The sequence below is a fragment of the Cynocephalus volans genome, chromosome 12 (assembly GCF_027409185.1).
Source record: "Cynocephalus volans isolate mCynVol1 chromosome 12, mCynVol1.pri, whole genome shotgun sequence".
In the NCBI taxonomy this organism is placed as follows: Eukaryota; Metazoa; Chordata; class Mammalia; order Dermoptera; family Cynocephalidae; genus Cynocephalus; species Cynocephalus volans.
In genome coordinates, this window is record NC_084471.1 from 70,597,718 (window position 1) to 70,734,806 (window position 137,089).

General features: G+C 50.2%; 8 protein-coding genes and 1 non-coding gene across 16 annotated transcripts; 7 read left to right on the top strand and 2 right to left on the bottom strand.

The window, feature by feature from the left end:
* The first annotated feature begins 8,460 nt into the window (after window positions 1-8,460).
* RHEBL1 (RHEB like 1) lies at window positions 8,461-11,588 on the top strand. Its single transcript, XM_063076370.1, has 8 exons — window positions 8,461-8,621; window positions 9,212-9,283; window positions 9,625-9,692; window positions 10,078-10,160; window positions 10,251-10,307; window positions 10,510-10,557; window positions 10,911-10,992; window positions 11,209-11,588. The coding sequence occupies exons 1-8, from the start codon at window positions 8,570-8,572 to the stop codon at window positions 11,296-11,298; spliced, it is 552 nt and encodes a 183-aa protein (XP_062932440.1). The 5' UTR covers window positions 8,461-8,569; the 3' UTR covers window positions 11,299-11,588.
* Window positions 11,589-16,304: 4,716 nt separating this feature from the next.
* On the top strand, window positions 16,305-54,027 carry KMT2D (lysine methyltransferase 2D). Of its 5 annotated transcripts, none has more exons than XM_063076198.1 (55): window positions 16,305-16,457; window positions 20,736-20,821; window positions 21,081-21,207; window positions 21,568-21,791; window positions 21,904-22,013; window positions 22,166-22,328; window positions 22,654-22,819; window positions 22,910-23,024; window positions 23,185-23,342; window positions 23,547-23,692; window positions 23,831-25,366; window positions 25,461-26,569; window positions 27,053-27,166; window positions 27,512-27,622; window positions 28,493-28,597; window positions 29,326-29,507; window positions 29,708-29,872; window positions 29,967-30,076; window positions 30,173-30,220; window positions 30,885-31,106; window positions 31,285-31,404; window positions 31,495-31,608; window positions 31,823-31,953; window positions 32,040-32,187; window positions 32,387-32,452; window positions 32,632-32,742; window positions 32,945-33,082; window positions 33,180-33,264; window positions 33,502-33,743; window positions 33,842-33,915; window positions 34,105-34,155; window positions 34,278-36,092; window positions 36,179-36,361; window positions 36,439-36,575; window positions 36,790-38,651; window positions 40,220-40,343; window positions 40,492-40,576; window positions 40,674-40,740; window positions 40,851-41,083; window positions 41,186-44,044; window positions 44,180-44,320; window positions 44,442-44,609; window positions 44,846-44,936; window positions 45,582-45,657; window positions 45,831-46,006; window positions 46,114-46,244; window positions 46,947-47,079; window positions 47,158-47,285; window positions 47,445-48,585; window positions 49,456-49,592; window positions 49,694-49,824; window positions 51,746-52,031; window positions 52,344-52,417; window positions 52,544-52,652; window positions 52,792-54,027. In XM_063076198.1, the coding sequence occupies exons 2-55, from the start codon at window positions 20,773-20,775 to the stop codon at window positions 52,882-52,884; spliced, it is 16,620 nt and encodes a 5,539-aa protein (XP_062932268.1). In that variant the 5' UTR covers window positions 16,305-16,457; window positions 20,736-20,772; the 3' UTR covers window positions 52,885-54,027. The 5 variants fall into 5 exon arrangements, with proteins under 5 accessions (XP_062932268.1, XP_062932266.1, XP_062932264.1 ...); XM_063076196.1 differs by having other exon boundaries at window positions 34,281-36,092; window positions 44,777-44,936; XM_063076194.1 differs by having other exon boundaries at window positions 16,306-16,457; window positions 44,777-44,936.
* Window positions 54,028-55,846: 1,819 nt separating this feature from the next.
* Window positions 55,847-67,479, top strand: PRKAG1 (protein kinase AMP-activated non-catalytic subunit gamma 1). 2 transcript variants are annotated; one of them, XM_063074640.1, is made up of 12 exons: window positions 55,847-55,940; window positions 59,944-59,992; window positions 64,442-64,551; window positions 64,754-64,835; window positions 64,934-64,992; window positions 65,136-65,181; window positions 65,285-65,339; window positions 65,610-65,736; window positions 65,842-66,007; window positions 66,157-66,194; window positions 66,463-66,609; window positions 66,762-67,479. In XM_063074640.1, exons 1-12 carry the CDS (start codon window positions 55,932-55,934, stop codon window positions 66,867-66,869), a joined length of 996 nt encoding a protein of 331 aa, XP_062930710.1. In that variant the 5' UTR covers window positions 55,847-55,931; the 3' UTR covers window positions 66,870-67,479. The 2 variants fall into 2 exon arrangements, with proteins under 2 accessions (XP_062930710.1, XP_062930711.1); XM_063074641.1 differs by lacking the exon at window positions 55,847-55,940 and adding an exon at window positions 59,378-59,450.
* Window positions 67,480-70,553: 3,074 nt separating this feature from the next.
* DDN (dendrin) lies at window positions 70,554-74,658 on the top strand. Its single transcript, XM_063075332.1, has 2 exons — window positions 70,554-70,762; window positions 71,180-74,658. Exons 1-2 carry the CDS (start codon window positions 70,554-70,556, stop codon window positions 73,107-73,109), a joined length of 2,139 nt encoding a protein of 712 aa, XP_062931402.1. The 3' UTR covers window positions 73,110-74,658.
* A 10,590-nt stretch (window positions 74,659-85,248) lies between these two features.
* Window positions 85,249-88,263, bottom strand: WNT1 (Wnt family member 1). Its single transcript, XM_063115531.1, has 4 exons — window positions 88,160-88,263; window positions 87,171-87,424; window positions 86,209-86,474; window positions 85,249-85,737 (listed from the first exon to the last, which is right to left on the bottom strand). The coding sequence occupies exons 1-4, from the start codon at window positions 88,261-88,263 to the stop codon at window positions 85,249-85,251; spliced, it is 1,113 nt and encodes a 370-aa protein (XP_062971601.1).
* Window positions 88,264-98,912: 10,649 nt separating this feature from the next.
* On the top strand, window positions 98,913-102,471 carry WNT10B (Wnt family member 10B). The gene is made up of 4 exons (XM_063076297.1): window positions 98,913-98,986; window positions 99,083-99,345; window positions 101,034-101,407; window positions 102,013-102,471. Exons 1-4 carry the CDS (start codon window positions 98,913-98,915, stop codon window positions 102,469-102,471), a joined length of 1,170 nt encoding a protein of 389 aa, XP_062932367.1.
* A 4,795-nt stretch (window positions 102,472-107,266) lies between these two features.
* ARF3 (ADP ribosylation factor 3) lies at window positions 107,267-125,406 on the top strand. 3 transcript variants are annotated; one of them, XM_063075019.1, is made up of 5 exons: window positions 107,267-107,407; window positions 120,410-120,650; window positions 121,489-121,599; window positions 121,825-121,949; window positions 122,482-125,406. In XM_063075019.1, the coding sequence occupies exons 2-5, from the start codon at window positions 120,503-120,505 to the stop codon at window positions 122,641-122,643; spliced, it is 546 nt and encodes a 181-aa protein (XP_062931089.1). In that variant the 5' UTR covers window positions 107,267-107,407; window positions 120,410-120,502; the 3' UTR covers window positions 122,644-125,406. The 3 variants fall into 3 exon arrangements, with proteins under 3 accessions (XP_062931089.1, XP_062931090.1, XP_062931091.1); XM_063075020.1 differs by lacking the exon at window positions 107,267-107,407 and adding an exon at window positions 108,232-108,267; XM_063075021.1 differs by lacking the exon at window positions 107,267-107,407 and adding an exon at window positions 108,608-108,644.
* Window positions 115,752-115,825, bottom strand: TRNAI-GAU (transfer RNA isoleucine (anticodon GAU)). Its single transcript has one exon. It is a non-coding gene; the product is annotated as a tRNA-Ile (tRNA).
* An 8,069-nt stretch (window positions 125,407-133,475) lies between the features above and the next one.
* On the top strand, window positions 133,476-136,734 carry FKBP11 (FKBP prolyl isomerase 11). The gene is made up of 6 exons (XM_063076031.1): window positions 133,476-133,681; window positions 133,865-133,930; window positions 134,312-134,399; window positions 134,673-134,706; window positions 135,071-135,141; window positions 136,517-136,734. Exons 1-6 carry the CDS (start codon window positions 133,523-133,525, stop codon window positions 136,732-136,734), a joined length of 636 nt encoding a protein of 211 aa, XP_062932101.1. The 5' UTR covers window positions 133,476-133,522.
* Window positions 136,735-137,089: the final 355 nt, after the last annotated feature.

The window sequence follows — 137,089 nt, forward strand, 5'->3', positions numbered from 1 at the left end:
TGAGACCTGAAAGATGGGTATGAGTTGTTCAAGCAGAGGGAACAACGTGTGCGAAGGCCGGGAGGTGGGGAGCACAAGTAAGCTGAATCTGAGGGGCACAAGTTCAGTATAGCTAGAGGGAGATGTGATCTGCTTTAAGGATTTTGAATTTTGTTCTAAAGATGAAAAGCATTTGCAGGATTTGAAGCAGGGGAATACTCCTGCTTAGGGGAATCAAACTTATGTTTTAAAAAGAAAATTGGCAATTGGACTGGGCTTTTTGGGTAGTCTCTATCCTTAAGTAGATTGGTCCTCATGTGAGGATCTGAGTGTCTTTGCTGTAGTTTCAATCACAAGTAGGAAATGCTCCAACTCCCATAGAGTGTGTCATGGGAGCAGATGGTAGAGGGCGGCAGTGTAGGGAAACTGAAGAATAGGATAGGATAGGAACAGAATTGAAGGTGATACCTCTAGCCTTGGCTTTGTATCTCTCGGAAACCTAAACCCAAAATGTCTCTCAACTTCTCTCTTTAACACCACATAACCAGGGCTGGCTAGTTAGCTCAATTGGTTAGAGCATGGTGCCCATAACATCAAGGTCAAGGATTTGGATCCCCACATGAGCCAGCCAACAAAACAAACAAACGAAAAAACCACATAACCTAAGAACACAGTTGTCTGATTTCAAACCATATGGTGTCCAAACAGAAGTCCTTGGGACTGGGGACTACCTCTGCTATTCTCTTTTGCTTTCCAGTGATCCTTTCAGTAGAGCCTAGGCTTAGCTTGAAGCCGATGGCTACAAGCTGAGATGGAATTGCCACCCTGAGAGCTAGGCCTGGGCTGAACATTGCAGCTGCCCAGGGAACAGCTGGTTAAGCCCTCAGCAGCTGCAGCAGCTGGGATTTCACCCAACATTTGAGCTGGGATTAATCCCATTTCCTCCACACACATCCTTCCTTGTTCTAGTCCCTGGCTAGTCTGTAGTATCTCATAGACTCTTGGAGAATAGATATTACAGATCTCTTCCTTAACTTCCTTAACTAAGCTGAAACCTAAGTTACACCCACCTTCATCTCTTGGAGGTAGCTGGCCCGGGGCACCTTAGGACCACCACAGGAAGGAGAGTGTGAGTCTCTCTCCCTCACACACAGCATCCTTTCTCTCACTCTACCTTTCAATAAACTGACTGGGATATTCTTTGAATTGTCTAATTTTCAGTAACTATTAGAATTGTCTAGCAATGATGAGGCCTCTTTGGTGGTGTAGGGTAGTAGATTTCCTATGTCTTTGAAAGACTATATATCAAGGCCTCGAAAGTATTTGTGGGAATCTCGTGGGGAGGATCAAGCATAATACCAGTGGTTGTCACTTTTAAACTGATTGCTTCTCACTTAACTGTGATTCTACAATTAAAAACAATAGGGCTGTAAATCCTATTTGGCTTTTTCACCAGCTGCATGACCTTGAGAAAAACATTTTGTATGAGTTGCCAGAGGCTACAATGAGGTGCTTCTAGGAGACTGGAAATGGAGGAGGTGCTCTGAGTTTTGAACAAGGCAAATTAACACACAAAGGGGCAAGGCAGTTCCTCCCAGATCCATACTTGACTCCCTCCCTTCAACAAGTATTTATTGAGCCCCTGCAAGTACTAATAAGCATTGTACTGTGCTAAGGATTTTGACATTTTTCTAGAGAAATAGGCAGCCATTTTAGTGGATTAAATTAACTTAATTAGGTTTTAGCTTGGAGGAATGGTCTGATCAGATTTGGGTTTTTAAGGCCGGCCCATGGCTCACTCGGTAGAGTGCGGTGCTGATAACACCAAGACCACGGGTTCGGATCCTATATAGGGATGGCTGGTTTGCTCACTGGCTGAGCGTGGTGCTGACAACACCAAGCCAAGGGTTGAGATCCCCTTACCGGTCATCTTTTGAAAAAACAAATAAATAAATAAATAAATAAATAAAAATTAAAAAAAAAAAAAAGATTTGGGTTTTTAAAAGATCACTTTAGCTACTGAGTGGAGAATGGATTAGAAGGAGGCTAGTGGGGGCCGAGCCCGTGGCGCACTTGGGGGAGTGCGGCGCTGGGAGCGCGGCGACGCTCCCGCCGCGGGTTCGGATCCTATATAGGAATGGCCGGTGCGCTCACTAGCTGGACATACAGAACATACAGAGAAGATTCCTGCACATGTATCCTGCTTATTTTTTTGTGGAGTGGGTAATGTATTAGTCGATTTTCTGTTGTTATAGCTGAATACCACAGACTGGGTAACTTATAAGGAATAGAAATTTATTTAACTCATGGTACTAGAGGTTGAGAAGTGTAAGGGCATGGCCCCGGCATCTGGTGAGGGCTTTCTTGCTGCATCAAAACATGGCAGAAGGCAACACATGGTGAGGGAGCAAGAGTGTGGGTGTCAGCTCAGGTCTCTTGCTCTTCTTATATAGCCACCAGTTGCCTCCCAAAGTCCTCACTTAAAGTTAATATGTGATTTGGGGGATTAAGTTTCCACCACATGAAATTTGGGAAACACATTCAAACCATGGCAGCTAGAGACATATCCTTAACTGGCCCATCAACATGTGAACATCTGGGAGGTGTCCCGAAATCCACAGGTCAAAGCTGAATGCAATTATTCAACACCCCAGTGCCCCTGCTAAAAAATTCCTGTTCTTCTTTCCATGTCCTGGGCTGGCTGGTTAGCTGAGCTGGTTAGAGGGTGGTGCTGATAACACCAAAGTCACGGGTTTGGATCTCTGTATCAGCCAGCTATCAAAAACAAAAACAAAAACAAACAAAAACAAAAAACAAAAAAACAAAATAAAAACAAAAGAAAGAAAGAATCTACTCCTTTTTAAAAAAATTTTATTTTGTCGATATACAATGTGGTTGATTATTGTGACCCGAATCTACTTCTTTCCATGTCCTCTTATTCTATAAATGGAATTGCTATCTTCCTTAACTTCGTCCCCTTTAGCCAGGCTGCCAACTTCATAACTTCTATCTGGAGGGCCCTTTGTATGAGTTTTCACCACTCTCTCTGTTGCTACCCTATTCCAGGCCCTCATCTTTTCCCTCCTGGGTACCGGATTCCTATTAGGGCTTCCTGCCTCCAGCCCCAATGCCTCCCTTGGTATATCCTCCTTCACAGGGCCATCAGTGTGATCGTTACAAAGCACAACTCTCCTCATGGTACTGCTCTGCTCCCAAAAGAAACAGCAAAAATTCCATGGTTTATTGTAGTGTTTCCCAAACCTTGTACTATTTCCATGACTGTGTCCATAGTCCCTTACCATCCATATAATTATTTAATATTTTTCTCTAATTCTACTTTTTGTTTGTTTGTGTACTACTGGGTTTTCCTACTACCAACTTTAGTCTCTCTTTTTTTTTTTTGTCTTTTTGTGACTGGTAAGGGGAACGCAACCCTTGGTGTGGTGTTGTCCGCACCGCGCTCAGCCAGTGAGCGCACCAGCCATTCCTATATAGGATCCGAACCTGCAGCAGGAGCCCCGCTGGGCTCCCAAGCGCTGCCCTCTCCCGAGTGCTCCACGGGGCCGGCCCAACTTTAGTCTCTTCTAAGCATCAATCCTCCTAGTTGCAGTTTTGGCACCATAGCTATTGTTTTTCCTACCATATATTAAAAACTACATAACAAGAAAGATGGAATAAATAAAGAAAAGGAAAAAAAAACGCAAAAAGAAAAAAGACAATAAATAAATTAAATAAATAAAACTACACAAAATGATTTTTTTTTTTTTTTTAAGATGATCAGGGTAAGGGGATCTTAACCCTTGAGTTGGTGTTGTCAGCACCAAGCTCTCCCAAGTGAGCTAAGCAGCCATCCCTATATAGGGATCCGAACCAGTGGCCTTGGTGTTATCAGCACCACACTCTCCCAAGTGAGCCATGAGCTGGCCCACAAAATAATTTTATTTTTTAAGTTTGGATATTACCTAAGTCATCTTGCATAGAACTAGTGGTACATTTTGAGAACCTGAGGATCATAAAATTCAAGTTACTTTTTTTCCAAAAAAGTTATTTAGTGGCTGGTTGGTTAGTTCAGTTGGTTAGAGTGTGGTGTTGTAATATCAAGGTCAAGGGTTCAGATCCCCATACCAGCCAGCTGCAAACAAACAAACACACAAAAATTCAACAAAAACCACAAAATGTTATTTAACTTTTATTTATTTTTATAAAACTTTTAAAAATTGACACATTGATTGTACATATTTAATTTATGGGGTACAGAGTTATATCTCAATATGTGTATATAATGTGTGTGATCAATTCAAGGTACTGGGCCTATTCATCATTGCAAAATTTACCATTTCTTGATGATGAGAGAATTTGAGCTCCTTTCTTCCGGTCATTTGAGAACATATAAATTTTTGTTAATTTGATGTCTAGCACTACTATATATCACTAGAACTTAGTTTTCATGTCTAGCTGTAATTTTGTATCTGTTAAGCAACCTCTCCCTATTCCCCTTCCCAAATAAACATTCAACCTTCTCTCCCCTCCACTCTCTGGCCAGTGCTTTTTCTTTCATGCTTTTTTTTTCCTTTGGCGGCTGGCTGGTAAAGGTATCCGAACACTTGACCTTAGAATTATAAGGTGGTGCTCTAACCAACTGAGCCAACTGTCCAGCCTTGGCCAATGCTCTCTATCAGCTAAACCTAATGAGGCCAGAGGGCATTAATGCTGTCTGTAAAGGAAAGCCTTTCAGGAGCGGAGTGCAGGTTGGAGAATGGGAGAGAGAGGATTTGGAGGGGCAAACAGAAGGTGTCGAGTTAATAAAAACCATAACTCTAAAGTTTGGGTCTTCAGATTAGAAAGGAAAGTGACAGGGAGCACCTGAAAGTAACTTATTAGCTAATTTAAGCCTAAAACACAGTACATTTGCATTTTATCATAACTCTGTATCTGCATATGATTAAAAAAAAGTTGATGCCGGGCCGGCCCGTGGCTCACTCGGGAGAGTGCGGTGTTGAGAACACCAAGGCCCCGGGTTCGGATCCCATATAGGGATGGCCGGTTGGCTCGCTGGCTGAGCGTGGTGCTGACAACACCAAGTCAAGGGTTAAGATCCCCTTACCGGTCATCTTTAAAAAAAAAAAAAAAAAAAAAAAAAAGTTGATGCCAAAATTAGATGATCATCCATTTTCCTAACTAGGAAATCCAATATAAAAGGTGTTTAGCACACTTGAGCTAACTTTAGGAATTAAATAATCAAATGTGTAATTTATAATACTTAATGTATTAACTTACATATATATTTAAAAGTACGTGTCCTACAAAATAATAGATGAATGTTGCTATTTTGATGCTTTTCCATTATTATATTTCAAGAATAGTTTTACTCCAACTCTTATATTGATATTGAAAATATTCATTTTCAATATTCATTTTCAATATCAGTGCCTATAGAGCCTCTTTTGGAACTTAGACGTGATCCCTGAAGGTGAAATCATCTTGTGACCATGAGGTGATGAGTATGAGGAAAGGGTCAAGAAAACTGCAGAGATGCCAGACCTGACATTACAGAGCAACTGGACTAATGCCACGTAACTCCAGCGTTGTTTCATGAGAAAAATAAGTCCCTATTTGTTTAAGCAATTGTAACTTGGTTTTTCTGTTATTGCAGCCAAATGAGTTCTTTACATTCAAGTGACTACAACAATGGATTAGATTGAATATCAGAATGTTCAGTTTAGTAGTGTGGGTTGGGCACTCAATGTTGAGGTTTCCATGACAGATGTCATAGATGGCCTCATTGTCTACCATGAGGGCATAATCAGAGTCCTCCAGGGTGGTATGGGTGGTGAGGATGAAGTTGTAGGGCTCAACTACAGCTGTGGAAACCTGAAGGGCTGGGTAGATGAAGAAGTCCAGCTTGGACTTTTTGCCATAACTAATAGACACTCTGTGGTAGATTGAAAATATAGCCACAATATTTTGCAGTTTCTCTCATCAAGAAATGGAGTCAATTTCCCCATGCCTTGAATTTGGGCTGGCTTTATGACTTGCATAGACTAATATGTGGCAGAAGTCATGTTGGATAAGTTCCACCTTAAGACTTAAGAGGCCGTACAACTTCTGCCCTTGCCCTCTTGGATGCCTCTGCCACTATGTACGGAAGCTCAGGCTGGACCACCTAATCATGAGAGGCATATGAAGACAGAGAGGCCCAGGCAATAGCCAGCACCAAGGCCCCAGACATGTGAGTGAGGTCATTTTAGACATTTCATTTCCAGTGGAGCTTCCAGTTGGCTGTAGCCACATGAGTGATCCAGGAGAGGCAACAGAAGAATGACCAATTCAACCCACAGAATCCTAAGAAATAATACATTGCTGTTGTTTTAAGCCACAGGCAATGTTTGGATATAGTTTGTTATGTTTTGATATATTTTGTTAAGTTTTGATATAGTTTGTTATGTAACAATAGGTAACTGATACAATCAGCAGGTAGGTGAACCCCTAACTGGAAAACCAAGAAGCCCTGAAGACCTGAGCAATGGAGTCCCTTAGAAAAGAAATGCAATATAACTTTGATACAAACAGTAAAGATGTTTTCACTCTACACAGAGATACTTAAAACAGTTTTATGGGAATGTTTTATCTTTATTTTGTTTTCAGTTGTTTGAGACATAGCAGTGTATGACATTGTCCCTAGGAATGCTATTCCAAGCCCATTAACCTATCATTAGGGTAGTTTACTCTCTTTATTTGATCCTATATTTGTGATCTATATATATCTGTGATCTTTACAAAGTAACCATTTATGCATTCCTTTTTAATGTGATTGATTTTAATGAAGAAACATTTAATAACAAATATCTTGGTCCTGAAATGTGCAGGTTTTATAGATTGGCTCACTAAACATTTATTTCTAATGACCTTGTCTTTTGCCTTCCTTTACTGTAGAGGTTGGAAAATTAAATGCTAAAATTTCCAGCCTCCCTTACAGCTAGAGATGGCCATGTAATAGTTTTGTTCAAGATTTAGGTGCAAATCTGCTGTGAGAGCTTCTCTTGCTACTTAAAAAAAAAAAAAAAAAAGCCACAAGAGGAGAAACCTTTTGTCTTAGCCCTTTTACTTTCTCCCTGATTCAGCACAAGAGAATTGGAAGATGATTTAATAAAGAGACTATTTTACAAAGGTGTGGGCGGGGTACAGGGAAGCCACAAGGAGCAGAGTAGTACCCCAAAGTGAGTAACAGAGAGCCTGTTGCCACTGTAGGCCTGAAGGGTGAGAGGAAGAGTTGTGTGTGAAGGAGGACAGAGTCGTGTGTTTACGTGTTGGAGGAGAGACGCTGCCTCAAGAGGTGCTGTGACTTTCAGTGGGGGACAGCCTCTCTCCTCTCTCCATTTAATCTCATGTGAGTGCTTCCCTTTGGCTGAGCCCTGCTGGGAGCCAGGGGGCTTCCCCAGCCCCCACTTCCTGGAATTTGCCAAACTTATTTCAGTCTTAGCACCTTAGCATTAATGGATTCTTCTTTTGGAATCTTCTGTTAGTTGGCTTCTTCTTGTCATTCAGATCTCATTTTAAATGGGGCTTCCTCTGAGAGGAAGTATCACTAATCTAAAGTGGCCATTTCTTATCACACCACCTTTTACGGCACTTAACATAATCTGATATTTCCTTGTCTGTATGTTTGTTTCTCCCCCAATAGGTTTTAAGCTTTGTGAGAGCAGAGACCTTGTCTGTCATGTTCATTGCTCTATCTCCAAAGCTGAAGCAATGTCTCGAACACGTAGTATACGGTCAATAAATATTCGTTGAAGGGCCGGCCCGTGGCTCACTCGGGAGAGTGCGGTGCTGATAAATATTCGTTGAATAAATGAATGAATTATTTATGATGATGATGACAAAACCTCAGATCACCTGGTCAAAATTCTAGCAATTTTCTCAAGAACAAGAATTGCTGTTGCGAAGTTAGATCCTGGAAGACGGTGGAAACCTGACAACAAAAGGTCTGGGGGCTGAGGCTGAGGGAAGCGGAGGGAATATATTGGAACTTTGGCCTTTTTCCCCATCCAAGGATTCACAGACATTGCAACAGGGAGGCCGTGAATCTTTTGACCAGAAACTCCAGCATAACCAAAACGGGTATTACCTATTCACGATTCTTCGCAGCCACTTCTGCTAGGATGCAAATGCGCAATCACCTCTAGGACCCCGGATTCCTTTCTGTTTCTTTATGAATGAACCGGCTCTAGTCTGCGCACGCGCAGCTCCGCGTTCTCCCCGCTCCACGTGAGGCCCATCCTTCCCTCCTGCAGGCGGCCCCGCCCCTATCATTCTAATGGGCCAATGGCGAGCGGCCTGGGGGGCGGAGCCCGGAGCGGCGCGGCACTATAGTTCCCTCGGCGCCTGGCTCCCTCGCGTTAGACGTGCTGTGTTGTGATCACGTGGCCAGCTCCGGGCGCGGCGCTTGTTTTGGTTTTCCTCTAGCTTGCCCCTGGTGGCTTCGGAGTGAGTGACTTTCCTGCACCGGTTGCCGTGCCTGCCTGTACCTTGACCACCTCTTCGGGCTCTCTCAGCCCGCACTTCTGCAAGCCCCTCGGGGCAGGCTCCTGCCATGCCGCTGGTCCGCTACAGGAAGGTGGTCATCCTCGGATACCGCTCTGTAGGTTAGTCTCCGCCCTGCAGAGAGCACCGTCGTACGGCGGCTTTGTAGCCAGAAGAGGCGCGCTACCGCGGGAACGCGACCCAGGGAGGAATGGTGGCATCGTAAGAACGCACGAGTGTAGAGCGAGGACTGGAAGGGTGGACGAAAAAAAGCTAGTGGTGTGTGGAGGGCTGCAGAAAGCGGGGGCACGTAAGGGTTAATGTGGGCCTGGCTGCAGGAACATCGGAGTGGTCCCCACCGTTATTCTGGGGGTAGGGGTGTGGTGAAGATTTGAAGACTGGGCGCGGTCTATTGTCGCAGGTGTCCTGGGGCGGGGCGGACTTGATCCTAGGGAATCCTGGATCTTCCCGTTGATGGACTGGGGTGGGGAAAGGCGGCGGGAAAGGCTTCCTGCGGCGCTCCTGAATGCATCCGGTAGCCAAAGTGCGGAGGCCTAAGGCGAAAAGAAGCGTAGGGAAAGCATTGCTTGGGGGTACTCATAGACTGGGGTGCTAATTTGGGGTCTCCTTTGGTCCTGGGCCACAGTCCAGAAGGACAGAGGATGTGAATGTGTATGGATGATCTGGATACAAGTTTTACTGTTCCCCACAGGGAAGACATCTTTGGCACATCAGTTTGTGGAGGGCGAGTTCTTGGAAGGCTACGATCCTACAGTGGAGAATAGTGAGTAGACTTCTCCCCTAGTATGATGGGGAAGGGACTGGGAAGGATTGGGTGCCCCTCCCAACTGTACAATTTCGGATTTCCTTGGTGCCAAGGGGGCTGATTTAGTTAGACGTTAAATCTAATCTCTTCTCTAGTAATCCTGTTTTATGAGTGGCTAGAGTATGGATTTTACTGAGTCTGGGATAGTGTCGAGGTAGACAGTAAGAACCCTAGTATGTTTCTCCAGTTTCCTGGATAGCTCCCTGTACCTGGACCATCTATGTCACCTCCCAGGGTTAAGAACGTATGGGGGCATGCCCTACAAGGCACCTCACAGTCAAGTTTTCTTTTCTTTACAGCTTACAGCAAGATAGTGACTCTTGGCAAAGATGAGTTTCACCTACACCTGGTGGACACAGCAGGGCAGGTACCAGTTGGGGTAGGGTATCCAAATGTGGCAGTTCAGCCCTAGGAGATTAAGTCTGATAGTCTCTGTGACTCATGTGTAAAGTAATATTATGAAGAAAGCATTTTAGCCGCTAATAGTGTGCAGGGCTCATTGGAGTTGCTCCCGTAAATACTTGTTGAGTAGAAGTGACTGGGCTGGTTATTTAGCTCAGTTGGATAGAGTGTGGTGTTATACCAAGGCCAAGGGTTTGGATCCCCATGCCAGCCAGCCACCAAAACAAAACAAGACAAAAAGAAGTGACTGGAGTAGGGAGTGCTCCAGGGAGGGTCACCTGAATGCTGTCCCACCAGTCTGCCATCTGAGTGGTATGGATCTAGGTATTGATGTTTCTGTTTCTTGTCAGGATGAGTACAGCATTCTGCCCTATTCATTCATCATTGGGGTCCATGGTTATGTGCTTGTGTATTCTGTCACCTCTCTGCATAGGTAAGTAACCAAAGTTGTGAGTGAGGGACTTGGGAGGACCTGAGGACTGTCCCAGAACTAAGGTTATAGCTCCTTTTTTTGTGTTTAAAGCTTCCAGGTCATTGAGAGTCTATACCAAAAACTACACGAAGGCCATGGGAAAACCCGGTTAGTGGCCCTTGGGGATGGAGACATAGTGTGGGCATGAGGGAGTGGGAGAAAGCAGAGGGGAGAATTGTCCAAGTTGGAGAGGAGGCTGGGACATAGATCCTGCCTGGTCTGATAGGGAGTTATCCAGCTTTGATGTGAAAGAAGTTGGGGTCCATGGGGAATGAGAGGGGATCCTGTGATAATTGCTGTTTCCTCACAGACTACCAGTGGTGCTAGTGGGGAACAAGGCAGATCTCTCTCCAGACAGGTATGTAAATCTATTCCGCTCAGGGTGAAGGGAAGTGAGGTGGACTAGGAATCAGTCAGGCTCTAGTCCTGGCTCTGCCACTGACTCAAACGAGTCATTTCACCTCTCTTCATTTCTAACTTGAGGGTTAAGGGAAGATAACACTTCTATCTCTAAAACCACAATTTCATATTTCAATCCTCAATCCTAGATTCACCTATTGTTTCTTTGTTTACCTGTATTTTCTCCTTCAACCCTCCTCCCAAACCTTGAGGAAGTGGGATGGGTCAGAGAAAGTCTAGATTCTAAAGATTTTTGCACAGCACTTGGGGACACTACTATTCACCATCTTTATGTCCCAAATTTGCTTCCAGAGAGGTACAGGCAGTTGAAGGGAAGAAGCTGGCAGAGTCCTGGGGTGCAACATTTATGGAGTCATCTGCTCGAGAGAATCAGGTGCTGGGCCTGAACATTAGGAAGGTGGTAGGGGTAGCAGTGTTTTTTTTTTTTCTTCTTTTTTGGTGGCTGGCCAGTACTGGGATCCAAAACAGTGTTTTTCTTATAGCACTGTATGGTGGTGGGGATGGCCGGGGAGTTGGGTGTTCACCTCAGAGCCGGGTGGTATTGGCACTGAACTGACTGACTTTTGTCCTGAATCCCTATCTCTTGTAGCTGACTCAAAGCATCTTCACCAAAGTCATCCAGGAGATTGCCCGTGTGGAGAATTCCTATGGGCGAGAGCGTCGCTGCCATCTCATGTGAGCCCTTCGGCATGGTGTATCTGCCTCGTTTCTGCCATTGGCACTTGCCAGGCTCAGTGGGGGGAAGGCCCTCAGGACTTCACGGGTATGGTTGCCAGCTGTGTCCCCGCCCCTCTGGGCACACAGTGTGGTACCCTCATGTTTGCACACTTTCCCCAGGCTGCAGTGGCCTGAGTGTCAATGTTTACAAAGGGGCAAAGATGTCTCATGGGCACTGGCCTCTCTATCACCCTGTTTTTGCTGACTGAATTCTGCTATAACCTGAAGGGTTGGGATATGAGTCCTGGGCACTGTTTATCCAGGACACTTCCTCCTGTGTAGGTTTTGGGTGTTGACTGGGTAAGGGAAGTAGGGATTCCTGAAGAAGAGCTGGCTCCCTGGCATGACAATGTATATATGCAAATAAACTGAGAAATCTTTTGTTTTTGACTTCTCTGTATCTGGGGAGAGCTCAGGGCAAGTACCTCCTTTTCCAATGAGTGATGGCTGTGATTTTTGGTGAGGAATCTTTCCTCCTACCTTGTTCCTATTCCTTATTTCTCACTTATTAAGGACTATTACCCTAAGACTTATTACTTGCCTTTCCCACCTTTCTATTCTGCTGGGTTCTCACTATACAGGTTGAGCATCCCTAATCCAAAAACCTGAAATGCTCCAAAATGCAAAACTTTTTGAGCACTGACATGACACTCAAAGGAAATGCTCATTGGAGCATTTTCGATTTTGGATTTTTGGATTAGGGATGCTTAACCAGTATATATTCTGCAAATATTCCAAAATCCTAAAAAAAAAAAAAAAAAAAAAAAAAAAAAATCCAAAATCCAAAACACTTCTGGTCCCAAGCATTTCTGATAAGGGATACTGAGTTGGGTTGGCTGTGACTCCCATCCAAGCTTGTAGGCTCTCAAGGTTGCCTTAACTACAGAAACACCACCCTCTAGTGGCAAGCTGCCACACAATGCCCTAGCTATGGTCCTAGGGCCTTGGCATTTGTTGGGACTCAGAGGATTTAGGGTTTAGGGAGGAGGAAGGAAGCCCCTCATTCCTAATGATGTAAGAATTGAGAAGGAGTGTAGAGGCAAAGACCAAAGTGTTGTGAAGATTTTGGCTTTCCAAGACAGATGAGGAGTAAAGTAAGAAGTAATGCCCCTGCTGCATATCAATCCTCTGCCTTCCCATGTCCCCAGTGCCTGTCATTAAAATGGATGTTCTTTGCTCTTTTCATATCTTTGTTCATCTTTTTTGTACCTTTTATACCTTTGGATATGCTACTGTTTTTAGGTCTCACAAGGCTAATTGTTTCTGCTCTTTCTTACTATCTTCTGCCTCATTAGGAGGATGGATATTTCATCTAGGAAGGTTTGATCCTGTTTGCCTCTACTTTTCTTGACACCCTTGAGCCCCTGCCAGCCTGAGAACCTAACTGGCGTACTATCTCCTCCAAGGATTTGTAAGGGTTATCTGAATGGTATCATATCCCTACAGGAAGGGCATAGACCTCTCCTGCCGACTGGGGGATCCTGAAGTACCCTGTCAATGCACTTAGTTGGGGAGGATGGACAAAATCTAGGTGTGATTTTTAGCAGTTACCTTGTCAGTGCCTGGATCCAGGCATACAGTTGGGGATGATGGTTTGTCACGTTGATTTTCAAAAGTCCTGCCAGCTGCTTTTGCTTCTCTGATCCATAATCTAAAAAGAAAGAAGGGTTAATGGAAGAAACATATCCTCAGTGACTTAGGAGCTTCTTCAGAGCTGTCACTACCCTGTTTCCTTATAATAAAATTAGGTCCTTTTGCACATCTGACCTGGGATATGCATAGGACCCTACTCTCCTGCTGTATTTTCATGAGATCTGGGGTAGACTTACAAACATCTAAGGTTTTCTAGAAGTTTGCCAATAAGCAATCTCAAGGCCTGGGGACATTAACGAATAGTGGTTAGTAGCTGGTTAATAGCTTCTCCACTTAGTTGTGTGACCTTGGGCAGTCACTTAACCTCTCTGAGACTTGGTTTCTCGTTTATGAAGTGTGGCTAAACCTGCTTCATACGGTTGAGGTGAGAATTAAATGAGGTAATATATGTGATGCTTAGCACAGTTCCTCATATATAATAGGTACTTAAGTTATTATGACAGTCTTTCTAGTAAGGGTCTGCTTCTCACTGCCTCTGGATAGAGAGAGTAGGGAAGGGCCTTCCATTTTCCAACTTTTTTTTGGTGGCTAGCCATCCAGGAATCTGAACCCTTGACCTTGATGTTATCAGCACCAGGCTCTCCCAAGTGAGCTGAGTAGCCAGCCCTCATTTTCCAACTTCTGCCTCTTGGTTAATGTATTCTTTTTTTTGTTTTAAAAAGATGACGGGTAAGGGGATCTTAACCCTTAGCTTGGTGTTGTCAGCACCACGCTCAGCCAGTGCCACAGCCTTGGTGTTATCAGCACCGCACTCTCCCAAGTGAGCCATGAGCTGGCCCTTGGTTAATGTATTCTGTCATAGCTGGGAGAGGTGTGGGGTCACTCCTGAAGGTGTTTGCTGAAATAGACCTGAATGGGCAGTGCAGAGAAAATGCTAGTGAGTGGCTAGTAGGAGACATGCCTAGTCTGATCCTGCCTATGACCCTGGCCAGTAGGAATTGAGGACTCTTGCACTGTCCAGTATGGAAATCATAAGTCACATATAGCTATTTAATTTATTTAAAATAAAAAGTTGGGTCCTCAGCTGCACCCCCTACATTTCAAAGTGCTCAGTAGCTTACATGTGGCTAATGGCTACCATATTAGATGTTGTAGAAGTAATGCACTGCTATTGGACAGTGCTGTAACTCTTTTTCACAAAACTAGCCCTGGTCTAATTTGCCTACCTCTTTCTCCATATCTTTTAAATTTATTTTTTATAATACTTTTAGAATGTTTATTTTAAATGTTTATTTTTATTTATTTATTTAATTGGTTATGAATATTCATGGAGTACAAAGCTGACTGTCACCACTTGTGCCCAAGATGTGATGGCCCGATCAATACTGTCAGCATGCCTGGTACCACAGTTTGCGATCCACATCTTTCTTTTTAAAAAAATATATTTTTTAATACTAGGGAAAATGTGGGTTTTGGTTTGAATCATAGCTTCTCACTAGATTTGGTTCCTTGGGCAAGGGTGCGAAGTAACTAAGAATATATAAAGTATCTAGCACATAGTTAATTTATCTTCTCCTGTGTCCAGTTAATGCAGAAAAGGCATTCCAATCCCTCTCATCCAGACTTATTGGGGGCAGCCCCAGAGGGCCTGCAAGGAGGTATGTTTTGGAATCCTGTCCAGGCTAACTGTACTCTGGCCAGATAACAGCGAAGCTACCTCAATTTACTAATATGGGGACATAGATCCTGAACATCCGGAAAGACTGGAGGTGGGGGTGGAGGCACCCCGAAAAGGAAGGGAAGCTCTACGTTTATGTTTTGATGGGAGGTGGGTTTGGCGATTGTGAGGGCACTGACAGTCCTTCCTCACAAAGTGGTCTGGAAGTCAGAAGGAACAGCTAGGGACTTGTCCGGTTTTCTTCAGGCCCCCGAACGTGGCAAGAACCCATCCTTTGCAGCTCCAGACGCCGTGCCTCACTTTCTCCATTTGCGGACTCCAGTTCCCAGGATGCAGAGCAGCGGCCAATCTCCTGGCCCTTCTTCCATCCCCCTCCCGGGAAAAAGATTGCTCCTGGCCAAGGCAAGGGGGCAGTTGGAGTTTCTGGGACAATGATTGCAAGGGAACATAATTAGAAAGTGGCTGGAGTCTTAGTTTCACGGCCCGGGAGGTAAATGAGGCAGTTCCAGGGCCGGGGCGAAGAGGAGGGGAGCTTCGTTCCCACGTGTCTGCACAGCGGCCGGCCCGGCACAGTCGGGGTTAACCCGTGGCGGAGGGATCCCACAGAGTGTGCGTAGAACTGCAAAGTCACAGCCTTTCCTCCGAGAGGGCAGTGTCCCTCCGCCGCCCCGCTCCAACACAAAATAGGGCCGCATCTTCTTCTTTCTCCCCTTCTCGAATGGGGTTCCCTGGGTAAAAGGCCCCTCCGGATCTCACGCCGGAGGCTTCACGAATCTGCACGACCACCGCCCAGACCTCGGATCAGGAAATAGCCCCTTCGCAGGAACCACCCTACCGGCCGAACAGGAGGCGGAGGGGGGGAGGCGGAGCGGCGCCGCGCTGCACTACTTTCCTCTCCAGTTGCAAATGGCTGCCTCGTTCCCCACTTTCCGCTCAGTTTCCTGACCCCCCGGCGCCGGGAGCCGGGGTTGGGCCATGCACCTCTAGGTTCCCCGTGGTCACAGCCAGCCGGGGGTCGAGGGGGTGCCACCGACCACAGCCGGCCAGGCCGGGGGCGGGGCAGCTCCCTAGGCCAGAGGGGAAGGGAGGCGAGCGCAGGGCCTGGAGCGGCCGGAGGGGAGCGGGCAGAGGGCTCGTACCGCCCGCCCCTTCCTCTTCCTCGCCCACCTACCCTCCTCCCTTCCCCGGGGGGAGTAGAAGGTGGGGGGCTCGAAGCCGCCGAGGGCGAGCGCTCGGGGTCGAGAAGCCCGGCGCTGGGTGTGTGTCAGGTTCAGCTCCGCGGCCCCGCCGGCTCCGCGTCGCCTTCGCTCGCGCGGCCCCGGGGCGCCGGCCCGGGCTGGGAGACGGGCTCGGCGCTTCAGTGAGGGGCTCACGTTCCATCCGGGCCCGGCGCGGGGCGGCGCGGCATTCCTTCCGGGCTGCTGGGGAGGCGCCTCGACGTTCCATCTGGAGAGCCTCGACGTTCAGCTCGAGCCCGGCGCGGGCGGCCGGGGCGCTGGCCGGGCCCTAGGACTGAGAGGCCGCCCGGCGACGCGGATGCAGAGCCTGCTCGCCCAAGATCAAAGCCACCGGTGCTCTCTTTGTGTCCGCTCGGGATTCGCCGCCCTGGGGCTGTCCATGGAAACCTAAACTGCTGGAACCTGAGGCAGAGAACCCCCCCTTTGGCTTCTTGCTTTTTTTTGCGGGGGGGAGGGAGGGTCGCCACTCCGACCTGGATTTACCGTTCCTGGCCCCCGTAAGCCCCCCCGTGCGGGGGGCGGCTGTGATCGCTCTGGCGGTTGGAGGTCGGGGAGCGGCCCGGGCTCTGGCCATGTTCTCGGATGAGGATTTCTGGATCGCCCTGTGAAGAGGTGAGTGAAGTTCACCCAACCAGGGCCCAGAAAGGGTTGGACTGGGGGCACAGCCAGATGGACTATCTTGGCCGGAGCTGGCCTTTAGGTTGGGGAAGAGGGTGCCAGAGCTGCGGAGGGTTCCTTTGGCAGGGTTTGTCAAGGGAACCTGAGCCAGTCGCCAGGACAGTACTGAGGCCTGGTGTCTTGGGGTGTACCTCTTTAAAGATTGGGGGTTCAGGGAACCAAGGGAGTTTGGGATCCTGCCCAGATAGCCTTTCTGCTTGTTTATTTTGTATTGGGGAGAGCTCGACTAAACTAGGACCCAGGCCCTGGTGCTAGCACCAATCCCAGGTTGCTGTCTCCCCCCAGGGTTCCTTGTGGACCTCGGGACAGAACAACTTGGGTAGGTGGGTAGAAGGCAGACTTATTGCCAGTTGGACTTTAAGGTTGTTTCTACCCAGCCGGGCACCAAAAACAGTCTCTAGGAAACTCAGAGAACCCTATATCCTTCACCAGGCCTTCTTTCACTGGGCAAAGGAGAGAGTGTGTGGAAACTGACTAGTGTGATGAAGGGGGTAGCTGGGGCAAGAAGGAGGCGGGGCTGGGGGCAGTTCTGGCTCTACTGTTCAACTTTAAACTACCCCTGGCTGGCAAAGTGACCCCAGCGAGGCCTAGTGCTGTCTTAGCCTGCTTTGCCTCCCCTCCTCTTGGGATGGGCATAATCTCCAGGGGATTATAGAGGAGGCCGTTGAGATTTGCTCCCTACGAATGTGGGCTGCAAAAAATGGCTTTTGTCTCCTGCTTTCTCTGGGCCTGGTGTGGAGAGCTGGCTGCCCATGAGTCCCTGGCCAGTCCTGCAGGCCCCTTCCAGACCTCTCCAACCCTTTTCTGACTTGGGAATGTTAACTAGTCTTCTAATCCTGTCCCAACCCTGAAGAATAGGAGGAATGACTGTATCTCTTTGGAGGAGAAGTGACTTGATCAGACCTCTTTTCTGCTGGAAGACAGTGTTTCCAGCCTGGGCAGAAGGTGTTGGGGAAAAGGGGTGTGTATGTGTGTGCAGTAATGGGTGTGTATGTGTATGAGCCTCATGCCTCTGGATCTGGGGCAGGGACAGCCCCTCTCACACCTGTCATGCTGCCCAGAAAGGATTTGGCTTGTATATTTTGCTCCCTCACTCCACCCCCTCCAATATACATATGTTAGATGATTTTGAGTTTGGTCTTGGAAAAGGGAAAATAGGGATTTTACCCTTGAAAGATTTCTGGGAGGTGGGAGGTGGCACAAGGGTGGTGGAGTGAGGTGAGCTGTCAACCGTGCTCTGTTCATGTGCTCTGTGGAGGGTCCCTCTTGTTGCCTGTCCCCAAACAACTTTCTTAGTTAAGACCACGCCTTGTTAGCTGTGGCTGCCCCCAGAATGATCCAGGGACAGTGCAGAGGGTCTGCATGGCCAGTGTTGCCGTTTGGATCCTTCCTGGAGGGCTGACCCAAAATGGGGGTGGAGAGGGGTGTGGTTTGGTTCTCAGGCTGGGAACCAGGAAGTCCTGAGTTCTACTGAAGAGCTGTTCACTCAAGGGCCTGCTTCAGCCTTTCACCTCTCCAAGCCTCCATTTCCCTCTTGGCTGAGAAAATGGAGTGAAAGCTATTGGTCTGGGATGCAGGCAGGGAGTAGAGTGGGTTGAGATGAATCCCTGCCTTTTTCCTTGTTGTTTTGGGCCTCTTAGGCATAGGACTAAGGGGTGCCAGCACAGTTTTACTCCCTAGATCTGTTCTTGCTTTCTGGGTTCTATAGTTCCCTAGAGAAAGCCTGGCCAGGCACCAACCCATTTTAAATCTAGGAAAAACCGTTGGCGTATATGTGTGTTTACTGGCTGTGAATGATGGGACAGGGGGAACTTGTGGTCTTTATTTGTTTAGATATGTTCAGGGGCCTGATAACTGCGGGACTCAACGTTGGGTCAGGTGCTAGACTGCAGCATTAGGGAAATAAGGGCTGAGGGCTCAGGCTTCTTGGAGATGCTAGATTCTTTTTGGTACAGCTTGGAGGACACTCTGCTCTTTGCTTCTTTATCTCTCATCTTCCATGGCCCCATGAATGGGGCTCTGGCTAGAGAGGATGTTGGTACTCTGTCTCTCAAGGCTGGATGAAGGTGATTTTTGTACCTTCTTGAGCAGTGCCAGCCTTACCAGACTGAGAGGGAGGACAGAGGAATTTGTCCCTCTGGCCTTGTGTGAGGCAGTCATCTTATCCATTGTATTACCATTGTTGCTTTTTATTTCTTGCTGTTTGTGATTCCCTTAGCCTTAACTTTGAGAGCAGAGCGGGTGGAGTATTTTGGGGGGCATATGGTCATAAGATACAGTAAGATGCAAACGTTTAGAAAACTTTGAGGTCCCCTTGGGCCTTCTGGGTGTGGTCAAGCCTTGAATGACTGACTAGGAAGAGGGGCCTGGCTGGTGTCCTGATCTCCAACTCCTACTTACTATAGGTGGCTTCTAAGTGCCCCTTGAAATTCTAGAGCAGCTTTTCAGTGAGCTAGCCAGATGACTCCCCTTCCTTTCCTTTCAGGTGTGGTTGTGTGGCAGGTTTGGGAAAGAGAGATGTTTTGGGAATGGAGATGACATGTATCAGGTGATGCTTTACTTTCTCTGTCTAGTAGATTTTTAAAGTGTTAGGGGGAAAAGTAAAATAATTTCCTTTAATGTGACATGGCTCAGGAGGGGCATTGCCAACATCTGGAAATAAAGTGTGAGCTCAGGGAAGGAGGACTGATAGTATGGTTCTTAGGGAATTGAGTTACTGATCTTGGGCACCTTTGAGGGTTCCCCATCTCATTTGCCCCCGTCACTCAACCCCAAGTGGTTGACTGGGGTATTTGCCTTCCAGTTTGGGAAGAGGAGGTTGTCCTTCCTAAGGTTGGTGTGGTCACTCTTATTAAACAAGATGAGTGGAAAAGGTGAGAGATGAATTTCTCAAGTTTTTTGAAATGTAGAGTTCTGTTTTAGAGCTTTCTCTCACCTCACCACCACCTTCTTTAGGATACTGTATACCTTCTCTGATTAAGAGAAAGGGTCTGCCCTTCTCACTAAGGGCTGCTGGCACCTATCCCTTTCTCCCTTCTTCTATAGGATCACTTTCCTATCCCTCACTTCTGTAATTCTTCCTATTCTTTACACCTCTTTATTTTTGTACTATGCGTAGTTCCCTCTGAGGTTTAGGAAAATATGCCCGAAGGTGTAGGTCTCAATTTTTTTAGGTATAACTTTACTGTGTTTCATTTGGCCCTGGTACAGGCAGGCATATCTTAGAAGAGGGGACAAGGGACCGTTACTTACCCCCTTACCTGCCCCCCACCCCCATGTGTGTAGAAACCCTGCTTGAGGGAAGAGGAAGGAAGCTACTCTGCTCTGCTGTTCTGCTGTGTCCTGCCTTGTTTAGAACTCCTCGGAGTGGCAATGTGCTTGCTGAGACTACAACTCCCAGCATGCTTAGCCTCAGACCTGGCTACACATGCTCAGTAACTCTTAAGGCCCAGTTCTGTTAACTACTAGGGACATCTGAGGAGGAAAGGCAGTTGGTGTTGCTAAGAGCAACAACCTGAGACCTTCAGGCTGGGTGAGACCCTGAGCTCAGTTTAGGGTAGGGACCAGGGATGGGCCTGAGCTGGATTTGGGTTGGCAGTGGGTGGAAACTGGGGAGTTTCTTCTGTTTGATTGGGATGTCTTGGTTGAAACTAGTGGAGGTGGGGGGAGATCCATTCAGAGCTAGGCTTTAGTTCTGGTAGTGCATTCTGTTTCTTATGAGACCCCAGACTCTGCCTGTGGGAGAGAGATTTTGGCTGAACTCAGACTTCCTGGGTCAAGCCTATCCCTAGGTTGGCACTGACAGGCCTCTAGTATGGTAGCTTACTTGAGACCTGAGGAAAAAGGCCAGGGGATAGAGCCCACCAGAAGGCAGGAACTGAGAGATGAGGCAAAGGGCGGTACTAGATATAAATTGGATGTGCTTCTAGTTGGATGCTATTACCCCGGGAACTCTTATGGAGGAGGCTAGAAGTGTGAAAGAGAATCCAGAGTGGGAGAAGACGGTATGTATTTATCTGGGGAGGAAGTAGGCAGGGAGATAAGGGTTAGGGAGAATGACTTTTCCTGTCAGTATAGGAGTTTGTAAGTATGGCTTTGCCCTGATGTCTGTAGGGTCTAGATACCATTAGCTGCCTTCCTCTTGGGATTCTGGGAAAACTGCTTGTTGGGGAGACTTACTAGACATATAGATATCTCTCTTGGCACCAACAGGTCTCCCCGAGAGGGCCCTGCCCAGTCGGAGAGAGGGATGGACAGCCAGAAGCCGCCTGGTGAAGATAAAGATTCAGAAACGGCAGGTGAGTAGGGCATTTCTGGGTTTGCTGTCAGCTTTCTGCTCTTCATGGGCAACCTTAGATTTATGATCCTGGCACACAGACATGAGCAATGTCTATGTAATAGACAGGTAATTGAAGGACTTTGTTCTTTGAGACAAAAGTCAAAATGCCATCACTGTGATCCATTGAGGGTTTTGGATAATCTCATACTTCTGGTGAGTGGACTTAGTGTTAAATAGGGGATGATGGCTGACGCGTGCTGCTTTGTCTGTTCATTCAGCCGATGGACCTGCAGCCTCCGAGGAGTCAGGCGCCACTGAGCCAGACCTTCCGAACTCATGTGTGGGAGAGGTCTCTGTCCCCAGTTCTGGTAGTCCCAGGCTTCAGGAGCCTCCCCAGGACTGCAGGTAACTTGTTTGGGAGAAAAAAGAATATAAAAGCACATGAGGATTTTTTTTTTTTTTTTTTTTTTTTAAAGATGACCGGTAAGGGGATCTTAACCCTTGACTTGGTGTTGTCAGCACCACGCTCACCCAGTGAGCTAACCAGCCATCCCTATATGGGATCTGAACCCGGGGCCTTGGTGTTATCAGCACCACACTCTCCCAAGTGAGCCATGGGCCGGCCCAGCACATGAGGATTTGATTTGAGAGTCTGGGGCCTTCAAGGAAGAGAATTTGGGGAAATGAGTGTTTGGGAAGCATGAGTGTGCCAACTCATGGGGTTGGCAGGGCCCGGGCATGGTGCTGATACTTGTGTGTCCACAGTGTGGGTCCAGTGCGGCGTTGTGCTCTCTGTAACTGCGGGGAGCCCAGTCTGCACGGGCAGCGGGAGCTACGGCGCTTTGAGTTGCCATTTGACTGGCCCCGGTGTCCAGTGGTTTCCCCTGGGGGTAACCCAGGGCCCAGTGAGGCAGTGCTGCCCAGTGAGGACCTATCACAGATTGGTTTCCCTGAAGGCCTTACACCTGCCCACCTAGGAGAACCTGGAGGTAAGCGAGGGCAAGTGGGGCAGGAAACAAGGTAGGGGCTAGGTAGTTCTGAGCCAATGATCACTTTTTTGTCAACTCTTCCCTTTCTGTTTAACTCTTCCCACCTATAAAGGGTCTTGCTGGGCTCACCATTGGTGTGCTGCATGGTCAGCAGGCGTGTGGGGGCAGGAGGGCCCAGAACTATGTGGTGTGGACAAGGCCATCTTCTCAGGGATCTCACAGGTAGGGCTTGCGGAGGGTAGACAGGGCTATTGGGCTTCTGAAAGTCAGGGTAGAATGGGAAAGACAGTCGGATTACTGGGGCAGAGCTGGTACCTGAACTGTTTCTCTGGAAAGAGCTGGCTGGCACTGAGGCTTTGTCTTCACCCTGGTAGCGCTGCTCCCACTGCACCAGGCTCGGTGCCTCCATCCCTTGCCGTTCACCTGGATGTCCACGGCTTTACCACTTCCCCTGTGCGACTGCCAGTGGTTCCTTTCTATCCATGAAAACACTGCAGCTTCTATGCCCGGAACACAGTGAGGGGGCTGCACATCTAGGTGAGAAGTCCTGCCTATTGGACAAAGGGCAAATGGGGGGCCAAGTATGCCTTGGATTTTTGTACTCTGTGAGCACTCTTCGAAGTCTATAATTATATATTGTCAGTCTGCCCCACTAAAATTGTGAGTGCAGGGGATTTCCCTGTCTTGTTTACCATGGGGTCTTTGGTTCCTAGAATAGTACCTGGCATATATTGGGCAGGCGCTCAGTAACTACTTGTTATTCCTTCATTTTGTATCTGTGGAATGCTTGTTGTGTATACAGTATTGTTTTGAGTCTTGCAAGGAATCCATAGCTGACCTGTGCTATCTCTTCCCACTGCAGAGGAGGCTCGCTGCGCAGTATGTGAGGGGCCGGGGGAATTATGTGACCTGTTCTTCTGTACCAGCTGTGGGCATCACTATCATGGGGCCTGCCTGGACACTGCTCTGACTGCCCGCAAACGTGCTGGCTGGCAGTGCCCTGAATGCAAAGTGTGCCAAGCCTGCAGGTAAGAATGGGAAGGTAGGAGGGAAACCTTAGGTGAAGCACAGGTTAGGATTGAAAATAAGGGTGGGGGGACCCTGCTGTGCCCCTGCAGGAAACCTGGGAATGACTCTAAGATGTTGGTCTGTGAGACATGTGACAAAGGATACCATACCTTCTGCCTAAAACCACCCATGGAGGAACTGCCTGCTCACTCTTGGAAGTGCAAGGTGAGTGTCCCCCATTCTGCTTTACTCTCCCTAATTCTACTTCCTGCAACATGTGCAGAGTTTCTCTGCTGTAACAAGTCCTGTATCTTGTGACTGCTGTGACTCTTCTCCAGTCTCTGCTGTCTGACCAATGCCTGTTTTGCCTGCTCCTTTCCCTTAGGCGTGCCGGGTATGCCGGGCCTGTGGGGCAGGCTCAGCAGAGCTGAATCCTAACTCTGAGTGGTTTGAGAACTACTCACTCTGTCATCGTTGTCACAAAGCCCAGGGAGGTCAGCCTATCAGTTCTGTTGCTGAGCAGCATCCCTCTGTCTGTAGCAGGTAAGTGGTGTGGACTAGATGAGATTGAGATGGGGAGTTAAAAGGACTGAAATTGGCAGGGACCATGCTAAATCAAGAGGACTTTCAGAGGAGAGCTCTAAGGTGGGCGTACAATCCACAGCATTCATGCCTTGCCCCATTGTGCTCTCTAGGAGTTGTTAGCTGGTGAGAGCCACAGTGCCTGCTCCCCTGTACCCTCTGCAGATTTTCACCCCCAGAGCCTGGCGATACCCCCACTGATGAGCCCGATGCTCTGTACGTTGCATGCCAAGGGCAGCCAAAGGGTGGGCATGTGACCTCTATGCAGCCCAAGGAAATGGGGCTCCGGCAATGTGAAGCCAAACCACTAGGTAAGTAGGATTTGAGGGTCGCTGAATTTACACCCCTTTTATTCTGTGGCAAGAGACAGTTTCTGCTTTGCCCCAGACCCTGCACTTTCTGTGGAGTACATCTGAGCTAGGTGGGAGCACAGTCTGTTGTATCTGCAGGGAGAGCAGGGGACCAACTTGAGCCCCATTTGGAGGCCCCTCTAAATGAGATGCCACTGCTGCCCCCACCTGAGGAGTCACCCCTGTCCCCACCACCTGAGGAATCACCTGCATCCCCACCACCTGAGGCATCACGCCTGTCTCCACCACCTGAGGAGTCATCTGCATCCCCGCTGCCCGAGGCATCACGCCTGTTCCCGCTGCCTGAGGAATCACCCCTCTCTCCACCACCTGAGGAATCTCCTCTGTCTCCGCCACCTGAATCATCACCTTTTTCTCCACTGGAGGAGTCGCCCTTCTCTCCACCAGCAGAATCACCCCCATCACCCGCTCTTGAGACGCCCCTGTCCCCACCGCCTGAAACATCATCTCTGTCCCCACCATTTGAGGAGTCTCCCTTGTCCCCCCCTCCAGAGGAACTGCCCTCTTCCCCGCCACCTGAAGCATCTCGCCTTTCTCCACCACCTGAGGAGTCACCCATGTCCCCGCCACCTGAAGAGTCACCTATGTCTCCGCCACCTGAAGCGTCTCGTCTCTTCCCACTATTTGAAGAGTCACCCCTCTCCCCTCCACCTGAAGAGTCTCCCCTCTCCCCACCACCTGAGGCATCACGCCTGTCCCCACCACCTGAGGACTCACCCATGTCCCCGCCACCTGAGGACTCACCTATGTCCCCACCACCTGAGTTATCACGCCTGTCCCCCCTGCCTGAAGTGTCACGCCTGTCCCCACCACCTGAGGAATCTCCCTTGTCCCCACCGCCTGAGGAGTCTCCTACATCCCCTCCACCTGAGGCTTCTCGCCTGTCCCCACCACCTGAGGACTCACCCACATCCCCACTACCTGAAGATTCACCAGCTTCCCCGCCACCGGAGGACTTGCTCATAACCCTGCCACTGGATGAGTCACCCCTGTCACCACTGCCCGAAGAGTTGCATCTCTGTCCCTGTCCTGAGGAGCCACAACTCTACCCCCAGCCTAAGGAGCCACACCTGTGCCCCCAGCCTGAGGAGCCTCAACTTTGGTCCCATCCTGAGGAGATGTGCCTGTCCTCCCATCCTGAGGAGTCATGTCTGTCTCCTGTGCTTGAGGAGCCAAGTCTGTCCCCGCGGCCTGAGGAGCCACACCTGTCTCCTGTGCCTGAGGAGCCATGCTTGTCCCCCCGGCCTGCGGAACCACACCTGTCCTCACAGCCTGAGGAACCACACCTGTCCCCTCAGCCTGAGGAGCCGCATCTGTCCCCTGTGCCTGAGGAGCCACGACTGTCCCCCGAGCCTGAGGAGCTGCACCTATCCCCTCAGCCTGAGGAACCATGCCTATCCCCTCAGCCTGAAGAGCCCCCTGAGGAGCCGGGCCAATGCCCCAACCCTGCGGAGTTGCCCTTGTTCCCCTCACCTGGGGAGCGATCCTTATCCCCCTTGCTTGGAGAGCCGGCCCTGTCTGAGCCTGGGGAACCACCTCTATCCCCTCTGCCTGAGGAGTTGCCCTTGTCCCCATCTGGGGATCCACCCTTGTCACCTCAGCTCATGCCACCAGGTAAGGGGATATTAATACCCCATTACTCTGGAACAGTCTTAACTCTTTATGGCACATCTAATCTAAGAGGCCCTCTTTTTCTCTTTCCTTCCAGATCCTCTTCCTCCTCCGCTTTCACCCATTATCACAGCTGTGGCCCCACCAGCCCTGTCTCCTTTGGGGGAGTTAGAGTACCCCTTTGGTGCCAAAGGGGACAGTGACCCCGAGTCACCATTGGCTGCCCCCATCCTAGAGACACCCATTAGCCCTCCACCGGAAGCTAACTGCACTGACCCTGAGCCTGTACCCCCTATGATCCTTCCTCCATCTCCGGGTTCCCCAATGGGACCATCTTCTCCCATCCTGATGGAGCCCCTTCCCCCTCGGTGTTCTCCTCTTCTTCAGCATTCTCTTCCTCCCCAAAACTCCCCTCCTTCCCAGTGCTCGCCTCCTACTCTGCCACTGTCCATTCCCTCCCCCCTGAGTCCCGTAGGGAAGGCAGTGGAGGTCTCAGTGGAGGCTAAGCTGCATGAGATGGAGACTGAGAAAGTCCCAGAACCTGAATGCCCAGCCTTGGAACCAAGTGCCACCAGTCCCCTCCCTTCCCCTATGGGGGACCTTTCCTGTCCTGCTCCCAGTCCTGCCCCAGCCCTGGATGACTTCTCTGGCCTAGGTGAAGACACAGCCCCTCTGGATGGGATTGATGCTCCTGGTTCACAGCCAGAGTCTGGACAAACCCCTGGCAGTTTGGCTAGTGAACTTAAAGGTTCTCCTGTGCTCCTGGACCCCGAGGAGCTGACCCCTGTGACCCCTATGGAGGTCTATGGCCCAGAATGCAAGCAGGCAGGACAGGGCTCACCTTGTGAAGAGCAGGAGGAGCCACGTGCACCAGTAGCCCCCACACCACCCACTCTTATCAAATCTGACATCGTTAATGAGATCTCTAATCTGAGCCAGGGCGATGCCAGTGCCAGTTTTCCTGGCTCAGAACCCCTGCTGGGTTCTCCTGACCCTGAGGGGGGTGGCTCCCTGTCCATGGAGCTGGGGGTATCTACAGATGTTAGTCCAGTCCGAGATGAGGGCTCCCTGAGACTCTGTACCGACTCACTGCCAGAGACTGATGACTCACTATTGTGTGATGCTGGGACAGCTATCAGCGGAGGCAAAGCAGAGGGGGACAAGGGGAGGCGGCGCAGCTCCCCAGCCCGTTCCCGCATCAAACAGGTGAGGGGTTATCCAGCTACTGGACGTGGTCAATGTCAGGCAACTGTCATAGATACAGTCCTATGTCACTGATCCCTTACCACCTGGCTTATTGAATCCTACACTCTTGGCGACCTTTTAGTCCAACTTCTTATTTTATTGAGGAGATTACTGATACATAGAGGGGGAAAATGATTTTCCCAGGTTCATGTTACTCAGTAGTAGAATCAGGGCAAGAAACTTGTGTCTTTCAAGCCACAACTTTTTCTCCTTGTACCATGTTGGCCACTTTTTCTTCTTGGGAGAGGAGAATGGGTTTGGGCCAAAGCTACCTACTTGTTCATTTCTGGGAGCTTGGCCTTGCTGCCTGCCCTGCATGGGACTCCTGGGCTTTATTATCCAGTGTTTATTATACTCTGTCCATTTGTCTCTTTTTTTCCCCTCCAAGCCCGTGGACCCAACACAACTGACTTGCTCCTGTAATCGTCCCCTTCCTTCATTCAGGGTCGCAGCAGTAGTTTCCCGGGAAGACGCCGGCCTCGTGGAGGAGCACATGGAGGACGTGGGAGAGGACGGGCCCGGTTAAAATCAACTGCTTCTTCCATTGAGACTCTGGTAGTAAGGAGAAGCCTCCCTTTCCCCACGCATGCTTCAGATGGCCCCTTCAAAATCAAACACCCTTTAAATCCTGCCAGTCCCCTGCACACTGGCTTACCTGCCTGCTAGCCTAGGGCCTGTTCAGCTGTGTCTGTATTCCTGTCCACTTGGCCCCCAGGCTTCTCTGAAACCTCTGCCATCAGGCTGAGGCCCAGTTTGGGAGCTGGGGTGTTTTGCCTCTTAATCCTGGCTTTTGGCCTTCATCTTAGCCAAATGTTCACACCTCTTTCCCCTAATGCCAAAGAAGAAAGCAGCTTAGTTGGGCAGATTTATCTCCCTCACTTTCCACAACTCTCTGCCTATAAGGTTGCTGATATCGATAGCTCTCCCAGCAAGGAGGAGGAAGAAGACGACGACGATACCATGCAAAATACTGTGGTTCTCTTCTCCAACACAGACAAATTTGTCCTAATGCAGGTATCATACTTGACTGGTGTAGTCCCATCCTCAGCAGTAAGATCTGGCTTACTGAACATTGTGTGTTTGTTTTGGTAGGAAGGTAGATGGGGAAAACCAAGGACCTACTTCTGGGGATACCCAGCTAATGAGAAAACAGACAGTCAGAATAACATTGTCTATTTATTTGTCCGTCCATCAAATTTCTCTTCAGTATCTCCTCTGAGCTTGGTACTAAGTTAGGAGCTACAGGTATAGTAGTGAAAAAGACAGAAGTGGTCTTTGCCCTATTATAGCTTGTAGTCTAGGGAGCTTATATATGTTCTCACCTGAATAATCTTTTTTTTATTTTTTATTTTTTTATTTTTTAAAAGGATGACCGGTAAGGGGATCTCAACCCTTGGCTTGGTGTTGTCAACACCACGCTCAGCCAGTGAGCCAACCGGCCATCCCTATATAGGATCCGAACCCATGGCCTTGGTGTTATCAGCACCGCACTCTCCCGAGTGAGCCTCGGGCCGGCCCCTCACCTGAATAATCTTGAAGCTGATAGAATTTTGTCACATATTTGACTCTCACCTGACCAGTCTTTACCCCATCTTATTTTCCTTTAATTTCCTCTTACCTTTACCCATGTCAGGCTTTATAAATTCAAATTACCTGATTAGGTGAGCAACCCGTCCTAGGAAGCAGCAGTTCCTACAGGTTAAATAGGAGGAGTAGGGTCCCATACTGGCTTACAGTGTCCTAGTGTCCTCCCTTCCTAAAGCTGAGGGATGGGCTTCTGATTTCCAGACTCCCTGTTCTCAGATTAATGTGTAGTCAGTTGGCTAGGACTGAGTTGGGTGAGGAGACCTAGTTGGACATTTGGGTTTTTGTGTATTTCCTCAGGACATGTGTGTGGTATGTGGCAGCTTTGGCCGGGGGGCAGAGGGCCACCTCCTTGCCTGTTCTCAGTGCTCTCAGTGCTATCACCCTTACTGTGTCAACAGCAAGGTGAGTTCAGGGCCCAAGAGTTGTGGGCTGGGGAATAGGGTCAGTTATTTGTTACCCTAGATGCCGTCCTGTCCACACTACTTCTTAAAGCAGCCATTGGTCATGGAAATCATTCATTAGTCATCAGTGATTATCAGATTCATCTTAGAGAAAAGTACTTTGGAACTCATGGCAAACTTTATAATTTCTTAGTGATAGACTGTGACTTGCTGGTCTAATTCAATTCATCAGATAACTATGACATCTTTACTAATAGAAACACGATATAGTCTGGAGATAAAACTTGAAATCAAAATCATAAGTATATGTCTCCAAAGAGAAAGCAGTGTTTTTTGACTTAAGCATGATCAGTTGTTTTGGGATTTTCTTTAATAATTTATGACTTGCTCACTGCTAACATTCAGTAACTTGTAGCAATAGCAGGTTCTAAATGTGTTCAAGAAAAATTGGGGGAAATACAACCTGTCCACAGTCTTTTTTGGGTCTTGGCTAGTGAAAGATGGTTATTCTACCATTGTAATGAGGCTGGTGCAGCTATTCTCTGATCTACAGAGATCCCTGGGATCCTAAGTTTAGAGTCACTGTTTTGGGGGCAAGAGTGCTCTGCATAAGTCTTTCTGTGCTTCAGTGGAGATGGCCTGTACAATGGGGTTCCTCCAGCCCCACCCATATAAGTCCCACCCTCCCCTCTACCTCACACCCAGAGGAATTCCCATCTTCTACACCAGATCACCAAGGTGATGCTGCTAAAGGGCTGGCGTTGTGTGGAGTGTATCGTGTGTGAGGTATGTGGCCAGGCCTCCGACCCCTCACGCCTGCTGCTCTGTGATGACTGTGACATTAGCTACCATACATACTGCCTGGACCCCCCACTACTCACCGTGCCCAAGGGTGGCTGGAAGTGCAAGTGGTAAGGAGACCTCGGATTTTCAGAGGGGCCTGGGGCCTGAGAGGATAGGGTAGGTGGGACATTGATAGAAGGATGTGATGTTGAGTATGTGACAGAGGCTGGGTTTAGAAGGCCAGACTGGTTGCTTGGTTCTCAGTAAGGTGCCTCTGTGTGTCTTGGGTAGATTAGGTGCTGAGGGTCTTTCTTTCTGCCCCTACCAGGTGTGTATCTTGTATGCAGTGTGGTGCTGCCTCTCCTGGCTTCCACTGTGAATGGCAGAATAGTTACACACACTGCGGGCCCTGTGCCAGCCTGGTGACTTGCCCTATCTGTCATGCTCCTTACATAGAAGAGGACCTGCTAATCCAATGCCGCCACTGTGAACGGTGAAAACATCTCTCCTCTTTATGTCGGCCCCTTCTTCCCTGTTGTCAAGCTCAAATTGCCTGGGCTCATCTCATCCTGTCTTTGTTCTTCCAGATGGATGCATGCTGGCTGCGAAAGCCTCTTCACAGAGGATGATGTGGAGCAGGCAGCTGATGAGGGCTTTGACTGTATCTCCTGCCAGCCCTATGTGGTAAAGCCTGTTGGTGAGTACCAGGTGCTGGTAGAGGAGGAGTCAGGGCAGGGGTGTGTTGCTTTGGGACAGGGCCTCAAGCTGCCTTCATTTGTCCTTGTCTCCACAGTGCCTGTTGCACCTCCAGAATTGGTGCCTATGAAGGTGAAAGACCCAGGTGAGTCACAAAAATTTCGAATGCCAAAGCCAGATGAGACCTTAGACACTATGTAGTCTAACTCCAACCCCCCAACTTCATTTCCTCATTTTATGAGAAGGAAGCAAAGACCTGGGGAAGTTGAATGGCCTGCCCAAGGCCTCCTAATAAGTCACTAAGGTAGTAGCAAAATTATGACTAGAACCAAGGCCTCCAGTTTCCTGGGCAGTGTTCCTTTCACCAGGCAACATGGCTTCTTTACTGCCTGGATTTCATCTCAGAGAACACAACTCTTTTTTTCCCTCAGAGAAGGGTTCTGGGGCCATCTCCACCTACATCATGATGTGAGCATTGTTCCTGGTAGCTGGGTACTGTGTGCTAGAATTCAGCAAGTAGAGGCCCTCCTAGCCCCAGACAGCTAGAGAATCTGTTTGGTCAAATGAGGGTTAATCATAAACAAGGGCAGGCCTCTGCAGTCACAGTCCCTCTATGAATTCACCTGGGTCACTGGTGGAGAACTCAGGCCTCAACCAGTGCCCCTTGGTGGTCTGTTCTCCCCAGCTTTCAGACCCAAGGTTGGACTTTGTCACTGCTTTTGTCTTAGCTGGGGACATAGGTTGAAACTTGGAGTTCTGGTTTCCCTGGGGCCTCCATTCAGGGGTCACATGCTCTTCCCCCTGTGCAGAGCCCCAGTATTTTCCCTTCGAGGGTGTGTGGCTGACAGAAACCGGCATGGCTGTGCTGCGCAACCTCACCATGTCACCACTGCACAAGCGGCGCCAACGGCGAGGACGGCTTGGCCTCCCAGGCGAGGCAGGGCTGGAGGGTTCTGAACCCTCAGATGCCCTTGGCCCTGATGACAAGAAGGATGGGGATCTGGACACCGACGAGCTGCTCAAGGGTGAAGGTTGGGCTGGGGAATCTTACAGAGTGGCAAAGTAGTGGGAGCGTGCCCGTGGGAATTGGGATGTTGGGTGGGGGCAACATTGCTGTTGGTCTTGTCCAGGTGGCTCTGTGGCAGGATGACAACGTTAAGAGGGCCCATGCCTCTGATTTGCCTCCATCTCTTCTGTCACCATATGCAGGTGGTATGGAACACATGGAGTGTGAAATTAAACTGGAGGGCCCTGTCAGCCCTGACCTGGAGCCTGGCAAAGAGGAGACTGAGGAAAGCAAAAAACGCAAGCGCAAACCCTATCGGCCTGGTGAGGCCCTGGGATGGAGAGGTGGGGTGGTAAGGGGCAGCTCACCACGTCCCCCAGTGTCTTCTCATCCTCAGCTCTGCCTCCTCATAGGCATTGGAGGTTTCATGGTGCGACAGCGGAAATCTCATACACGCGTGAAAAAGGGGCCTGCTGCACAGACGGAGATGTTGAGTGGGGATGGGCAGCCCGACGAGGGTGAGACGGGTGAGGGCACCAGTGGGGCCTAGGAGAAGGTGGGGATCACTGCGCCCATGGGGTAATGCCAGGGAAGCCCAGGGGGTGGTTCACTGAAAGAGCCAAAAGCGTGGTGGGCCCAGCTGGTGTTGGGAGAAAGTAGGCAGAAAGTGTCACCTGACTGAGTTGGGAGCAGCAAATGTAGTGTCCCCAGAGAATCAGACACCTTCTACTCTGTCCACAGTGATGCCTGCTGATCTGCCTGCAGAGGGCTCCATGGAACAGAGCTTAGCTGATGGGGATGAAAAGAAGAAACAGCAGCGGCGAGGACGCAAGAAGAGCAAACTAGAGGACATGTTCCCTGCTTACCTGCAGGTGGGTCTTAGGCTCTGAGAGGTGAGGGAGGTGTCTGCACCCTGCAGCGCATGAAGAAGCCTGTTTCTCCCTGACTCCCCCCACAGGAAGCCTTTTTTGGGAAGGAGCTGCTGGACCTGAGCCGTAAGGCCCTTTTTGCAGTTGGGGTGGGCCGGCCAAACTTTGGACTAGGAACCCCAAAATCCAAGGGGGATGGAGGCTCCGATAGGAAGGAGCTCCCCACCTCTCAGAAAGGTTAGTTATAGGGGAATGAGGTGGTCTGTGGTGATCTGTCTTCCCTCTTGCTTAGGAGCGGGCAAGGGTATTTGGTGGGGAATGGGCTGGTCTCCAGGAGTTAAGAATGGGCCTAGGGCCCCAGCCTGTGGAGCTGAGGACCCATTCTGGGCATCAGGTATAGGGCCTTTCTGATTGGAGTGGGGACTATTGCTCATAGGAGATGATGGTCCAGATGTTGCAGATGAAGAATCCCGTGGTCCTGAGGGCAAGGCTGATACACCAGGTGAGGGCTGCTGGTGGGACTTTGTCCTATCTTGGATTTGACTCTGTCAGTCTGCTCTGTCTCTGAGCATTGTCGGGGTTGGAGCCTGGGAACTGTTCCATGCCCCTCTGTAGTTCACGGTGGCCAGTGTGGTACCTCCATACTGGTCTTGGCTGATGGGTTTCTCCTGGTAATTGCAGGACCTGAGGATGGGGGCATAAAGGCATCCCCAGTGCCCAGTGACCCTGAGAAACCAGGCACCCCGAGTGAAGGGATGCTTAGCTCTGACTTAGACAGGATTCCCACAGAAGGTGAGGCTATGACCTGCACTTCTTTGTGTATAAGTGTCTTCTACAGGAGAAGGAGAAGGTCCTACTTGTAGGACTGTGATCTATACAGCTTCTCTGGAGGGGAGTCCTGGGTACTTTCCCTGGCCATGACCGTTTATAGAACTGTGGTGTCTCCTGAATTTCCCAGTCTTCCTCAGCAGTGTCTTTCATCATTCTCCCACAGAACTACCCAAGATGGAATCCAAGGACCTACAACAGCTCTTCAAGGATGTTCTGGGTTCTGAACGAGAGCAGCATATGAGTTGTGGAACCCCTGGCCTAGAAGGCAGCCGTACGCCACTGCAGAGGCCCTTTCTCCAAGGTGATGCAAGTGGGAGCGGTTCGAAGACTGGCATAGCCAAGCTTGCCCCCAGGATAGGCCAGTTGCTCCCTTTTCTCTGATCCTGTTCTTCTTGTAGGTGGACTCCCTTTGGGCAATCTCCCCTCCAGCAGTCCGATGGACTCCTACCCAGGCCTCTGTCAGTCCCCATTCCTGGATTCTAGGTTGGTATCTGTGATTAACGTCTGTGGGCAGTCCCTGTTGTCCTTTTCCTCCATCTGGGTTCGTGCCTTGCCTCCCTTGGACTCCTGGCTGCTGTAGCAACACTTCCGCTGCTCCTCTCCACTTCCTTATTAGTGGCCTTCTGTTGGGGCAGGGCAGTGGCCTAGGGATCTGGGCAGTTTATCTGGGATGGGGCTTGGCATCCCTGCCCCCTGTGACTCTCTGCCCCTGCGCCCCAGGGAGCGCGGGGGCTTCTTTAGCCCGGAACCCGGTGAGCCAGACAGCCCCTGGACAGGCTCAGGGGGCACCACGCCCTCCACCCCCACTACCCCCACCACGGAGGGTGAGGGCGACGGGCTCTCCTATAACCAGCGGAGTCTTCAGCGCTGGGAGAAGGACGAGGAGTTGGGCCAGCTCTCCACAATCTCACCTGTGCTCTATGCCAACATTAACTTTCCTAATCTCAAGCAAGATTACCCAGGTACCTGTGGGATGAGGGCAAGGGAGACAACCTTACAACTTGGCTGGTGGAGGGGTCACCTGCCAAGTCTCCTCTAACTCAATCCCTCTGCCCTCCAGACTGGTCTAGCCGTTGCAAACAAATCATGAAGCTCTGGAGAAAGGTTCCAGCTGCTGACAAAGCCCCCTACCTGGTGAGACAGAAAGGAGCATGGGTTAGCATGGAGACAGAGGGAGATATCTTTGGGATACCTCTCACTGCTAAAGCAGCTGGGCCAGAAGGGATCAGTTGCTGGCTAGAGAGTGTGAGTGACATTATGAGAGATAGCAGCTGGGCATGAGACTGAGTGCTAGGTCTTAAGGCTATGTCCTATATCCCTCAGCAAAAGGCCAAAGATAACCGGGCAGCTCACCGCATCAACAAGGTGCAGAAGGTGAGTGGGGCTGGGCTGGGCTGAGCCATCAAAGTCCTGTAGCGGGTGGCGTCTCTGAGGGTGGGCGACATGGGGTTTGCCTACAGCAGCGTGACTAGTCTGTGCCTGGTTTCCCCCTGTAGCAGGCTGAGAGCCAGATCAACAAGCAGACCAAGGTGGGCGACATAGCCCGTAAGACTGACCGACCAGCCCTACATCTCCGCATGCCCCCCCAGCCAGGAGCACTGGGCAGTCCACCCCCTGCTGCTGCCCCCACCGTTTTCATTGGCAGCCCCACTACCCCCGCCGGCTTGTCTACCTCTGCGGATGGGTTCCTGAAGCCACCGGCAGGCTCGGTGCCCGGCCCCGACTCGCCCGGTGAGCTCTTCCTCAAGCTCCCACCCCAGGTGCCCGCCCAAGTGCCTTCACAGGACCCTTTTGGACTGGCCCCTGCCTACGCCCTGGAGCCCCGCTTCCCCACGGCACCACCCATCTATCCCCCCTATCCTAGTCCGACTGGGGCTCCCGCGCAGCCTCCAATGCTGGGTGCCTCATCTCGTCCTGGGACTGGCCAGCCAGGGGAATTCCACACTACCCCACCTGGAACCCCCCGACACCAGCCCTCCACACCTGACCCCTTCCTCAAACCTCGTTGCCCCTCACTGGACAACCTGTCTGTGCCTGAGAGCCCAGGGGTAGGGGGAGGCAAGGCTTCTGAGCCTCTGCTCTCGCCGCCACCTTTTGGAGAGTCCCGGAAGGCCCTAGAGGTGAAGAAGGAAGAGCTTGGGGCATCCTCTCCTAGCTATGGGCCCCCAAACTTGGGCTTTGTTGACTCACCATCCTCAGGCCCCCACTTGGGTGGCCTGGAGTTAAAGACACCTGATGTCTTCAAAGCCCCCCTGACCCCTCGGGCATCTCAGGTAGAGCCCCAAAGTCCAGGCTTGGGCCTACGACCCCAGGAGCCCCCCCCTGCCCAGGCTTTGGCCCCTTCTCCCCCCAGCCACCCAGACATCTTTCGCCCTGGCCCCTACCCTGACCCCTATGTTCAACCCCCGTTGACCCCTCGGCCTCAACCCCCACCCCCTGAGAGCTGCTGTGCCCTGCCCCCTCGCTCATTGCCCTCCGATCCTTTCTCTCGAGTCCCCGCCAGTCCTCAGTCCCAGTCCAGCTCCCAGTCCCCATTGACACCCCGTCCTCTATCTGCTGAGGCTTTCTGCCCATCTCCTGTTACCCCTCGCTTCCAGTCTCCTGACCCTTATTCTCGCCCACCTTCACGCCCTCAGTCCCGTGACCCATTTGCCCCGCTGCATAAGCCACCCCGACCCCAGCCCCCTGAAGTTGCCTTTAAGGCTGGGCCTCTAGCCCACACTCCACTGGGGGCTGGGGGCTTCCCAGCAGCCCTGCCCTCAGGGCCGGCAGGTGAGCTCCATGCCAAGGTCCCAAGTGGGCAGACCCCCAATTTCGCCCGGTCCCCTGGGACGGGCGCATTTGTGGGCACCCCCTCTCCCATGCGTTTTACCTTCCCTCAGGCAGTAGGGGAACCTTCCCTAAAACCACCCGTCCCTCAGCCTGGTCTCCCTCCACCCCATGGGATTAACAGCCATTTTGGGCCTGGCCCTACCTTGGGCAAGCCTCAAAGCACAAACTACACAGTAGCCACAGGGAACTTCCACCCGTCAGGCAGCCCTTTGGGGCCCAGCAGTGGGTCTACAGGGGAGGGCTATGGGCTGTCCCCGCTACGCCCCCCATCGGTTCTGCCACCGCCTGCACCCGATGGATCCCTCCCCTACCTGTCCCATGGAGCCTCACAGCGGTCAGGCATCACCTCTCCAGTTGAAAAGCGAGAAGACCCAGGGGCTGGAATGGGTAGTAGCTCTTTAGCGGCACCTGAACTCCCAGGTACCCAGGACCCAGGCATGTCTAGCCTCAGCCAGACAGAGCTGGAGAAGCAACGGCAGGTGAGCCCTCACGTCTCTGCTGTCTCTGTGTCAGCCCTGTGATTGGAAGAGAATGGACTTACTCCTCTTCTGTGTTTTCTGCACAGCGCCAGCGACTGCGGGAGCTGCTGATTCGGCAGCAGATCCAGCGCAATACCCTGCGGCAGGAGAAGGAAACAGCTGCGGCAGCTGCAGGAGCATTGGGGCCCCCGGGCAGCTGGGGTGCTGAGCCCAGCAGCCCTGCCTTTGAGCAGCTGAGTCGAGGCCAGACCCCCTTCACTGGGACCCAGGTAGGTAGAGTGGCAAGGGGTGGTGGGGCCAAGATACTGAAGATGGCCCCACCTTCACGTACCTATATCTCTTCTAGGACAAGAGCAGCCTTGTGGGGCTGCCACCAAGCAAACTGGGTGGTCCCATCATGGGATCTGGGGCCTTTCCAAGTGATGACCGACTTTCCCGGCCACCTCCACCAGCCACGCCTTCCTCTATGGATGTGAACAGCAGGTGAGGCTCCAGGAGGTTCCCTGGGGGTAATCCAAAGGGACAGATTTTATCACCATTGTATGCTGTCTTTGACTTTCCTATCTTTAATCCTATCACTTACTCTTTTTCATTATTCCTTTGCCTTCCCTGCATTCTATCCTTTCTCACTACCTTAAGCCCACGTTCTAGCTCTTCATCATGGTTTCACCTTTCTAACTACTGCACATTCTTCCAGGCAACTGCTAGGAGGCTCACAAGCCTTTTATCAGCGGGCACCCTATCCTGGATCTCTGCCCTTACAGCAGCAGCAGCAGCAACAACAGCAACAACTGTGGCAACAACAGGCAACAGTAGCATCTTCCATGCGACTTGCCATGTCTGCTCGCTTTCCATCAACTCCTGGACCTGAACTTGGCCGCCAAGCACTAGGTTCCCCCTTGGCAGGAATTCCTACCCGCCTGCCGGGCCCTGGTGAGCCAGTGCCTGGTTCAGCTGGTCCTGCCCAGTTCATTGAGTTGCGGCACAATGTACAGAAAGGACTAGGACCTGGGGGGGCTCCATTTCCTGGTCAGGGCCCCCCTCAGAGACCCCGTTTTTACCCTGTGAATGAGGACCCCCATCGACTGGCTCCTGAAGGGCTTCGAAGCCTGGCAGTATCTGGCCTTCCCCCACAGAAACCCTCAGCCCCGCTGGCCCCTGAATTGAATAACAGCCTCCATCCGACACCCCACACCAAGGGTCCCACCCTGCCAACTGGCTTGGAGCTCAGCCGGCCCCCCTCAAGCACTGAGCTTGGCCGCCCCCCTCCTCTGGCCCTGGAAGCTGGGAAGTTACCCTGTGAGGACCCTGAGCTGGATGATGACTTTGATGCCCACAAGGCCTTAGAGGATGATGAAGAGCTTGCTCACCTGAGTCTGGGTGTAGATGTGGCCAAGGGTGATGATGAACTGGGCACCCTGGAAAACCTGGAAACCAATGACCCCCACTTGGATGACCTGCTCAACGGAGATGAGTTTGACCTACTGGCATATACTGACCCTGAGCTGGACACTGGGGACAAGAAGGACATCTTCAATGAGCACCTGAGGCTGGTAGAGTCAGCTAATGAGAAGGCTGAGCGGGAGGCCTTGCTGCGGGGCGTGGAGCCAGGACCCTTAGGTCCTGAGGAGCGCCCTCCGCCTGCCACTGATGTCTCTGATCCCCGCCTGGCACCCATGCTCCCTGAGGTGAAGCCCAAGGTGGAAGAGGGTGGGCGTCATCCTTCTCCTTGCCAGTTCACCATTACTACCCCCAAAGTAGAGCCAGCACCCGCTACCACTTCCCTTGGCTTAGGGCTGAAGCCAGGACAGAGCGTGATGGGCAGCCGGGACACCCGGCTGGGCACAGGGCCATTTTCCAGCAGTGGGCACACAGCTGAGAAGGGACCTTTTGGGGCTACAGGAGGACCACCAGCTCACCTGCTGACCCCCAGCCCACTGAGTGGCCCAGGAGGATCCTCCCTACTGGAAAAGTTTGAGCTAGAGGGTGGGGCCCTGACCTTACCTGGTGGACATGCAGCATCTGGGGATGAGCTAGACAAGATGGAGAGCTCACTGGTAGCCAGTGAGTTGCCCCTGCTCATTGAGGACCTGTTGGAGCATGAGAAGAAGGAGCTGCAGAAGAAGCAGCAGCTTTCAGCACAGCTGCAGCCTGCCCAGCAGCAGCAGCAACAGCATTCCCTGCTGTCCACACCAGGCCCTGTGCAGGCCATGCCTTTGCAACATGAGGGCTCTTCTCCCAGTTTGGCTGGACCCCAACAGCAGCTTGCCTTGGGTCTTGGAGGAGCCCGACAGCCAGGCTTGGCCCAACCACTGATGCCCACCCAGCCACCAGCTCATGCCCTCCAGCAGCGCCTCACCCCATCCATGGCCATGGTGTCCAACCAAGGGCATATGCTAAGTGGGCAGCATGGGGGGCAGCCAGGTTTGGTAACCCAGCAGAGCCCACAGCCAGTACTAGCACAGAAGCCCATGGGCACCATGCCACCAACCATGTGCATGAAGCCTCAGCAGCTGGCGATGCAGCAACAGCTGGCTAACAGCTTCTTCCCAGATACAGGTAATCTCAGTGGTGCCAATCTCAGTGGTGTTGTGGCTGAGTTACTCAGGGGTGGTTATCACCAGAGGGGCCCTGAGGCAAGAGACCTGAGGTTATCCCTACTTCAGAGAGATGAGACAGAAGAGCTTTGGCTAAATACCATACTAGTGGTGTAGGCAGAAGCAATGTAGCTTTTAAAAAGGGGGAGAACAGTTGCTGGCATATAGCAGGCATTCGGACATTTGAATGGATGAATAGAATGTGTGCATATATGAAGCCTGATTAGCAAAGGCTCTGTGGCTGTGGTGAGGCTGAAAGTTTAGGACTTGGAGAGAAGTGGTGCAAGAAAAGGCAATCTACATAGTGAAAAGATTGAGTGAGGCTGTAGTGGCAGGAAAACCTATGGGGTATTTGGAGAACAGTGAGACAAGTGGTTAGGCTGGAAAAGACTGTGTACAGGGAAGTGAGTTAGCACTACCATAATTTTGGAGAGGGAAGAAGGAGGGGCAGATTGAGGAAGGCCTCACTGTCTAATTTAAAAATCAGAACAGAGTCATTAAATAGGTACTACTATTATCTTTGGTTACAGAAGAGGGAACTGGGATGTGAAGGTTAAGTTAACTTGTCCAAGATTACACAGCTACTACTAGAGCTAGATCTGAACCCTGGCACTCCACTTAACTGGTTTACTGCCTCAAAAATCTAGCAGAGGGAGCTTGGTTAGTCTTTTTTTTTTTTTGGCGGCTGGCTGTTAAGAGGATCTGAGCTCTTGACCTTGGTGTTTATAACACTGCACTCTAACCAGCTGAGCTAACTGGCTAGCCCTGGTTAGTCCTTTAGAAAGTAGGGAGTCAGTTAAGTTTTCTGAGCTGTAGAGAAGTATACAAAGTTCAGACTTTTAGGAAGATTTAAGTTTTTGGTGGTTGCTTATTTCTTCTTTTTTACCTAGCATCCTGGACAGGCAGGAGAGCGGGCTACAAGTGATGCATGCTGTGCCCAAAACAGCTTTAGCATCTAGAGCTTCATCCCAGTGTCCACATCTTGGGTTCTCAGGCTGCGCTAGCTGCACTAAGAACAATACTTTTGAAGGGTGCTTTCCAGGTCGTAAAGTGTACTCAGTTCTTGTCACATTTGATCCTCTCAACAGCTCCATGAGGTAGGCAGAGTAGGGATTGTGATCTCTGTCAAATAGGGGAATAAACTGAGGCTTAGAGAGGTGAAATGCACTTGGGGAAGTGAGGTGCTGAGAACACCAGGGTCAGCGGTTCAGATCCTCACAGCTCAAGGGTTCAGATCCCTGCATCTGCCAGCCACAAAAAAAGGAGAGTTGAAATGACATTGATATTTTGACGCAACAAATTATTTACTGAGTCCCTTTTCCTAGCACTGTGCAAGTAAAAACAGGACCAGATGTTCTATAAATAATAGAACTGTCACCCAGGCTGCCTGGCTCCTAGTTTAGTGATGTTTCTCCCGTGCCATGCCATTGTTCTGCTGGCTTGGTGGAGGTTAGGGTGTTGGAAGGAATAACAAACATACAATGGAGCATTGACCCCAAAGCCCAGCTCAGTTGGCTCCTCCCTCTCTAGACCTGGACAAATTTGCTGCAGAAGATATCATTGATCCCATTGCAAAGGCGAAGATGGTGGCTTTGAAAGGCATCAAGAAAGTGATGGCTCAGGGCAGCATTGGGGTGGCACCTGGTATGAATAGGTAAGACTCAAGGCTGTGGTGGGGTTGGCCCTTTTCTTCCCCAGTCCCACCCCTTCCCTTCTTGGCTCCCCTTCTTACTTGTCCCACTTCTTTGCCTTTCAATTTTCCCATCGAAAATACTTATCTTCTATGCTTTGGTGGACTCCAGGCAGCAAGTGTCTCTGCTAGCCCAGAGGCTCTCAGCGGGACCTGGCAGTGACCTCCAGAACCATGTGGCAGCTGGAAGTGGCCAGGTAGGTGGCCCGGTGAGAGTGTGTCCTATGCCAACAGGCTGCCCTTCTTAGGGCCTGGTATGGAACAGTGATCCTTCAGCCGTCTCTTTCATTGCAGGAGCGGAGTGCTGGTGACCCCTCCCAGCCTCGTCCCAACCCTCCCACTTTTGCCCAGGGAGTGATCAGTGAGTGTAGGGCATGGGAGGAGGGTGCAAGGAGGTGGTTTGGGACATGGAGGAAGAGGGATTGCAATCACTGTTTTGTAGGTCCTGACAGCCCTCTCTCTCTCTCCCAGATGAGGCTGACCAGCGGCAGTATGAGGAGTGGCTGTTCCATACCCAACAGCTCCTACAAATGCAGCTGAAGGTGCTAGAGGAGCAGATTGGTGTGCACCGCAAGTCCCGGAAGGCTCTCTGTGCCAAGCAGCGCACTGCCAAAAAGGCAGGCCGTGAGTTCCCAGAAGCTGATGCTGAGAAGCTCAAGTTGGTTACAGAGCAGCAGAGCAAGATCCAGAAACAGCTGGATCAGGTGGGGAAAGCAAACTTCATCCTAGCACATCCACAAGCCAGGGAAGAGGGATGGCATGGGTGGACAGGCTCCAGGCTGACCTCTCTGACACTCCTATGTTAGGTCCGGAAACAGCAGAAGGAGCACACCAATCTCATGGCAGAATATCGGAATAAGCAGCAACAACAGCAGCAGCAACAACAGCAGCAACAGCACTCAGCTGTGCTGGCTCTCAGCCCTTCCCAGAGTCCCCGGCTACTCACGAAGCTCTCTGGTCAACTGCTCCCCGGCCATGGTCTGCAGCCACCACAGGGGCCCCCAGGTGGGCAAGCTGGAGGTCTTCGCCTGCCCCCTGGGGGTATGGCACTACCTGGACAGCCTGGTGGCCCCTTCCTCAACACGGCCCTGGCCCAGCAGCAGCAACAGCAACATTCTGGTGGAGCCGGATCCCTGGCAGGCCCCTCAGGGGGCTTCTTCCCTGGCAACCTTGCTCTTCGAAGCCTTGGACCTGATTCCAGGCTTTTACAGGAAAGGCAGCTGCAGCTGCAGCAGCAGCGAATGCAGTTGGCCCAGAAACTGCAGCAGCAACAGCAGCAGCAGCAGCAGCAGCAGCAGCAGCACCTCCTAGGACAGGTGGCAATCCAGCAGCAACAGCAGCAGGGTCCTGGGGTACAGTCCAACCCGACCCTGGGTCCTAAACCCCAGGGTCTTCTGCCTCCCAGCAGCCACCAGGGCCTCCTGGTCCAGCAGCTTTCCCCCCAACCATCCCAGGGGCCCCAGGGCATGCTGGGCCCTACGCAGGTGGCCGTGTTACAGCAGCAGCACGCTGGAGCTTTGGGCCCCCAAGGCCCTCACAGACAGGTGCTTATGACCCAGTCTCGGGTGCTGAGTTCCCCCCAGCTGGCACAGCAGGGTCAGGGCCTTATGGGACACCGACTAGTCACAGCCCAACAGCAGCAACAACAGCAGGGATCCATGTCAGGGCTTTCCCATCTTCAGCAGGGTGTGATGCCACACAGTGGGCAGCCCAAACTGAGTGCTCAGCCCATGAGCTCCTTACAGCAGCAACAGCAGCTCCAACAGCAGCAGCAGCAGCAGCAACTTCAGCAGCAGCAACAGCAGCAGCAACTTCAACAGCAGCAACAGCAACAGCAGCAGCAGCAGCAGCAGCAGCAGCAACTTCAACAACAGCAACTTCAACAGCAGCAGCAGCAACAGCAGCAGCAGCAGCAACTTCAGCAGCAGCAGCAGCAGCAGCAGCAGCAGCAGCAGCAGCAGCAGCAGCAGCAGCAGCAGCAGCACCTTCCACAGCAGCAACAGCTACAACCACAGCAATTTCAACAGCAGCAGCAGCAGCAGCAGCAGCAGCAGATGGGCCTCTTGAGCCAGAGTCGAACTTTACTATCTCCTCAGCAGCAACAGCAACAGCAGGTGACACTTGGCCCTGGTGTGCCAGCCAAGCCTCTTCAACACTTTTCTAGCTCCGGAGCCCTGGGCCCAACTCTCCTCTTGACGGGCAAGGAACAAAACATTGTAGAGACAGCTATTCCTTCAGAGGTCACTGAGGGGCCCTCAACACATCAGGGAGGGCCCTTAGCAATAGTGACTACACCCGAGTCAATGGCTACTGAACCAGGGGAGATAAAGCCCTCACTCTCTGGGGACTCACAGCTCCTGCTTGTCCAACCCCAGGCTCAGCCTCAGCCCAACTCTCTGCAGCTGCAGCCACCTCTGAGGCTCCCAGGACAACAGCAGCAGCAAGTTAACTTGCTGCACACAGCAGGTGTAGGAAGTCACGGACAAGTAGGCAGTGGATCATCTGAGGCCTCATCTGTGCCCCACATGCTGGCCCAACCCTCTGTTTCCTTAGGGGAGCAGCCTGGGCCCATGACCCAGAATCTTCTGGGCTCCCAACAGCCCCTAGGGCTAGAGCGGCCCATGCAAAATAATACAGGACCACAGCCTCCTAAACCAGGACCCGTACCCCCGCCTGGACAGGGCCTGCCTGGGGTTGGAGTCATGCCTACAGTGGGTCAGCTTCGAGCACAGCTCCAGGGAGTCCTGGCCAAAAACCCACAGCTGCGACACTTGAGTCCTCAGCAGCAGCAGCAGCTACAGGCACTCCTTATGCAGCGGCAGCTGCAACAGAGTCAGAGTCAGGCAGTACGCCAGACCCCACCCTACCAGGAGCCTGGGACCCAGCCCTCTCCCCTCCAGGGCATCCTAGGCTGCCAACCCCAACTTGGGGGCTTCCCTGGATCCCAGACAGGCCCCCTCCAGGAGCTAGGGGCAGGGCCTCGACCTCAGGGCCCACCCCGGCTCCCTGCCCCACAAGGAGCCTTATCCACAGGACCAGTCCTTGGCCCTGTTCATCCCACACCATCCAGCCCCCAAGAGCCAAAGAGACCATCTTCACAATTACCTTCCCCCAGCTCCCAGCTCCCTCCTGAGGCCCAGCTCCCCCCCACCCATCCAGGGACCCCAAAGCCCCAGGGGCCAACCTTGGAACTGCCTCCTGGGAGGGTCTCACCTGCTGCTGTCCAGCTTGCGGATACCTTCTTTGGCAAGGGGCTGGGACGCTGGGACCCCCCAGACAACACAGCAGAAGCCCAGAAGCCAGAGCAGAGCAGCCTGGTACCTGGGCATCTGGAGCAAGTGAATGGACAAGTGGTGCCTGAGCCACCTCAACGCAGCATCAAGCAGGAGCCTCGGGAGGAGCCGTGCACCCTGGCAGCCCAGTCAGTGAAGAGGGAGGCCAACGGGGAGCCAGTAGGGGCACCAGGTACCAGCAATCACCTCCTGCTGTCAGGTCCCCGTTCGGAGGCTGGGCATCTGCTCTTGCAGAAACTTCTACGGGCAAAGAATGTGCAACTCAGCACTGGACGGGGGTCTGAGGGGCTACGAGCTGAGATCAACGGGCACATTGACAGCAAGCTGGCTGGGCTGGAGCAGAAACTACAGGGCACCCCCAGCAACAAGGAGGTGAGTACCACAGAATGGAGCAGATAAGAGTGGGGCCTAGAGCTGTGTGGGGCAGAGTGAGCAGGTGTGGGGCAGACAAGTGGTGAAGGCTCTGAGGATGAGGGCAGCAGCCTTCACTGGGAGTATCTGGCTTAGGATGCAGCAGTAAGGAAGCCTTTGACACCGAAGCCCAAGCGGGTACAGAAGGCAAGCGACAGGTTGGTGAGCTCCCGAAAGAAGCTGCGGAAGGAGGACGGGGTCAGGGCCAGCGAGGCCTTGCTGAAACAGCTGAAACAGGTGACCCCCAAGAGCTAGTCCCCTGGTCCCATCCCAGGATAGGGGGCACCCTGTCCCCCAGCTGTGCAGTGACAGATGCAAATGCTGCAGGTTACCAACTTTGTCATCTTGCCCCTCCTAGGAGCTGTCCTTGCTGCCCCTAACGGAGCCTGCCATCACTGCCAACTTTAGCCTTTTTGCTCCCTTTGGCAGTGGCTGCCTAGTCAATGGGCAGAGCCAGCTGAGGGGGGCTTTTGGAAGTGGGGCACTGCCCACTGGCCCTGACTACTACTCCCAGCTACTTACCAAGGTCAGAAAAATGGCAATACCTTTTGGGATAATGAAGTTCTTGGGGAGGTAGGGATGGTAATGGAAGATTGAGGAAATTGCTAATGTACTGATGTAGTATGAGGTCAGGAGATTATATCAGTCTCCCTATGCCATTTTGCACACAACACCCCACCCCCAACCCCCCAGAATAACCTGAGTAACCCGCCGACACCACCCTCGTCGCTGCCCCCCACCCCACCCCCATCGGTGCAGCAGAAGATGGTGAATGGTGTCACTCCATCTGAAGAGCTGGGGGAGCACCCCAAGGATGCCGCCTCTGCCCGGGATACTGAAGGGGCACTGAGGGGTAAGTTAACAGCAGACTTCTCCTTTCCCAGTGGGATTGGGTGTTGTGGTCCAAGCCAGGTAACATGCTCTGTTGTACATTTTAAGAAACGATTGGGTTGGATGCTGCCCTGTGTGCTTACATGACACGGTACGTGGGATAGGAAGGGCTTCTTTTAGGACTGATTTGTTGGGGACAATGAAGGGCTTCTGGAGTCTAGAGCAAAGGCAACAGGGAAGGTGGGTGGCAGGGAATGTCTTAATGCAGCCTTGTGTAGTAGGAACAGTCCAGCTTTAGTGGGTGTCGAGCTATAGTCTCATCTGGATTTGAATTCTGGTTCCTGCATTTATTTAGCTATTAATTCAGCCAAGTAACTTGATTGATCGTGTGAGCCTGCTTTCTCACTGTAAAATGGGTATTATGATACTCATGTGATGGAGATGTTAGAAGATTAAACAAAGAGTGTACCTAAAGCCCCAGTGCCTGGTGCACAGGAAAGGCTCAATAAATATAGCTTGTCTGCCGCAAACAGGTAGGTGGGTGGGTGGTTAATCACGATAGCTAAGGTAAGATCTCATGCTAGTTAGGCCTGAAGTAATGGGGAGAAAGCACCATGAGCTCTGGACACCCTTACCCTGACTTTTTTCCTCCCTAATTACCCCTCAGATGCTTCAGAGGTGAAGAGTCTAGACCTGCTGGCCGCTTTACCTACGCCCCCTCACAATCAGACTGAGGATGTCAGGTGGGGGTGGGGTCGGACGTGGGGATGAGGAATGGGGGTGGGAGACAGGTTGCCTCATTTTTCCTTTGGCCAATGGGATATTTCAAGTAAGGCCATGACCATCTGCTAATCTCTAGATTTGGGAAGGGGAGTCTACAGGGTTGTAGCAACAAATGTCTACTTTTGGCCCACAGGATGGAGAGTGATGAAGACAGCGATTCTCCTGATAGCATTGTGCCGGCTTCGTCCCCCGAGAGCGTCTTGGGGGAGGAGGCCCCTCGTTTCCCTCAGCTGGGCTCTGGCCGATGGGAGCAGGATGACCGGTCCCTCTCTCCTGTCATCCCCATCATTCCTCGGGCCAGCATCCCTGGTATGTACTGCTCTGGGCGTGAGCTGGGCCAGGCCAGGCTTGGCTAGCTCGTCAAGCTGGGGGAGAGAGGCAGCTAAGTCTTACAGTAGTCCCTCTTTCTTATTCAGTCTTCCAAGATACCAAACCTTATGGCGCCCTCGACCTGGAGGTCCCTGGAAAACTGCCTGCCACAACGTGGGGAAAGAGCAAAGGAAGTGAGGTGTCAGTCATGCTGACAGTTTCTGCTGCTGCAGCCAAGGTATGTACTGGGGGTGCCTCGAGGCCAAGGGGATCCTGGTCAGAGGACAATCCCTGAAACTTCTCTTAATAAAAAAAAAAAAAAAAATTGATCAGAAATGTGTACTGAATACTGACTGTGTGAAAACCTGGGCTAGAGCTGTGGGATTAGGGTAAATGAAGCATGGTCCCCGCCCTCAGGGAGCTCATAGTCCAGTGGTAAAGACAGATAAGTCAACAAATAGGGAGATTAAACAAACAAGGAGATTTGACAAATAATGTGACAACTGCTACAAGACTGTTTCCCTAGTCAATCTGATGGAATTCTGTCTGCCATTTTTGAAAATGTGAACAGGGTTTTGTTTCAAAGAAAATTGGAAAACCCAGTTAAAACAACAATATGAGTTCCTTTACTATAAGACTCCTTAGGTCCTTTAATTTGCTAATGTGTATTGTGAATCTCCAAGTTGTGGATGTAGTGTGTATCATTTCCTTAACTCGGTTGTAATAGTTCCCTTTTGTGGAGCTCCCGTCAGTGTCCACAGTGGTTTGGGAAAGGCTGCTGTAAAGGAAGTGAGAAGAGATGGAATGGCACAGGGGCAGGACTACCTGCTGAGCCCTCAGGGAGTGGGTTCTGGGTGTCCTTTTCCCCACCCAGCTGGTGGTAGTGCTCACTCCATACACAGCTGATACACCTCTTTCATCTCTTCCCCTGCCTTGGAAGAACCTGAATGGTGTGATGGTGGCTGTGGCAGAGCTGCTAAGCATGAAGATCCCTAATTCCTACGAGGTGCTGTTCCCAGAGAGCCCCGCCCGGGCAGGCATTGAGTCTAAGAAGGGGGAAGCTGAGGGCCCTGGTGAGTGTGGTAGGAAAGCCCTTTGGGACCTGAAGGGACTGATTTTGGTGGGAGGACCTGACTCACTTTTTCCTCCAGGTGGCAAAGAAAAGGGTCTGGGAGGCAAGAGCCCAGATGCTGGCCCTGATTGGTTGAAGCAGTTTGATGCTGTGTTGCCTGGCTATACCCTCAAGAGCCAGTTGGACATCTTGAGCCTCCTGAAACAGGTAGGTCTGGGGGAAAAAAGGAGGTGGGTGTTAGGAAGAAGGTGCTGCCTAGGGCAAAGAAGTCAGAAGGCTTTGGGGACAGTGGGATCTGGGTGAGAGGAGGGAGGGGGCTGGTTAGATAAGGAGCTGGCACTAACAATGCAGGGCACCCTCCCATAGGAGAGCCCTGCCCCAGAGCCACCCACCCAGCACAGCTATACCTACAACGTCTCCAATCTGGATGTGCGACAGCTCTCGGCCCCACCTCCTGAAGAACCCTCCCCACCCCCATCCCCTTTGGCACCCTCTCCTGCCAGCCCCCCTGCTGAGCCTCTGGTTGAACTTCCGGCTGAGCCCTTGGCTGAGCCACCGGTCCCCTCGCCACTGCCACTGGCTTCATCCCCTGAATCAGCCCGGCTCAAGCCTCGAGCACGGCCCCCCGAAGAAGGTGAAGATTCCCGTCCCCCTCGTCTCAAGAAGTGGAAGGGGGTGCGTTGGAAGCGGCTGCGGCTGCTGCTGACCATTGAGAAGGGCAGTGGGTGCCAGGAGGATGAGCGGGAAGTGGCAGAGTTTATGGAGCAGCTTGGCACAGCCTTGCGACCTGATAAGGTGCCTCGAGACATGCGCCGCTGCTGCTTTTGTCATGAGGAGGGTGATGGGGCTACTGATGGGCCTGCCCGCCTGCTAAACCTGGACCTGGACCTCTGGGTACACCTCAACTGTGCCCTGTGGTCCACGGAGGTATATGAGACCCAGGGTGGGGCGCTGATGAATGTGGAAGTTGCTCTGCATCGAGGACTGCTAACCAAGTGCTCCCTGTGCCAGCGAACCGGTGCCACCAGCAGCTGCAATCGTATGCGTTGCCCCAATGTCTACCATTTTGCCTGTGCCATCCGCGCCAAGTGCATGTTCTTCAAGGACAAGACCATGCTTTGTCCGATGCATAAGATCAAGGGGCCCTGTGAGCAGGAGCTGAGCTCTTTTGCTGTCTTCCGGCGGGTCTACATTGAGCGGGATGAGGTGAAGCAAATCGCCAGCATCATTCAGCGGGGAGAACGACTGCACATGTTCCGTGTGGGGGGTCTAGTGTTCCATGCCATCGGACAGCTGCTTCCTCACCAGATGGCTGACTTCCACAGTGCCACTGCCCTCTATCCTGTGGGCTATGAGGCCACACGTATCTACTGGAGCCTCCGCACCAACAATCGCCGCTGCTGCTACCGCTGCTCCATTGGCGAGAACAACGGGAGGCCGGAGTTTGTAATCAAAGTCATTGAGCAGGGCCTAGAGGACCTGGTCTTCACTGATGCCTCTCCCCAGGGTGAGCACTGGGTCCTTGAAATGGTAATCTGGAATTGGGCAAGTTTCTCCCAGGGTCACTGTTAATGATGTCGGTAAGAGGATCTGCAGCCTCCATGTAAATGATCCTCCTTCCCCTGCTCAGCCAGGCAGGGTCTCTTGAAAATCTCCAGAGAAAGTGTTTCAGCCTCTATCAATTACATTAAATTCCCTTGTAATTGAAAATATTTTGCTTGTCTAATCTCACATATTCTAGCTCTTTTTCCTATCCTCAGTGGAACTAAAGGATACAGTTCTGGGATGCTATCTCATCTGGTTCACCCAACTTGATCCTAACCATGAGTTCCTTGTGGTTCTTTTTCCCTGGACAAAATTCTTTTGATAAACTAAGGTTTTTGTTAATGATAAATAAGAGCACGTACCTGTTATTGAGCATGTACTATGTGCCATGAACTATGCTAAGTGATTTATATAGGTTATTTTGTTCTTGTAACCCTACACGGTAAGTACTGTGATTATGCCCAGTTTATACATTGAAAAACTGAGTCTTACAGAGATTTAAGTATTCAGTCTTGAAACCCAAATCTTCCCAACTCCAAAATATGCCTTGTTTCAGCAAGAACCACGGTCTATGCTAAGTCTCCTGGGCCCTGGCTTTGTCTTCCTTTGTCACAAGGCTCTGTGATGCCCCTCCAGGGTTGGAAGCCTCCTGATATTCTTGAGAATGAGTGGGACTAGGATGCTGAGAAGGGGGTCCTGAAGATCCACACACGTTCACAACAGGGAGCTGTGAGGGCCACCGGAAACAACTGCAGCTCCAGATTGGGATTAGGGCTGGAGGTCAGTGAGCAGAAGTTGCCTCTGAGGGCTGATTTCTTTCCTTACCTCTTAGCTGTGTGGAATCGCATCATTGAGCCTGTGGCCACGATGAGAAAAGAGGCTGACATGCTGCGGCTCTTCCCTGAGTACTTGAAAGGCGAGGAGCTCTTCGGGCTGACAGTGCATGCTGTGCTTCGCATAGCTGAATCAGTAAGGAAGGGGTCAGGAGCTGGGAGCTGGGTAGGCACTGGGAACTTTGGCCCTGACCCAGAAAGAGCTCAGGCTAAGGTGAGCATTACCTGTGCCCACAGCTGCCTGGAGTGGAGAACTGTCAAAACTATTTATTCCGCTATGGGCGCCACCCTCTGATGGAGCTGCCACTCATGATCAACCCCACTGGCTGTGCCCGATCGGAACCTAAAATCCTCACACACTACAAACGGTGAGCTTGTGGGGCTGGGGCCATGGGATGTGGGTGTGGGTGTTGGTAGGGATTCTCTGGCCACATTATGAGGGTTTGGGATGTAGATCAGAGGTCCCTTGGAGGAACTGGGGATTCTTTCTTAGACCTCCTGATTAGAGGGTGCACAGATATCACCAGGGTATTCCTTTCCTCCTCCCCTAACCTGCTCAGGTATACTGGGTTGACCTGGGGTGTAGGGTAGAGTTATCTTGGGCACCCTGGTAATAGCTGCTGGGGAGGTTCTGGGTAGACAGGGGTGAAATTTTTTTTTTTTTTTTAAAAGATGACCGGTAAGGGGATCTCAATCCTTGGCTTGGTATTGTCAGCACCACGCTCAGCCAGTGAGCCAACTGGCCATCCCTATATAGGACCCGAACCCGTGGCCTTGGTGTTATCAGCACCGCATTCTCCCAAGTGAGCCACAGGCCGGCCCGACAGTGGTGAAATTTTATGAAATACTGTATATAAGGGACCTGTTCACCTCTTCCCTCTCCTGTTTTGCTTCCAGGGGTTGCCTGTGATTCTCCCAAACCTCAGACACCCCATGAGTGCTAGGGTCACCTTCCCTTCCCCAGGCTAAGTTGATGTCAAAAATAAATAATTAGAAATATAATAGAAAAATAATAAAGCCTTACATTTGTATAGCACTTTATACTTTTTTTTTCAAAGCGTTTTCACATCCATTATCTCATTTGATCCTCACAACAACCTTATGAGGTAGGTAGGGCAGGTGGTATGACCCCCATTTTACAGCTGAGAAAACTAAGACCCAGAAAGATTAAATGACTAGGTAAAGGTCACACAGCTGGGACCTGACCCTTACGACTTGACTTGTAGGTCACTGTTCTTTCTGTGTACCATAGTAGCCTGACCTTGGTCCCTGGGTAGAGGGAGGCAGAATCCATGGTCACTGGGCTTTCTTGAAGGCCTTTGGTGGCTCCTAGGCTATCGTAGAGCGTCAGAGACTCTACATCCAGTCAGCCCTAGTCCTTGATGCTCTACAACAGTGGTTTTCAAACTGTGAGTGCATGTGTTCCAAAAAGCCCCAGAACACATAAATTGATGGGTAGAACTTGGCCCTCCACATGTGTAAGTCCCCCTTCCCCAAATTCAGTTCAACCAGAAGCGCTCCATTGTCATCTAGATTATGTACTGGAGTTCCGATTGACATTTTGTTAGGAAAAAAAAAAAAGATTTATGCTAAATGAAAAAGAAATGAACCAAAAACGTTTGAAAACCACTGCTCTGGGAGGAGCAAGAATTTGGCTGGTGCCCTAGGGTGGTGAAAAGGCATCCTGCCAGGCAGCATTCCCCTGCACTGAGCCATCTCTACAGAGCCCGATGTTATGTCAGAGAAGGGCACAGTCTGAAGAAGGATACCACGTTTAGGCTGTCAGTTCACAGCCAGTTTTTATTCTAATCCAGCCTAATGTGGTACACAGCCCCCATTTTCAGGGCTTCCAGTATGTGCAGGAGATAGGACTCAGACATCTGAGCAAACAATCAGCTTAAATTCTAGGCCTGGGCTGCTTGGGGAAGACCTCCCAGAGGAGCATGGCCTTGAGTATGGTTTGGCAGGAGGGTGGTAGAAAGTGAGGAGATGGGAGAGCAGGCTCAGTGTAGGGGAATGATGCCCCCTCTCCCTCCACCCCCCTCTCCCCATCCTGGGCTCTCTGTGCCACCCAGGGTGTCAGAAGTGTCCCTGTAGCTAGTTGCTGCCTCACCGGAGCTGAGACCCAGTTGCCTCCACTCCGCTCCCAAGGCAGCACTTCCTGTGCTTGCCAGCAGCACAGGCCCCTAACTGGTGTGTTGTGCATCCCAGGGAGGAGGCAGAGCAGGTGGGTGGTGTGTACTTGGTCTGAGGGAGAGCTGTCTTGTCATGGACTGTATCACCTCCCAGGCCCCATACCCTGAACAGCACCAGCATGTCTAAGGCATATCAGAGCACCTTCACAGGCGAGACCAACACCCCGTACAGCAAGCAGTTTGTGCACTCCAAGTCATCTCAGTACCGGCGGCTACGCACTGAGTGGAAGAACAACGTGTATCTGGCTCGCTCCCGGATCCAGGGCCTGGGGCTGTATGCAGCCAAGGACCTAGAAAAGCACACAATGGTCATTGAGTACATTGGCACCATCATTCGCAACGAGGTGGCCAACCGGCGGGAGAAAATTTATGAAGAGCAGGTATGGGCTGGCAAGAGAGGCCGTTATGGTGCTTGGTCCACACTCAGCCAAGGAGCAAGGGGCAGGATTGGGTCCTGGAGAGCAGGCGGAAAGCTGTAGGTGGGGAGGAGGGAAGAGGCGGGAGAAAGGAAGAATGTGCAAGATAAGCCCACTTCCTGAGTCTGCTATGTGATCCCACCACCACCAAGCCATTCTCCAATACTTTTTGATTTTTTAATTTTTTTTTTTTTTGGTGTCTGGTGGGTGTGGGGATCCAAACCCTTGACATTCTCTGATACTTTGTCCCTTCTTCTGCAACCTCTACTTTTCTAGAATCGAGGCATCTACATGTTCCGAATAAACAATGAACATGTGATTGATGCTACCTTGACCGGAGGCCCTGCCAGGTGAGAGAGGAATGAGGAAGGAGGTATTTAGGGGTCCATTAGGTGGCATTCTGGGGTAGGCCAGCAAGGAACCAAAATTGTCCCAACTCAGTTGCCAGACATCCCTGACTCTGTCCCACTGCCCAGGTACATTAACCATTCCTGTGCCCCTAACTGTGTGGCGGAAGTCGTGACATTTGACAAAGAGGACAAAATCATCATCATCTCCAGCCGGCGAATCCCCAAAGGAGAGGAGGTGAGTGACAAAGCAGCTCCCTTTCTCTGCCATTCCCTAGGAGCTGGGTTTCAAGGCCACTGCCCCCAGTTCAAATCTTCTATGACCCTCACCCCTTCCTCTGGGGGCTAACATTGATTCAGGCTTCTTCTCTTTCCAGCTGACCTATGACTATCAATTTGATTTTGAGGACGATCAGCACAAGATCCCCTGCCACTGTGGAGCCTGGAATTGTCGGAAATGGATGAATTAAGAAGCTTTGAGGCTACCAGGCAGGGGAGTCCCCCCACCCCCAACCTCTTCCCTGAAAGGGATGAGGGGGAAGAGAGGTAGCAGCCAGAGCCAGGACCCAGGGCTGGGGCTGCCGGCTGACCGGAGCCCCTGGAGTAGGAGGCTGGGGCAGAGGGCCCTAGGCCAAGCCCACCCTGGGCACCAGGGACAACCCTCTTCCCCGCCACCGGCCCTCAGGCTGGCATCTCTGCCCTCAGCTCCAGGAGGGGCCAGGCAGAAGCAGCCATTGGGCATCTCAGGTTTGAGGGGGATATGGGCCGGGAACTACCCAGAAGCATCTGGGAGGCAGCAGGGAGTGGGGAGGAGGATGTGTGGCCGGGCCTCACAGCCCTGCTGCTCCCACCGACCTCTCCAGCCCAACTCAAGGCTGCAAAGAGACTTGACTAAGCTTGACAATCCCAAAGGCTGGGTCCCACACCTGGCCCTGCCTGCCGGGTCCTGCCCCATCCTCTGCCCCATCCCCTTCCCTCTCGATCTGTCTCTGTCTCCCTCTTCTCCTCTATGTTTCTGTCTCTCTATGGGTTGTGTTTCCTTGTTTTCCACTCTGACAAATGCAACATGAACGGGAAAGAGGCGCCCAGCTGCCCAGTAGGGCAAACTAGGCAAGCCGGGCAAGGAGACCCCGCACCCACACCTACCTCATTTAAGTGTTGGATTTTTTGCTGTTTTGAAATGTGAGACCCTCTCCAAGCCCCCTACTGCCCCAACCCTCTCCCCCACCTCACTGCCCTCTTCTGAGTGGGTGGAAGGGGGGTAGGAGGAGGAAGAAAAAACAACAACAAAAAATCCATTTTTATTTTTAATTATGGGCATGGTATGGTGGTTGAGGCAAATGATGATGAAGATTGGGGATGACTGGCCCCTAGTTGCTCTAGGACTTCCTTCTCCATCTGGACATGGGGGCAGGAAGGGTGTGCTAAACCTAGGACCAGGATATCTCCCTCCTGTTTTCCCAACCCCATCATGAGCCCATTTGCCCTCCAGCCTCTGGATGGGGTGAGTGGGGGGTAGGGTGAGGGCTATCCTTGAGTGGCATGCCCATACCCAGTGAGGCAGGGTGTGGCCCGGAGCTCCCACTTTCCCTCAGTCACCAAACTGCTGCTGGTCTGGTGGGAAGGGGTGGTGATGTTGGGGTGGGGGAGCTTAGTGTCAGCGCGGGGAGGGTGGGGGGTATTTATCTATTTATACATGGGATTGTACATAGTCTTGTGGGGCATGGGGGAGCCGGCTGGAGGTTAGAACCCTCCCCTCTTCCCCCACCTCCGAGGAGAGCAAATGTAAAACTACTAATTTTTGTGCTTTATATATTCTATATAAATATATCTATTTTCTTTTTACAAAACCAGTTTATAAATGGTAGGGGGCGTGGGGTGGACACATGGAGCCCCCCTTGTGGGGGGGCCCCCTCCATTACCCAACCTACCGCCCTTTTCCTTACCCCCCCACCCCCACCCCTTGGCTGTGACTGCTGTAAGGTGGGGATATAGAGGCTGGGCGATTCCCACCCCCCGTTATATAGTTGGGCTATGTTCTAACGCACAAAAGTGAGCTGACCCCAGGGGGAGCCAGAGGGTGATGGGTTCCCTGCCTCCTTTTCCTTCCCCTTTCTGCCCAAGCTTGTGCTGCAGTTAAACCTCTTCCTGGGGGTGGGTGTAGGTAGGGGGCGGGTGAGGCCCCAGACCCTTGTCTGGTAGGGAGCCGTGGGGATGAAGATGAAGCTATATGCAGTTCTCTCCTAGGGGCTGTGGGCAAAGGGCATTTTGTAATTAATATTTTCAATTATCAAATGTCTGGAGTGTAGGGGTGGGCTTGGTGGTGGTGGATGGGCGGGCCTGCTAGAGGGGGAGCACAGTCACTGTTGTGATTTTAGGTTTGTTTTTGTTTTGTTTTGAATTTGGGGGGTTGTGGATTGATGGGGGTAGGGAGATTTTTTTTTTTTTTTAAAGCTGCTTCCTCAACTGTCTCAAGCTGCAAATGTTTAAAAGAACACCCCCCACTCCCACAGGAACCGCTGTAATTAAATCAGACAGTGGGGAAACTGGGCTGCTGCCCCCAAAGCCACAGCCCTTGGACGGTCCTTTTCCAAGAGCAAAAAGGTCTAGGCTACAGGGAGGGGGAGATTGGCTCTTGTGAGTCAGGCTCTTCTGGTTGGAGCTTGGGCCCTGGGATTGGGAAAAGGGGATGGGGCAGACTTTGTAAGCATATGCTAGGTATCTGATAGTCCTGTAGAATTTAGTGAAGAAACCTTATACAGTTTTTAATTTTTATATAAACTATAACTCAGATCCAAGCTACAAGGTTGGAATTTTGGTTGTTGGTTTTTTTTTTTTTTTTAAATACCCTGCCTGTATAATTGCATCAGAATTCCCTCCTCCTCACCCCCCACCCCGTGTTTGTATTTTGGGTTGGTTTACACTTGCACATATTCAATTTTCAGTTTTTCCCCTTTACATTCTTCTCCCCTCACCTCCAGGACCCTCCCTCTTTTTAAAAAATAAATCGCTGACAAGTGTGAATCCCGTGAAGACTTTATTTTGTGTTGTGTGTATCCTGTACAGCAAGGTTGGTCCTTCGTAACAACGGATGAAATGGTTCCCTTTTTAAAACGCCCTCTCTCTCCACCCCCAGCGCCCCTGTCCTTGGCATGTTTTGTATCAGCGATCATTCTGAACTGTACATAATTTATGTTGCGAGAGGCAAAGGGCAAGTTTTGGATTTTGCTTCTTCCAAGTTTGTTTTTAAGCGACAAATAAAAAAAGAACATTTTAAATACAAGCGGCTCCGTCCCGTGACCCTCGCCGTCAGCCGGCTCCGTGAGCTCCGCGAGGACCCGGGGGAGGGCGGTTACCCAGCCCAGGCCACCGCCGGAAGGGTGTGTTCCCCGCCTTCCGCCCTCGGCTTGCGTCTTCCGAGGCGTAGGCGGAAGTGGCGTCGCGGCACCGGACATGGGGCGGGGCCTGCTCCCCGCTAGCTTCCTAAAGCTTGCGAGCCGAGCCGGCGCCTTTTGCAATGGAAACGGTGAGGATCGCGGGAGGGCGGCGGGGGGCGCTGTGGAGACTGAGACCCCCCCCCCGTTAGGAGACCGGGAGGGCTGGGCAGGGGCTGACGCTGCTGTCTAACAAGTAGCAGCCGGGTGGGTGTCGCGTCCCAGGACCCTGCACCTTCGCTCCTTCGCTCCTTCGCTGGGCGCATCTCCTAGGTCTGGGCCGCGCCCGTGCCCTCAGCCCGAGCGGACACTGACTCCTAGCTCCCTCCTTGGAGCCCCTGTACGCTCTGGCAATCTCGGGCCTGCTTTCCTCTTAGCACCTCAAGCCCTTTCAGAAGTTTGCTTGAGAGAGCGAGGCTGTGATGTGGCTTTGCTAGCTGAGGAAGGAGAGTTCGGTGGGATCCTGCTTGCAGGTAGCTCCTGGACGCTGGTTGTGTGACTGATCCCTGCAGTCCCTTGCAGGAGGGACATCTGAGAGACTTTCATACCACCTACAGCGAATTCACATTCCCTTAATAAGACCGGGAACGAGGGATTCCACGAAGGAGGGAATCTTTCAGTGTTAGAGGCCGCCGTGTCCCTTGGACAAGTTTAGGTCATGCCCTGCTCTGCGACTCTAAGCAGGCGTGTTGGCACAGCTCATTCTTGGCGAGCAGGCATTGACCAATTGTGGCAGATCCCTGTCACCCTCCTACAGATGCTGCAGGTTGCCTGCTACATGTTTGGACCCACTGTCGCTCTCAGGATCCTTTTTCTAGCACGCTGGAACCCTTCCCATCCACTTCCCTCTCCACAGTTTTTTGTTTGTTTGTTTGTTTGTTTTTAAAAAGATGACCGGTAAGGGGATCTTAACCCTTGACTTGGTGTTGTCAGCACCGCGCTCACCCAGTGAGCTAACCAGCCATCCCTATATAGGATCCGAACCCGTGGTCTTGGTGCTATCAGCACGGCACTCTCCCGAGTGAGCCACGGGCCGGCCTCCCTCTCCACAGTTTTTAACCACGTATCCTCTGTCAGACAGAGTAACTTTTCCCATCTTGGTTTTTTATCATTTGTTACTGTAGTTGTGTAAGGGCTGCAGGTTCACTTTTCTTTGGATCATTTACATGCCCAGAGCAATTCTTTGCCACACCCTTTCTCTACCTGCAGAGAGTGGTGTCTCAGGTTATAAAGAAGAAAACAGACCATAGTGATAATGTGATTTGCAATTGGTCACTCAGACAAGGATACCTACAGAGAATTTTGAGCAGGAATAAAAGGTCTGATTCCATTAAATTCAAAATAACATATTACTTGTTACTTACTTGTAAACATATTTTGGTTTACAAAGCATTTTTATATAAAATTTCCAATTTAGCCCTCACACTTTATGTACTGGATTAGGCTCTGGGGATAGAAATTGTTAAAAAGAAGAAAAATGCTGGTAACGCTTAGGTTCAGGGTTCAATGCCTGTACCTACCAGCCACCAAAAAATAAACAAATAAATAAATAAGAAAAAGAAAACTCCTTTGAGAATGCTCAGTCTAACTGGAGTGGGGGTGAGGGCAAGCCAGTAGCAGCTGTTCTTTAAGGTAAACTGTAATAAATGCTGTCATCTAGATGCAGACAAAGGACTGTGAGAGCATAGAGGAGGGAGAAATTACTGTGTACCCAGGAGAAGGCACTGCAGATTGAGAGAATGGTGTGAGCAAGGACAGAGAAGTTGGGGTGAGCCAGTGGCTTGATATTACTGGAGCTTTGGAGTTTGGTCACAATGGGAGAAAAGACTGGAAAAGTAGGCCAAGATCAGGTTGAAGGTATTGCATACCATGCTAAGTTTGAATTTTGTTTTGTAATAAGGGGACCCATGGAAGATTTATGAGCAAGGCAGTGAGTTTGCTTTAGCAGTGTTCTTAACAGCTTTCTGTAGATGGACTGAGCTGCTTCAGAAAGTAGTGAGTTCCTGGTTGCTGCAGACGAAAGTACCTTCCAAACCTGAGATGCTTTGGTGAGAGAACTTGTGAAGCATGGAAGATAAATTGAAGAGGAGATAGATTTGGGACAGGGAGACCAGTATGGAGAATGTTGCAGAAGTGAGAGGTAAAAGCCTAAATTAAGGCTGTGAAAATGGAAAGGAGAGAAATGGGATTTGAGGCATTTTTGACATATCAGCTTAGCTGATACATTTTAAGGAGAGTGGAGGAATCAAGACTATAGTTCTAGGTGCCTGGGAAGACAGGGATGCCAAAAAACAAAGATGGGACCCACAGTAAGAATAATAGGATTGGGGGAACAAATGTTCTGTTTCATATTGAAGCATTTGAGGAGATTCTGTGACATCTGTGGTTGTCAAACAAACAGTTGGAAATGTGGATCAGGAGTTAGGAAGAAATTGTGAGTCTGTGTGTCAGGTCTGGCCTCTGTCTCTGTAATAATATTTTGTACTTATGTAGTATAGTGGTGCTTTCTAAGGTCTCCTGTATTATTAAAAGTAGAAAGGAGTGGACATAATTCTCCCTCTCATGTGGAGAAACAGGCAAAAAGACAAAGTCATGTATTCAATTGTGTCTGAATCTCTTATGTTGGTATCTATATCTCTATTTAGCTATGTGCCTCTTTTCTCTCCCTGTAACTTAATCTTAGGTCTCTGTTCATATCAAGGTGCATCATTATTACAGAATTAAAAAACAAAACAGTTGTGAATTATATGCAAAACCCAAGCTATGAAGTATGGGGGATACAAAGTATAAGATAGTTCTAGGCTTCCAGGAATTTATAATGGGTTGGGATAGATAATGAACAACATAACTGTAGCAAAGAGCAGTAAGTATCATATAATGGATATAGAGGTAGCTTTTCTGTGCCTTTGTATAAATCTTTGTGAGACTGTGGTATGCCATGTGTGTATCTTTACTGCTGAACAGCCCTCTCTCCCACTTATAAGTGATGAGGCTGTTGTTCCGATAGCCTTGCCAAAATGTCAGGCCAAGTTGATAGTCTTATGCAGCCCAAAGAGGAGAGGGAGATTATCCCTCTTTCCCCCTGCCCTCTCTCCTGGCCTTTTAGGGGAGGGAAGTTTAGGGCTGTCCTGCCAACTTGACCCTCTTTGCCAGCTGATATCCCAGGTTCAAGCCAAGGCCTTTAACTTCACTTTACTACAGAAGCTATGGAGATGAAGTAAGGCTTTTTATGTTTGTTTGAGGATGTTACCCAGAGCAAATGGAGGCAAAACTGTTGATGCCAGTGGATGAAAGTTGTCACGATCCCTCTTGGGTTCCTAAATAACAGTGAAATTTCCAAATGGTCCCACTTGAGGGAACACAGAGATGGTTCTGAAGGTTTGTCTGTATTCAAAGCACTCTTTAATCTCAGGCTATCTTGGGAAAGGAAACTTGGAAAACCAGCATTCCCTGGGCTATGGCAGCCTTTGACTCACTAGGGTGCTGAGACCCTATTTCAGAACATTTCTTGCTCTTCATCTACCCTTCAGCCATTCAAGCTTTGGATGTTGGGTTGACAGTCAGCTACTGAGAACCTCCCCAGATGTGGCCCTCTCTCAATGGTAAGGGGTATATCTATAACTTTAGGGTCCAGAGCTATGCTTAGTGAGTGTTTGGGGAAGACAATGTTATCTCTTTGGCTTCCTTGTTTTGATAAAGTAGATCTGTGAGAGTCTGTGGGGCCAGCCCTGAGCTCAGATTTTTTAGTCTTAGCTTTTAAGACCTAATGTTTCATTAGGCAGTGAGTATATAGGAACATAAGCTTTGGAAGCAGACAGATACCTGTTCAAATCCCTTCTCCACTCCTTACTAGCCATATGATCTTGGGCATGTTGCTTAATGTCTCTTGACCTTTAGTTTCCTAATCTGTGAAAATAAGGCTCATCATAATATTTACCTCAGGATTATTATGAAGGTTAAATAATTCTTCTGAAGGGCCTTATAGAGCTTTAAAGGAAGTTATTACATTAGTTCACCAACCTTTCCCTAATGTTGCTGGGCTGAAATGGATGGAACCTAGGTTAAGCTGAATTTATGTTTCTCTTGTCTCTCTAGGTCACTTCTTCAGATAGCTCCTCAGCTCTGGAAAATGAGCATCGTCAAGGTAAGTTTACTGCAGAAAGGAAACTGGGCATGAAAACCATAGCCTGACACTAATTTGTCTTCAGCAATGCTTTTGAATCTCTTCTGGGATTCCCTCTGGGAAAGTCAAAGCGGGGCCAGATTGTGTACCAAACCACAAAAATCAGAAATAATAGTTTGGCAAGATCACCCAGGAATAAATCTTGGGCAGAGGGGATGATTAATATCTTCATTTATCAAGCCACTTGAGGGAAGTATCTGAGGTAAAGGGAAAACTTCCATAGGCAACTCTGGGCTGGCTAACCATGCTTTAGAAGTCCTTGGTATTTTCTGAGTAGTACAGAAACAGTGCCACAGGATTTTATCATCCCACAAGCTCACTAAAGCCACTGAGTGTACACAAATTATGGAAAGACCTTGAAAACCTTTATTTGGAAATAGAAGCACAAAACCTCTAAAGTCTAGGGCACAGGAGAAGACAATTCCAATGTCTGCCCATATACTTGGTTAGTATGGAATAGTCTAACCCTAGGCCATGTAGAAAGAGGCAAAGCTTACAGGCATCTCTAGTAAAGGATTTTGCCCAAGAATATTCCTAGCTCTTCCCAGGACATGTTTATGGCAATAGGGGTACACACTTTCCCAGAGGATTGAAATATGGGCTGAGTATAGACATTAAGAGGTAGTATATTGGATCCCCGTACTGGCCAGCTGCCAAAAAAAAAAAAAAAGTAGTAGTATAGTGTCAAAGATTCTAGGACATGTTAGGGGCCTGTGAGTTCTTGACAAGAATTAAAACATTTTTTGTTTTCATTATATTGGTATCCAAAAAAGTTAATATAGTCATATTTTGAATTATCTTGATGACATCATAACTGAGTACTATCACATTATATCAGTGCCTGTTTTGTGTTTCTGAGTACATTTGCATTAGCACCAAGGCAGGAGCCAGAAACTCAAATTGTCTACATGGACCAAGCAGTGAGGTGGACTACATATGACTGTGACAATGTGTAGATCTTGTGTCATATCTAAAAGGAGGCAGCAACTATCCAAGTCTGGTCAATTAAGATCTGTTTTTGCCAGATCTTATTTTGAAAAGAAACTGAGAATTTCGATTTTTCTGTAAATCTCCAGAGTTTTAAAACTTGGCAACAGTTTTAAATTATTTTTAAAACACTGGGAAAGCCAAATCCAATATGTTTGTGGGCCTGTGGCCTAAAATGGTAGTATTTAACGATCAGTGTGGTATATCTTCAATTGGTATCTAAAGATGTGTTCTTGGAAGTCTGTGAGTTCTCAAGTTTGAAAAACAATGCTAGGCTTCCAGTTAAAGATGGAAGATTAAATAAATACATCCACCTTCATTTCTTCACAAAAAGCCCTAAAACCACCATAAAGTAATTTTTTAGAAAAGGTACAAACCCATCAGGATAGGAAAAACAGTAGAAAAGACAATAGCAATGATTATTGGGAAACTGGAAAGCAAACAGAAAAGTAGTGAATGACTTAGCAGACCAGAGAAAACTGAGTTATAGCCAGCAGGGAGGAAAGCCAAGAAGCACTGAAGGTCTAAGAAACAGTCACAACCCAAGACTCCCTACCTCTGTGAGTACAGTTGGGCAACTCCCCCTCCCAACTTTGGCAGAGACTGGAGGTCTGGAGAGGAACTCAGCCACAGTTGAGGGCTGAGGTACTGTACTAAAAACAGGAGCATGAATTGAACTAGACTGGATGACGAGTCTCCAGCCCTCTTCCCCCCGTTCAGTTTCCAGAATGCTAGCAGAAAAGACTTCACCCTCCAAGCACAAAATTGAATAATAATTCTCTCTAGAATCACCTTGAGGGAAAAGTCCTAAAAAAAAGTACTGAATGTTCCCTATCTTAATAGCTCATAGTCAACCAGGCTCACGTACACACTTAGAGCTTCCAGTCAGCTTTTAATCCTCTGCTGTTAAGATATGGTTTGAATCCTCCTTTAAACCAAGGATTACCAAACATCTCAAGAAAGCCTCTATGAAAAAAAGTCATCCAAACTGTCCCCCTACCCCACTCCACATACGCCATAAAGAAACAAACAGAAGAAAGCAACTGGGGGGAAATGTCAATGTACAGAGAAGAAAACTTTGTTAATTAACATTAATATATACTTAGGTAAAAGAACACATTTCTACCACAAAACAAGCATAGGATTCAACTTTAAAAAAGAATTTTCAGAAAACAAGAGGTCTTGGAAATTAAAATTAAAAATATAATAGCAAAAATTAAAAACCCAGTAGGAGGTTTGGAAAATCAAGGTAAGGAAATCACTCAGAAAGTTGAGTTAAAAAATCAAAGTAGGAAATAGGGGAGAAAAGAAATTTTTGAAACAGCAACCCTCAAAAACAAACAAAACCCCCCAACCTTAAAGGATCAATCTAGGAGGTCCACTATTTAAATAATATGAGTTACAGAAAGAGAAAGATGGCAACATAGAGGGAAGGAAATAATCCAGGAAATAATTCAAGAACATTTCCTGGAACTGAAGGACATTAGTTTTCATATTGAAAGGAGCCATTGAACATTCACCACAATGAATGAAATTGGCCCACCCAAAACACAGTGATCATGAGATTTCAGAATGCTGGAAACAAAGAGAAGATCTTATGCGTTTCCAGAGAGGAAAAAACAAGTCACATACAAAAAATCAGAGTTGCCTCGGACTCAACAACACCAGCAGCTAGCAGGCAATGGAGCAATGCCTTCCACATTCTGCAGGAAAATAAATACCTACCTAGAATTCTATATCCAGCCAAATTATAAATCAAGGATAAGGGTAGTATAAAGATATCTACAGGCTGCAAGATCTCAAAAATTTTACCTCCCATGCACCCTTTCTCAGGAAGCTACTAGAAGATGTGTTCCACCAAAACAAGGGAGTAATCAAAAATGATGAAAGCATGGGATACAGGAAACAGGAGCATCAATACATGAGAGATATGAAAAGGGCCCCCTGGCTGGTAATGAAGGAAGACCCCAGATGACAGCAGTGCACACAGGCACATCAGCTCAGATTGGAACAGGCAGAAGGCTCCAGAAAGACTTCTTCTGGTAGTTTAAATTGATAGAATATTTAATCCTTCTGAACTTGAAAGGAAATTTAAACAAGTGGTGAAGAGTTTGGGGGTTGAATTGTTTATAACTACTATACACAGAAAATTAAGCAAACAAAAGGACAAGACCATTATTAACTCCACAGAAAACCAAGTTCTGAAAGAACGAAAAAAAAAATCAGAGTTCACTATTTGGCTTAGTACTGAATAATGAATATTCAGTCAAATGATTTCAATACTATAGCCAACATTATGGTTTTACTCCTGGAAGAATCAGGGATGGGGGAGGTGCATGTTTGTGATGGTAGGAAATAGAACTAAAAATTCCCATCTTCCTTGATAAGAAGATAATAGTTAATGCCCCACAATGAAAAAAAAATCAATGTTCCAATATAAGCAAATTATTTAAAGACATCGAACTAAGTATGAAAGAGGTGAATGTGCTCATCTTCAGGGAGAGGTAAAACTCTTTGACCCTTCAAACTGTGTGCCTGTATAACTTTGGTTAAACACACACGCACACGCACACGCACACAGAAACTGGCGTAGGACTTAAGAGCATGAACTTTGGAATCAGGTAGATCTGGATTTGAGTCTTTCTTACCACTTACTAGTGGCGTGACCTTGAGCAGTTTATTTAGCTACTCTATACCTGTTTTCTCATCTGAAACATGAGGACAGTACTTACCTTACAGATTTGTTGTAAGGATTAAATGATGTAATATTTTTAAATACATGTAACATAGTATGTAGCACATTCAGGCTATTACTTTGGGAGGTTGATTCTCTAGAGCAAACAAAATCACAGGAATAGAAATGTAAACCTAGCTAGGATCTCCCACTTGTCTAGAGTGGCTGGAATGATTTCTGATTCACAGGATCATTCCAGAATGAACCCTCAGGGTGTTTTGGGCCAGGTTGATTGAACACTGGGTTCCACCTTAGTGTTGATGAGAAATGGTCTAGCTTGACCATGACTTTCCCATCTACAGGTCTTGGAAGAATTTTAAGAAGCTTACTTGGTTTTTCATCTTCCTTGAGAAAAAAGAACAAGTGAAAATGTGCTAAATAGATGAAAGTCCCTGCACAGGCCAGCTGCCAAAAAAAAAAAGGAAAAACTTGGGTTAAAGAGAAAAACTTTTAGATGAGAACAGGTTAAGGAGAGTTAGAGACTTTCTGTTTTAGACAGCCTTCTTTTACCTGAGGAGCTAACTGATATAGTGTTACCTGGAGATAAGGGTTGGATGAAATAGTTTCTAAGGGGTTTACTCAGGTTTTATGGAAATAATAGGAATAAAATGGACAGAATAGGGGGCATTATAAAATATCATGGGAGTTTTTGCATGGAAGGAAGCTACTAACTATCCCACCCTATACAGAGACCCCAGAATCCAACAACAGTGTGTATACTTCCTTCATGAAGTCTCATCGCTGCTATGACCTGATTCCTACAAGCTCCAAATTGGTTGTATTTGATACTTCCCTGCAGGTAGGTGAAATCCTTTTTTCCCTTCCCCCTTCCTTAGAGTCTCTAGTTTAATACCTCTCATCCTATCTCATTCTAAAGGTAATATCCTCATCCTTCTATGGGGTTAGTCTCATGGTATCCCTTACATACCCAATCCCTGTTCTTTTTTACAGTACTTTCCCCTCTGAATTTCCCTTTATGATTATTACTCTCTTGGCTACAGGTGAAGAAAGCTTTCTTTGCTTTGGTGACTAATGGTGTACGAGCTGCCCCTTTGTGGGATAGTAAGAAGCAAAGTTTTGTGGGTAAGCAAAAGTTTCTGGAACATAGTATTATTGGCATCTTTTGCTGGGCAGGGAGAGCAGCTTTAGGCAGTGCTGAAGGCTCTTGTCTTGGCCTCCAGGCATGCTGACCATCACTGATTTCATCAATATCCTGCACCGCTACTATAAATCAGCCTTGGTAAGGAACCTTAGCCCAATGACCAAAACCATTTTCCCTGCCCAAAGTCCCTCATTCTCATTTTTTTTTTTTCCTCTAAGCAAGCTACAGGGGGTTAATGAAGCAGGGAGATAAGTCTCAAATTATGTTGCTTCGGCTTCCAGGTGCAGATCTATGAGCTAGAAGAACACAAAATAGAAACTTGGAGAGGTATGTAGAGAATTGGGGGATGTAAAAGGATAAAGGGATAAAGAGTTTCTTGGGAAACACTTTTTCATGGTGGTATTTTTTGAACCATCCCTTTTCCCTTCAGAGGTATATCTACAAGACTCCTTTAAACCACTTGTCTGCATTTCTCCTAATGCCAGGTGAGTTCCAGCTATCCATTTGTCCAAAAAGGGGAAGAGCCTTGCCATCAGCATAGCTAAAGCCGTAGACAACCAAAGATCCAGGAAAAGAGGCAGAAGAGAGAAAGGACACACCTCCTAACAAACATACACACTCTTTTTAAGTCTGGTCTTCACACTGCTCCCCTCCCCTAACCACCAGTTTCCCTGTTTATAGACATACCCTATGGAGCTATTTAATCACCCTCAGTTCCAGCAGTATGGAACTTATTATACCCCACCTTCCCACAGCTTGTTTGATGCAGTCTCTTCATTAATTCGAAACAAGATCCACAGGCTGCCAGTTATTGATCCGGAATCAGGCAACACCTTATATATCCTCACCCATAAGCGCATCCTCAAGTTCCTCAAATTATTTGTAAGTATTCCTCAGCACAGTTCTTATTTCTTATATACCAGGTTGGAGGGGTATCCAAGAGTGGTTTGGGGGCCTTGAAACTCAAACCAGTGGTTCTTTTCTCAGATCACTGAGTTCCCCAAGCCAGAGTTCATGTCTAAGTCTCTGGAAGAGTTACAGATTGGCACCTATGCCAATATTGCTATGGTCCGCACTACTACCCCTGTCTACGTGGCTCTGGGCATCTTTGTACAGCATCGAGTCTCGGCCCTGCCAGTGGTGGATGAGAAAGGTGAGAGATTGGGGAGAAGGAGAGGGAGGGCTCCAGGGTGGCTCTGGGAAAATCTGCTTTCCCCTCTGCTCAGCCAGGAGAGTGATTCCTTGTGTGGGGTGAGCATTGGATGCCAGATCCTCCTTGCTGAGCTGCCTTTGTCCCCCTAGGGCGTGTGGTGGACATCTACTCCAAGTTTGATGTTATCGTGAGTGATTGTGGAGGGGCTGGGAGGTAGGGAAGGGAAGCGGGTGCTGAATGTGGAGAGGGAGAAGAAGGGAGTCTCTTTTGTGATGTAAGGGTCTTAGAAGCTTCTAAGCTTTCAAATCAAATTTGAAAAGGAATTGAATGAGCTGGGCATGGCTTATGGGCATGGCTGACAATTGCCTTAAATCCCTCTGGTGAGGTTGGGTGGATTTAGGGTTTGGGGGCTGGCTCCCTTGCTTCCCTGCAAGCTCCTTCCTCTCTCTCCCCAGAATCTGGCAGCAGAAAAGACCTACAATAACCTAGATGTGTCTGTGACTAAAGCCCTACAACATCGATCACACTACTTTGAGGGTGTTCTCAAGTGCTACCTTCATGAAACTCTGGAGACCATTATCAACAGGCTGGTGGAAGCAGAGGTAGGGAGGCCAGTGATCCTAAAGGAGCTGGGGTTGGGGGAGAGCAGCCTCAAAAGTGGGGTTTGGCAAAGAGGGTAAGAGCTGAGGAGTGGGGCTCAACCTATCTTAGCTGGCACTAAACATTCCCCTTCTCCCTTCTTGCTCTGTGCCAGGTTCACCGACTTGTAGTAGTGGATGAGAATGATGTGGTCAAGGGAATTGTATCACTATCTGATATCCTGCAGGCCCTGGTGCTCACAGGTGGAGAGAAGAAGCCCTGAGGCAGGGGAAGGCAGCACCAGGGGATGTGCCACACTCACTACCTGCTGGAAGCTCTGGAAATGAGATGAAACTTTGGATGAATTGTGACTCTGTTCCCTGCTCAGGAGCCCCCTACCCTTCTATCTGGGAGCTAAGGGAGGCATGGGAGAGGAAGGAGAATGGATTTTTAGCTGCCCTTACCCTCACACATACACTTGAGAAAAATGTTCGGCCTAGCCAATTCTAGACCCTGTCCTCTTAGATATAGCCCCGTTTCTGGCTAAACTGTAGGCTCTGTGCCCTGCAGGCAAATTCTGATCTCTAAGAGATCCCCAGACCTCACCCTGCTTTTGCCTCTATCTCTGCCCCGACTCTACCCTAAGATAATAGCACAACAAAACTCCATAGAGATATTTTTATTCATTCTGTTTCATGCTGTACGGAGGAGGCTGAGTCCATTTAGTGACATTTCTTCCCATAATGTGAGTGGGGAGGAGGGCCTTTGGGTTCCTGTGCTGTGTGTATGTAAAGAGAGACGGAGATTAGGTGGAGGAGGAGGGCAGAGTAATTAGCCAAGGTTATTACTTTTCATGGCAAATCTAAATAAATGACAAGAATCTCCTCATGGTATTGCAGTGTTTGATTTTTGCAGTTCTCTCAAAGTATTGCTCCAACCTTCCTACTTCATATAGCTTCTTCTACTCATCATTAACAGCACAAATAAAAATAGCACACACACATATATATAACTGTGTCAGACATCATTCTTGGTGCTTTACGTACATTAACTCGTCTAATCCTCAGAACAATAGTAGATACTATTCTATTTTTCCAGATTAAAAGAAAAAAAAACAGGCACAGAGAGGTTAAGTAACTAGCCCAAGACCACACAGCTAGTAAAAGTAGAGCTAGAATTTGAACTTAAATGGTCTGGCTTCAAGGTTTATGCTCTCTACCACTACACTATACTTACTACCTGTCTAATTCTTTTATAACTCTTCCATACCCCATTCCCTGTATTTCCCCTTATTATGTCACTTTCCCCTCTGCCTGGACCATAGCTGGGACCCAAGGAAAATCTTATACCAGCCAGCGCAGTGTTATTACACCAAGGTTAAGGGTTTGGATCGCCATACCAGCCACCTGCCAAAAAAGAAAAAAAAAATCTCATAACAGTGTTAGGTCTCCAAAGAGTAGAAAGACTGAGGGTCTCTGGGCAGAGAAACCTGCCACTGTCATCAGCTTTTCTTAGGGAAGGTTGGACTGTGTTTAGATTTTGCTGAGCTGGCACTATCTTTAAATATATAAATCCTTTGCCTTACTTCCAAGGTGAGAATGAGGTGGAGAGTGGGGAGTGGGAGAAGAGCAGTACTATCATCACCCCATCAGACTCGTTCCCCGTGCTGAAACCCATAGACCAAAACACTAGTCAGCACCAAACACAATAAGGACTGCTAGACTGGGTTATGAGCCACATTCTGGGTACCATCTCACTATTGCTTTGCAGGCATGATAAACTTTCCCATCCAAGACAGGAGCAATTTCAGAGTAATTCCTTACCCCTATCCCCGTTGTACCTCAGCCTTCTGGTGAACCCTCAGCCATACCATACTGATTCCTCCAAACTAGGTTTCCTGATGGGACACAGGGGAAAGCATCAAGGCACTTGTCAGAGCTCAGCCTTCAGTGCTGCATTATGGCTGTGGAGAAGCCCCTCCTGCATTCACCTCCTCACAGCTCTCACAGCACATTCCGAAACTTGGGAGAGGGAGGCTCCCAACTTATTACATTAGAGCATGTTTATGTGTGTGGGGGTGAGTGCATGGTGGAAAGGCCAGATGTCTCCTTATGTCACATTCCATCATGAAAGAGGATTTGTTTAGGGAGGAGGCAAGGGCTTTAAGAAGCCTTAGGACTTGGGTGGGACCCAGAGTGGAAGGAAGCACCTTCAAACGAAGAGTCATCAGCATAGCTGGTAGGTGATGGAATCAAGGGGGGTGAAGTGGATGGGACAAGGGATACTTGGGTTCTCTCTAAAGGTCCATGTTAGGGAGCAGGAGGCCCGGGTTTTGTTGTGCTGCTTCTCGGTAAGTCTGTCTCTGCCCTCACAACAACATTTCTGGCTCCTATCCCCTTAAAAAGAAGGGTCTGTCCACAAAGGGCTTCATGTACTTTAGTGGAACAAACTGGGATCTCTTGCTTCTCCCATTTTTCCCTAAAACCCAATCAGTCTCAGAGCCTGAGGATGGAGCTGAGGGAAAGACAAATGATAAAATGTGGGAGACTTACAGGCTTCTATTCTTACCTATTTCTCTCAGTAGAGTCAAATTATCCCCTCTTCCTGAGGAACAATAGTCATACACACTCTCTTTCCCCCTCCCTGCCATCCTTCCCTCCACTGGAGCTGCTGCCATGGTTGCCAGGCATGGTTGCTAAGTCTCTGCATGGAAGGGTTGGCGTGGGCTGTGCTGCCACTAACATTACCATGGTGAATCAGGGGACACCTGGCATAGGCTTAGGGGGAGGGATCATGTGGATGTAAGCAATAACCCCCCAAGAAAGAATGAGCCCAAGAGGTGAGCATCTTGAGCATCGCCTCAGAGGGGGGCTGAGTGAACTAGGCATTGTGGTGGTGGTGGTGAGGGAGAGCTCTACACTGGGAAATAGGGGCCACTTTTACCATTTCAGTTGCTACAGGATTAGTTTTGCCAGGGAAGCCCCCCATTCCTCCTCCACCCCCCTCTGTAAGGGTGCAAGTGCATAAGCACTCTATTCTGTCCTCCATAAAGCTGGGTAGAGCTGTGTGGGCACACTGTGACCCTGAAAAGCTAGCTTCTGGATTGGGGGGAAGAGGCTGCTGCTGTGGGAGGGCTCCATGATGTCCGAGGACAAACATCTAGAATGGGAGTGGTGGGGCAGCTTGGGTGGCCAAGACAAACTCCTGTGTCCTGCTGCTCCAGGAACCCTGGGCTACATCACTGAGAAGGTGAGAAGTTAAGGGTGTGGGGGTCACCCATTTCCAGCTGGGGGAGGCAGCTCTCCCCCAAAGTCGCACAAAAGCTTCATGAAAGCCACCACCTCCTCTCTCCACCACATGGAAGCTGGTTACTCATCTCATCTCTGCACCCGAGCTCCACTGCCGCTAAAAATAGCCCCCCAGCCGTGGGCCAGCCCCTCCTACACCCCAGCCCCATGGAAACCAGCAAAGAGTGGCAGGCAGAGACCTTGAGTTCCATTCTCACCACTCCCTGTCGGGGAAACTGAAGTCCGAAGTAGGAAGTCAGGGGCGGAACCTTGGTGGTCAGGCAACCTGACGAGCAGGAGAGTAAAGTGTTAAAACGACAGGAAGGTTGAAGAAATGGGGGCGGGGGAGGGGGACACTGTCAGCTTGGCAAGAATCATAGGCCCCTCCCCCGCCCACTCGCGCGGGTCCCATCAGGCTTGGGGGACAAGAGCAGTGGGAAGGGGCGTCCAATCCCCAGCCGCAGGGGGCGGCCGTGCACATGGGGGAGGTAGCAGCTCTGAGCCGTCCGCGCCGTGTCACATGCGCGCGCACACACACAGACAGGCACACACGTGTGCCCGGGTATATATAGTTCCCAGTCCCTGGGCCCGCCGCTCTGCAGTGGGCACCAGCTCCCTGGGCTGGGAGGGGGCTCCTGGGGCGGGTGGGAGGGTGGGGGGCCGGGGTGGGGTGGGGCAGGATGCTGGATGGACCGCTATTCTCCCAGGGGCCCGACAGCCCCCGGGAGCTCCAGGATGAGGAGTCTGGCAGCTGCCTCTGGGTGCAGAAGTCCAAGCTGTTGGTGATTGAAGTGAAGACTATTTCCTGTCATTATAGTCGCCGCGCCCCTTCTCGACAGCCCATGGACTTCCAGGCCAGCCACTGGGCCCGCGGGCCCCAGAGCCGCACGTGAGTGAAGGAGGGGTGAGGGGAGGAGAATGGTGGGGCGGGGAGTGGGGTCCGGACCTCCAAGCAGGCACCAGCAGACACAGCTGCTCCCTGTACTCTTTTCCACACCTCCCTCCCCCACCCACCCCGAGGGCTGGGGCCTGACTCATCCATCCCGAGTTGTTTGGGGGGACAGGAGTGGGCGTGAGAAAGGGCAAGAGGTGAGATGGGGCAGACACTGTTAAAGTGTGCATGGAGAGATGGCGAGGAGTTCTGCTTCGATTCCAGCCCTAACATATACGCACGTGCACACGCGCACACGGTCACACACGCCCCTTCACATGGCTGCCCCAAGTGGTCTCCAGTGCTCCCAGCTCCCCGGACCTTGGCTCCCTTCCCCCATAAACTGCTCACCTGGGTTCCTGCTCATTGTCCCAGGTGTGGGCCGCGCCCGAGATCCCCTGAACCGCCGCCCCGCCGGCCCTGGCCCTCCAGGGTGTTGCAGGAGGCGACCAACTGGCGGGCGGGGCCCCTGGCAGAGGTCCGAGCCCGAGAGCAAGAGAAAAGGAAAGCGGCGTCGCAGGAGCGGGAGGCCAAGGAGACCGAGCGGAAAAGACGCAAGGCTGGAGGGGCCCGACGGAGCCCCTCGGGTCGGCCCCGCCCGGAGCCCCGCAACGCCCCTCGGGAAGTCCAACCTGAGGGGCTCCCAGCTCGCTCAAGGCCGGAGCGCCTCGGGCCCGTGGGGCGAGCTCCCCGCCCATCCGCACAGCCACAGAGCGACCCAGGGGCGGCGTGGGCGGGGTCCTGGGGAGGCCGGCGGCCGGGGCCCCCCAGCTACGAGGCTCACCTGCTGCTGAGAGGTAGTGCCGCGATTGCCCCGCGACGCCGCTGGGACCGGCCGCCACCCTACGTGGCTCCGCCTTCCTACGAAGGCCCCCACAGGACCTTGGGGACTAAGCGAGGCCCCGAGCTCTCCCAGGAGCCCGCCTCATCAGCCCCAGCTCCGACCCCGGCCAGGACAGAGGGAGGGCGCACGAAGAAGAGGCTGGATCCTCGGATCTACCGGGACGTCCTCGGGGCTTGGGGTCTCCGACAGGGGCGGGGTCTCTTGGGGGAATTCCCAGGCTGTGGAGCGGCAAGAGCAAGGCCGGAGGCCGGCAAGGGGGCCGCGGAGAAAAACCTGGGGCTGGCTGCTGCTGGCCTGAACAGCGGTAGCGACGGCCATTCCCAAGCCAAAGCTACGGGGACCCCAGGCGCGGAGACAGCTCCTGCGGGGTCTACGACTGCGACTCCCAGCCCCCCGCGTCCTGCTCCCAGGTCCAGGCACCACCTCAGAGGCTCAAGGGAAGGGAAAGAAGGAAGAGAGCAGATTTGGTCCCCCAAATGCTGGATTCCCTCCCCTAAAAAGCAGCCTCCCCAGCATAGCCAGACACTCCCCAGACCCTGGGCTCCAGGAGGCACTGGATGGAGAGAGTCCCTGGGTCAGAGAGAGGGGGCAGGACCTGAGACCTTGAAGGGTTGGAAGGCGACCCGCCGCGCCCACACCCTGCCCCGCAGTTCCCGGGGCCCCGCTCGTGGAGAAGGCGTCTTTGTCATTGATGCCACGTGCGTGGTGATACGGTCCCAGTATGTTCCGACCCCTCGAAGCCAGCAGGTGCCGCTTTTTCCCTCTCGGGTGCCGCGCATTGCGGGGGATGCCTCTGGGCAACAGAAGCCCGGCAAGGAGGAGGGCCAGGTGGCCGCGGTCGTCCCCTCTCCGTGCCAGAAACTGCTACTGAGCAGTCGCCTTGTACACCAGCCCGGCTGCGGGCGTGGGTGTGAGGCCGAGGGCGGGAAGCCGGTGGGCCCCTCCCTGGAGGAGCGCGCCTCCCGCATCTTGGGGCTCCCGGTCGGTGAAGTAGACCTGCTGGACGCCCCCACGCAGCCAGGTAGCTCGGAGCACCCAGACTTAGGCCCAAGGGCTTCGGGAGGGGCAGGCAACGTGCGGGGCTCGGAAGTGACGGCTGTCCCGCGGCGCACCGGCCGGGGCTGGGCGCGGACCCCCGGGCCCTATGCGGGGGCCCTGAGGGAAGCCGTGTCCCGCATCCGCCGCCATACCGCCCCGGACTCGGACTCCGACGAAGCCGAGGAGCTCAGCGTCCACAGTGGCTCCTCTGAAGGAAGCGACACAGAAGCCCTGGGCGCATCCTGGCGGAAAGAGAGGACCCTGCCCGGGGTTGGGAACATCCAGCCCCGGGAGGACGGGAAGAAAGCGGAGTTGAGCGACAGTATCCGAGAGATTCTAGATGCCATCAACCAAACCGAGGAGGCCCTCTTCCGGGCGAGGGACACCAAGGGGACCCCACAGGGAAATAGGGAGAGGCAGTGAGAGGCCCTTCTTGTGTTTGTGTCCCCTGACCCATCCGTCATTGGGCCTACTGGTCCCCTTTCTTCCCCACAAGACTTCCTTTGCTTCTCTTTTCCTTTTATCCATACCCATACCCGTTCCCATATTTGAAATAGAAATGAAAGGAAAGGGAACATATGGCCATTCATGATTTTGTTTCAGGAGAGGTGAGGGTGAGCACCTGCTTTAATGCCTGCTACATTCAGGGCACATAGGTGAGGTCTTCAGCAGGGGCTGGTGCTCTGGGTGTGGAGCTGAGCAGAGAGGCCTAGCTGGATCAGGGAGGTAGGAGGGTGACGTCTGGGCAGGGGGGAGGTGATGGAGAGGCTTCAGACTAGGCCACAGAGTGACCAGGTGACAGAGGGGTTCTTGGCAGAAAAGGAATGTGTCCAGAAGCAACCAGCAAAGCAGGCAGAGGGTTCACTTTGGTGTCATAAGTCTTGGGTTTCAATCCAACTCTGCCACTGACTTGCTGGTTGACCTTAGGCCAGTCGCTTTCCCTCGCCAAGCCTCCAGGTCTTCTGGTGTGTAAAATGAGAGAGTTCTAAGGTCCATCCTTCCATCCGTGGTATTTTGGGATCTTTGGGGAAGACTTTATCTCATCAACCAGCCAAGAAAGAGAGTTGGGAATGAATGAACAAAGTCTGAGGGTTCCTGGATGGCCTCCTTGTTACCTGCACTCATCCTCAATTCAGGAGACTATCCAGGGTTTGCAGAAGAGCTGAGTAAGTGGGCAAGGGGCTTTTATCCCAGCCTCCCAGGTTTGGGGGCGCTCCTCAAGGCAGGGCAGGATAGTGGCCCCATCACTGCCCCTGACCTGTGGTGGTCGGAGCTGGGGACGGAAGGCAGCCAGTAAATCATCTTGGGACCTCTTTAGGCCTTCCTCTTTTCCTCCACCCCAATGTCCCTTAGTGGTACTCTGAAGCATGACCACGATTTCCCAGGTGGTATCGCCTACTTGAAAGAACCCTGAGAATTTTTGGCGTCGCTGCCTCTTCCAGAAACCAGCCAGGCAAGGAAGAAGACTGGTTTCAAGAAGCCTGCACGTGTGGGGTGTGATACTCGCTGTAGCCACTACGGGGCGCGCGCAGGTCGCGGATTTCCCAGGTTGCTGGTCTCTGAGTCCCCGCCGTGCTGACACTGCTGGTTAATCCGATCCCTAGTTACCGCGCGCCTGTCCCTCGTCTTGCCGCCTCCAGCCGTGCGGGGCCGGGAGCAGGTCTCCGGCCTCCCAGACCTCTGGAGCGCGCCGAGCCCCTCTTTGTACTCATCCATGCCAAATGGCTTGGGACTCAGACACTGAAGTCTTTTTTTTCTCTCCGATCCTGGACACCTTCTCTATCCCTGCTATTTACTAGCCATGTGAACTTGGACAAATCACTTCACCTCCCTGAGCCTCAGTTTCCTCATCTGTCAAATGGGGGTTTATAAACACCTACCTCGCAGGGTTGTTGTGAGGATTTAATGCGATAATGTATGTAAAGCGCCTTGCACAGTGCCTGGCACATAGTAGGCGCTCAATAAATCTAAGCTTCCCTTTAATCAGCCTTAGCATCTTCCTTTCACTGACCCTTTCCCCACAGTGTCCCTCCCCCAGGGCTCCTCCTCTCCTTCCCGCTCGGTGTGAGGGGGACTCTCTTTTTTTGGTGGAAACTCCTGCCTCCCCCAGCCGGGATTCTCCCTTCCTTGCCCCCCACCCCACCCCTGGCAGGCTCTTCCCACTGCCCCAGCACTCTACCCCCGCCCCCCATTCCGGGCAAGGGCTGAGTCAGCCCGGGTAAATTTAGACACCGCTGGCAAGGCAGGCGCGGGGGCTTGCCCAGACCCAGTCGCTGGGTCCTGGCCCGGCCCCGGCCCCACCTCTACCCCCACTTCCACCGAGTCCCGCCAGCTCCAACTCCTGCTCAGAGTTGAGATCCCCTGCTCCCCTCTCGCACCACTTATGGTTTTAGTCTCCAATTATCTCGACATCACTCCCTGCCAGCACCCAGAGAGACTGGGCAGGACGCTGAGGAAGGCAAGGCGGCCTGGGAGGCCTCTGGACCCAACCCGAGCCCCGGCTGGCCTTCATTCAGTGGAGGAGGGTCTCCTCTTTGGGTTTCTGAACCCGAGAGGAGAGCATTGGTCAGAACTACCCAGGAAGCTCCATCCCAGAACCTGCCTGGTTTCAAGTTAGCCCTTGCTGGAAGAAGTAAAGGCAGTGGGGGTTACCTAGGGCAGATATCAAAGGTTCCTGAGGTCTGCCTCCATTCCAACTACAATTCTAACTACTGAGCATTTACTGAGCACCTATTAGGAACACAGCACTGGGCTGGGCTCCAGGAGAGATGAGTAAGGCCTGCCTGACAACAGGGCGAAGACGAAAACACACGAAAGATAGCACTGAGCAGTGAGTGTTAAGTACTATGAATCAAACAAAGAAGGTTGTATAGATTTTATGAGACCAGGGAAGTCTCCATGGAGGAGGTGGTATCTGAGATAGAATTTGGTGAAAGGGCATTTCAAGTAGAGGGAACAGCAAAAATAGGGGCATGGATGTGGGTAAACAGGGTATGTTTAGCAGATTACCAAATGGTCTGGTTTGACAGCAGTTGAGAGAGCATTCAGGGGAGTTGTGGAAGATAATATATGAGTGAAAACTGAGGCCAGGTTGGAGTGAGCCTGGTCTAGCCGAGGAGTGTGTGTCTTAGACCTCGGGTTGCTTAGGAAGAGGATAGACTTAAGGCTAGGAGGAAAATTGAAGAAGGCCAGGGCAGTGGTGACAGTATCTGCCTGGATTTTGCTACAATCCAGGGGCTTCAGGGCTCTGGGACTGGTAGAAGAAGTGAGCTGCATGGGATAGTGGAGGAGCTGGCCCTCTGCGAGTGAGCTCTGCCATGCTATCTGAGCCCCTTTGAGGATGTACACAAGAGGCCAGTTTCTAAGAGCTCACTCACACTGCTACCATTGTCAGAGAACTGGGGTAGTGTTGTGTTTAGATCATGGACTCTGGGGCCAGGCAGCCAGTGTTTAAATCTTGCCTCGGGGCTGGCTGGTTAGCTCAGTTGGTTAGAGCACAGCCTTGTAACACCAAGGTCAAGGGTTTGGATCCCCACACTGGCCAGCCACCAAAAAAATAAAATAAAATAAATAAATCTTGCCTCTACCTCTTACTAGCTGTGTGACCTTGGGTAAGTTACTTAACCTCTCTGTGCCTCAGTTATAAAATGAGGTTATTAAAAGTGCTTTTCTCATAGGATTGTTGGGAGGATTAAAATATTCAGTAAGGCTGACTGGTTAGTTCAGTTGGTTACAACATGGTGCTGATAACAAGATCCAGGGTTTGATCCCTGTAATGGCCAGCAGCAAAAAACAAACAAACAAACAAACAACAAACAAACAAACAAATCCAATATGTAAAACACTTAGAACCATCCCTGGTGCACAGTAAGTGATATATAAGTGTTAGCTTTGATTAGTATTTCACTCTAGGGCTATTTCATTAGTATTGGGCTACGGGAACAGGAGGAAGGGGAAGGGAGAAGTAGAAGCAGGGGAGGAGGAGAAACAGGCAGCCAGGTCGAGAGGAGAGGAAAGCCCTGGGGTAGATGGAAACAGCCCCCTGAAGGGGTGAATGGTATAATGGGAGCATTTTGGGGGTTAGGGTGTCAGTGCAACACACTGCTTCCTTCAGAACTTCCTCCATCTTTGCCTAAAGATAGAGTCAGCACCAGCTGCTGAAGTTCTGGGGAGAAAGGGAAAGAGAGAAGGGGAGGAGTGACTGCAGGTCTGGGGGCAGCCTCTGCTGAGCCATATCTCAGACTGGCCCTGCAGGGCCCTGTGGGTGGGAGGCTGGATGCTCCCTGCTGCGAAAATGACTTCTAAATCTGGCTGTGTCTGCCAGGGAGGCCACAACCACCCCCCACCTTGGGACGGCCTCGCTGGTCAGGAGTATGGGCAGCAGACACAGGACGATGTGGTCAGTTTGGGGCAGCAGACCTCAGGTTAGTGCAGGACCCTACTACACTCCCAACAGCCAGGTTCTTCCCAAGGAAACCCCTTTCTGCCCCCCATGGAGTCCATTTAATGTGGTTTAAAAGGAGCCAAGAGTCTTCTCCCTTTTTCAGACTCTCAGGAGAGCCCAAGGACTTCTCTAGATAAGCCACAAGTGGGTAAAAGAAACCAAGCACCAGGCCATAACTCTGGGACTTCAGAGAGTGTCAAGGTCAGGAGTGTGAGTGTGTATGTGTGCGAGGAGAGGACCAGGAGAGATGGCTGAACATGAGGATGCAGGAAGTGTGCGAAGTGGGTCAATGGGGAAAAGAGTCAGCATCCGCTCAATAATCCATTTGTTCACTCATCTTTTAAACATGTATGCCAGGCCCTAGAGACACAGAAGAGACTCAGGCACACTTTCTGCTTTCAGGGAGCTCACAACCTATGGTGTGTAGGAAATAGGGGAGGAGATGTGGGAAAGAAAACCCACAGAGTCGTCATCACAGTGCATAATATATGTTAAGGAGGCATTCCTGAGGAGCCAGGGGAATATCAGGGAAGGAGCAGCTCCCAAACTATGACTTACAGGCAGTAAGAATACATCCGGGCCTCTGGGAGACAAGTTGCTGAGGGTGCACACATTAGTAAAGGAAGGTTCATCCTGGATGCTGTCCCTGCCTCTGCATGTCCTGGCATGGGTTGAGCTCCCTCCCTTGAAGCTCCTTGTACTACATAGCCTTTTGTGAGTCCTTTTGTGGATGGAAGCTCCATCCATCCATCCATCCATCCATCCATCTATACATCCCACCTGTCCATTTATTCATCTGTCTACCAATCCATCTATCATCCATCTGACCTTCCATCCTTCTATCTATTTGTCCATCTACCTATTATCCATCCATCCATCCATCTACTCATCATTTAATGAAGGTATATGATGTGCCTAGCTTAGTGCAGCAAGTGATGCCAAGGTGAAGAAAACACAGAACCCACATCCTCAGGCAGCTGGAAGCCTAGTAGGGGGAAGAGTAGCATACACAGATATGAGACAGCCAGTATGTGCTGTTAATGAAAGCCCTACCAACAAGGTGCTTCAGGAGCTCAAACAGGCAAGGCCACTCTGCCAAGGGAAATTAAAAGAGTCTTTATGGAGGAAGGGACATTTGAGACAGATTTCAACAGGGCGAGATGTGGAATGGGTGCATTCCAGGGTGTGGGCAAAGTTGGGGAGGTAGGAAAGCACATGGCTTTCACAGGGAACGGAGGCACTGGGGAATGCAGAAGTGCAGAGGACTGTGGTCCTGGAAAGAGGTGTGGGAGCCACATCATGAAGTGTTTCTTGAAAGCAAGGATAAAGCAAGCTTTAGTGAGATGAATTGAGGGAGAGGTGAGGGATAGAGAGTTTTTAAGCTGGAAATGTCCTAGTGCTTTCTCAACTCCTATAGAATTATTTTTTCTGCTGTTTGATTAGGACCCTTGTTGGTCTTGTTGCCTTGTGGAGTCCTCTGCTGGACCATGAGCTACTCAAGGGTTGCGACTTTGATTTAGCTCTGCATCCTCTACAACCTTGGCACAGAGTAGGCTCTCAGAAAATGCTGGCATAAGGAAAGAACAAATGATAAAACGGTGCCACAGGAACAATGGCATGGCGATGCAACCGATATATACGAGGAGGGGTGGCTGTTGCCTGGTGTGACTGCCCCCACACCTGAGACATGACCCTGCCCTCTTTGTTGGGGTCTCTCCAGGAGCTCTCCCAAGAGGCACCACACGGTGGCGCTGTTCCTACTGTAGCTCTGAGTTCTGCTGGGTTCTGCTTAGTGTTTCAGCTGGTGAAGTGCCCATCCAAGAACTGTCCAGGAATGGCTTAGACATCGCCTTCCAGCAAGTACCGAGGGAACGAGGAGCCCGAGTGCAACTGCGGAAGAGAAGAGTCGACAGACTCCAATCTTAATGCAAGTCCAGGCCTCATCTGTCCATCTATTCATTTAACAGTAGCTACTACGTACCAGGTACAATGTTAGGCTCTTATAAAAACAACAGTGACCAAGACAAAGTTCCTACCCTAAAGGATCTCACAGTTTAGTCCTGCCCAAATCTTCCTTTCTTATATCTTTGTCTTTCTTTCACACACAGACACACGCATGCATGCACGCACACACACCTTTTTCCCAGGGCCAATCCTCTTGACCTGGGAAGCTGTCTCCACTTGAAATCTGCTATTTGGCACTGCTCGCCCTTCCAAATCCAAGTATCTCCCTGAGGTTGCTGCATGACCACATTAGTGTGACCCGTGGGAGTGCTGTGACCCTTGAACGTTCCTTGTTGAGATGGCTCCTCTTGCCCTTCTCCTGAGCTCCCTGACAAACCTTTTCCTGTTCTCTCTCCCAACTTCCCCCATCCTATCCACAGCCACTCTGCCAGCCCTGCTGGCTTTAGGGCCCTCCCCGGAGTAGGCCTGGTGTGGCCTACAGCCTCCTAACACCCTAGAGCTCTGGAGGCTACAGGGACATGAGGGTGGATCCATAGGACCCTGTGAGACCCTGGTGCCACCCACCCAGAGATGAGGAGCTGGAGAGTACAGAAAACCAAAGACCTCAGAAACATGCCCCCTGTGGCCTAAAGGCTCTGCCAGCCAAACCTGTTCCCTGACAGAGGCTGCCATCTTTCCTTACCTACTTTGAGGGGACCAAGCCTCTCCTGGACACAGCTCCATAGTGATGGCTATGGGAGACCCTGGTTGGAAAATGAAGCATTGTGGGATATTGTCCACTTCCCCAACATACTCCGGGGCCCATCTTAGCCCTTGGCGGGTTTGGGAGAGGAGGGGAGGGAGGGTTGGTGCCGAGAGTGGGAGCCAGGCCCATCGAGGTCCCAGGAGTGAATGCCGCATTGTTGGCCAGGCCAGAGTCACAGATAATTACCTCAATTAGTGACAATGGGAGAGTAATAAATACAGGCTTAGTGTCTCCTACCCCACCAGGGCTCCGAAGATTAATCCAGGCTGACGGGCGGGCCCTGAAAGGCGTGATGGACAATTCATTAAACTCCCCAAATGCCGCACAACCTGGGCGTGAAGGCTGAGTTAGCCCCCTGGGGGCTGCGCCTTTGTCCTGATTGTGTGTCTCCGCCACAGCAGAGCCAAGCAGCCCCCAGAGAGCCGGGAGGTGAGTGGGGCTCCCCAAGCCGGGCCAGGCGGCGGGGGGATTAGGCCTCGGTCCGGCCCTGGTTGCCCTGGCACACTGGCCCGGCCGGGCTGGAATGTCCGTGGGGGGGAGCGGGCCGAGCGGAGAGGCGGGGTCGACAAGGTGGGGTAAGGGGGGCACACAAAACCAGGGGCAGGAGGAGTTAATTAGACGCCAGCCGAGGAGGGCGAGGGGCCACAATAGGGCCGAGGAGCTGCCAAGGACGGCCCCTTCACTTCCGAGGAGGATTAATAGGGAGGAGAGAGAAGGGAGGGGCTCGGCTATAGGGAGGAGAGATGGAAGCTTCACAGTGGCACTGCCCGCTCTTGCCCGGCTTGGCACCTACTCGGCAAGTGGCTGGGAGGCAGGAGGCCCTGGCAGCCTGGCAGGTACATTTAGCATCCCACAGAATGGCTCTTTCTTCCTCACATGGCACCTACAGGGGGCGAAAGTTTGGACAGGGAGGGGAGAAAGGACCCCCTCATGTATCAGGGAAGTAGTGGAAGTAGGAATGTTTAGGGGCCTAAGACCCCCTCCACCCATCCCATAACCTACTCTGAGGCAGAAACAGGAGCCTGACGCTTTTACCTTTCCTGATGAGGCTGCTAGGTTAAAGCCAGGATGTCCCAGAGGGGCTGGAGCTGACATGAACATGTGGGAGTGGGGAGGTGGGCTGTGTGTGCGTGCACATGCCCGTGCATACACTTGTGCATGCAGCTGTGCCTGTGCACGGGGCCTGGCATTTGGCAGGCCCTCAGTAAATGCCTGAATGAGTGAATGAATTTCTGAGAGTAAATGGGTGTGAGAAAGAGAAGTGGCACTGGGCTGCACCATGACAGAGTGAGTTGCTTTGGGACCTTTCATTCTGAGCGTCCAGCCATGGCCCAGGGAAAGTGAGGACCCCATCTCTGAAGTGATGAACAAATGTCCAGGTAAAATGGAGTGGCAGTGGCTCCTTCAGCTTGAAAAGGGCAAAAAAATGCAGTAGCCTCTTGGAAGCCCCCCTTCCTCCTGGGCCTCAGGGAACAGGGCAGCCCTGGCTCCTCCCTAAGAGCCACCCCACCCTACCCCCTCCCAGGGGATGACAAGGGAGCGAGTTGGCGGCAGTTCCCTGGGCATATTTATAACCTGCTGCTCGCTCACCAGCTCACCAGCGTCTGCTTTTAGCCCCAGACGGGGGAGGGGGCCGGGGGGTGGTCTGTCTCATGCTGGGCGCCCCGGCTGGGTGTGGAAAGAGTGAGTAAGGTTGAGTAGTGGGCAGCTCTGCATGGATATTCCTGCTCACACCACAGCCAAACAGCTTATTTTCTCCTCATTTTGTTATTTTTCTCCCTCTGACCTGGAGAGGACTGAGCCAGCCTGGGGTGGGGAGAGGGGGAGGGGAGGCTGGACCCTAGGGTATTTGCAGCCCCACTGACAGGGTTTTTCCAGGGTGCGTGAGGCAGGGTGTGTGTGGTGCCAGCTTGCTGACCCCCCAGGGATCGTGCATGGCCTGCCTTCTCAGTCTTCTCAGCTTTTCCGCTCCCCTCAGGATATTTCAGGACCAGTCCCTCCCTCACTTGCTGAGGACAACCTTGTGTCCAGGGTCCCTGCCAGCCACAGATCCCCCTAGGTGTATGGCAACATCAGAGGTGGCTGAGAGCTGGAGTATCAGGCACATTCCTAATGACACTGTCCTATAGCCACTACCCTGAGCCCGCTCTGGGCCCTGAGACTTTCGTGAATTCTCTTTCTAGGCACAGCTGTTCTCTCTCCAGGATTTACCCACTTTAGCCCTGTGCGAAGACAGCACAGGTAATCATAATAACAAAGTAATTTGCTCCTATGTAGTGCTTTGCAGATCCTACAGCCCTTTTACTTACTTTTTAAATTTATTAGTGCATGTCCCGTTGAGGGCCCAGCTTCACTCTGTACTCCCCTGCAACACCACCTCTGAAGTCCCAGCCCCTGGAAGAAAAGGGCCTCTGTGCTGAGGGCTTGCATATGGCAGTCTGTCCTTAAACTTCATGCATGTGCAGAAAGGTTTATACTTTCCTGAGCCTTCATTGCACTTCCCCCACTATACTGAAAATGTTTGTTGATATGCTTGATTCCCTGGCCAGACTATAAACTCCACCAAGCAGGTACTATGGTATCACTGTCACATCACTGTAATGCCAACATTCGGCATATGCCCGGTACAGAAGAGGTGTCAGTAAGTGTTCATATGACCCAAGTTTTCATGTGAAATATCTTATTTAAACCTCATCACCTCCCTGAAAAATAAGATAGGTAATGGTAACCATCCCTGTTTAACAGGCAAGGAATCTTAGGCTGAGAAAGCAAGAGATTTGTTGACAATCTAGCTAGGGGCAGAAAAGAGTTTATTATTTTCTCTTACTCTTCTTCCAGCTCCTGTGTGTGTCAGTTCAGCCTAGAGTCCCCCAACTTCCAGGCCTGAAAGCTGATACTGACTCTAATTCTTGGAGTTAGGAGTTAGGTAAGAGTGGTCAGCTGCCAACCCTTTGACTCCCTTCCCTGCTGCTTCTCCCCAACTCTGGGCATTGTCCAGCAGGGGCCAGGGTCCTCTCTCCCATCTCTGGCAGCCCATTAACTTCTTACTTTGGGAGTTGGGGCTCTAATAACTCTTTCGGTTATAGACTGAGCAGTCTCTGCAGGTTGTTTCTTATTGAAAACCAAAGGCCTTTCAGGTGCCTCCAAGGATCAATAAGGTTTTTATTCCTCCCTGTAGGCTGCCCATCAGAGCTAAGGTGGTGCTAGCTTGGTAGATGGAAAGAGAAAGGGATGTGCTTGCAGGGTTGAGCAGCTCCTGGCTCCACTCCCCTACCCCCACACATAGCCAAAGGCCAACAGGGGTCAGAGTTCACACATCCAGGGAGAGGTAGGAGGCAGTGACAACAGAAATAAGTCCTGGGGAGAGGAGGAAATTCTCCAGTCTGCTGGGACCAGTTGCTGCCCTTGCAGGTGAGGTGCTTCATAGCTCCCCCTGTCCTTCTGGTCCTCCCCTCAGGGGAGGAGTTAGGATTAGGGAAAGACATTAGAGTTTAGGAAGGGGTGTGTGTTTGTTTTAAGTTAGGGTTAAGGCTAAGGTTTGACCTAGACCTAGGACAGGGAGAGGATTAGAGTTAGAGATAGGTTTCTGGCTACGGGCAAGATTAGAACTCCCACCAGCTCTGGTGAATGTGCACTCGTACTAGTGCTGTTAGTAACAGAATCCTCATTCTGGCTCTTTGTTGGAATGCCTAGCTTAATGGTTTGGTTATGGACCACACTTAGATTTCCTTTTGGTTATATTGGTTTAAACCTAGTCTGTATTTGGATTCTAACCCTCCTGCTCCATTCTTCTCTCCTACCATCCTCTCTGAGCTTTTGAGTCCAGGACTAGAGCCCATCACCTGTTGCCTGCACCCTCCTGAGGCCAATGCTGGGAGCTGGTGTCCTAATAAAGTGTTTCCCTATCTTGTGGAGGTGGGGATCTTCACCACTGCCCGATGTCCTGACCACAGTTGAAGAAGAGAGGCTTCAGGGAACAATAGCTCTTCATGGCGACACCCCTTCTGCTTGGGTTTCTCTTCCTATGTTTCAGAAAATGGTCATGGCTATCACTCAGTCATAGCTATTTTCACAACTCCTCCAGGCAGGAAAAGCAGGCTTGGAGTTTCCCTATTTGTTTAATCCCCACTCACCAAGTGAATGCACTTGCCACTATCACACTACCAGTTGGTGTTAGAATAGGAAGAACCCTGCAGTGTCTTTTGGCCCTTGACCAGGTTTTTCTCTCGGGAGAACTGGATCCTCGGTGGCCTCATTAGGGTCATGCAAGGGTCAGAATCTCAGGGTCCTCTTGCAGGGCCAGGAAACCAGTCCCCCAGTGATGTACACTACTTGTTTAAAAGAAGTAAGCACCCAAGCCTGGGAGTGGTAAGAGGAGGGGGAAGGGGACACTACAATGTTGTGTTCTGAATTCAAGGAAAAGCCACCAAGTCATTGATAAAAATAGAGATTTTATTCTGCAGAGGAAGATACTACATTGGTGGGGGCGAGGAGCCACTAATAGCCACAGTGGAAGGAAATACTGATTCCGGTAGGCAAAGGCATCTTTGAGAAACTGGGGAGAGAAGAAGAGGGACCAGAAAAGGCTGGAGGACAAAAGGGGAGAAGAATGAGAGGGACAGGGTTGGGGTGGAGGTGGTCTCTGCAAACTAGGCTGGAACCCAGCAAAATAAATAGTTTTATTTACAACAACCAAACTCGTGGCTTTGTATCCACGTTTCAGTGCAAATTATTTACACACTGATGAGGAGGCAGGACAGGAAGGGGTAGGAGGTGGCCGAGGGAGGCATGGCTCACAGCTGTTCAATGGCTCCAAGACAGAGGCTTAGGGAATGGGGACATTTCTACTGGGTCCCCCAACCTCATTTTCCACATCACCACAGCTGCCCTTTCACCCTGGAACCTCCCCTTTCAGCCGCAGGTGGAGAGGAGAAAGGCCCTGATGCCCAGGTGTGTGTTCAGGGTCTGCACCCTTGACAGAAGGATGGGAAGTGACCTTTGGGACCCGGAGATAATGGAGAACAAAGGGAAAAGAGAGAGGCAGAGAGGTCGCTGGCATGGTGGAGCAGAACAACACCGTCAAGAACTGACCTGGGTTGGGGAGGGGACGAATCCTTCTCTCACCTCCTGGCCAAGCAGGGGGCAGTGCAACAAGGGGTCTCCCGCGGAGAGGGAGGGAGGTAGGTCGGGGCAGGTCCATCAGGATGGCAAGAAGGTTCGTGCCACCCCAGGCAAGTGGTTTGAGGAGTCCCCAGGTAGGAGGAGGTGGGAGAGGTGGCATACGTATGTACCGCGGGGAATGTGGCTGGAGGTACCGAGGTGGGCAAATATCAGGGTATTGAGTGCCAGTGAGTCTGTTGGAGGAGAGCTTGAGGGGAGCGTTCCTGGCGGCGAGTCCGCGCAGCGCCTCACAGACACTCGTGCAGAACGCGCGTGTGCGTGCAGTTGCGGCAGCTGACGTGGCAGCACCAGTGGAAGGTGCAGTTGCAACGCTCGGTGACGCGCTGCGTGCGCGTGCGGTGGCCCCGACCACAGCAGAGCAGCTCGCAGCCGTCCAGCGCCGGCGACGAGCTGTTGCAGGCGCGCCCCGCCGTGCCTGCCGTACCCAGGCGTCCGCTGTAGGTGCAGAAGTTGGGCGATTTCTCGAAGTAGACGAGGTCATGGGGAGAGGGCGGCTTGTGCGCCGGATCTTCTGGCTCGAGGCGCAGCAGCTCCGCCCGCGAAGCGCGGTTGCTACCGCGGTTGCCGTAGAGGACGCGCGAGGCGCCGTCGAAGCGGTCGCGCAGCACGTCGCCCACGGCGCGCAGCGTGGGAAGCCGCATCCAGCACGTGCGCACCGTGCAGGAGCCTGACATCCCGTGGCACTTGCACTCCTGGCGCATCTCGGAGAACACGGTCTGGGAGGAGGGGGAAAGAAAGGGTGTCCTAGGGCACTGTCAGAGCCAGAGCCACCATCCCAGGGACCGCCACCTCCAGGACGCCGCCAGGACCTCAGCAAAGGCCCAGAGAAGGGAGGCGCGAAATATCCCGCTGAGATTTGGACCCCGGGCCCAACTCTGCTGCACGCCTGCGAGTCAGTCTCGGCCTCATGGCCTTATTTTTCGAGTCTGTACAGTAAAGGAGCTGTAGGCAAGACATTCTATGGGTTGCATGACTTCTAACCTCTTCTGTTCTACATGCCCTCAGCCTAGGCACCCGTTTGCCCTCAGCCACTATCTTTTCTATTCTCCGGCTTCTTTCCAAGCCTCCCGCTCTCTCAGGACGCCCTCTCCTGGTTCCCCTTGCCTTATCACCGACTGTTACTTCCCGAGCCCGAGCTTAGCCCCTGCCACTCCGCTTCGAGTGCGGAGCCTCTCAGTCCGGCTCACCGTGCGGCCCGCCTCGTTGTTGTGAAGGTTCATGAGGAAGCGCAGGTCCCGCCCCTTCTCCCCGGAGTCCACGAACTCCCGGCCGAAGAGGCGGCCGAAGTCGATGTTGTCGCTGCAGCCCCCCCAGTGCCAATCGGGGCCCCCGGGGCCGCGCCGCCGGTAGTCGCATGTGCAGGACTCGATGGAGCCCTCTGAGCAGGAGCGCGCCACCGAATGGGTGACCCCGGCGGAGGTGATGGCGAAGATAAACGCTGTTTCCCGACAGCCTGTGGGTGAAGGGAGCGGATATCAGCGAGGGGGTGCGCGGGGCGCCAGGTCAGCATCCTCACTGGAGGGCTTGGGACCTTGGAGTCCCAGGCCTCAACTCCGCTCTCAGGAGCCTGCGGCCGGCAGTGTTGGAAATCCGGTCTCTAGGTCTCCTAGAGAAAGCAGGTGCGTGGGCACGCACCCACGTCCAGGCTAATCATGCCTTACTGAGACTCTTCAGGTCGCATTTTGGCTCTAGAGCGCAAGCGAGGCAGCCCTAGAGAGGAAAACCGAAAGGAGGGGAGCGGAAGAACTCTTGCATCGCCAGACCTCTCTGCAGCCCAAACTTTCGGTCCACATTGGCGATGCACTTTGCTGGGCAGGATGCAAGACAGACGCCCGCAGAGAGCAGCTTCCCAGGCGCCTCTGAGAGGGGCTAGGGGAAAGTGGTGATCAGCCGGCGTTCACTTCCCGGAACTCCCTTTCTCTGGGGCAGTGGCTCAGAAAAGTTAAGCTTTGTGCCTAAAGTACACGGCTGGAAAGCGCCTGGTGGAAAGAGTCCGGCCCGGAGTTGGCGCTGGGCATGAGGCGCTTGGCGGGTTGATTTTGTGACCCCTCAGGCGCCCGGGACATCTTCCCTGCACTCGCCCGCCCATGCTCTGGGGGTGACCCTGTGTTTCCCCTGGTACCGGAACGTCACCTTCTTGGGCACCCACCTCGGTTAACGATCTTGCCGAAGAGGTGGGGCCCCGGAGCAGTGGGGCAGTTCCAGCGGCGGTTCCGGAACTGCCACTTGCACTCGCGCACGGCGCTCTGCAGCCCCCCGCTCACGCTATGCAGGATCCCGGGGTTCTGGCGGATCAGCCGCCGCTGTTTGCGGCTCAGCAGCTGCAGACTGGGCTCCAGTACCAGCTGCAGACTCTTGGAGTCGGTCAGCAGGTTCGTGGAGGAGGCTACATTCACGATGCCCCTGGTGGGACGCATGAGAGGAGCTCAGACTTGGGAAGGGGACTCGAACCCTAACCGTAAAGGCCGTGCCCACCCCGTCCTCTTCCTGGGGTTATGTGCCAGGAGAGAGCGGCGGGAGATCAATAACAAGGTAATGACTCCGAGCTCCCGGGGGCTCACTAGTTTGAAAGAAGTGAGCGTCCAGACTTCTGTGTGCGCAGGAATACTAGGGCTGCTCAGAGCCCCGGATCCGGGCACTGGACAGAGAAGGCATGCGGGACCCAGAGACTGAGTGTCTACCTTGGCTCTCGGAGCCTCCTTCCAGTCAGCCTAAGCGGGAAATCTTGGCCTGCAGTCCTTGCCCACCCAAGGCATGAAATGCTTAGGAGTCCCACCTTCTTCTCGCCTCCTTTCTAAGGGAATGCCTGGCCTTTCGCTTCCTGAGGTGAGGAAACCTGTGGTGTGGACACCACCTTGAGGCTGGGTTTGGGGCTCAGAGGGGAAGGGCGGTGCTAGATAGGAGTGGGCTCCCTGCCTGGGGTACCGTGGGCCTCCGCGGGCGGATCATTCGTCTAACTGCAGCAGAGCTGGAGTCTCTGGGGCAGCTCTGCCAGAGCGCCCCTCGGTGTAGCATAAGGAAGTCACAGCGCAGGAGGGAGCCTGTTGGCAGACGGATCCCAGAGCGTGGGAGCTGGGTAGAGTTGGCCCCTGGCTCTGCGCCCCGGGACAAGTGGCTACCCCGCACCAGCTCACTTACCACCATCGGCCACTGCTGTTGGCGGCCAGGGCTGCGGGCAGAGCGGCCAGCGCTAGCAGTAGCATAGCAGAGACCCAGCCGGGCAGCAGCGCCCAGTGCCCCATGGCCTGCCTGGCCTTGCCCACTCTGTGCTTCAGTTGCGGCGGTTTTGGCTGCTGCCCGCGACGGTGGGACCGGACGCGGTGGTGGCGGCAGTGGCGAGAGTTCGCAGTCTGGCTTTAACAACCCTGGGGGCGGGAGGCGCGCAGCATGGCTCGCGGTCCCGGCTGGTGGGCTGAGGCGGCCACGGCGGGGCGGCACCGCCTCTTATAGTTGCGGCGTTGGCTGAAGTGACGAGAGGAGGCTACCCCGCCGGGCCGCACTGTGGCACCAGGGGCGCCCCGGTCAGGGGCGCAGACAATGAGTAGCGAGCGGGGTCGTGGCTCCCGCCCGTCTGAGCCGAGAGCTGACGGGCCGGCCGTCGGGGCTCACCCCCGCCCCCTGCCAGGTGGCCCCCGCCTCTGGGCCTGCACTGGCCGCCGACCCCTCCCCTTGGGACGCCCTCCCACGCGCGCCTGCCTCACTCTTTTTCGAGTCGTGAGCCCGTCGGGGACCAGAATCCGCCAGGGGGCGCAGCGACAGCGTACTGAGGGAGCCCTGCCTGTGGTGGAGCTGTTGTCCCCTAGACGTCACCCCGGACCAGGCAGGCGCCCCCTCTCTCCCATCCTGTGTGGTGGAAGGAAAGCTGTGGTTCAGGGCAGCAACTCTGGGGAGACGCTTCCCCACCCTGGAATCCCCGACGGCTCGACAGAGAAGGAACAGGGGGAGACTGAGGGCATGGGTGGGGCTGTGGTCAGGGAAATCCCGGGGGTGGATTCGGGGGGCGGGTGAGCTGACCAAACAGAGCCTGGCGGTGGAGAGAAACCTGAACAGCAACAGAGGCAGTTTGCGCAGGGGGGGGGGGGGCAGAAGGAAGGCACAGGTAGCTGGGTGTGTGTGTGTGTGTGTGTGTGTGTGTATGTGTGTGTGTGTGTGTGTGTGTGTGTGTGTGTGTGTGCTGTGTAACACTGTGAATGTGAGCACGATTGAGAATGAAGTGCGTGTGTTCTGAGGGTGCACGCTCATGGGTATCAGTGTGTTCTGGGGAGGGAATGTAGGAATCTTTCCACAGAATTTTGGAATTTAGCCCAGGTCAGAAGAGGTCATGGAGTCATCTTGTCACAGTCACCGCCTGGAGCGGTGTGTCTGGACGGTGGTCGCGGCTGACAGGAGAGACCCAGAAGCTTGACTAAGGGATGGAGAGTGTCTGGGACTGTATGTGGAAGTGGGTGGATGAGTGTGTGCATGGAGAGATTAAATATGCATGTATGTGTCACTCTGTCGCCCTGTGTACCTTGCATCATCGTATGGTGTGTCACCCTGTGGCATGTGTCAACCTGTGCTTGTCACTGGGTGAGGGAGCTGAGCCTACAACCAAGATGGATCAAAATGGACCAGGCCTGGAGGAAAGGCTGAGCTTCTGAGGATGGGCAGTGGAGAAGATGGAGTAGATGTGTGTGTGTAGTCAGGAGGACTGGGAAGAAAAGGGCTGTTGGCTGAACTGAGCCTGTATTAGGGAATTTGTGCCTCCATGTAATTGCTTCTCTCCAGATTTTTCTGCCAAGTTTCTGTCTTTTCCCAGAGCTATGGTTGTCTCTACTTTCACCACACTATGATACCCAGAGTGCCTGGGACCATCTCATCCATTGTACATTTTATCTTCTCTCCCAGGGACTCAGCTTCAGTGCCGCCTTGGCTTTTTATAGAAGTGGTTGCTCTTCCCTGTAGGGGCATAAGGGACACTGCCAGCCTGGTTATCATGGCCCACCACACACAGATGGTCCCTGGAAGGAGGGAAGATCTCCTCCTTTACATCTGCTGTGAATTGATTGAATTGTGTCTCCCAAAGTTCATATATTAGAAGCTTAATTCCCACTGTAACTGTTGAGGATAGGAAATCCTATTATGGCAATTGAAAGGTGGGGCTTTTAAGAGGTAATTTAGCTTGTGCAGACCATGCCCTACTGAATGAATTAATAATGGTGGTCATGTTATGGGCGTGGTTCTGAGGGCTTTAAAAGGAGAGACTCTCCTTTTAAATGAAAAATGAGAGTCTCTCTCTCTCTGCTCTACCACCTTCTGCCATGTGAGACCCCTGCATTGCTGTAAAGCCACCGCCAAAGAAGACCCTCACCAGATGTGTTCCCTAGACTTTGGACTTCTCAGCCTCTGAAACTGTAAGTGATAAGTTTCATTTTCTTACAAATTACCCAGTTCTGTGTATTTTGTTATATGCAACAGAAACGGACTAATACAAAAAATTGGTACCAGAGAAGTGGGGTGTTGCTTATAATAAATACTTGAAAATGTGGAAGTGGCTTTGGGACAGGGTGTTGTGGAGATGCTGGAAGAATTTGGAGGGGCAGGCTAGAAAAAGCCTAGATGCTGGTGGGAGTTTAGAAGGCAAGAAAACCAGGGACAGTTTGGAACTTCTTAGAGACTAGTTAAATGGTGGTGAGCAGAACTTTGATAGAAATATGGACAGTAAAGGCCATACCAAGGGGGTCTCAGATGTAAATGAGAGGTACTTATTGGAAATTGGGGCTAAGTTCACCCTTGCTATTAACAACAAGGTACTTGGATGCTTCTGTTCATGTCCAAAAGTTTTATGGAATGTGGAACTCCTAGGTGCTGATTCAGGGTATTTGGATGTTATTTGTTTTGCTTTTGGTGGCTGAGTGGTACAGGGATTGAGCCCTGGACCTTGATGTTACGACCCAAGATATTTGGTGGAAGAAATTTCTAAGCAGCAAAATATTCAGGAAGCTGCATGGCTACTTGCAAACAGCCTATGCTGAGTTATGGTGGCAAAGGCATGACATAAGGCAAGAATTTATAATTAAAAGGGAAGCAGAGTGTAAAGAGTTGGAAAATTTGCAGCCTGGCCATATAGTAGAGAAGCAGAGAGCATTTTCAGGAGAACAATTCAATGGTATAGCCCAGTGACCATTTACTAAGGAAATTAGTACAGAAGAAAGGGATTATGAAGAGAAGGGGAAAAAGACCTTCAAGGCATTTCAGAGATCTTGGAAGCTGCATCTTCCATTTTGGGCCAAGAGTCCTACAGAGACAGAATGGTCTTGGGGAACAGGCCTAGGTGCTCTCCATGGGCTCGCCACTGAGGGCCTCCTTGGGATGCTGCTTCCTACACCAGCACCCCAGCTGCTTTGGCTGCTCCAGCTGTGGCTAAATTGGCCCCAGTTGTGGTTGGACCTGCAGCTTTGGAAAATACAAGCTGGAAGCCTTGGCAGCATCTACGTGGTGATAAGTTTGTAGGCTCACAAAATGCCAGAGCTGTGGAGGCTTGGGAACCTCCACCCAGATTTCAAAGGATGTATGGAAAAGGTTGGGGGCCCACGAAGAGGTCTGTTGCAGGGGCAGATTCAATACATAGAGCCTTTGCTAGAGCAATGCCCAGATGAAATGTGGGATTGGAGTTGCAGCAGAAAAATCCCGCCAAGGCCATGCCAGTGGAGCCATGGGAGAAGGACTGCCATGGAGACCACAGAATTGTGGAGCTACTAACACGTAACACAGCCTGCAAGAGCTGAAGCATGACTGAAGATCAGGAAAAACATAGAAGTGGAGCTGCCTGAGGACTTGGGGACCCAACCCCTTCACCAGTGTACAGAGGACATGGAACATGGAGTCAAGATACATGATTTGCCAGCTGTAAGATTTGATCCCTGCCCCGCTGGGTTTCAGACTTTCTTAGGACCTGTTAGCCCTTTCTTTTGGCCTTTTTCTTCCTTTTGGAATGAGAATATGTACCCTATGCTCATCCCACCATTGTGTCTTGGAAGTAGATCACTTGTTTTGATTTCACAGATGGGACTTCGAACCTTGGACTTTTGAGTTGAAACAAGTTAAGACTTTGGGGATGAAATGAATGTATTTACCCTGTGAGAAGGACATAAACTTTGGAGGCCAGGTGTGGGATGCCATGGATTGATTGAATTGTGTCCCCCAAAGTTCATATATTAGAAGCTTAATTCCCATTGTAACTGTTGAGGCTAGGAAGTCCTATTATGGTAATTAAAAGGTGGGGTCTTGAAGGGGCGATTAGCTTATGAAGACCATGCCCTACTGAATGGATTAATAATAGTGGTCATGGGCGTGGTTCTAAGGGCTTTAAAAGGAGAGTATGTGAGAGTCTCTCTCTCTCTGCTCCACCATTTTCTGCCATGTGAGACCCCTGCATTGCTGTAAAGCCACCACCAAAGAAGACCCTTGTCATATGTGTTCCCTAGACTTTGGACTTCCCAGCCTCTGCAACTGTAAGCAATAAATTTCATTTTCTTACAAATTACCAAGTACTGTGTATTTTGTTATATGCAACAGAAATGGACTAATACAACATGTCTCCTCTCTCCCCATTTTACAAAGGAAAAAATAGTTCCAGCAGTTGTCCAAGGTCCACAGCTAATAACTGAACAGTGGAAAAGCCAGATTAAAACCCAGAGCATTTTGATTCAAAGCCCATGCTCTTTCCACCTTACCAGCTGCTTGCCAGTGTGTCACAATAGCAGGCTGGGGTCCCTTCTAAAATCGACAGATAGGTAAAAATTATTTTTAGGACCTTCCTGTCTCCCTATTGGGTCCTCTTTTTTCATTTCCACTATCTTTTAGGATTCTTTCTGACTGAGTAATTTACCCAGGACTGACCCTGAAGAGTCTCAAGTCCCAGAAATGACCAGGCCTCCTCTCCAAAACACTCTAAGGAGTAAATGCCTGACAAGCTTAATATTCCTGGGGCACTTGTGTTTTAAGTGAGATGTGTACTAACCCAAATAAAATCTGATGGAGGTTATTTTTGAGGGCAATGTATTTCCCAGACTCTTTGCCCAGCCCAGTGTACATGGCCCCTCCAAGAATATATCCCCGAGGAACAAGGTATACTGACCCAGCATCCTCCATGGGTCCAAAGGCCATAGTCTCTGCAGACAGCACCCAGCATAGATGGTTCAAGTAAATGGACAATGTAACATGAGCAGCCTGTCATTTGTCCCTTAGGAGTTTCTCCCCATTGGGGCCTTGGCCACGTGTTTTGGCCTGGTGGATTGATACCACCCTACGAGGGTGGATGGCGGGTTAGAAGACAGGGAAGAGTTGTCTGTGGCCACTGGTGTCAAGCAGAAGTGGGAGGAGAGGAAAGGAGCCAGTATCCTTTGTTTTACCTTTCCACCTACCAGGAATAGGAGGGAAGAGGGGAATGGCCGTATGTCAGGGTCACACTATGTATGACCTGGCGCAAATTTCTGTTTAGATCAAATCATCACTTTATCATTGTCTCCTCAATTTATCTCTCTATTGGAAACATACCCATAAGCATGCAAGCATGCCATAGTATCTCTCATCTAAAAAACCCAAAAACTTCGTTTGACTCTACATTATCACCCAGGATTGCCCCATTTTTCTGCTCTCCTTTACTGCAAAACTCAAATGGGTTGCTTTAATTACTAGCCTAAGTTCCTTTCCTTTATTCTCTTTCTACCCAAATCACACTTTTGACTCATTATACCTCCTTATCAAAAATTATCTATTACATCCTCCTTATCAAAATCATCCAGGAACCTCTGTGTTGCCCTACCCAGTAGTCAATTCTCAGTTCTCATCCTAATCAACATTTTTGGAACAACAGACACAGTTGAACACTTTCTCCTTAAAATACTTTCTCAGTTGGTTTCTGGAACACCACTTCTACCTCACTGACTGCTTACCTTCTCAGTCTCCTTGTCTGGTTCCTCCTTGTTTACCCAACTTCTAAACATCAGAGAACAACCACATTCAGTCTGAGCTTCTTCTCTGTCTACACAAACTCCCTTAGTGAACTATCCAGTCTCATGCTCCCTAATTTATATCTCTGGCCCTAAATTCTTGACTTGTACACCTAACACTTGAATAAGCATCTCAAAATTCACATGTCCACAGATATATACAATCAACTATGTTACAATAAAAACATAAATGAATAAATAATAATAATAAACTTACATGTCCAAAACTGAACTCTTGATTCCTTTCTGGCCCTATCCTGCTCTTTCTTCAGTCATTTCCATCTTAGTAAATGGTAACTTTATCCTTTCAGTTGCTCAGAACAAAAATCTTGGAGTCATTCTTGATTTGTCTCTTATTATACTCCATGTCAAATCAATCAGCAAATCCTGTCCTTCAATCTTCAAAATATATGCAGAATCTGATCCATTCTCACCACATTGCTACAACATTGGTCAAAGCCGCCATCATCTCACACCCACATTACTGCAATAGCCTCCTAGCAGCTCTCCCTGCTTTCACACTTGGCCGCCCTCCCTCCCCCCACCAACCTATTCACCACACAGCAGGCAGAGCCATCCTTTCCAAAACAGAAGTCAGATCATTTCATTCCTCTGTTCACAATTTTTTGATTCCCTATCTCACTCAAAGTAAAAGCCAAAATCTTTAGCGTGCTCTACAGAGCCGCATATGATCTGACCCTGTTCCTTCCTACTCCTCCAACTTCATTGCCTACCACTCTCTCCCTTGTGGATTCCTCCCCTCTAGTCACACTCGCCTCCTTTCTAATCCCTTGGACATACCAAGCATGCTCCTTTCTCAGGGCCTGTACACCTGCTTTTCTGTCTTCTGGAATGCCCTTCCTCAGATATCCCCATGCTTTGTCCCCTTACTTCCTTTCCCCTCCCCCTTTATAAAATAGAATCCCACTACCAATCTCCTTTACCCTACTTTATTTTTCTTTATATTACTTTTGACCATGAATAAATTGAAGTAGAAAATAAGGGAGAGATGTTGAAAAGGAAAGGAGCTTTGCCTTTATGGGGTCTGGGGAGGAAGCAGGGGACAAGGGTTGAAAGTTTGTGTGCAGAGGAGCCTACCTTCTTTTGAAGCACTAGCTGGCAGCAATCCCCCCTTGGGCTGTGAAGTCACAGCCCATGCACCAACTCCAAGTAGAGTAGGGGGGAAAATTCTGTTTAGGGTAATCCCAGAGATTTGTTGGGCCTAACTGTTAAGTATGGGGGGCTTCCTGAGAGACCAGCACTTGTGCTGCAGACCCTTTAGTGCCTCCGGGTGGTGGCCTATGGTGCTGCAGCAGAGGCGTGTGAGGTGGAGGGTGGGCAGCACAGCTGAGCTCACAGCCGCGGGCGCATCCATCCCTCCTGGGCCTATAATTTGGGTTCCCCGGGCCTGACCGCCCCTATCAGCAGCTCAGCAATAGATGAGTCACCCGGGACCCCGGGCCAAGGCAAACATGGGGGGAGGAGGAGAAGGAGGTTCCAGAGGCTGCGCCCGGCTTTAACCACCGCCTCAGTTGCTTGATCCCCCAATCTCCAGGGCCCCACTCTTTTTCTTTGACCCCCGCCCTCCAGGGACCTAGTGTTCTTTCCACAGTGCTCTCACTACACCCTCCATCCTCATGACAGGAAGGGCAGCCCTTAAGTTTTCTCCTGGAGGGGAAGGGGAACTGGCTTGCTCCCATTCCCTCTCTGCAGTGATGACAGCTCCCCAATTTTCCCCTCCTGTCATGGCCCCAACCCTTGTCAAGGTCTCTCTGGCTCCTGCCCCTCCCCTTTTCTGAGAGCTGGCCGCGTGCTTGGGGTATTAGGCAATGGGTGTGCACCCACAGCCCTCTCCAGGCCCCGCCTGTCCCACCGCCCTCTAGCCGCCTGTGGGTCAGTGCTCAGGCCAGCCGGTCGGGCTGAGGGCACTGTGGGCCAGCTCGGGCCACCCAGTCGGCCTGCCTGTGGCCTCTTGTCTGAGAGCTGGGCTTCAGTAGGGAGAGAGAGCAGGAGTATGGGTCTTTGGATTTGGAACAATCCAGCTTCAAGATTCTTGGGATCACTGAGAAGTTGAAACCTATGGTAGTAGTTCTGACCCCAGCCCCTTCTTGGCACCTGACTGTATGCTGGAGCCTAAGAAGGGTAGAATCAAAAGGAAAAAAAAAAAAAAAAATGTCCCAAACCTGAGGGAGACCCAAAGGCACATGAAGAACTACAAATGTCCATGAGGTTCCCATAGAGAAAAGGGGCACAGGAAACCTCCTCCAGGGACCTGGTGGGAATACCAGGCTGACATGCAGCAAAAAGGACAAGGACACTGGCAAGGATTACTAAATCCAGGTGTAAGGATGAAAGCTGCCAAGATAGGGCTTGCAGATTCTGGTGGCTTCAAAAGACACATAGTTTGGCTATGTCCTCTAAATGGGAAGGAGGGTCTCTCTCCCCCACCCCAAAGGGAATCAGAGAAAAGCAATATTCTGTGGTCCAGGCTATCCAGTGTCAGGTACGTGACACCTTCATCTCCCCAGCCTGCTCCTGGCCTGGCACATATAGTCAGAAAATATCCCAACAGATGTAAGTGCTGATCTCCTGTCTCAGACCGCTGTGCCCCTGACCAGTGGTGCCCCCCTGCTGCACAGGGCAGGACCTGCAATAGCACAGACTGGAGGCTGGCTGCCACCAGAGCTGCTCGGCCACCACAGAGGAAGAGATGACTGTGGCTGTGGGTATCAGCCCCGTTCCTCTGCTTATTGGGGGGCGGTCTCTGAGTCAACGGGCCTTGGGCACGCGGGGCCAGCCGTGCCTTGGGCTGCGGTCTGGCAGGGGCGGGGGGTGGCTGGGAAGCCTGGGGCCCCTCTCTGGCAAAAATAGCCCACAGTGGTTAGAGCTGCAAGGGTGAGTCAGGCGGGAGCGCAGTGGCGCCTAACCCCTTCGCTGCCGCTGGAGCTCCCTAAGGAGGTTTGAATCCGCTTGTGCACCCCAAGACCAGGTTCTTCACCGGCTGTCCTTGGGCTGGGCTCAATTTGGGATCCCAAGGCCCTGAAGCAAGTTTGCAGCTTGGAATAGGAATCTAGGCCATCTGAAGTGCAGACCCGGGAATCCCGGAAAGGGTAGGAGACCTCTGTGGGCAAGGAAGCCTGCAAGTCGAAGGAAGCGTAGGGGCAGGCTAAAGATCTTTGGGGCTACCCGAGCCTCTGCTAGAACAAAACTCTGAGGCCAAAGGTGACCCCTCCCAAGGGGCAGGCGCAGGGCTCCGAGGTGGGCGGGAGCCAAGCCGCCCAGACGCGCGCCTCTTCTGCCAGTTCTGAGTGCCCTGCGGTGCGCTCAGGCTGTGGGCTCTACATGCAACTGTCTAACGCCGAAGACTGTCCTGCTCCCACCTCATCTTGTCCAAGGCGCCCTCCAGCCACCCCGCTCTTAGTGGGGAAACTAAGGCAAAGAGAAATGATGGAAGATTTGTCTACTTGGGTCGGGTCCTGGCTCCCTAGTCTGGGTCACTGCACCTTCCCTTCAGCTTTGGCGACCCCGGAGCAGGTGAGAGGAACTCTGGCCACCTCCCCCTTCAGTGGGGCCAAGCCCGAAGTCAGGCGTCGGGGGAGAGGGTGTGTGTATATGCTGGGAGGAGGGGGAGACGCTGCGTTCTCCTGGTCAAGGCGGGGAGTGCGAGGGGTAGGGTGGGGATGCCCCGGGCTCGGGGAGGGGCTGCAGCTCCGTCAGCCCCGGCAGAGCGTTCCCCGAGCTCGGCGCGAGCAGAGCCAGAGCCCCCGGTTCTCTGCTCACCCGCTCGCTAGCTCTCTCGATCACTCCCTCCCTTTCTCCCTCCCTTCCTCCCGGCGGCCGTGGCGGCGCTGGGGAAGCGGCAAAGAGGAGTGGCCCGGCCCTGGAAGAATGCGGCTCTGCCGAAGGGGCAGAGCCCGACGCTGTCTCCCCACGGTTTAAGCAGCCCGAGACGAGTCCAGGCGACCCAACCGCGCCGGTCGCGGACCCCGCACCCGAACCGCTGGAGGTAATCACACCCGGGAAAGCAGGGAGGGCAGGGACGTGCACACGGGGACGACACAGGCACGCGGGTAGTAGGACAGACAAGCATCCACCCACAGAGGCACAGATAGGCAGAGAGAGCCAAAGATGTTGCTAAAGACAGAGGATAAAGGAGAACCCCCAGATTTCGAGGGCCATGAATGCGAGAGCAAAGGGGTGGGGACCAGACGGGTAGCTTGCTGAGGAGGGGAGCACGTACTTTAGGAAAGGTGGGGGACGGCGAAGAGGACTGAGCTTGCGCTGCGGTCCCTTTCAGGAGGGAACCAAGTTCTCCTCCCCGTCTTTGGCGCACCTGGAGCCTCTCCTCTTTCCCTGCTGCATGGAGGGGGCAGAGTAGGGTGAGGAGCTCTTTCTTTGACCCTTCTCGGGGAGCCTGTCTGCCCTTGACGGCACCTGGAGGCGACACCCCCATAGGTGGTGGAAACCCCCTTCCTATCCTGCCCCTCAGCCCTCTGAGGGCGGGGAAGCCAGTGGTGGGGCCCTCGAAGAGGGAGCGGTGGGCGAGGTCGTAGAGCGAGCGCTGGCGAGTGTAACGGTGGGTCTGAGTTTGCGTGTGAATGTGCGTCTGTGTGCCGGGCATTGTGTCTGACTGCGCAGGGCTGCAGGGGCTCTCACCTGAGCCTGAGCTGGGAGGCCTGGACTCGTCCTCTTTAAGCCTCCAGGACTCAGAGACTCTAGAAACCAAGGGGTGCTTCTGTTTTGTTCGGGGAGGGGCGAGAAGGGTCAGTGGGGGTGGCACCCGTGGGCTAGGAACTCAAGATAGGGCATCCTTTGGTTGCACAGGCGAGCCACGCGCGACGAATCTTCCTGTCCCGCAGCCCTGATCGATCTGCCGACCGGAGCCTCCGGGCTTCGACATGCTGGAGGAGCCCCGGCCGCGGCCTCCGCCCTTGGGCCTCGCGGGTCTCCTGTTTCTGGCTTTTTGCAGTCGGTGAGCACGCGGGAGAAGCACCGACCTGGGTTGGGGGGAGTTGGAGGGGGCGCAAGGCCTGGAGCACAGACCCCGAGACGCCTTCTGCGTTCCCAGGGCTCTAAGTAATGAGATTCTGGGCCTGAAGTTGCCGGGCGAGCCGCCGCTGACGGCCAACACCGTGTGCTTGACGCTGTCCGGCCTGAGCAAGCGGCAGCTAGGCCTGTGCCTGCGCAGCCCCGACGTGACGGCGTCCGCGCTGCAGGGTCTGCACATCGCGGTCCACGAGTGTCAGCACCAGCTGCGCGACCAGCGCTGGAACTGCTCTGCGCTCGAGGGCGGCGGCCGCCTGCCGCACCACAGCGCCATCCTCAAGCGCGGTGAGCCTGGTGGGGCGGGTTTGCGCCGCCGCCTAGGCTAGGGGGTGGGGGACAGGCCGAGGCGCGCGGAGGCGGGAAGGGAAGGGTTCACGGCTCCGGGAGGGCCCTCTCGGGGAATTCCCCCCAGGAGCCGCGCTGAGCCGGGTCTGGCCACCCGTCTGGGCCCCCGCGCGCCTGACTTCCACCTGCGCGCTGCCGGCAAAGCAGCTGGGTCCCTGCTCCCCTACCCGAGGCCCCCCTTTCCTCCGCCCAGCTTGATCTGGATTGCACCTGTGAACAAGAGATGCCCCTAGCCCTGGAAGTTTCAAACGCCCCCTCATTCCCTCCCCATTTTTCTCTCTCTTCCCTCTCTCTGGAACAAGCCCAGGCTGGTGTCCCCAGAGTCACAGCGGGGGTGGGGTGACGCCCCCAACCGTTTAAGGGTTAAACCTGCTCCCCTAATTGCTGGGGTTCCCAGGAGCCAAAGCTGGGAACAAAGACCCTGATGGCTTTGAAGCCGGGGAGCAGCCCCTTCCTCTGTGTTGTGGGGGCTCCAGGTGTGGCAGGTGAGGAACGGCTGGAGGGGCTGAGAAACAGGTCACTGCTGGCCTGGTCTGGGAGGCATGGCTGCTTCTCCCTATGCCCTGCTGGGGTTCTCTCCCTGAAGAGTAAAGATCATGGGGACGCACCCTAGGGGTGGGGGCAGTGATTTGGGGACTATTGGGTTAATAGGCAGCTGCCATCTGAGGGGGAATTCCCAAGACTTGTGCAAACAGCTTCACCCCTGGAGGGTTGGGGTTGGGGGGGGTCAGGAGGCTGGCCTAAGAGCCCTGGATCCTGGAGTAGGAGAGGCCTGGCCTCTCATCTTCTCGGGGCTCCAGAGAGCCCCTGCCTAAAATGAAGTGAGGGTCCCCTCCTTCTCCTAGGGCCCGGGGAAGGCTTTGAAGCCCAAGTGGTGAGCACATGTCTATCTAAGCCTGGGAAAGGCTTATCATCCTGAGGCTCTGTGACCCCCAAAACATAACGAAAAAGCCAACCTTTTAAGAGGGCCTTAAATCACCCCACTTCTCTCCTCCTCCCAGTGTTTTTACAGGGCAATAGCAGGTTAGGATAAACACAAAGAGTAGTCTTGACAGGCACATATAAAACTAGAAGCTGGGGAGGGAAGGGCAGCTCCACAGCTCCATTGCTTTGGGGGTATTTGGGTGGTAGAAGGTAGGTTGGTTAAAAGGCTGATAAAATAACCCCAAAGGAGAAAAAAAAAGAACCCCAAAGACTTCTGTTCCCACCCCACCCAAGCCCCCTGCAGGGCTTGGGAATTTCTAAGGCTTTCAGGTGTAGAACTCAGTGAACACAGCTTCACGATCTAAGGAACTCCCTCTTAGTCCGTTCCCAACCCCAGTGGTCTCTCCCTCTGGGCTAGCTCTTTCATCCACACCTGAAAATCACAGACTTACCGAGGGAGAATGGGCCTCAGAGATCATCTTGACCCCTCATCTCCCTTTATAGATGAGGGAACTGAGGCTGTGTGCTTCTATTCACTTCCTTGCCCTGTGACTTTCTCCCAAATCACTCAGCTGGCAAATGTCAGGGTCAGGATTCAGTTAGGAATTTCTGGAATTGAAGGGTGTCTGTTTATTTCCTTCTGCCTCCCCACTCTCAGCTGCCTGTCAACCTTACCTCCACCATCACACCCTTCTCATCCCCAGGTTTCCGTGAGAGTGCTTTTTCCTTCTCCATGCTGGCTGCTGGGGTCATGCACGCGGTAGCCACAGCCTGCAGCCTGGGCAAGCTGGTGAGCTGCGGCTGTGGCTGGAAGGGCAGTGGAGAGCAGGACCGGCTGAGGGCCAAACTGCTGCAGCTGCAGGCATTGTCCCGGGGCAAGAGTTTTCCCCACTCCCTGACCAGCTCTGGCCCTGGCGCAGGTCCCAGCCCTGGCCCCCAGGACACATGGGAATGGGGTGGCTGTAACCATGACATGGACTTTGGAGAGAAGTTCTCTCGAGATTTCTTGGATTCCAGGGAAGCTCCCCGGGACATCCAGGCACGAATGCGAATCCACAACAACAGGGTGGGGCGCCAGGTATGTGTGTGCATCTTGTCCTGGATCTCCCTAGCTTTTGAGGCCTGGCTAGAGTTTGAGAGGCACAGCAGAGTAATAGGATGAGGTGCAGTGGGTCATTGCCACGCACTATCAGTAAGTAACCCAACCTTGGTTTTGCATCTATAGAAAGAACCTATCTTACACAGTCATTAAGACTGAGTTAGCGAACAGTGCACCCGGCAAAATGCCTAGTCCTTGACTCATTACATAGTAGCTATTATTATAACTGTCTTCACTACAGAATTTAGGGTGCTCTGGGCTAGACTCACCATTTTATCCATGCTTACTCTGGAAAGAGCACTGGACTAGGAGTCAGAACAAGTGGAGCTGAGTCCTGGTTCTGTTACCAGCTAGTGGTTGAAGATGGGCAGATCACACTGCTCTGGCTTCAGTTCTCCAACTATAAAATGAGAGAGTTGGGCTATTAGCTAGCTTTGCAATGCCCTTTCTCTTTTGATATTCCATGGTTATTCTTGCCTCTATTTGTTCCTTCCTGTGTTCTCTGTTCCCTTTCCTCTCCTGTGCCTCATTGCTCTGTCCATGTCCTGCCCTCCCCTTCACTTCTTCCCCCTCTGATGTTCTAGGTGGTAACAGAAAACCTGAAGCGGAAATGCAAGTGCCATGGCACATCAGGCAGCTGCCAGTTCAAGACATGCTGGAGGGCAGCCCCAGAGTTCCGGGCAGTGGGGGCAGCTTTGAGAGAGCGGCTGGGCCGGGCCATCTTCATCGATACCCATAACCGCAATTCTGGAGCCTTCCAACCCCGCCTGCGTCCCCGTCGCCTCACAGGAGAGCTTGTCTACTTTGAGAAGTCTCCTGACTTCTGTGAGCGAGACCCCACAGTGGGCTCCCCAGGAACAAGGGGCCGGGCCTGCAACAAGACTAGCCGCCTGTTGGATGGCTGTGGCAGCCTGTGCTGTGGCCGCGGCCACAATGTGCTCCGGCAGACACGAGTAGAACGCTGTCATTGCCGCTTCCACTGGTGCTGCTATGTGCTGTGTGATGAGTGCAAGGTCACAGAGTGGGTCAATGTGTGTAAGTGAGGGTCAGCGTCACTTTGGGGCTAGAGAAGGGGACTGTGTGAGATGGGGACCTCTTCAGCCCTTTGCTCGGATTTCTGTCTAGGGTCAATCTTAGCCTCTGGAAGCTCAAAATATCTACCTGGAAACAGCTTTGGGGGTGGTGGGGGTCAGGTGGAATCTGTGATGCATAGCTTTCTCCCCCATAGTTCGAGGGCCTTGAAGGGAAGCTGTCACCTCTCTTCTGCTCCTTAAACACCTGAATAGACTAAGATTAAATGCACTGTATTGTTCCCCTCTTCTAACCCCCAAGGGCCCTTTAACCCTGATCCATTCTCCTTTTGGCTGGGGAGTCCCTGTAGTTTGACCACTCCTCTCTCTTGAGGGACGACCCCAGGTGTTGTGTGGAGCTACCGGACCTGTATCCTAGAAAGAGACCACCCACTCCTATCTGCTGTTTCTAAACTCCTCTGTGGCAGCCTGGGCCCCCTCTTGTGGGGTAAAAGGAGACAGTGGTAGACAGGTTTTTCTTGCGGAAGGGATAGAGTTTGGGGGTGCACTATCCTTTGAGTCCTCAGAGAGTTGTCTGTTCAGGTGCTTAGGAAACTTGTCTCCTTCCATTCAGATGTGAAAGGGGACCCTCTAAAGGAAGGGTTTTACCTAAAACTCTCCGAGCCTCTTTTTCCTTCTTCAGCAGGAGGGGTGGGGGTGGATAATTTATTGTACTGAGACTTGTTCTCGGTTCCTGTTTGAAACTAAAATAAATTAAGTTACTGGACTGGTGAATGCAGATGGTGATATATCTACCCACACTTGGAATTCCAGTCCATAGCTTCTTTTCCAGGTGAATTCTCCTACCCTCCTGTACTCAAAGACTTTACTGCTGAGTTCCACAAAGGATTTGAAATGGTCCTCAGTGACTTAGGTGGCAACTTGTACTTTGTAAAACCTGGGGGGACTTCTAGGTGGGAGGGGCTAGAGATCCACATGTAGGCCCTATTTACTCTCTACGTGCCTCAATTTCAGATTTCACCTTGACCACTGCCCCAGAACAAGGGTTGGCAATTTTTTTTTTTTTTTGTAAATGTCTTAGACATATGGTCTTTGTCCTAATCTACTCAACTCTGCCATATTTACTCAACTCTGCTACTGTAGATCAAAAGCAGCCGTAGACCACATATAAATGAATGGGCATGGCTATGTCCAATAAAACTTAGTTCACAAAAATGGACTGCAGGACCATATTTGGTCCTCTGTAGCTTGTTGATCCCTGTCCTAGGCTGTGAGGTCACCTGTATTCTGGGGTTTTCTAGTCCTAAATGTATCTCAGTAGTGAACTTGGACCTCAAAGAGTAGGTAATTTTCTCTCTGGCTCCAATCCAGAGAACTTGGGAAGTAGATACAAGACTGATGAGAAACATTTAAAAGAGATTCCTATGCTCAAAATGGGAGTTTCTTTCTTTTAAAAAAAGATGACCAGTAAGGGCATCTTAACCCTTGACTTGGTGTTGACGGCACCACACTCTCCAAAGTGAGCCACAGGCTGGCCCTGAGTTTCTTTTGCTCTGGAAATTAGCAAAACAAGCATGCTCTTCCACTGAATTATTTGCATATGTATTATGTCCTTCCTTGTTCAGAACTCTTTTGCATTTAATCTTAGTAAAATAATTCCTTTGTCTTCTAAGAGATAACCATAACTAGAGAGAAGGAATTTCTTTCATCCCAGTCTTTCTATTCCTAGCCCAATATCGTTGAAAATAAACTGTTACCTTTCCAAGATTCAATGTAGAAAAGGGATATGCATCAAACATTTAGATCTTTACAAATGACTACATAATTATGAGGCTGCAAGATGTTGACTCTAACAGGTCATCTCCTTGGCCAGGGAATGTAGACATAGTTCACTCCACTTCTCTGGTTAATAGATATATCTGCTACGCAATTACCCTCAAAATTGGGTAAAATGAGCATAGCACCAGAGTGGCAAGGAAATTTTGAAGTGCTGGGTTAGGGAAGTACTTTGTGTAAAATTTCGTGTCCCAAATGTCTACTAGAGAATTCTGGTTTTGGACATTTGATGCAGGCGGAAGATATCCCAGCTTTACTTTAGATACTTACTGAACATAATGTGTGTATGGAGCTGGGAGCAAGGGAGAGGGGATGCAGCTAGAATGGGCATAGGATATGAGGGAAAATAATGATAAAGAATATCCAGAATGGGACATTCTGACACTCAGGAAGAGGAAGGAGAATCTCCAATGGAGTTGCAGCAAGAATATTTCAGCTTTTTCCTGTTTTCTTCCTCTGTACTGCCTTTGGCTCCCTCTTTCTTTTCTAGCTTTCCTTCTTCTTTCATCAGACACACTCTGTGGCAAACCTAAGCCCCAAACCACAACTTTGACAAATTCCAAATGGGTTTTGTCAGCAAGGCCGACATCCCCCCTCCTACCCCTGCTCCAGGCACATGCACTGGGCTCAGGCCCAGGCCTGGGGTCAGTGACGGGGGTGGGCGTATGCAACCCACAGGGCTGTTCACTACAATTTCAGCTTTTACTAGGCTCCTGGAAGCCAGAGGGAGGGAAAAAGACAGATGAACTGTAAGTCAGGGCTCTTCTTCCCCTAACCTTTACCAAGTGGCTGGGAAGTTGGCGGTCAGGAGTGGCCAGCTAACTGCCATCTGGGGAGCACTCCTCCTGTCTCTGCTGTCCTTTGCTCCATGGGCAGCCACCTCTGAAGCTGCAACAGGCACTGTCTTCTCCAGACTCCAGAGGGGTGAAGGACAGAAAGGCTGGGAGATTCTCCATCCCATTCATCAGTCCTAAGTCAAATACCATGGTACTTGCTGCTAACCATATTAAGTTGTCATCATTTCTATCCTCCTGTCACACTTGGGATACAACCTTGAGAGGACCTTAAGTCTTGGGCAGAAACATCAATAGGTTCCACCTCCTTGTCAGAGCCCCATGAGGCGTGATGATATGGTTGGGGCACTAGGGAAGGAGGGTTGTAAAGCACAATTTTCGTGGTCATTGTGGGGATATAACCCGTTGGGGTGTAACCAGAAATTTCTAGAAAAATAAATGGAAAGAGTAAAGTAATCATGTGGAGGTATCACAGGGCCCATTCTAGGAGTCTCATAATAATTCTGGAGGAGTATTTTGCCTTTAAAAACACAGAGCTTAGCAGGTCAAAGGCCCTTAGTAGCGATGACCCAGGACAGATATAATTCTCTTTGTTGTAAACAGGTTCCTTACTTTCCATCTCATCTCTCACCATTTAAAATTAGGGTCCTCTTGGCTTCATGTTCTAGAGTCATGTTATTGTTCAGGTTAAAATAAAGGAAGGAAGGAAAACAGACCCAGATAAGAGAAAGGGACTGGTGAGTGCATACACCATGGATTGATGGGGACAAGGAGATAGACATAGTGTAGTTATCTACCAACCTCCATCTTGGAAGGAGGCAAGAAACAATCCAAAACATTCAGAAGAGCAACAATTTTGGCTCAAGCCTTAGGGAACGGCTATGTGTTCCCTTATACTACTGTAAATGAGGAGGCAGGGCACTTAAAGAACCTTCTTCTGTTCTTACAATTACTAGTGCTTCTATTACAGCTATGATTGTTTCAAAGCAGCTTTGCATGTCTAGATCAGGCGCAAAAATGAGTGTGAGGGAAGTGTGTGATGGGTAGGAAGCAAGAAACATGGGTGCAAAGTCTTTCACTTTTCCTTGAGATGTTAAAATCCACACATCTAGGCACACCTCCTCAAATCACACCTCTCAATATTTTCACTTCCTCAAACCACACCTTTCAATATTAAGCTTCAACCATTTGTCTTTCAAGTTCCAACTTCCTAAGGGGTCCAGAGTCTAGTTTCCTTTAGTTTCTAGGTCATCACTCTCCCTTTCTCTTCCTTGTGGAAAAGGATCTCTTGATTCAGACCCCTGAGTAACCTAGTCTTAGGAACAGTGAGCAGCAACAATGGTGCAGTAAGGATCTCTCAGAGGAATGGAGCTAGCCCAGGTTAAAAAATAAAGGTGGGGCCGAGCCCGTGGCGCACTCGGTAGAGTGCTGCGCTGGGAGCGCGGCGACGCTCCCGCCGCGGGTTCGGATCCTATATAAGAATGACCAGTGCACTCACTGGCTGAGTGCCGGTCACAAAAAAACGACAAACAAAAAAAATAAAAAAAAAAAAATAAAAAAATAAAAAAATAAAGGTGAAGGGCCGAGCCCGTGGCGCACTGTGCGGCGCTGGGAGCGCAGCGAGGCTCCCGCTGCGGGTTCGGATCCTATATAGGAATGGCCGGTGCGCTCACTGGCTGAGTGCCGGTCCGAAAAAGACTAAATAAATAAATAAATAAATAAATAAAAGGTGAAAGTCTGGTGGGGTAAGGTGGATCACAGCAGCGACTGCTCTCCTATATCCCGCTCCTGGCTTTGCCCAAGGAGCTCCCCGGCCCCTCAGCCCAACCCCAGTCTTCGGTGCAACCAGCAAGCGGCCTCAATCCTTAAACTCCAGGTACAACCTTGGAGCCTACGATTCTCATCTCAGTCCCCACTGCCTCATCCCCATTCCCCAGCTCCCGCCCGGCCGCCCTCAGCCTCCAGCCCCCACACCGGCCCCCGCCCTGACTCCAGCTCCAGCACCCGGGTGCCTCTGCTGCAGCCGCTGCCATGGTGATGGGCCTCGCGAGAACTGCCCGTCGCTGCCGCACAGCTCTCGCGCGATCGGGGAGGTGGGAAGTATCCTGGGCTGGGGGTGGGGGTGCGCCGCACAGCTTCTGTCGCCGTCGCGGCTTCCGGTGCTAGGTGGAGGGAAGGAAGGAGGGAGCCGGGGAGCGGGCCAGGGGAGAAGCCGCGCCGAAGTCGGCTTGGGAGCCGGAGGGAGCGGAGCGCTAGCCGAGCGCAGCCTGCGGGGGCGGGGGCGGCGGCCGCAGCGGCGGAGCTGGGAGCAGGAACAGGTGAGGGGCTGGGGAGGGAAGGCGGGTCCCCTAAAGAAGAGGCTCGGTCGGGGTGGGGGCTGAGGACATAGAGCCCCCCGGCTTCTCCTGGCACTGCCTGGCATGGGGCGGTGTGGTCTTTCCCACCCGAGAACTCGGAAAAGGGACGTCGGGCCAGCCCCGTGCCTGCCCCCGCATTTGAAGGACGCGGAGCTGGGGTGGGGGTGGGGGGCGCACACGGATTTGTCCTCCGCCTCGCACAAGGGGGCGACCTGAGCTGTGGTTAGGTTCTCCTTGTCTGCAGGAGGTGGGCTTTCGAGGGGTCGGGGTTGAGGGGGAGAAAGCCGTCCGAGAGAGGTGATGCGGGGGCGGTGATGGCTGTTTGTGTCCTTTTTTCTGTTGAAGGGGCTAGGGAATGCTGCTGTCCTACTCCCTCTGCCTCCCCCGCCTTAGCAATAGAAGACCTGAGAGAAGCTTTGCTGTGGCTACACCCCTCCCCCCATCATGGGGCAGGGGTGAGTAGGGGGGTTGGGGGTTAGCCAACAGGGCAGGATGATGGGGCACCCCAGGGCCGCTATTCTGGTGGAGGTTGCGCTTTCGGGTCTTGGGAATTGCAGATTGGGAAGAGGGCAGCAGGTGGGGAGAGGGTGGAGAGGAGGCAGGAGAAGGGGGAGGGGGATCTGTTCTTGCTTGCCGAAGAGAGGTGGGGCCTTCCTCCCCCAGGCCTAGCGGGGGCGGTCTCACAGGAGGAGGGAGCAACTTGTCACTGGCCCTGAGTTTGTGTCTTCCAATCCGCTTGCTTTCTTTAGGAAGTACCAGGATTCCCGGAACAGAAAATGGAGCCATTGCTTACGCCAGTCGTTTGAGAGAAGGAGGAGGAGGTGGGGAGGTGCAGAGGTGGAGTTCCCCGTTAGAACGGACCACTTGATTAGCAAAGTGGTAGCTCTCCTTTTGGGGAGTTTCCTTCTTTCTGGGTTGTATCATTGCAGGTCTTTATCTGGCCAGCCCGGGAGGAGTGTGGTGATGGAGGGGGAGGAGTGTGGTATGTGGTCAGGAGTGAGAAGAAATAGTGAGGGCATCTGGGTGAGGAAGAAGTGTAACCTAAAACCTGTCTCTGCTGCTGTTGGATTGGGTCACCCCTGCTGTATGGCATGAAAGTTTTATTGGGAGTAGATCTGCTGCAGGAGTCTGATTGCTTGGGTCAGTGCAACAGGACAGAATCTAGTCTCTGTATACTTCCTTCCCTGTCCCCAATCAGGTAGGTGGTGACAGTCTGCTGCCATTTTGTGTTGGGCCTGTTGTTGGGGCAAGTGTCTCCACTTGGTGTGATTGGCACGGGATAATGGATTGATCATTGCACATTGGACCTGAGTTTGAATAACATGTCTGTAAAAGCTCATTCTAAGAAAGAAGCTGATCCAAGAGACTAGAAGCTTTTTGTTTTTTTTTTTTTTTTTTTTTTTTTTTTTTTTTTTTTTTTTTTCTTTTTTTTTTTTTTTTAATTTTATTTTGTCGATATACATTGTAGCTGATTAATGCTCCCCATCACCAAAACCTCCCTCCCTTCTCCCTCCCCCCCTCCCCCCCAACCATGTCCTTTCTGTTTGTTTGTTGTATCAACTTCAAATAATTGTGGTTGTTATATCTTCTTACCCCCCCCCGTTTGTGTGTGTATGTGTGTATGTGTGTGTGTGAATTTATATATTAATTTTTAGCTCCCACCAATAAGTGAGAACATGTGGTATTTCTCTTTCTGTGCCTGACTTGTTTCACTTAATATAATTCTCTCGAGGTCCATCCATGTTGTTGCAAATGGCAGTATTTCATTCGTTTTTATAGCTGAGTAGTATTCCATTGTGTAGATGTACCACATTTTCCGTATCCACTCATCTGATGATGGGCATTTGGGCTGGTTCCAACTCTTGGCTATTGTAAAGAGTGCTGCGATGAACATTGGGGAACAGGTATACCTTCGACTTGATGATTTCCATTCCTCTGGGTATATTCCCAACAGTGGGATGGCTGGGTCGTATGGTAGATCTATTTGCAATTGTTTAAGGAACCTCCATACCATTTTCCATAGAGGCTGCACCATTTTGCAGTCCCACCAACAATGTATGAGAGTTCCTTTTTCTCCGCAGCCTCGCCAGCATTTATCGTTCATAGTCTTTTGGATTTTAGCCATCCTAACTGGGGTTAGATGGTATCTCAATGTGGTTTTGATTTGCATTTCCCGGATGCTGAGTGATGTTGAGCATTTTTTCATATGTCTGTTGGCCATTTGGATATCTTCCTTAGAGAAATGCCTACTTAGCTCTCTTGCCCATTTTTTAATTGGGTTGCTTGTTTTCTTCTTGTAAAGTTGTTTGAGTTCCTTATATATTCTGGATATTAATCCTTTGTCAGATGTATATTTTGCAAATATTTTCTCCCACTCTGTTGGTTGTCTTTTAACTCTTTTAATTGTTTCTTTTGCTGTGCAGAAGCTTTTTAGTTTGATATAATCCCATTTGTTTATTTTTCCTTTGGTAGACTAGAAGCTTTTTGAGTGCAAGAATTGGATCTCATCTCTTGTCTCCTACAATGCCTGTGCACACAGTAGGCACTCGTGATGAATACAGGATGTGAATGGATAGAATTCAACAAGTTTTCTAACTACATTTTAAGGAACGGGAAAGAGATGGCTGTCTGTCAGTGAAAGTGCCTGGAGGTAGCTGAGCAAGGGTACAAAGACCCTTAGCCATTGTAATTGAGAAGTCTTGGTCTTTTCATCTTCTCAAGAGGCACAAAATAGGCGTAGATAATAGAAACAAAGACCCAAAAAGAAAAAAATATTACTAGAACACAGTCATTATTTATCTGAAATCCCAGATTTCCTGCTTCTTCATTGTGGACAAAGGGGTCTCTCCTAAATCCTTCGAAGTGTTGTCTGTGAATTGGGATCCTGGATTATGGAGGAGGGGCCAACGGATGTATGTGGTGGCTGGCACAGAATTGGTGCCAGTGAATGGTAGTTGCTATTATTATACTGAAGGCCGATATAAAGGAGAGCAGACAGCAGGCTGGAAAGAGTAGAAGTGAAGTTTTAAGTGCACAAAGGGCTGTGTTGTAGTGTGTGTTCATCTGCCCTACTCTCTTCTACTAGATTCATAAGAGGATATGGACTGAGAGGACAGAGGGCAGGAGTTTTTGGTTAGAAGGAAGAACTTCTTTAAAACCAAGTTTGTTAAAGCTGAGTACGTAACTGAGGGAAATTGTGGAATCTGCTTCCCTACATAACTTTAGAAATGGATATCAAGAGGCTTGAGACTCACAGCATATCACTGTTTTTGGCTCTCCTCACCATTTTTGTTACAGGTAAATTTAGAGGTAGAATGGCATAGAAGTTAAGAGTGGACCTTGGAATCAGACAAAACAGGGTTCAAATCCTGTCTCTGCTAATTACTAGTTGCATGTTTTTGGTAAAATTACTTGTCCTCTCTTAGCTTCATTTTTCTCATCTGGAAGGAGGATAATAATAGTGCCTACCTAATAGGATTGTCATGAGAATTAAGTGAGATGATAAATGTAAAGCACTTAGTATTGTAAAAAGCACATAGTAAGTGTCAAATAAATGTTAGTTGCTATTAATAATCCATCATCATAATAGTAATAATAATATGAACACTAGAGCTGCCTTAAAGGAGAGGTTTATAAAAGAACAACTTGCCACCTGAGGTGCCTGTGTAGAGGGATGATTGTTGTCATGACTTTCTATGATGGTCGTAGGCTTATGAGCAGTGAAATCTCTTTTCAGCATCAGCCTCACAGAGGCAGCTCCTGCTGCCTGAGTGGGAGGTAAGGCTGGAGCAAGGCAGGGGCCCTGAACCATCAATTTGGATGTAGGGTGAGGATGTGGGGGCTCAAGATAGTGTTCATGTTAGAAAAGGCAATGTGACTCTGAGGTAATGGTTGACTCATCCTTCAAAGAGCATCCTGATTGGCATAGGTCAGGAATTTAGATTCCTGGGTCCTATTATTTTAGGTCTTAATCTGTATTTCAGCATCCTCCATTTCCTGGGCCACTCTTTTCATTTAGTCACATCTTTTTTAAATGTCTGCCTCTGAGTATCTGTTTTTGACTGTACTGTATTAAGGTCCAGAGATTGTGGTATCTGTATAATTTTTGTCTGCCTTCTCCACTCCAGCATCTGTCACAAATACAGGTACAGTGCTAATAAAGCTTTTTGATAATGAAAATACATGGGGAGAATTTGGAAGGAGTCCCAGAAATGTTTGAAGGCTTCATATCATAGTCTGGGAAAGAACTGACTGAGGTAGGGATTCCCCGAATGTGTTAGAGCTTTCTCATGGACTTCTGCTAAGGATCTGCCACACCATATAGACTCGAAAGGAAGTGGCTCAAGATTTCAGGAATCTACACTATTCCTGAAGAAAGATGAGACAGTTGGGTGTAGCAGGTCTCGTGTACTTTTAGTTCTCCTGTTGCTGGTGAGAGTCTGACATAACTCTTCCTTTATTAGCGTATGCGCAAAGGTGTCAAGCATCAATGTTTAAATTTCATGAATTGAGAGTGCAGGAGAGCATTTGCTCTGTTGCAATGGTGTTGTCCTTTTTTAAAAAAAGCAAGCAGTCAAACCTTACCTTAAATAAGATCTTATTTGAAGTCTAATACATGAAATGGGTAAATGTGGAGCTGCTCTGGTAGTGGTGGAGAGTGGGGGAGCATAATTAGAGCCCCTCATATGCCCTCCTCCCACCCCAGGAAGCCTCTGAATACCATCCAAAGTACCTAGGGCTCTGAGAACATGGACATCACTTATCCATATTTGTCAGATACTGAAAAAGGATCTGGGGACCAGCGGTAGAATTCTGTCTCCCTCATCCCAACAAATGTTTTACCACCCTCAGTAGAACTGTTCTCAACAACAAGCATGTCACTAGATACAGGATAGTCATGCTGGCAAAGGGCTCAAAGTATAATAAAGTACTTCCCAACCTTTTCCCTGCTCTGGCATACACAGAAAATGGTAATAGTGAGACAGACACAGCTGCTTGATACCTGAGATGACTGGCCCAAGGGCTCTAGCCACCCAAAGTCCTGCCCATCTATCCAGTGGCTAATGGGATCAGTATCTCTAGCTGACCTGCAGTGCGTTAGAGGCACATTGAGAAATTCCAGCTCTGGAAAGCAAAACAGACAAACGTGAATAAATCACACTGTGGTAAGTCCTAGAGTAGAAATGTGTATGAGGTGCCTGAGGGATCACAGATAGCTCTTATTCCCGAAGTAAGCAGTTCCCTGTTCTTCTGTGTCCTTTGGCTGCTATATAATGGTTCGCCTTGTCCGAATCATTGCTTCTTGTTTGATCTGTTCACTGTCAGCTCCATCTTGACCTGTGCAGGGGGACCAGATTTGGGGTAAAGATTTATTAGGACTTTAGGCTGACTCTGATGGACTTTCAGTGATTTTATAATTAAGTATAGTGTTCTGGATATTCAATCCTATAGATCTGGGCATTGGAGCAGCCATAGAATATCAGAAAGTGGAGCCATTGTAAGCTGGTCAGATTTTAAGAACAGGGCGAGCTGAAAGCTTTGGTCAGAGGGCAGTGCCACAGAATGTTCTGAAGAAACAGATGAGTCTAGTTTTTGTCTGGTTACTTTTTATCTGGCTGGGCCATGTATTCTTTTTTTGTGGTTTTTTTGGTGATGAGGATAGGATGGGCCATGTTTTCTGAAACAAACTTTATGCTCTTCTTTTTTTTTCGTATCTGGCAAGTACAGGGATTGAACCCTGATACTTGGTGTTAAGAGCACCATGCTCTAACCAACTGAGTTTATGCTCTTTTCTGACTCACTTGCTGAGGGTTATCCACAGGAAAAGCTGGAGCCTTCCCAAGTATTTGGATCTCCACCAGACAGGGCAGTTCAGGATCTTTCTTAACTTGATAGCTGTGGCCTTCTTTAGGTTTTTGTGTACTGGAGTCTTCCCTGGGACTCTTTTTTTGGTCTGTTTCCAATTAGAAGGAAAACTGATGTAACAATTCTGGCCTGAGCCTAAACACCACTGACTGAATTAAGTGGGGCCTAATTTTAGTTAGATATGCTCTAGTTTTTACCAAGGTCATCATTGATTGCCTAGTAGTGAAGTTCAATAGGTACCTTTCAGTCTTTATTTAATTAGACCTTTTGATAGCCTTTGACCCTCCCTCTTTTCTTTATGTTCTTTCTTCATTGGTGTCTCCTGTCTTGATTTTCCTTCTACCCCTCTGGTTGCTTTTTTTTTTCTCCCTTCCTTTCCTTCTCTCCCTTCCTGCCCTTCCTTCCCTCTGGTTGCTTCTTACTCTCTTTCCTGACCTGCTTTTTGTCTACTACAACTTTCTGTTGATGTCCCCTAGGTTTCTGCTTTTGGTCTTTTCTCCTATCCCATTGTACATGCTCTCTTTAGATATGTCAGTCAGGATGTATCAGTTGCAAAAAATAGAAAACACACATGTACCTCAAATAGTAAGAGGATTTATTAAATCACATAGCAAGAAGTCTAGTTGAAATAAGCCAGACACAAATGGACAAATATCGTATGATTCCACTTACATGAGGTATCTGGAGCAGTCAAATTCATAGAGAGAGAAAGCAGAATGATGGTTGCCAGGGGCTGGAGGGAGGGAGAAATAGGAAGTTTAACAGGTACAGAGTTTCAGTTTGGGAAGATGGAAAAGTTCTGGAGATGGATGGTGGTTACAGTTGCACAACATTGTTAACGTACTTAATGCCACTGAACTGTGTATGTAAAATGGTTAAAAGGGTAAATTTCATATATATTTTAAGAAGTCTAAGGATAGAGAACTTCCTGTTCTTTGTTTTTTTGTTTTTAATCTACCACTTGATATTGTCATTAAGGACCCAAATTTTCTTTATTTTTCTGCTCTGACATACTAAAGTTCTATCTGTTCCTTCCTGGTCTCACAATTACTCCAGCATCTCCTTCTCCAACATCAACATCCAAAAGCTTGACAAAGAACATTGCCATGTGCCCTTTTTTAAGATCGAGGAAAACCTTCCTAGACGGTCCCCACAGACTTTCCCTGCCTCTCATTGGCTAGGATCAGCACATGACCGGTCACTGGCAAGGGAAGTAGAATGCCCACATCTCCTAGGCTGATCAACTTTCATTCCCCAGGGCTGAGAAAGGTCCGTCTTCGCTGTAGCACGTTTCATACCCTGTACCCCCTCCCAACATCTGAACAAAATAGAGGTTCCGTTAGAAGAAAGAACGGGGAGAATCGCTGTTGGGAGTAGGCTAGGCAGGCAGTAATTGCTGCCATCCTGGGTCATCTTGGTTTTCCCTTGCGGCTTCAGTTACTGTCTGCACAGAAGACTCCCAGATATCCAGCCCAGACTTTCTCCTGCACTTCATACCTTAACACCTCAAAATCAATGTTTAGTTTAGAAACAGACATCTTCACCCCCAGGTCTGTTCCTCTTGTATTTCCTGTCTAAAGAAATGCCACCCAGTCACCCAGGCCAGAAACCTGGGAATCATCTTTGACCCTTCTACTCTTCCTTCCTACATTTAATCAGTCATTAAATCCTGTGGATTCTACCATTTTTAAATTTCAAATCTGTACTCTCCTCTCTATTGCCACCTCTTATAATTAAGAACTTGTGATTTTTCATCTGTATCACTATGCCTCCCAGGTGTTCTCTGCGTCCAGTCTTTCCCCCTTCTAATTTATTCCTGAAATTTCCATCAGAATGGTCTTTCTAAAGCACATATGTGATCATGTTACTCAGCATGGCCTTTAAGGCCCTTTGTGATATAGCCACTGTGTATCTCTTCAGTCCCATCCTTCATCACCTTTTACTCACCATGCGGCATCCAAATAAAGTACCTCCCAATTGCACCTGGCTCAGCCTAATAAAAAATCTGTAACTCAAGTCTCTGCCTTTGCACACTCTATTTCATCTCCACCATTATTTGCTATTCTTTCTTCAGGAATCAGCTCAGGTGTGACCTGAGAATCATGTCTGGGAATCACCATTTACCTCTCAATCTTGATTAACTGCTCTAGCTTTCTGTCCTTATAGTACTATGTGCTTTCTCCTCTCATCCTCACACTGTTTTGTAATCCTTTGTTTACTAGTCTTTCTCCCGTTAGATTGAGTTTCATGAAGGATGAAGGCAGAAACTCACCCTGTCTATATCTCTAGTTCGTTATACTCAATAAATGTTTGATGAGTGGATGGAAGCTGACATCAGAACTATTTTTTTTTTTTTTTTGGTTTTGAGAAATCTTTGAGTCCAATAGAAATCATTGAGATACTAGTTTAGTATCTATCTACTAATTTTTTTTTTTGCAGCTGGCCGATACAGGGATTGAACCCTGGACCTTGGTGTTATCAGCACCATGCTCTAACCAACTGAGCTAACCAGCCAGCCCTTCTATCTGTTAATCTAGTTCTGATTTCAGTTCTCTTGAGATGAAAACTTGGGATTTACAGAGGTCACAAGCCAGCTGCACCAAGGAAACTAAATACAGGCGTATTCTGGTTTTGTTTCCTTAAATTTTATTGGTCTGTTAGTTAGCTGTGCTAAAAATAGCATCTCTATTAGTGGTATCTCAATTTGAAAATTATCTGGGAACAAAACTGGTTTTACTGCAAGCTGCCTGGTAGCAGAGAGTTTAGGAGATTCTGGCCTTCCTTCCCCTGGACCCTAAAGAGGAGGAGGTGGTGCCAGATCGGGAGTCCCGTCAGAGCTGTCTCAGGACATATGCCTGGGTCAGTCACTGGAATCAGGTGGGGGGAGTGTATGTGGCAAACTGGTCTGTGACTCTCAGAATCACCTGAAGATGAGGGACGTATGTTCCTGCAACACCCACAAGCCAAAACGGCTGAGCAGCCAGTTACAGCAACAGCTTGCCTCTCCTGGGGGAGTTGGGGCAGCGACCGTGAGTGGTCCTCAGGTGAGGATGTCATCAGATGAGGCTTAAATCATCCAGTGTCCTTCATTGAACTCCTGCAGTGTCCCACACAGATTGTACTGGAGCATATTTGTGGAGCTCCTATTGTATTTTCAGTTTTAAAAAAAAAAATTTTTTTTTTTGGCAGCTGGCTGGTATGGGCATCCAAACTTTATTTTTACTTTTGATAACAGTTTCTGACTAAAATAAAATGTTGAAGTATCCTCTTAGTTAATAGAGATATTGCTGTATTCCATTTTTCATCTTGAGCCACTCACCTTCAGTTTTAACTGCTGATTCCTGGTTTCCAACAGCCCATGGAACCCTGGCATTTTGCCCTATCAACACAGGAGTGCCATTTGTGGTGAAAGAGAGTAACTATAGGTTATATAGTACATAGAGAAACAATCCAGGGTTGGTTGGGCTTTTTTTTTTTTTGCCATTCTGCTTCCTAGAGCTTTTATAGGAATGCGTTATGGTGAAAGTGAGAATTGGCTGTATAGCCAAAGATGTGTGTTCATGGCTCAAAGCTGAAAGCTGCCACCACCCTGGTGGTAGGACAGCATGCTGTCTGGTAATAGGCAGGGACAGAAAAAGCCAAGACAAGAAAATCAGCATCCCCTTTGGAATACTCATCTGAGTCTAGCTTGATTATACTTGAAGAGAAATCATAATGTCCATTAATTTCAAGGCTCTGGGCTGCTCCAGGGAGACACATTGTAGGCACTGGATATCTCATCAGTTATCCATCAAACCCATTGCATATTAAATGGCAAGAGAAAATTTCACCAATTCTAGTCTTCTAGTCCTTTATGGTATTCCCAAACCAGTCCTGCGGTCAGATATGTGTGGAAAATGGCTGAATCAACAGGCTATCTGAACAACCATCTGTGTATTACATAAAGACACCAAGTACTACTGGACAGAAGAAATGATATAAAGACATCCTTAGATGTGTCTTAAATCAGCCACTGTGCTTGATTGAACTTCTACAGTGGGCCTGGCACTAAGGATGAGGACAGATCCAAATGAAATAAAAGGTAGTCCTTGTTTATAGGGAATACTTAGTTTAATTGGGGAGACAGTAAATGTTCAGACTTAGGAAAGAAAGGAAAAAAACTCCACTTAGATCTTCATACAGGCCCCTAACAAAACAAAACAAAAAACTCCGTAAGGTAGGAAGTGCCACATGAGTAGTTTGGATCATACAGGGGCCTTGCTGTGGCATGCCAGGAGATAGAAATAGGTGTAAGTCTGGGATCACCTTTTGAACCAAGACTTGAGCATGGCAGCTTAGCAAAGCAGCAAACCAAAGTACAGTGTATGCATATTCCTGGGCAAGGGTATTGGCTGCTTATATCTTTTTCCGCTACTGCTGTACTCAAGGTTGGTAATCGTTTAATCAGCAATTGTTTCAGTCATGAAGGAGGACAGCAAGATAAATGTGTGGTATAAATTCAATTCAGAATCTGGGCCAAAGCCTGCCACCAAACCTTCAAAGTGAAATATCATCTAGAGCTAAAGGAAAAGCCACCTGAGCAGGAGGTAGGATAAAGACTGGGAAGACTTGGGGAAGGTTTAAATTTCTGGAGGGCATGGTAGCAGAATCAGGAGTCTGACTACCACAAATTTCCAAGGTTGATGAGATCTGATCTTATTAGCTGGGCAGATGTCCCGTCCTGCCTTAGGGATCTTTGGGGGGCTGTCTGCCTGGGTCAGTTGAGGCAGGAAGGGCAGAGAGGATGGTTAGTGGGCGACTTGGCGGAGGCTGAACCCTAAGGTTGAGCCAGGCCCTCTCCCTGGGGTGTGAGCCCTCTGGGTCAAGGGCAGGGCTCATCTGGGGAACCTACTGGAGCACCACGCCTTGCTCATTAGTGGATGTCTGGGGAGGCCTTTGAAGATGAAACACTCCATAAGCACTCATTGTTTCTGTTTTTTGGACAAACTAATACTTTGGTCTCCAGGGGCTGTTGATCTGGCTCCTTTGCACTAGTCTGGAATTTGCCACAAACTGAGAAGAGTAGGGGAAAAAAAACAAAAAACAAACATGCCTGAAGAAGTTTTTGAAAAAATAATTAAACTCCCACCAAACTCCCATGCTTTAGCTTGTGAATAGGATTCCTCCCCATCCACCTTTCACATTCTTGGGTTTGGATGCACTCTGTCTTGACCTGTTCCTTTGCCTGCTGGGTTTGGGGTGTGTGTGTGTCTCTGGTTCCCAGACTCTATAGAGAATGCCAGCAGCTGGCATATGGTGATTGCTGAATAAGCTGCCCGCTGACACATGCTTCCTGCATGCACAGAGGATTGGCTGGCATGGGTGATTCTGAACCCCCATTTCATTACTGTTTCAAAGATGTATTTCTATGGGCTGGACAGTTAGTTGGTTAGAGCATGGTGTTATAACACCAAGGTCAAGGGTTCGAATCCCCATACCAGCCAGGCACACACACTCAGAGATACCTTTCTGTGACTGTTCTGTGCCATAGAGAAGGGAGGGAAGAACAGAGGGAATGAATGAATGAATCTGTGATTCTGTCTGTTGGGGGCAATAGCTGGGGAGGGCAGATAGGCATTTTGTACTTTCACAGTGGTTCTTGACTGCTCTCCTTCATCCTTTCAGCAGGTATTAAGTGCCTACCGTATACCAGGCATATGCATCCAATCTGAGTGAGCTGCAAGTGAGGTCAGTAGAGACACTGAAAGTTAGTTCAGTTATTCAGCTGGTATATGCTAGGCACTGTTCTAGGTACTGGGGACACAGCAGTGAGCAAAACACATGAGGAGTTGACATTATAGTAGGAGGAGTAAAACAGTGCAACAAGAAACAAATATATAATGTGTCAGGTGGTGATAAATATTACGAAGAAAGGTCAAGGATAAGGGGAAGGTAGTGGTTGTGTGTCTGTACAATACAGGTGGTTATGGAAGGCATCTTTGATAGGTGACATTGGAATAGCCACCTGAAGGAAGTTAAGAAGTAATCCATGAAGGTTATCTGGGAAGAGCATTCCAGGCAGAGAACATAACAAGTACAAAAGCTTTGAGGTAGGAAAGTGTTGGGGAATTTGAGTGGAGTAAGCAAAAGAGAGAGTGGTAGATCTGATAACAGAAGTAGGTTAGTGTAGGTCATGCAGGACTTTGTAAACTGTGGTATGGGCTTTGGATTTTACTGGAAAGCAGCTATGAAGCCAAGAGAGGGTTTTGAACAGAGGAGCAATATGACTTGATTTTGGTTTTAAAATCACTCTGGCTGCTATGTACAGAACAGATGGAGGGGTTAGGGAAGAAGCAGGAATGAGATGACTACCTCATTGCAGGTGACCATGTGGAACAGCTCACTTTGGATGTGCCACAGACAGCCTAGGATTTACCTGGTTGAGGAGTGAAGGAGCCTCTCTTCACCCCACCTCCCAACTCTCAGTGCACTGTTATATGAACGGGGCACAACTTTAGCAGCTGGCATTTCACTTAGGAGTGCTGTTTTCTTATTTCTTCCTCATTTGTTTTGGTGTGGAAAGAAGATGGAATTACAGAAATATAGGAAGGGAAGAAGCAGAGTCTCTTGATTAGAGCAGAGAGCATAAACCTTGGGAACCTGGCAAGCCTGAACCTTGTCAGGAGTCACAGAGAGCCACTCCTCATTCCACTCCCTCCTCTCCCACCCTTTCCAGAAGTCTCTGGGTAAGGCTGGGGGAGGGAAGGGCATTAATGATCTCGCAGTGCCTTGGGGTATAGTGTAGAATGTCAGAAATGAAGGGACTTTAGAAATCATATAGTTCAGCCCCCTCTGTTTACAGGTGCAGATATGGAAAGGTGAAGTAACTTGCCCAGAGTCACATGGATAGATTACTGGCAGAGCAGAGATCCTGTGTGTTCACTCCTTTATCTCTGCTCCTAAAGGCTCAGAATGTGTCTGAGTGCGTCTTGGTATTCGTAGTCTCCTCAGGCTCTCAGTTTGTCGTGAATGAATTCCAGCCACGACTTTGGCAAATCTCATTTACATGAAGTCCTGACAAGCAAATGGTGGTAACAAGTTTGCATTTCCTTTGCCCAGGTTCAAGTTCTCCATACCAGGGTCCAGGCCAAAACCAGATTGCCACTGCCCCCACTTGGGCGCCACTGTCCTCAGAAAGCAGCTGCTGTGATCATGGGCAATATCTTTGGAAACCTTCTCAAGAGCCTCATTGGGAAGAAGGAGATGCGCATCCTGATGGTGGGCCTGGATGCCGCAGGAAAGACCACCATCCTGTACAAACTGAAACTGGGAGAGATCGTCACCACCATCCCTACCATTGGTAAGGGCACAGCCTGGTTATGGGCTTTCATGCCAATGGCTGAGGCCAGGCAGGGGACCTATTCCTAGATCTCCCACCTGGCCTCTTCTCCCCAGGCAAGTCCATACAATTTGTGGGGTTCAGACAAGGATGGTGGTTTAGCTTACTAACAGGTGCTTGAGCTGCCATTTGCCCACCTACCCTGGCCCTCCCTGATGGGGAACTTCCACAACCTGGCACTTAACAGTTGCCCTCAGGCACTAGAGTTGGTTTGTTCTCTGTGTTGTTTGGAAAGCCAGTGAAGGGCTTTGATGTTCCTGCCAGAGGCCTAGAATTGCTTCGGTTTAGATCTTCAGTAGCCAGTCCTAGTTAAGACCTGTCTACAGGAGGGAGAACATTTGCCTTGTAGTCGGGGGCCCCATGTCATCTTCATCAGCTGATTCTGCCTTTGGGGCTTCAGAACTGTAGCTCACTTCTTTTTCTTCACTCCGCCTCTCAGGCCCCACATCTTAGCAGAGGCAGCCTCTGGTGACCAAAGTACAGGAGTGGGGCTGAGTCATTTCTTTGAAGGAGGGAGAACCAAAGACTGAAGGAATGAGTGGGAAGGTTGGCTCACGTTACCCAGACAACCGTGAACCTCCTGACCGGCCCTCCTCCTCCTCTTTGACTTCTACTCTTAGGTTTTCCTTTGGCCTGGAGACTACTAGGTCAAAGATTACCAGGTCTGAGGAAGCCTTAGCTTTCTTTCTATTGTTGGTGTCATGGCCGTGGCTGGGGGGAAACAGAACCAAACTCATTGTGGCATTATTAGCAGACCTGCTGTTTGAGGCCAAGTGGCCATTGCCTGTTTTTTCCAAAGGGTTCAATGTGGAGACAGTCGAGTATAAGAACATCAGCTTCACAGTGTGGGATGTGGGTGGCCAGGACAAGATTCGGCCCCTCTGGAGACACTACTTCCAGAACACCCAAGGTATGGCAAATGATCTGCCCAGGACTGGCATGGGTTGGTTGGGTACGAGCAGAGTGTGGCTGTCTTGCTTGGTTTTGGGCAGCCAACCCTTGCTGTGCTGCAGGGGGTGGGAGAAAAGGAGGAATGGGAGCAAGTATTGGGAGAGTGTGAAAAGGGTGTTGTCTTTTGGTGGTGGGAGAGGAGGTCATTTGTCATCTCTGTGCTGCCCATACTCTGCCTCCCTAGGGTTGATATTTGTGGTGGACAGCAATGATCGGGAACGGGTAAATGAGGCCCGGGAAGAGCTGATGAGGATGCTGGCAGAGGATGAGCTCCGGGATGCTGTGCTCCTTGTCTTTGCAAACAAACAGGTGAGACTTCTCCCCACTCTTGAATTTGGGAGAGGGCAACCTGGCTTGGAAACCTTGGGGCTCATTGTATGGACAGCCCTGTGACTGTGCTCTCAGTTTTAGAAGTGTGGAAAATATAAGCAGCCACCCCACCCCCAAAATAATATTGTTTATTTAGCAGCACTTTAGTTTTCAGGCTTGGTATGGTAGATGCATCACCTCAGATCTTTCTTTCATCTTCCCTATTGTCTAGTTTAGTGGAACTGCCCTCACTCCTACTGTCAGACAGAACAGATCCTGTGGCCAGCCTTAATCACCTCTCCATTTCCCTACCAACCCCGTATTTGGTTTCCAGCTTCTCGATGGAATGCCCTATAATGCCTTGGACCTGGGGTTCTAGGATGACTCAATCCACAGTAGCTCCTTAAGATCTTGTTCTGGGTTTCCTAAATGAAGGAGAAGGTACTGGTACACATTTCTTTGGTAGGTGGGTGTTCTAGAAGCCTTTGAAAGATCCTGAGACTCCTTTTCATGTGTCTCCCTCATGCTCCAGGATCTGCCTAATGCTATGAATGCTGCTGAGATCACGGACAAGCTGGGCCTGCATTCTCTGCGTCATCGCAACTGGTACATTCAGGCCACCTGTGCCACCAGCGGGGATGGGCTGTATGAAGGCCTGGACTGGCTGGCCAATCAGCTCAAAAACAAGAAATGAGAGCCAGGCAGCCCTATCCAACTGTCCCACCCTCTCCTGACCTACCTACTGTCTTTTTACCCCAGCCCTACCCCTTCCTTCCCATTTGCAAGTGTGGCCAGGGCCCTGGGTATCATGTCCGCATACCCAGCAAGAGCCTTACCTCCCCTGCCTCCCTTCTTCTCCCCTGTCCACTGACATGAACAGTCCCCAATTGCTGTCCTGATGATGAATCATTCCAATTTACTGGATTTAAAACAAAAACAAGGTTGTTATGGTTTCATGGGGTGGCCCCCCTCTCTCTCACCCTCTGGGTTTTGGGAGGTGGGGTGGGGCATTCTCTCCATTTGCTTCATTTGGCACTGGTTGCTGTGCTCTTGGCATCTGAGTCCCTTCCCTGTCCCCACAAGCCCCTCTCCTACTCCCTGTCTCCCTTTACTTCACCACCCTCTCCCTGTTCTACATGGAAATTGCACGGGCCTCTGTGTGTGCGTGCATGTGTGCACCTGTATATACATGTATAGAGAGATATATATGTGGGGGCCAGGGGAAGGAGGGTGTGGAGTACAGCTCAGGGCTTGCAGCCAGGACACTGCCCACTGGAGCCTATCATCTGCCCCATCCATGTTGGTGAGGTGTAAAGGTAAGAAAGTAGGAGGGTTTTAATCAGGCTGGACTGCTCTAGTCTTGAACTGGTTCCTCTCCTCTCTGTAGTAGGTTTTCCTGGGTGATAGGACAGATGATGGATTCTCCACCACCATCTTCCTTGTACCCCTCTCTCCACCCTTCTTAGGGCAGGGGGGTGGCATTTCTCACTAGATGACTGTTCCCAAGGAGAAGCCATTGTGCTCTGCCTTGTTAGTGGGAAGGAGAGAGGAACCCACTCGTTCTTACCAGCCCAGAATGTTCAACTGATCCTCCCCCAGCATCCTTAGATCTGTTCCCCAGGAGCTTGAGGGGGAGGTGGGGATAGCAAGACCATGGTGTGTGTTTGGGACCCAGGGCACAGGGGAAAAGGGAAGGCCTTAGGTTTTCCATCTTCATTTTCTTTTGTTATTAGGAGGTGAGGCATGGATCAGTCCCATTCCTGCCTTCGCACACTCCGCCCTTTATCTTCTGGTCTTGGGGGCTGGATGGTTCATCTGTCCTTTGTCAGAAGTTTTCTCACCTTAGTGGTCCTGCTGGCTTGACCAGGGCTGACTGGGTGATCTAATGTGGAGCAGGGTGATATCACAGACCTCAGTATCAATCCCCCTATTCTCCAACTCTCTCTCTTTTTCTAGTCCAGGATGTGCTAATGGATGAAGATTTTCTGTTGTTTTCAGGCCCTCAGACCATCTTTGCTGTTCCTTCCTCTTCTGTTCAAACAACTTTCCCCATATCCTTACCTCTTCCCATAAATAGATGTGGGGGTTGGAGTGTAGGAAATAGAGCCCTGAAGTGCTTGTTGGTGCTGGTGGGATACAGTGGACTTCAGGGTCCTCCCCCATTATTAGGTAGTTGTTCAGAAGCTGCTGCTACTGGATCTCTCTGTCTACAAGCGGCACTTGTCCCTGAGGTCCTGGCCTGGGTCCTGATTTCTGCGGTTTCTGTGAAGCCGTGGCTTTTCTGTGGGCTCCTGTGTGTACTGGCTGCGCCCTGAGCTCCAAGACAGCTGCCCATATCCTTTCTCCTAAGGTCAGGGCCCAGGGCTTCCCACAGCATGGCTGAGCGACCCCTTCTCAGAAGGGCTGTCCCAAGCCCCACTCCATGGGGCCAGGCTTCCTGCCACCTTTGTCTACAGCAGGCAGATAAATAACCTCTACCCCACCCCAGATTGAACTGTGAAAGAGAGGTTCCAGGGGTCTCTCCCTCAGTGCCAGTTACTTAGTGATATGTTACTTAACCAAGATGCAGTGGGCGTGTGCAGATATCTTGCTCTCTAGGCCTTTGTATGTATGTGTGTGTGTTGGGGGGTGCTGGAGGTTCTAGTTCATTTTTAAATGTGTTCACTCCCCTGACCCCACAGATACCTCTCTGCACACTTTTTCTTTGCTCTGTTTTCTCAGATTTTTTTTTGTCCTGCCCTTGTTGCCTGCCTGAACTCTTTTCTTGCCTTCTCAACTCATTCACTGCTGTTGCCTATTTTTTTTCTTTTTTTCTTTTTTTCTTTCCAGAAGACTATATGTGCTCTGATGTTGCCTGTTTTTCTTTTCCTTGTTTTTTTCCTACTTGTGATTCCCCACTCTCTATTTTTGTGGTTGGTGAGGTCTTTGCCTCTCCTGCCTCACTCCCTCTCTGACCCTCCCTAGTTAGATGCCATTCCCAAATATGTTGTCCTCATTTCAGGCCTCACCCCCACCTTTTTGGGGGGGCTCCAGGGACCAATTTGGGTCCAAGGGTGTTAGGAAGCAGCCTTGGAGGTTGCCTTGGTGCTGCTCCAGATCTTTCCAGCAGGGGGCAGTAGGTTATCTTGGTGGTATCCTTGGCTGCTAGGCCCTTGGCAGGGGTGGTCCTTTCTACATTCCCATTCACCTAACAGCTCTTTTGGGATTGGGTGTTTCATTCCATTTCTGCCCACTTCCTCCCGCGCTCTCCTTTGGTGGGTTTGATTTTATGCTTTCCCATGTTCCAGCTTTCTTCCTGGGGGTCCCCCTCCCTGCCACCCCCGAAGTTTGTTTGTGGTGTTATAGTGGTAACTGCAGTTCTGACCTGGTTTCTCTCTTCTTTTTTCCTCCTCTGGAATGTAGACTGTATATGTTTAATAACTCACCTTCTCTATCCTTGCTCAAAATGTGGGATAATGCGATGACTGTGACCCTGGTTGGAAATTAAACATGTTTTATGCAGCTTTGGAGCAGACTTTCATCCTTGATGGGACAGTGGTTTAATGGTGAGGGTAGTTCTGTTTCTGGTTCTTCTGTCCAGACTGCTTCTTCTCTCAGCAGAGAGATAAAGGGCACACTTGTTTGGTGGAGAGTAAGGTTATGGAGGAACTTAGGCCCATCTCCACACTGCTTATTTCTTCCCATCACACCCCAGAGGGGAGCCCAAATGAATTGGGCACCAGAGTGTGAGGGTTTTGTGACTTTGCTCCTCTAGTTCTGAAGGGTTTAACACTGAATTTAGCCATATTTATCACCTGTTGGTAGACTTTAGGGATTTTAGTGGCTGGAGGGCCCTGAACTTGGAGTGCCCCACACTCCCTTCACTGTCATGTCAAATCTCCCCATCCCTGCACACCATGTGCTTCTAGTTTGAACAGTGTCTCCTCATCCATAGATCAGAGTCCCCTCACCCATCTAGTTCTGGACTTTGGCATGAGTAAAAATGAAGGGTCAACGTCTGGGCAATGTAATGAACTTGATCTTTCTTATAACTGAATGGCTCTGTGTCAACTCAGGTGTGTGGCTCCCCATTGTCAGGATGCCAAGTCTCATCCAGAGATTCTACAGATGTCTTGGGGAATAGACCTTTTTCATAGATCCTCTGTCCTCCCATTCCACTCTCACCACCACTCTGGTTCCTCTCCTGCTACTATTGTCTGACTCCCGGCAAAAAAAAGGGATGGTGCTACCCTTGGGTGGGTAAGATCTGGGTGAGCCAGGCAGACCTTCCCCACTCTTACCACTTTCTTAAGCTTTGAGGACAGGGGTCTCCCTAACCTGTTGTTGTGGGAAAGGGACAGGATTTAGGCACATAATAAGTTTGAGAGCCCCAAGTACCAGTGTGAAGTATATCATTTGTATTCAGTTACCTCCCTGCTGCCTCCCCTACCAATTTTCCTTTTCAGCCCCTCTCCTGTTATTATTAAGCCGTCAACCTCAAAGACTAGTGTTTCGGCCCATGTGTAACCCTCATGCTCCAGCCAGACATTCCTTTATCAATACAATAGTTTCAAACGTTACCTACTTACCCCTCAAAATTAGATGACTCTTTCCTCCTTCGAGGCTTTTCCAAAGTCCTGCTCGGTGATAGGACTTACTGATAAGTTAGGAGCACCTTTCTCAAGTGCTTTATTTGTATATTAATAAACAGATACCTTCCAGAGCTACAACCTCTCATAAGAAATTGAGAATGGAAAGGATTTTAGCTGAATGGCAGTGGGGGTCTTTTGAACCCTGAACAACTTTGAGAAGAGCATGACCTATTCCTTTCTGTCCCTTAGTACTCAGTTCAGGATGCCAGGAAGGAGGTAGAGGGGAGCCCTCTTGTGGCAGTTGCTTAAACCTTCCAGCGTCTGTTGGGGGGAACAGGGAAAAGGGGAAGACAACCTGTGAGGTAAATGCTTAGCACCCAGCTCCTAGGACAGATAGCAGCCCCACCTTCCAGAACATGAATAGCTCATCAGTCATGGCTTGTCAGAGGACCCGGATCCAGGGTCACGTCAGATAAGCTGGGCAAGGGAGCTTCCACTATGAGCCTTGAGAATACCAGTGGAAAGGCTTGGATAGGCCCAGATGGGATGGAGGGTAAAACTGTCCCCTTCATTCCAGAGTAAGGGCAGCAACAGAGAATGAGTGTATGTATGGGTTTCTCAGACTTGTGGTATAAGGCCTGAAGGCTCTGGGGATTCACTGCACTCACCACTTCCGGTTCAAGTGCCTAGATTGGTTACAGCAGAATGTTGACAAGTATTTATTTAGTACCTTCTATGTTTTTAGTCCTGTGCTAAAAATGGGTCAAACCACTGTACTCAGGGAAGGACCTGGGGATCTCTTTCTGGGATGCTGTGGAATCTTCTGGGATATCTAGAGTGTACCACGTGGGGTAGTGAGAGTTGAGGAATAACTGTCGGGTGACACCCCTTCCTTTGCTGCTGCTTAGTGTAGGGAGTGGTGTCTTTGGGCAGGCAGTCATAATACTAAGAGCAGCTTCTTTTCCTGTCATGAAGAGTGTGGAGGTAGGAAGGTCAGAGTCCAGTTCTCTCACTTTCTAACCTGGTAGCAGGAGAGATGGAGTATCATGCTGGTCACTGGGGAGTGATAGGATATAGATGCCTTCCTTCCTCTGCAGGCTTTTCAGTCTAATTGGGTTTCCTGACCCTAGTTGCTGGTGTAGGTAAGAATGACCCTGAGTTCCTGAGAAAAGGGAAGAGGGTTAGAACAGAGGAAATGGAAACCCTGAGTATGGTGAAAGGAGCAACGCCACTGAAGGCAGTGGTTGGAGGTCTGGAAGTGAGAGCTTGGGCCGAGACTGTTCACTATCAAGGCTCGAAGGTGAGTGTCTGCTTGTGTGTGTCACTTTGACAATGAGCTGCAGAGGAGAGTGTCTGGGCTCTAGTTTATTTTTTTATATTTTTATTTTTTTCCTTTTTAAAAAAAGGATGACCAGTAAGGGGATCTTAACCCTTGACTTGGTGTTGTTAGCACCACTCTCTCCCAAGTGAGCTAACTGGCCATCCCTATATAGGATCTGAACCCATGGCCTTGGTGTTATCAGCACCACACTCTCCCAAGTGAGCCACGGGCCGGCCCTCTGGGCTCTGGTTTAGGAGCAAATCTGGCTTCTGAGCTGAATGTGCTGGAGTAAAGAGGACACTCAAGCCAAAACTCTGGCTATCTGCACATAGCTGACCAATTCTACCTAAGGACCCTTCCTTCTACCACTCTTCCTCAGCAATCAGGCACATCGAGAGCTGTGTAGCAGTCAGTCCAGCCAGGCAGGAGGTTTGAGAATGAGCTTGCCTGTCTGGTACATCCATCCATCCCATACATTGTTGAGAGCCATCCTAGGACAGAATTGAGTACAAGGACTTCTAAGGGTTAGAGGGCTAGCTTGGGGTTCTGAACCTCAGGGATTCCTTCTGAGTTCTGAATATAGTCAAGAAAGGCACTCTCTTGGCTTTAGGTTATAGATAGGAGAAGGGGAACCTCTGTCTTTGCTTTTGCCAGATCTTGCATTGGTGGGATGGTACCTCCTTGGCTAGAACAGCCATGGGGAAGAGTGGGGAAGGGAAGTAACTGCTTCATTCTTGGATAAATGAGTGCATAATCATACATAAGCAAAAACACCTAGTCAGCTGGAGTATGCATGCCCTTGAAAATATGAAATCAAATTTTGAACCCAGATTTGCATATGCTGACTCATAGGCTTTTTCTTTATTAACAACCTGTTATAAATAAACATCTGAAAACATTTAAAAAGCAGTGCTCTGCTTACTGTCTGGCACATGATAGGCACACAACCTTGATGAATGAATGAATGAATAAATATCATTGTCCTTAACCAAATTGGGCATGGTGGGTGCCCTATGAGTCTTGGAAGCCAGGGGGCTGTTATAGTTTCTCCTACTTGCTGAGACACCTTTAAGGGTGGAGGTGTTTCTAGGAGTGGTACTCCGATTAAGTTGTCCCACCAGCCAAGGTTGGGCCAACTCCCCTACCTTTCCCAGAACCATCTCACCTTTCTCTGTCCTTCAGATTCCTCCTAACTTGATCCAAGGAAAAAGCTCTTTCCCTGTGCCCTCCTGGTTCCAGGTGGGCTTGTGGTGCCCTCTGTGGGGGGATATTATTGCCTTAAATAATTTTGCCTTTTCCATCCCTGCTACCACTTTCTCCCGCTGTACCTCACATCCCCCTCCACTTTGGGCTCCCAAACAAAGCCTCAGACCTGGACAAGGTATAGTCTTCCACCTTCATGACACCATTCCAATCAGCTGATGCATCACTGCAGTATGCACTGTCACCCCTTTGCTCAGAAACTTTCAATGTGTTCCCATTGCTTAAGTCTGACACTCAAGGCTCTCCACAACCAGCCCTTAATTCTCTCTCCAACTACCTCTCTCTACTCTTCTCGCCAAATGCCTTGTTTTAGCCAAACTGGTCCATTCATTTTCCCCAAACATTTGGTTCGTGCCTTTACTCCCTTTCTCACTTGTTAAAAAATTGCACTTCAAGATCTACCTTGTTTCACTTCCTCCACAAAGCTGGCCATGACCTCTTTAACTGCAAGGACTTTTCTTTTCTTTTTTTCCTACTCTGGCTCCTTTAGGTCTGTTAGTACAACTCATTCAGCACGTCCCACACTTTCCCTTGGATTGCTATATATCTTGTTCATTCATTTAATATTTTATTCAATTAAAATTTTATTTTTGTAACCAAAGTAATTTTTATTGTAAAAGATCCAAGCAATACATAAACATACCAAGTAACATGTTGAACTTTTTCCCCTCTACTTTTCTCACTCCCATACCCAGATTTAACCTCATCTATTTGGTGTGCATCCTTCTAGTTTCTTTTCTAACTACATATGGATATTTGGGAAAGGGCTACGATATAAATGGGCTCATATCATATCTATTATTCTTCTACTTGCTTTTGTGTGTGTGTGTGTGACTGGCCTGTAGGGGGATCCGAACCCTTGACCTTGGTGTTACCATAACCATACTCTAACCAACTGAGCTAATTGGCCTCCTGCTTGCTTTTTAAACTTAAGGGTATATACATTTATGTTAGAGATTTTCCTTATTACTATAGATCTTCCTTTTTAATGGTTTCTCAGTATTTCTTTTTCTTTTCTTCAGTATTTCATAGTATAATAATCTATTCAAAATAAAACATTTGTTAGAATCTGTTATTTGGAGGGTATTGTGCAGTTAGTGCCTAGGGAGCTCCAGACGTGATCATAACTTTGTCCTTTTCATCAGTGAGCTGGCTTTTTGAGGAGAGGTGGGAAGGGAGGAGTGGGGCATAGACAAATAACTGCAACACAAGGAAAAATATAGTTTCTCCACGTGTATACCTGAACTTCAGAAATAGGGGAAGTCACTTCTAGCTAAGAGAATTGGGATTTCACAGAATGATATTTGAGGGAATTTGATAGGTGAAGGAAGAGCATGAGCTAGGGCACAGAGATAGAAGAAACACATGAGGTAGGTTCATCTGACACCAGACCACATTCCATGAACAAGATGGGGATTTAGTTCAATTCATAAACATTTAGCAAGCATTTCTGCGTCAGACACCATACTAAGAATGAGGATATATATAGAAATGTGAGACAGGCTGCTGTCTCAAAGGCTTTCAGTTTAATGAAATAAAAACCAAGTTTGGGAAAGTAAATTAGGGCAAGATGACAAAAGCTTTCAATTGGCATGTTGATGAGTGAGAATTTTATTCATCGGGCAATGTGGAGCCATGGTGGGCTTTTTAGTGGGCAGGTGACATGACTGAAACTGTAGATAGCGGCAATGTACAGAATGGTCTACAGTAGGGAGAGGCTGGGGATTAGGGCTGAATCAGTGCATTTCTGTTGCTTAGGATACCTGAACTGGGTAATTTCTAAGGAAACAAAATCTATTTCTTACAGTTTGGAGGCTGGGAAGTCCCAGGTCCAGGGAACACCTCTGGTGAGGGCCTTGTTCTTGGTGGTGACTCCATAGCAATGTGGGGTATCACATGGCAAGAATGGGCTGAGCAAGAGAGAGCTAAGCTGCTCATTCCTCTCCCTATAAAGCCATCATAACCACACCAGGACCACCTAGTAAACCATCAGTCCATTCATAAGGGTGCAGTCCTCACAATCTAATCACCTCTTAAAGGACCCACCTTTCAATTACCATAATAGTATTTCCTACCATCTTAACACTGTTAAAATGTAGACTAAGTTTCCAAAACATGAACCTTTGGGGGGCACATTTAACCCATAGCAAGGGCCTTTTTTTTTTTTTTTTTTTAAACAAGATACAAGTTTATTTCTGCCTCAGTTAGAAGGTCTGGTATGGTGTCTCTCCAGTTTTCAGGGACCTAGGCTTCTATTCGCTTCACCATCCTAGCACATATCTTCCATCTTCATGGTCACCTCATGATCTAATATGGCTTCTAGAGATTCATTCATCTCACTTACATTCCAGGCAGCAGAAAGAAGGAAGGGAAAACGATTGGCAGGGAGAGGAGCACCTAATGACACACTTTCTAGCTATGTTAACTCCTTTTAAGAAGCCATCCTGGAAGTCCAAGACAATACTTCCAACACTTCTGTTTATGTCTTACTGGCCAGAATTTAGTTAGATGGCCATATCCAGCTTTAAGGGAGACCTGGAAAGGTAGTTTCATGGGTTTTATTGGGGGGGGGGTGTAAGTTTTTTCTTTTTTTAAAATTTGAGATATTTGCATATAGTGAAATACATAAATATTAAGCATACAGTTTGATAAGTTCTGACAATACAAATGCTCACGCAGCCCACATCCCTCTCAAGATATGGAGCATTCCATCATCCTCAGAAATTCCCTTCTGCTCAGGGAGGTTTTTTTAATTAAAAAAAAAATTCGGGCCAGCCCCGTGGCTCACTCAGGAGAGTGTGGCACTGGTAGCGCCGAGGCCGCGGATTCGGATCCTATATAGGGATGGCCGGTCCACTCACTGGCTGATCGTGGTGCAGATCACACCATGCCGAGGGTTGCGATCACCTTACCGGACCAAAAAAGAAAAAATTCTTGGGCCGGCCCCGTGGCTCACTTGGGAGGAGAGTGTGGTGCTAACACCAAGGCCATGGGTTTGGATCCCATATAGGGATGGCTGGTTATCTCACTGAGTGAGCGTGGTGCTGACAACACCAAGTCAAGGGTTAAGATCCCCTTACTGGTCATCTTTAATAATAATAAAAAAAAAATTCAAAAGAGAGATAATGGGGGCTTTATTAGGGTGGTAGCCATGGGAATGGAAAGGAGACGCTGTGGAGGATGTATCCAAAGGAGACTGGTTGAATATGGGAAATGAGAGAAGTAGCAAAGAGAATGACGATAGCAGAGCCAGTAACAGAAATGGGGGATTGGGAGGAAAGTCTAGGTTGCAGATGGGATTGAAGGTGGAGGAATGAGTATATATTAGGTGTGTTAAGTTTGAGGTGCTGGCCAAACATCCAGGTGGAGACACACAGTAGGCAGTTGTGTCTAGAGCCTGGGAGGGCAGTCAGAGCTCAGTGACAACCAAATACCAGAGAGATGCCAAAGAGCACAGGGACCAAGAAATGACCCAAGAATTTGGTGACTGTGAGCTCGCTAATGATTTTTGAGGGAGAAGAATCCAGGCCTGAGTGATTCAATGAGGATTTAAATCATGCAGAAAGATACTATTTTAGTTTAATTTAAAAACCCTTTTAAAAACTGAAGTCCTTGGACAAACATAAAAGGATCATACCAGGAGTCTTCAAAGAGTTCATGGAAAGGTTCATATTATCTTTTAATTCCATCTTTCCATGAGCTTTTTGAAGTACCGTGGTATGTTATTGATGAAAGGAGAAAGGAAATAATCTTGTCAGAGGAAAAGACTCAGGAAAATAGCCACTTGCTCTTTTCAATTAGCTTTCCAATGGACAGGGAGTGGTACAGCTCTCTGCCTTCTTTGGGATATATAATCTACAGAAATTCAGGCTGAAGGGGTGGAGGTGGGAGCGGGATGCTGCCTTTGACAACCACTGGGGTGGAGTGAGCAAGCCAGACATTGCCAGGATAGGTACGAGGAGGCACATATTTTAAAAGAGCAGAGAGCAAACACGCTGGACTCAGGCAGTTCAGGGTTTGAATCCTCTCTCTGTCACTGCCTAGCTTGATGTTGCGTAAGTTACTGAGCAGCCTGTTCCTTATCTGTAAAAGAGACAATTATGCCTACCTTGCAGGTGGTTTTGAGGATTAGAGGCTAGCGTCTGGCAGACAGGCGTAAATGGGTACTATTATGTGGCCGCCCCTCGTTATGCGACAGAACGGCTAACGGACAGGTCAGAATCTGCGACCTGCCGATCTTAGAGAGTAGTTAGGGTTCCCCGCAGCCTCCTCCCTTCAGGAGGTGGGGACACGGTGGAGGAAGGGCTGCAGGAGGAGGAGCTCGCGCATCACGACCCGCCCCGTCCCGTCCAGTCTGGCCTGGGCGCCGAAGGAACGCTGTCCTCGCCGCAGCCACCCCAGTAGCCTGTCCTGGTGCCATGGTGCCCTGGTGCTCTGCCCCGCGTCCAGTCATGACCCTGCGCCCCTTACTATTCCTGCTCCATCTGCTGCTGCTGCTACTCAGTGGGGCGGTGTGCCGGGCTGAGGCTGGGTTGGAAACCGAAAGTCCGGTCCGGACCCTCCAAGTGGAGACCCTGGTGAGGAGCAGATGGTCCTGGCCCCCGGCCCGCGCCGAACCCTGTGCGGGAATACAGGAGTCTAAACGAACCGGGGAGCGGGGAGGAAAGAAAGCGCGGGACCTGAGTTGGGGGGTGTCGAGTCCAGGGGCGAGAACCGGATCTTTGGCGGAGTATCCCGTGACCCCTTTAGTCCGATCGTAGGTGGAGCCCCCCGAGCCGTGTGCGGAGCCCGCTGCTTTTGGAGACACACTTCACATACACTACACGGTGAGGGGTCTAGGGGACCGGGGCGGGGCCTGGGGGGGTGGCGCCCGGCTGAAACACGTCAGCTTTGGCTTGGACACGTGGCAAGCGGCTCGGGAGAAGAAACTAGGGGCTCTGGGGTCGTGGAGCACGTGGCGGGGGGAGGGGCGCTCTTCCCGGCCTATTTCCCCTCCCTGCTTTTCCGCTAGGGAGGTACTGACAAGTGAAGGGTGGAGAGATCTCCGAGAAGTGCCAGCCCTTTGGGGCTTCCTGTTGCTTTTTGCCCTGAGATGAACATTAGGCAACAGCTGTTAAGGAGGCCGTCGCCGCCCAGCGGCCCAGGTGTGTGTTGCCGCCCGCTGGGAGAAGTACCCGGTGTACGCTCTTGACGCTTTCTCCCCCTAGGGCAGCTTGATAGACGGACGCATTATTGACACCTCTCTGAGCAGAGACCCTCTGGTTATAGAACTTGGCCAAAAACAGGTGATCCCAGGTATGTGACCTGTGCCTCCCCTTCCACCTCTTCCCAACCTAAGCCCTTTCTTAGCCTCTTGAACCACAAAGCTGCCCTGGAAATGTCCCCTGGAATAAGCCCTTAGGGCTCTACCTGCTACCTCCTGAAGTTCAAACCCCACTTGTAATATCCTATTGCCCCAAACCCCACTGGAAGCCAGGGATTTGAGAAGTGGGGAAAAGCTCAATTGGGGGTCAAGGGGATTTGGGGAATGTGGGGGGCTTCCAGTTCAGATGTGTCTTCTTCCTCAAGGTCTGGAGCAGAGCCTTCTAGACATGTGTGTGGGGTGAGTATCTGGGCAGGGGATGGCCTGGGTATCCCCTTTGCACAAGTAGAGTTTCTCTGCGATCCCTGCTCCTTGAGGAGGCAGGAAAATGTGGGATGAAAGATCCACAGAATTTTGCACTGGACCAGGTCAGTGTGACCTCTGAGGGCATCCAAAGTCTCCGTTCCTCTCTGGCTGTTGGTTTTGTTGGAGGAGTTGAGGCATGTGGTGAGATGGACACCTTTGCTGGTCAACCTGTTTGGTGGTCAGGTGGGAAAGTTCATGTTTTGGGTGTGAATATCCAGGCGATTTTGCTAGTGGAGCTTCAGATGAACTTCTGGCCCACCTTCCCACTTCCGGCTGTGACTCACATTCCTTCCCTCAGAGAGAAGCGAAGAGCAATCATTCCTTCTCACTTGGCCTATGGAAAACGGGGATTTCCACCATCTATCCCAGGTAATCTGACTAGGCCCCTCTCTTGGGCCATCAAAATACCCAATTCCTAAGAGCTACAAGGACCTTGAGAAGGTCCAGACTAAGTTTGCTGAAAGGGACAGGAGTGGTGGGGCCTCCTTCTGCAGGGCCACTTTTTTTCCTCCTCACATCACTAATGGGGATTAGAGACATACACATCAACTGTTAAGGCCACATGGCTTGACCTCTGGCAGCCAGTGACTTTTTAGAGAAGAGATACCTGCTTGAGCCACATGGATCTGCTGCCTGTGCCACCCCTCCCAGAGCTCTGGACTTCTTTTCTGCCTTTTTTCTATGACTCTACACTGTGTCATTTGTGTAGCTGGCATGGCTTCTCACCACATCCCCACCCCTTCTTTCAGCTTCCACCAGGGAAAAGATAGTAAAAATAATTATAGTCAAGTAATTCAAAACAAAACAAAGAGCAACTTTTAAAAGCCAAGTCTATCCTATAACTTTAAAAGTCTTCGTAGGTCGGGGCCGGCCCGTGGCTCACTTGGGAGAGTGTGGTGCTGATAACACCAAGCCAAGGGTTAGGATCCCTTTACTAGTCATCTTTAAAAAAAAAAAAAAAAAGTCCTCATAGGTCACTGCTGATATCTATTCTTGAAGGGCTGAGACTGGACAGATTTCCCAAGATACATATCTTTTGCTTTTGGCCATAATGAATGCTCTATTAGCTAAAAAAATGTGTTGTACTCCAGAGTACTGGGATCGTAATTCTTACTGTAGTTCCCAGCTTAGAGGGGAAGAGGGTAGGCGGACTATAAAACTCTTTTACACAAAGTTCTATTACTTCCCCATTCCTGGTGCTGCTTGTCTACTGTATGCACCTCTCCCCCCACTCACTCCTGTTTGACCTACCTCCTTCTTCTTAAGCCACATCCTTCTTTCCCTCCAGCTTTTATGTTAAAACTTCTCTTTTCTAATAATTACACTGCGTGTGCTCACTGGTTGGTGGAATTAAAAAAATATTTAAATCCAATTAATTTTCAGTCCTGAAAAGATTCTATCCATATGACTGTTTGGAAATGGAGTACAGTTAATATAGAGGGTTCTCCCACTTATAAATGAAGAGCCTGTATGCTTCATATTCACAGAAACTTTTCCTGTGCTGTCAAAGACCTGTCACTGAACCCAAGCTACACATGTAGTTAGGATCAACATCACTATCCCTAGACTCTGCTCAGAACCCTCCTCTGTCGTTGTCTAAGGGAACTCAACCCCACATTTAAATCTCGCAAGCTTCATAGTTGTTGGCTTTGCTGTGGCCCACCCTCCCTGTTTTCATTCAGATTCTGAGTCTTGGATAAAATGCACAGAGATTCTAACCCTCCCCTCTCCTCTGCCTCTCCAGCGGATGCAGTGGTGCAGTATGACGTGGAGCTGATTGCACTGATCCGAGCCAACTACTGGCAAAAGCTGGTGAAGGGCATTTTGCCTCTGGTAGGCATGGCCATGGTGCCAGCCCTCCTGGGCCTCATTGGGTATCACCTATACAAAAAGGCCAGTAGACCCAAGGTCTCCAAAAAGAAGCTCAAGGAAGAGAAACGAAATAAGAGCAAAAAGAAATAATAAATAATAATTTAAAAAAAAAACTGCTTTGCATTCTTCTCCTGATACTTTGAGGCTGCTTTTGTAAGTGGAAATGAGGTAAAGGACTGAGGAAAAAGGCACTCTGAGTTGGATCTTGCCTGACAAGGGGGTGGTTGGAGGCCTTGGATCACCTCTTCCCCTGTCCTTCTCTTGCTGTCCTAACTTACCCAAGGACCTGGTCTTGAATCTTCCCATAGGATCTCTAGGTCCTTAAGGTATGGGTTTTGGCTCTCATGGTGCCCTGACTCCAAGCAGCAATGCTTCATAGAGTAGCCAGCCTCCTGGTAGTTGCCTAGTTGTTCTCTCCACTCCCTGGGACCCTAGTATTTCTAGT

Bases quoted from the DNA above. Each gene is read 5' to 3' on its own strand.
- RHEBL1 (XM_063076370.1), top strand. From the start codon at position 8,570: ATGCCGCTGGTCCGCTACAGGAAGGTGGTCATCCTCGGATACCGCTCT. The intron at 10,308-10,509 runs GTTAGTGGCCCT...GTTTCCTCACAG, and splicing joins GAAGGCCATGGGAAAACCCG to ACTACCAGTGGTGCTAGTGG. The intron at 10,558-10,910 runs GTATGTAAATCT...ATTTGCTTCCAG, and splicing joins GCAGATCTCTCTCCAGACAG to AGAGGTACAGGCAGTTGAAG.
- KMT2D (XM_063076194.1), top strand. From the start codon at position 20,773: ATGGACAGCCAGAAGCCGCCTGGTGAAGATAAAGATTCAGAAACGGCA. The intron at 31,107-31,284 runs GTTGGGCTGGGG...CACCATATGCAG, and splicing joins CGAGCTGCTCAAGGGTGAAG to GTGGTATGGAACACATGGAG. The intron at 33,083-33,179 runs GTGATGCAAGTG...TTCTTCTTGTAG, and splicing joins GCAGAGGCCCTTTCTCCAAG to GTGGACTCCCTTTGGGCAAT.
- PRKAG1 (XM_063074640.1), top strand. The intron at 64,552-64,753 runs GTAGGTGAAATC...TCTTGGCTACAG, and splicing joins TATTTGATACTTCCCTGCAG to GTGAAGAAAGCTTTCTTTGC. The intron at 66,195-66,462 runs GTGAGTGATTGT...CTCTCTCCCCAG, and splicing joins ACTCCAAGTTTGATGTTATC to AATCTGGCAGCAGAAAAGAC.
- DDN (XM_063075332.1), top strand. From the start codon at position 70,554: ATGCTGGATGGACCGCTATTCTCCCAGGGGCCCGACAGCCCCCGGGAG. The intron at 70,763-71,179 runs GTGAGTGAAGGA...TCATTGTCCCAG, and splicing joins CGCGGGCCCCAGAGCCGCAC to GTGTGGGCCGCGCCCGAGAT.
- WNT1 (XM_063115531.1), bottom strand. From the start codon at position 88,263: ATGGGGCACTGGGCGCTGCTGCCCGGCTGGGTCTCTGCTATGCTACTG. The intron at 87,425-88,159 runs GTAAGTGAGCTG...GCGTCCCACCAG, and splicing joins AACAGCAGTGGCCGATGGTG to GGGCATCGTGAATGTAGCCT. The intron at 85,738-86,208 runs GTGAGCCGGACT...CCCTCCTCCCAG, and splicing joins ACAACGAGGCGGGCCGCACG to ACCGTGTTCTCCGAGATGCG.
- WNT10B (XM_063076297.1), top strand. From the start codon at position 98,913: ATGCTGGAGGAGCCCCGGCCGCGGCCTCCGCCCTTGGGCCTCGCGGGT. The intron at 99,346-101,033 runs GTGAGCCTGGTG...TCTCATCCCCAG, and splicing joins CAGCGCCATCCTCAAGCGCG to GTTTCCGTGAGAGTGCTTTT. The intron at 101,408-102,012 runs GTATGTGTGTGC...CTGATGTTCTAG, and splicing joins ACAACAGGGTGGGGCGCCAG to GTGGTAACAGAAAACCTGAA.
- ARF3 (XM_063075019.1), top strand. From the start codon at position 120,503: ATGGGCAATATCTTTGGAAACCTTCTCAAGAGCCTCATTGGGAAGAAG. The intron at 121,600-121,824 runs GTATGGCAAATG...CTGCCTCCCTAG, and splicing joins CTACTTCCAGAACACCCAAG to GGTTGATATTTGTGGTGGAC. The intron at 121,950-122,481 runs GTGAGACTTCTC...CTCATGCTCCAG, and splicing joins TTGTCTTTGCAAACAAACAG to GATCTGCCTAATGCTATGAA.
- FKBP11 (XM_063076031.1), top strand. From the start codon at position 133,523: ATGGTGCCCTGGTGCTCTGCCCCGCGTCCAGTCATGACCCTGCGCCCC. The intron at 133,931-134,311 runs GTGAGGGGTCTA...TTCTCCCCCTAG, and splicing joins CACTTCACATACACTACACG to GGCAGCTTGATAGACGGACG. The intron at 135,142-136,516 runs GTAATCTGACTA...CTGCCTCTCCAG, and splicing joins ATTTCCACCATCTATCCCAG to CGGATGCAGTGGTGCAGTAT.